The 144,179-nt window shown below is 38.6% G+C and overlaps 8 protein-coding genes across 12 annotated transcripts; 4 read left to right on the top strand and 4 right to left on the bottom strand.

Annotated features, from left to right (window-relative positions):
* Positions 1 to 30,681: 30,681 nt before the first annotated feature.
* Positions 30,682 to 44,425, bottom strand: LOC105445056. Its single transcript, XM_030987681.1, has 15 exons — positions 44,258 to 44,425; positions 43,765 to 43,799; positions 42,841 to 43,173; positions 41,644 to 41,891; positions 40,455 to 40,583; positions 39,373 to 39,535; positions 38,831 to 38,876; positions 38,101 to 38,384; positions 37,309 to 37,324; positions 36,470 to 36,627; positions 35,835 to 35,975; positions 32,562 to 32,855; positions 32,029 to 32,277; positions 31,443 to 31,775; positions 30,682 to 31,092 (listed from the first exon to the last, which is right to left on the bottom strand). The coding sequence occupies exons 1-15, from the start codon at positions 44,317 to 44,319 to the stop codon at positions 30,791 to 30,793; spliced, it is 2,793 nt and encodes a 930-aa protein (XP_030843541.1). The 5' UTR covers positions 44,320 to 44,425; the 3' UTR covers positions 30,682 to 30,790.
* A 293-nt stretch (positions 44,426 to 44,718) lies between these two features.
* Positions 44,719 to 47,252, bottom strand: LOC105445058 (ankyrin repeat domain-containing protein 29-like). The gene is made up of 3 exons (XM_030987680.1): positions 47,206 to 47,252; positions 45,820 to 46,030; positions 44,719 to 45,045 (listed from the first exon to the last, which is right to left on the bottom strand). Exons 1-3 carry the CDS (start codon positions 47,250 to 47,252, stop codon positions 44,719 to 44,721), a joined length of 585 nt encoding a protein of 194 aa, XP_030843540.1.
* A 13,298-nt stretch (positions 47,253 to 60,550) lies between these two features.
* Positions 60,551 to 61,345, bottom strand: LOC115924819. Its single transcript, XM_030987679.1, has 2 exons — positions 61,040 to 61,345; positions 60,551 to 60,937 (listed from the first exon to the last, which is right to left on the bottom strand). Exons 1-2 carry the CDS (start codon positions 61,343 to 61,345, stop codon positions 60,551 to 60,553), a joined length of 693 nt encoding a protein of 230 aa, XP_030843539.1.
* A 6,156-nt stretch (positions 61,346 to 67,501) lies between these two features.
* Positions 67,502 to 76,117, top strand: LOC753932 (neuronal acetylcholine receptor subunit alpha-6). 2 transcript variants are annotated; one of them, XM_030986611.1, is made up of 8 exons: positions 67,502 to 67,571; positions 67,888 to 67,972; positions 68,252 to 68,394; positions 70,073 to 70,117; positions 71,504 to 71,613; positions 72,586 to 72,721; positions 74,391 to 74,876; positions 75,454 to 76,117. In XM_030986611.1, exons 2-8 carry the CDS (start codon positions 67,903 to 67,905, stop codon positions 75,511 to 75,513), a joined length of 1,050 nt encoding a protein of 349 aa, XP_030842471.1. In that variant the 5' UTR covers positions 67,502 to 67,571; positions 67,888 to 67,902; the 3' UTR covers positions 75,514 to 76,117. The 2 variants fall into 2 exon arrangements, with proteins under 2 accessions (XP_030842471.1, XP_030842470.1); XM_030986610.1 differs by having other exon boundaries at positions 67,888 to 68,002.
* Positions 76,118 to 79,005: 2,888 nt separating this feature from the next.
* LOC115924471 (neuronal acetylcholine receptor subunit alpha-2-like) lies at positions 79,006 to 87,374 on the top strand. Of its 2 annotated transcripts, none has more exons than XM_030986607.1 (8): positions 79,006 to 79,479; positions 79,795 to 79,879; positions 80,145 to 80,296; positions 81,122 to 81,166; positions 82,626 to 82,741; positions 83,852 to 83,987; positions 85,090 to 85,581; positions 86,448 to 87,374. In XM_030986607.1, exons 2-8 carry the CDS (start codon positions 79,810 to 79,812, stop codon positions 86,553 to 86,555), a joined length of 1,119 nt encoding a protein of 372 aa, XP_030842467.1. In that variant the 5' UTR covers positions 79,006 to 79,479; positions 79,795 to 79,809; the 3' UTR covers positions 86,556 to 87,374. The 2 variants fall into 2 exon arrangements, with proteins under 2 accessions (XP_030842467.1, XP_030842466.1); XM_030986606.1 differs by having other exon boundaries at positions 79,795 to 79,906.
* A 3,568-nt stretch (positions 87,375 to 90,942) lies between these two features.
* On the top strand, positions 90,943 to 99,146 carry LOC105440588 (neuronal acetylcholine receptor subunit alpha-2-like). The gene is made up of 7 exons (XM_030986605.1): positions 90,943 to 91,020; positions 91,401 to 91,534; positions 92,378 to 92,422; positions 93,894 to 94,003; positions 94,907 to 95,042; positions 96,838 to 97,332; positions 98,189 to 99,146. Exons 1-7 carry the CDS (start codon positions 90,951 to 90,953, stop codon positions 98,294 to 98,296), a joined length of 1,098 nt encoding a protein of 365 aa, XP_030842465.1. The 5' UTR covers positions 90,943 to 90,950; the 3' UTR covers positions 98,297 to 99,146.
* Positions 99,147 to 104,589: 5,443 nt separating this feature from the next.
* LOC100890527 (neuronal acetylcholine receptor subunit alpha-2) lies at positions 104,590 to 118,437 on the bottom strand. The gene is made up of 7 exons (XM_030986604.1): positions 118,241 to 118,437; positions 117,854 to 117,987; positions 116,875 to 116,919; positions 115,304 to 115,413; positions 114,203 to 114,338; positions 106,455 to 106,946; positions 104,590 to 105,607 (listed from the first exon to the last, which is right to left on the bottom strand). The coding sequence occupies exons 1-7, from the start codon at positions 118,338 to 118,340 to the stop codon at positions 105,500 to 105,502; spliced, it is 1,125 nt and encodes a 374-aa protein (XP_030842464.1). The 5' UTR covers positions 118,341 to 118,437; the 3' UTR covers positions 104,590 to 105,499.
* Positions 118,438 to 122,190: 3,753 nt separating this feature from the next.
* On the top strand, positions 122,191 to 141,715 carry LOC584477 (cell division cycle 42 (GTP binding protein, 25kDa)-like). Of its 3 annotated transcripts, none has more exons than XM_011673175.2 (6): positions 122,191 to 122,353; positions 130,422 to 130,594; positions 132,947 to 133,019; positions 134,401 to 134,510; positions 134,984 to 135,181; positions 137,883 to 141,715. In XM_011673175.2, exons 2-6 carry the CDS (start codon positions 130,490 to 130,492, stop codon positions 137,970 to 137,972), a joined length of 576 nt encoding a protein of 191 aa, XP_011671477.1. In that variant the 5' UTR covers positions 122,191 to 122,353; positions 130,422 to 130,489; the 3' UTR covers positions 137,973 to 141,715.
* Positions 141,716 to 144,179: the final 2,464 nt, after the last annotated feature.

Here is a 144,179-nt window from a genome sequence, read left to right as displayed (position 1 = left end):
TCGGTTCCGTAGTTCGAGAAAGAGCCGAATCTTCTGAAAAAGTCGTCCGCATCAGGCAGGCCCATGAGACGACACTCATATCGGTCGCGTGGACCTTCTAACAGCTTCCAGAAGGTTCGCTAGACCGATGTTGTCCGTCTTGTGGACTGTCGGTCTTGTGGGCTGTAGCCTGTAAGTCTCGTAGGCTGTCAGTCTTTTGGCTAGTCGGTTTTGTAGGCTGTGGAACTCATCTGTTTTAGCTGTTTAAGTAAATATCGGACAGTGAACATGTAAAAGATATAGTTAATTCACTTTAATATATAATGGTCTTTTTTGTCGAATACGTTATAAATGACGACCTGCTGCACATTTATCTATATAAAGTGGTTTACATTTTATCATGGAGAAGCAACAACAAAAATCAACGAAATATCAATATTTTTACCCCCCCCCCCTCCCCCATATTCAAAATGGTCCATCGACACCCTAGAGCCCAATGGAAACTAACAAACTGGTAACTTCATTGGGTTAAGAGATGTCAATGTGTCTTCTTCTGAATGTTAACATTAGATATCGTATACTTAAAGTGTATTTCACTTGACGAAATAAATCAAATATCAAATCAAATTAATCCAATTTAATTGAAATCAAATCTAATGTAATATTAATTTACTTTGGTGATAGGCTGTGCATGACGGCAATCTCACGCCAAGCAGCATCAATAATACTAAAGCGAATTTCATGGTGATGGTGATAACCTGCAGGATGAAGAGAGAATAAAGACAATTATATAAGACGAATATTGGTCGTTCCAAAGTCTCGACGTGCTAGCCCCCTGCCCCCCCCCCCCCACCCCACTCCAATCTCATACGGCTGTGATAAACATGAGAGATGGAATGAGTGCATTTCGTCATCGAAATGATCTTGACTGCTTATATCATTTTCACACTTGTGTTACCAGCAAATTATATCAAGTTGATTTTGTAATACACGGCATTGGCGTAGCGAGAGGGGGGGGGGGGGTTAGAAAGTTAAAGACACCCTTTATCTGGGTTTATCTATTTTATTTTATTTTGGTCAAGGGGGGTTGATGTTGAGAGAAGGTTTTATGTTCAATAAGATCAATGTTTTTCCAAAGAACATTAGTGCCGCGGCGGGACTCGAACCGCGGACCTTTTGATCGACAATCCGGCGACGTATCATTTTATCATTTTATCATGGAGAGGCAAAACAAAAATAATCAACGAAATATGATTTTCTTTTGGCGAAAACAAACATCGAAATTTAGCGTGTAATACCCCCCATCATTTAAAATGGTCCATCGACACCCCTAGAGCCCAATGAAAACTAGCGAACTGGTAACTTAATTGGGTTAAGAGATGTCAATGTGGCTTCTTCTCGATGCTAAAATTAGATACCGTATACTTTCAGTGTACTTCACTTGACCAAATAAATCAAATATCAAATCAAATTAATTCAATTCAATTGAAATCAAATCTAATGTAATATTAATATACTTTGTTGATAGGATGTGCATGACGGTAATCCCACGCCAAGCAGCATTAATAATACTAAAGCGAACTTCATGGCGATGGCGATAACCTGGAGAAAGAAGAGAGAATAAAGACATATTCGACGAATATTGGTCGTTTCAAAAGTCTCGGGGTCCAATCCCCCCTCCCCCTCCAATCTCATATAGCTGTGATATACATGAGTGCATTTTTTTATCATCAATATTATCTTGACTGCTCATATCAGTTCCATACTTGTGTTACCAGCAAATTATATCAAGTTGATTTTGTAATACAAGGCATTGGCGTAGCGAGGGGGAGGGGGTGTTTTAGAAAGTTAAAGACACCCTTTATCTGTGTTTTATCTATTTCATTTTATTTTGGTCAAGGGGGAGGGGTGGATGTTGAGAGAAAAAAAAGTAATGTTCACCCCCCCCCCCCCCCCGTTCAGCCAAAACAAATTAGTGTACTTGCTTTATCAAGAAAGCCATGCATATTACAATAACAGTTTTAAACAAATATTTAAGTATGAAAATGCAATGATTAAGAATTGCAATACACGTGAAATATCATTAAACATAGGCTATATCTTTAAAAAAAAAAAAAACTATTTATTATCAATTATATACAACAACAACATACTAAATTATTACACTAAAAAAACCTCACCTAAAGCAAAAACAAAAACAAAATAAATAAAATAGAAATACTAAAATAATTACACAAAGGAATAGAGTGCAATTATAAACTTACTTGAATCTTGAAGAAGAAAAAAAAACGAAGTGACGAGACCTGTTTCGAAATCAAAGACTATGTAGATATAATGTAGATCAAAGACTAATGCAGAATCCATATACATGTAATTCGTTGACCAATATCATTCACTTGGGATGGGAGGTTACACCTCTGATTTTACTTTTGCACAGGAGATATGCTTTGCACACAAATAGGCATCCTCTGTATGAATGAGAAATGAGAAATCGGCTACATACCTGTACAAGGCCGATATGATAATACATGTACCTGTACCCAGTGGCGGATTCAGGGGGGCACAGGGGGCACGTGCCCCCCCCCCTTCCCGGTAAAAAAAAAGGTGGAAGGGGGAAGGAGGAAAAAGAAAAAGGGAGAAAAGAAGAAAAGGGAGGGGGAAAGAAAGAAAAGGAGAGGAGAAAAAGGAGGGGAAAGGAAGAAAGGGAAAGAGAGAGGAGAGAAAAGGGGAAAACGAGAATAATGAGAAGGGAAAAGAAAGGTGGATGATATTATAGGAAGGTGTTGTTTGGGGGGAAGGGGCGGGGGGAACGCAATTTTGCAGTGTGCATAATATGTGGTCCCTCTTGTCGGGCGTGTAGCCCCCCCCCCCCCCCCCCAAAAAAAAAAAAAAAAAAAAAAAAAAGCACAAGAACAAAAGAAAAAGATGGGAAGAGGGGAGAAAGAGAGAATTTGTGTGAGTTAAAGGAGGAAGGGGAAAATGAAAGAGAATTAAATAGCGATAAAAGAGAGAAGCGAAAGCATGAGGAATTGCCTTTCTTTTAAAAGAATGTGATAACAACCAGGGGCGTCGCTGAAGGGGGTGTGGGGGAGGCGACACGCACCCCCACTTGATAGGACATTGTCGGTAAAATTGCTCTGCTGTGGGGAAAAATGAGAAGGAAAGGGAAAGAAAAAAAAAGAAAAGAAAAGAAGAAAAGAAAAAGAAAGGAAGAAGGGAAAAGGGAAACGAGAGAAACGGAGGATGAAAGAGAGGAGAGAGAGAGAGAGAGAGAGAGAGGGGGTCCGAGCCTGGGAGAAGAGGGGTGAGAGTAAGAGAGTAAGAGAGAGAGAAAAGAGAGAAAGAAAGAGAAAAGGGGGAAGGAGAGGGAGAAAGGAGAAGAAAGAAAAGAAAGAAAAAGAGAAAAGGAAAAGGAAAAAAAGAAGGGAAAAGGGAAACGAGAGAAACGGGGGATAAAAGAGAGGAGAGAGAAAGAGAGAGAGAGGGAGAGAGAGAGAGGGGGGAGAAAGAGAGGGGGTCCGAGCCTGGGAGAAGAGGGGTGAGAGTAAGAGGGTAAGAGAGAGGGGGGATGTTGGGTGGAGTCTCAACGTCGAGGGGGCAAAAAAGGGTCCACTGTGTCGGTATTCTTGCTCGATCCTCGTGTACTATATCAATGCAGAAGTTTGAAGTCGGTGAGATGTATCATGTCGGTCGGCCGGCAAATTTTACTTTCCCTACGATCTGTTACTGTTAATCGGACAAAGAAACATTTTTGAAAATTCGGACAATGACTAAGAGTCGGGACAACGAATCGTCTTCTTTCTCTAATAATTAAATGAAAGGTCAAAGCTTCCACGCTTCGGGCGGGAGGGGGGGGGGGGAATTAAATTCAGACAAGGATTAAGAAACAAAAACAGTACTACAAATCGTCTTCTTTCTATAATAATTGAATGAAACGTCACAGCTTCCGAACTTTGCGCGGGAGGGGGGAAACTGAATTTAGACAAAGATTAAAAGTAGAGAACGGTGCAACGAATCGTCTTCTTTCTCTCTAATAATTTAATAAAACGTGAAATCTGCTTCGCGTGGGAGGGGAGAAACTGAATTCAGACAAGGATTAAGAGTAATAATTTAATAAAACGTCAAAGCTTTTGCGCTTCGCGTGAGAGGGGAAAACTGAATTCAGACTAGGATTAAGAGTCGTGAACGGTACAACGAATCGTCTTCTTTCTCTAATAATTAAATGAAAGTCATAGCTTCTGCGCTTCGCGCGGTAGGGGCGAAACAAGAAGTATGCTAAGAGTCGGGAACGATACAACGAATCGTCTTCTTTCTCTAATAATCAAATGAAGTGTCAAAGCTTCCGAGCTTCGCGCGGAATTTAACGTCATATTACTCCAGGATGTGCCTGGAAATTCGCCTAATGTGGTTCTCAAATTGCAAACGCTTCCTACTCTGGGAGAGGGTCCCCTCCCAGACCCACCCCCTGCTTGGTCGCTCCGCTCCCTCGCCGCTGACACTTCGCTCCATCGTCTTAAATATATTTCACCCCATGCGATTTTGTGCCCCCTCCCCCCACAAAAAGGGGGCTCTACCCTGCAACCCATCAGGGCTCCTAAGACGAGCCCCCTAGACCACATCCTTTAAGATAGAATTAGTAATTTCCAAGACAACCCTTTGTTCCATAAAATTATCCTTCAGAGAGAGTGTGTGTGAAAAAGATTCCATGCCCAACAAATTATACCCATAGGGGGTAAAGTCAGGATTTAAGGGTGATCGTCGCCCTCTCCCCCTTCAAATTTGAAAACCAGTAGGTTCATCATTCACAGGTCACCATCTCACAGCCAGGGATTAATAACACTACTATCGAATAAGCAATACTCGTAATTAAAAATTAGAAATCTGACTGGGCGTGCCGTTCACCTACAATTTAAGGGGCAGGGCCCGGTAGGTTCATCATTCACAGGTCACCGTCTCCCAGCCAGGGATTAACAACACTAAAATCGACCAAGCAATACAAATTTTTAAAAAAATAATCTGACTGGGCGTGCCGTTTACCTACAATTTAAGGGGCAGAGCCCGGTAGGTTCATCATTCACAGGTCACCGTCTCCCAGCCAGGGATTAACAACACTAACATCGACTAAGCAATACAAAAAATTACAAATTTATTCTGACTGGGCGTGCCGTTTACCTACAATTTAAGGGGCAGGGCCCGGTAGGTTCATCATTCACAGGTCACCGTCTCCCAGCCAGGGATTAACACTACTAACATCGACTAAGCAATCAAATAAAAACAAATTTAATCTGACTGGGCGTGCCGTTTACCTACAATTTAAGGGGCAGGGCCCGGTAGGTTCATCATTCACAGGTCACCGTCTCCCAGCCAGGGATTAACAACACTAACATCGACTAAGCAATACAAAAAATTACAAATATATTCTGACTGGGCGTGCCGTTTACCTACAATTTAAGGGGCAGGGCCCGGTAGGTTCATCATTCACAAGTCACCGTCTCCCAACCAGGGATTAACAACACTAACATCGACTAAGCAATACAAATAATTACAAATTTAATCTGACTGGGCGTGCCGTTTACCTACAATTTAAGGGGCAGGGCCCGGTAGGTTCATCATTCACAGGTCACCATCTCCCAGACAGGGATTAACAACACTAACATAAACTAAGCAATACAAATAAAAACAAATTTAATCTGACTGGGCGTGCCGTTTACGTTCAATTTAAGGGGCAGGGCCCGGTAGGTTCATCATTCACAGGTCACCATCTCCCAGACAGGGATTAACAACACTAACATAAACTAAGCAATACAAATAAAAACAAATTTAATCTGACTGGGCGTGCCGTTTACGTTCAATTTAAGGGGCAGGGCCCGGTAGGTTCATCATTCACAGGTCACCATCTCCCAGCCACGGATTTACAACACTAACATCGACTAAGCAATACAAATAAAATCAAATTTAATATGACTGGGCGTGCCGTTTACCTACAATTTAAGGGGCAGGGCCCGGTAGGTTCATCATTCACAGGTCACCATCTCCCAGACAGGGATTAACAACACTAACATAAACTAAGCAATACAAATAAAAACAAATTTAATCTGACTGGGCGTGCCGTTTACGTTCAATTTAAGGGGCAGGGCCCGGTAATTCATCATTCACAGGTCACCATCTCCCAGCCACGGATTTACAACACTAACATCGACTAAGCAATACAAATAAAATCAAATTTAATATGACTGGGCGTGCCGTTTACCTACAATATAAGGCGCAGGGCCCGGTAGGTTCATCATTCACAGGTCACCATCTCCCAGCCACGGATTTACAACACTAACATCGACTAAGCAATACAAATAAAATCAAATTTAATATGACTGGGCGTGCCGTTTACCTACAATTTAAGGGGCAGGGCCCGGTAGGTTCATCATTCACAGGTCACCATCTCCCAGACAGGGATTAACAACACTAACATAAACTAAGCAATACAAATAAAAACAAATTTAATCTGACTGGGCGTGCCGTTTACGTTCAATTTAAGGGGCAGGGCCCGGTAATTCATCATTCACAGGTCACCATCTCCCAGCCACGGATTTACAACACTAACATCGACTAAGCAATACAAATAAAATCAAATTTAATATGACTGGGCGTGCCGTTTACCTACAATATAAGGCGCAGGGCCCGGTAGGTTCATCATTCACAGGTCACCATCTCCCAGCCAGGGATTTACAACACTAACATCGACTAAGCAAAACAAATAATTACAAATTTAATCTGACTGGGCGTGCCGTTTACCTACAATTTAAAGGGCAGGGCCCGGTAGGTTCATCATTCACAGGTCACCATCTCCCAGACAGGGATTAACAACACTAACATCGACTAAGCAAAACAAATAATTACAAATTTAATCTGACTGGGCGTGCCGTTTACCTACAATTTAAAGGGCAGGGCCCGGTAGGTTCATCATTCACAGGTCACCATCTCCCAGACAGGGATTAACAACACTAACATAAACTAAGCAATACAAATAAAAACAAATTTAATCTGACTGGGCGTGCCGTTTACCTACAATTTAAGGGGCAGGGCCCGGTAGGTTCATCATTCACAGGTCACCATCTCCCAGCCAGGGATTTACAACACTAACATCGACTAAGCAATACAAATAAAAACAAATTTAATATGACTGGGCGTGCCGTTTACCTAGGGGCAGGGCCCGATAGGTTCATCATTTACAGGTCACCATCTCCCAGCCAGGGATTAACAACACTAACATAATACTAAGCAATACAAATAAAAACAAATTTAATCTGACTAGGCGTGCCGTTTACCTACAATTTAAGGGGCAGGGCCCGGTAGGTTCATCATTCACAGGTCACCATCTCCCAGCCAGGGATTTACAACACTAACATCGACTAAGCAAAACAAATAATTACAAATTTAATCTGACTGGGCGTGCCGTTTACCTACAATTTAAGGGGCAGGGCCCGGTAGGTTTATCATTCACAGGTCACCATCTCCCAGACAGGGATTACAACACTAACATATACTAAGCAATACAAATAATTACAAATTTAATCTGACTGGGCGTGCCGTTTACCTACAATTTAAGGGGCAGGGCCCGGTAGGTTCATCATTCACAGGTCACCATCTCCCAGACAGGGATTAACAACACTAAAATATACTAAGCAATACAAATAAAAACAAATTTAATCTGATTGGGCGTGCCGTTTACCTACAATTTAAGGGGCAGGGCCCGGTAGGTTCATCATTCACAGGCCACCATCTCCCAGCCAGGGATTTACAACACTAGCAGATACTAAGCAATACAAATAATTACGAATTTAATCTGACTGGGCGTGCCGTTTACCTACAATTTAAGGGGCAGGGCCCGGTAGGTTCATCATTCACAGGTCACCATCTCCCAGCCAGGGATTTACAACACTAACATCGACTAAGCAAAACAAATAAAAACAAATTTAATCTGACTGGGCGTGCTGTTTACCTAGGGGCAGAGCCCGATAGGTTCATCATTCATAGGTCACCATCTCCCAGCCAGGGATTTACAACACTAACATCGACTAAGCAAAACAAATAATTACAAATTTAATCTGACTGGGCGTGCCGTTTACTTACAATTTAAGGGGCAGGGCCCGGTAGGGTCATCATTCACAAGTCACCATCTCCCAGCCAGGGATTTACAACACTAACATCGACTAAGCCAAACAAATAAAAACAAATTTAATCTGACTAGGCGTGCCGTTCACGTACAATTTAAGGGGCAGGGCCCGGTAGGTTTATCATTCACAGGTCACCATCTCCCAGCCAGGGATTAACAACACTAAAATCGACTAAGCAATACAAATAATTACAAATTTAATCTGACTGGGCGTGCCGTTTACCTACAATTTAAGGGGCAGGGCCCGGTAGGTTCATCATTCACAGGTCACCGTCTCCCAGCCAGGGATTAACAACACTAAAATCGACTAAGCAATACAAATAATTACAAATTTAATCTGACTGGGCGTGCCGTTTACCTACAATTTAAGGGGCAGGGCCCGGTAGGTTCATCATTCACAGGTCACCGTCTCCCAGCCAGGGATTAACAACACTAAAATCGACTAAGCAATACAAATAATTACAAATTTAATTAAATCTGACTGGGCGTGCCGTTTACCTACAATTTAAGGGGCAGGGCCCGGTAGGTTTATCATTCACAGGTCACCGTCTCCCAGCCAGGGATTAACAACACTAAAATCAACAAAGCAATACAAATAATTACAAATTTAATTAAATCTGACTGGGCGTGCCGTTTACCTACAATTTAAGGGGCAGGGCCCGGTAGGTTCATTATTCACAGGTCACCGTCTCCCAGCCAGGGATTAACAACACTTACATCGACTAAGCAATACAAATAATTACAAATTGAATCTGACTGGGCGTGCCGTTTACCTACAATTTAAGGGGCAGGGCCCGGTAGGTTCATTATTCACAGGCCACCGTCTCCCAGCAAGGGATTAACAACACTAAAATCAACTAAGCAATACAAATTTTTAAAAAAATAATCTGACTGGGCGTGCCGTTTACCTACAATTTAAGGGGCAGGGCCCGGTAGGTTCATTATTCACAGGTCACCGTCTCCCAGCCAGGGAATAACAACACTAAAATCAACTAAGCAATACAAATTTTAAAAAAAAAAATCTGACTGGGCGTGCCGTTTACCTACAATTTAGTGGGCAGGGCCCGGTAGGCTCATCATTCACAGGTCACCGTCTCCCAGCCAGGGATTAACAACACTTACATCGACTAAGCAATACAAATAATTACAAATTTAATCTGACTGGGCGTGCCGTTTACCTACAATTTAGTGGGCAGGGCCCGGTAGGTTCATCATTCACAGGTCACCGTCTCCCAGCCAGGGATTAACAACACTAAAATCAACTAAGCAATACAAATAAAAACAAAATTAATTAAATCTGACTGGGCGTGCCGTTTACCTACAATTTAAGGGGCAGGGCCCGGTAGGTTAATCATTCACAGGTCACCGTCTCCCAGCCAGGGATTAACAACACTAAAATCAACTAAGCAATACAAATGAAAACAAAATTAATTAAATCTGACTGGGCGTGCCGTTTACCAACAATTTAAGGGGGAGGGCCTGGTAGGTTCATTATTCACAAGTCACCGTCTCCCAGCCAGGGATAAACAACACTAAAATCAACTAAGCAATACAAATAAAAGCAAAATTAATTAAATCTGACTGGGCGTGCCGTTTACCTACAATTTAAGGGGCAGGGCCCGGTAGGTTCATCATTCACAGGTCACCGTCTTCCAGCCAGGGATTAACAACACTAAAATCGACAAAGCAATACAAATAATTACAAATTTAATCTGACTGGGCGTGCCGTTTACCTACAATTTAAGGGGCAGGGCCCGGTAGTTTCATTATTTACAGGTCACCGTCTCCCAGCCAGGGATTAACAACACTAAAATCGACTAAGCAATACAAATAATTACAAATTAAATCTGACTGGGCGTGCCGTTTACCTACAATTTAAGGGGCAGGGCCCGGTAGGTTCATTATTTACAGGTCACTGTCTTCCAGCCAGGGATTAACAACACTAAAATCGACAAAGCAATACAAATAATTACAAATTTAATCTGACTGGGCTTGCCGTTTACGTACAATTTAAAGGGCAGGGCCCGGTAGGTTCATCATTCACAGGCCACCATCTCCCAGCCAGGGATTTACAACACTAGCAGATACTAAGCAATACAAATAATTACGAATTTAATCTGACTGGGCGTGCCGTTTACCTACAATTTAAGGGGCAGGGCCCGGTAGGTTCATCATTCACAGGTCACCATCTCCCAGACAGGGATTAACAACACTAACATAAACTAAGCAATACAAATAAAAACAAATTTAATCTGACTGGGCGTGCCGTTTACCTACAATTTAAGGGGCAGGGCCCGGTAGGTTCATCATTCACAGGTCACCATCTCCCAGCCAGGGATTTACAACACTAACATCGACTAAGCAATACAAATAAAAACAAATTTAATATGACTGGGCGTGCCGTTTACCTAGGGGCAGGGCCCGATAGGTTCATCATTTACAGGTCACCATCTCCCAGCCAGGGATTAACAACACTAACATAATACTAAGCAATACAAATAAAAACAAATTTAATCTGACTAGGCGTGCCGTTTACCTAAAATTTAAGAGGCAGGGCCCGGTAGGTTCATCATTCACAGGTCACCATCTCCCAGCCAGGGATTTACAACACTAACATCGACTAAGCAAAACAAATAATTACAAATTTAATCTGACTGGGCGTGCCGTTTACCTACAATTTAAGGGGCAGGGCCCGGTAGGTTTATCATTCACAGGTCACCATCTCCCAGACAGGGATTACAACACTAACATATACTAAGCAATACAAATAATTACAAATTTAATCTGACTGGGCGTGCCGTTTACCTACAATTTAAAGGGCAGGGCCCGGTAGGTTCATCATTCACAGGTCACCATCTCCCAGACAGGGATTAACAACACTAAAATATACTAAGCAATACAAATAATTACAAATTTAATTAAATCTGACTGGGCGTGCCGTTTACCTACAATTTAAGGGGCAGGGCCCGGTAGGTTCATTATTCACAGGTCACCGTCTCCCAGCCAGGGATTAACAACACTTACATCGACTAAGCAATACAAATAATTACAAATTGAATCTGACTGGGCGTGCCGTTTACCTACAATTTAAGGGGCAGGGCCCGGTAGGTTCATTATTCACAGGCCACCGTCTCCCAGCAAGGGATTAACAACACTAAAATCAACTAAGCAATACAAATTTTTAAAAAAATAATCTGACTGGGCGTGCCGTTTACCTACAATTTAAGGGGCAGGGCCCGGTAGGTTCATTATTCACAGGTCACCGTCTCCCAGCCAGGGAATAACAACACTAAAATCAACTAAGCAATACAAATTTAAAAAAAAATAATCTGACTGGGCGTGCCGTTTACCTACAATTTAGTGGGCAGGGCCCGGTAGGCTCATCATTCACAGGTCACCGTCTCCCAGCCAGGGATTAACAACACTAACATCGACTAAGCAATACAAATAATTACAAATTTAATCTGACTGGGCGTGCCGTTTACCTACAATTTAGTGGGCAGGGCCCGGTAGGTTCATCATTCACAGGTCACCGTCTCCCAGCCAGGGATTAACAACACTAAAATCAACTAAGCAATACAAATAAAAACAAAATTAATTAAATCTGACTGGGCGTGCCGTTTACCTACAATTTAAGGGGCAGGGCCCGGTAGGTTAATCATTCACAGGTCACCGTCTCCCAGCCAGGGATTAACAACACTAAAATCAACTAAGCAATACAAATAAAAACAAAATTAATTAAATCTGACTGGGCGTGCCGTTTACCAACAATTTAAGGGGGAGGGCCCGGTAGGTTCATTATTCACAAGTCACCGTCTCCCAGCCAGGGATAAACAACACTAAAATCAACTAAGCAATACAAATAAAAGCAAAATTAATTAAATCTGACTGGGCGTGCCGTTTACCTACAATTTAAGGGGCAGGGCCCGGTAGGTTCATCATTCACAGGTCACCGTCTTCCAGCCAGGGATTAACAACACTAAAATCGACAAAGCAATACAAATAATTACAAATTTAATCTGACTGGGCGTGCCGTTTACCTACAATTTAAGGGGCAGGGCCCGGTAGTTTCATTATTTACAGGTCACCGTCTCCCAGCCAGGGATTAACAACACTAAAATCGACTAAGCAATACAAATAATTACAAATTAAATCTGACTGGGCGTGCCGTTTACCTACAATTTAAGGGGCAGGGCCCGGTAGGTTCATTATTTACAGGTCACTGTCTTCCAGCCAGGGATTAACAACACTAAAATCGACAAAGCAATACAAATAATTACAAATTTAATCTGACTGGGCTTGCCGTTTACGTACAATTTAAAGGGCAGGGCCCGGTAGGTTCATCATTCACAGGCCACCATCTCCCAGCCAGGGATTTACAACACTAGCAGATACTAAGCAATACAAATAATTACGAATTTAATCTGACTGGGCGTGCCGTTTACCTACAATTTAAGGGGCAGGGCCCGGTAGGTTCATCATTCACAGGTCACCATCTCCCAGACAGGGATTAACAACACTAACATAAACTAAGCAATACAAATAAAAACAAATTTAATCTGACTGGGCGTGCCGTTTACCTACAATTTAAGGGGCAGGGCCCGGTAGGTTCATCATTCACAGGTCACCATCTCCCAGCCAGGGATTTACAACACTAACATCGACTAAGCAATACAAATAAAAACAAATTTAATATGACTGGGCGTGCCGTTTACCTAGGGGCAGGGCCCGATAGGTTCATCATTTACAGGTCACCATCTCCCAGCCAGGGATTAACAACACTAACATAATACTAAGCAATACAAATAAAAACAAATTTAATCTGACTAGGCGTGCCGTTTACCTAAAATTTAAGAGGCAGGGCCCGGTAGGTTCATCATTCACAGGTCACCATCTCCCAGCCAGGGATTTACAACACTAACATCGACTAAGCAAAACAAATAATTACAAATTTAATCTGACTGGGCGTGCCGTTTACCTACAATTTAAGGGGCAGGGCCCGGTAGGTTTATCATTCACAGGTCACCATCTCCCAGACAGGGATTACAACACTAACATATACTAAGCAATACAAATAATTACAAATTTAATCTGACTGGGCGTGCCGTTTACCTACAATTTAAAGGGCAGGGCCCGGTAGGTTCATCATTCACAGGTCACCATCTCCCAGACAGGGATTAACAACACTAAAATATACTAAGCAATACAAATAAAAACAAATTTAATCTGACTGGGCGTGCCGTTTACCTACAATTTAAGGGGCAGGGCCCGGTAGGTTCATCATTCACAGGCCACCATCTCCCAGCCAGGGATTTACAACACTAGCATATACTAAGCAATACAAATAATTACAAATTTAATCTGACTGGGCGTGCCGTTTACCTACAATATAAGGCGCAGGGCCCGGTAGGTTCATCATTCACAGGTCACCATCTCCCAGCCAGGGATTTACAACACTAACATCGACTAAGCAAAACAAATAAAAACATATTTAATATGACTGGGCGTGCCGTTTACCTAGGGGCAGGGCCCGATAGATTCATCATTCACAGGTCACCATCTCCCAGCCAGGGATTTACAACACTAACATCGACTAAGCAATACAAATAAAAACAAATTTAATATGACTGGGCGTGCCGTTTACCTAGGGGCAGGGCCCGATAGGTTCATCATTTACAGGTCACCATCTCCCAGCCAGGGATTAACAACACTAACATAATACTAAGCAATACAAATAAAAACAAATTTAATCTGACTAGGCGTGCCGTTTACCTACAATTTAAGGGGCAGGGCCCGGTAGGTTCATCATTCACAGGTCACCATCTCCCAGCCAGGGATTTACAACACTAACATCGACTAAGCAAAACAAATAATTACAAATTTAATCTGACTGGGCGTGCCGTTTACCTACAATTTAAGGGGCAGGGCCCGGTAGGTTTATCATTCACAGGTCACCATCTCCCAGACAGGGATTACAACACTAACATATACTAAGCAATACAAATAATTACAAATTTAATCTGACTGGGCGTGCCGTTTACCTACAATTTAAGGGGCAGGGCCCGGTAGGTTCATCATTCACAGGTCACCATCTCCCAGACAGGGATTAACAACACTAAAATATACTAAGCAATACAAATAAAAACAAATTTAATCTGATTGGGCGTGCCGTTTACCTACAATTTAAGGGGCAGGGCCCGGTAGGTTCATCATTCACAGGCCACCATCTCCCAGCCAGGGATTTACAACACTAGCAGATACTAAGCAATACAAATAATTACGAATTTAATCTGACTGGGCGTGCCGTTTACCTACAATTTAAGGGGCAGGGCCCGGTAGGTTCATCATTCACAGGTCACCATCTCCCAGCCAGGGATTTACAACACTAACATCGACTAAGCAAAACAAATAAAAACAAATTTAATCTGACTGGGCGTGCTGTTTACCTAGGGGCAGAGCCCGATAGGTTCATCATTCATAGGTCACCATCTCCCAGCCAGGGATTTACAACACTAACATCGACTAAGCAAAACAAATAATTACAAATTTAATCTGACTGGGCGTGCCGTTTACTTACAATTTAAGGGGCAGGGCCCGGTAGGTTCATCATTCACAAGTCACCATCTCCCAGCCAGGGATTTACAACACTAACATCGACTAAGCCAAACAAATAAAAACAAATTTAATCTGACTAGGCGTGCCGTTCACGTACAATTTAAGGGGCAGGGCCCGGTAGGTTTATCATTCACAGGTCACCATCTCCCAGCCAGGGATTAACAACACTAAAATCGACTAAGCAATACAAATAATTACAAATTTAATCTGACTGGGCGTGCCGTTTACCTACAATTTAAGGGGCAGGGCCCGGTAGGTTCATCATTCACAGGTCACCGTCTCCCAGCCAGGGATTAACAACACTAAAATCGACTAAGCAATACAAATAATTACAAATTTAATCTGACTGGGCGTGCCGTTTACCTACAATTTAAGGGGCAGGGCCCGGTAGGTTCATCATTCACAGGTCACCGTCTCCCAGCCAGGGATTAACAACACTAAAATCGACTAAGCAATACAAATAATTACAAATTTAATTAAATCTGACTGGGCGTGCCGTTTACCTACAATTTAAGGGGCAGGGCCCGGTAGGTTTATCATTCACAGGTCACCGTCTCCCAGCCAGGGATTAACAACACTAAAATCAACAAAGCAATACAAATAATTACAAATTTAATTAAATCTGACTGGGCGTGCCGTTTACCTACAATTTAAGGGGCAGGGCCCGGTAGGTTCATTATTCACAGGTCACCGTCTCCCAGCCAGGGATTAACAACACTTACATCGACTAAGCAATACAAATAATTACAAATTGAATCTGACTGGGCGTGCCGTTTACCTACAATTTAAGGGGCAGGGCCCGGTAGGTTCATTATTCACAGGCCACCGTCTCCCAGCAAGGGATTAACAACACTAAAATCAACTAAGCAATACAAATTTTTAAAAAAATAATCTGACTGGGCGTGCCGTTTACCTACAATTTAAGGGGCAGGGCCCGGTAGGTTCATTATTCACAGGTCACCGTCTCCCAGCCAGGGAATAACAACACTAAAATCAACTAAGCAATACAAATTTTAAAAAAAATAATCTGACTGGGCGTGCCGTTTACCTACAATTTAGTGGGCAGGGCCCGGTAGGCTCATCATTCACAGGTCACCGTCTCCCAGCCAGGGATTAACAACACTTACATCGACTAAGCAATACAAATAATTACAAATTTAATCTGACTGGGCGTGCCGTTTACCTACAATTTAGTGGGCAGGGCCCGGTAGGTTCATCATTCACAGGTCACCGTCTCCCAGCCAGGGATTAACAACACTAAAATCAACTAAGCAATACAAATAAAAACAAAATTAATTAAATCTGACTGGGCGTGCCGTTTACCTACAATTTAAGGTGCAGGGCCCGGTAGGTTAATCATTCACAGGTCACCGTCTCCCAGCCAGGGATTAACAACACTAAAATCAACTAAGCAATACAAATAAAAACAAAATTAATTAAATCTGACTGGGCGTGCCGTTTACCAACAATTTAAGGGGGAGGGCCCGGTAGGTTCATTATTCACAAGTCACCGTCTCCCAGCCAGGGATAAACAACACTAAAATCAACTAAGCAATACAAATAAAAGCAAAATTAATTAAATCTGACTGGGCGTGCCGTTTACCTACAATTTAAGGGGCAGGGCCCGGTAGGTTCATCATTCACAGGTCACCGTCTTCCAGCCAGGGATTAACAACACTAAAATCGACAAAGCAATACAAATAATTACAAATTTAATCTGACTGGGCGTGCCGTTTACCTACAATTTAAGGGGCAGGGCCCAGTAGTTTCATTATTTACAGGTCACCGTCTCCCAGCCAGGGATTAACAACACTAAAATCGACTAAGCAATACAAATAATTACAAATTAAATCTGACTGGGCGTGCCGTTTACCTACAATTTAAGGGGCAGGGCCCGGTAGGTTCATTATTTACAGGTCACTGTCTTCCAGCCAGGGATTAACAACACTAAAATCGACAAAGCAATACAAATAATTACAAATTTAATCTGACTGGGCTTGCCGTTTACGTACAATTTAAAGGGCAGGGCCCGGTAGGTTCATCATTCACAGGCCACCATCTCCCAGCCAGGGATTAACAACACTAAAATCAACTAAGCAATACAAATAAAAGCAAAATTAATTAAATCTGACTGGGCGTGCCGTTTACCTACAATTTAAGGGACAGGGCCCGGTAGGTTCATTATTCACAGGTCACCGTCTCCCAGCCAGGGATTAACAGCACTTACATGGACTAAGCAATACAAATAATTACAAATTTAATCTGACTGGGCGTGCCGTTTACCTACAATTTAAGGGGCAGGGCCCGGTAGTTTCATTATTCACAGGTCACCGTCTCCCAGCCAGGGATTAACCGTTCAACTAAGCAATACAAATTAAAAAAAAAAAATCTGACTGGGCGTGCCGTTTACCTATAATTTAAGGGGCAGGGCCCGGTAGGTTCATTATTCACAGGTCACCGTCTCCCAGCCAGGGATTAACAACACTAAAATCGACTAAGCAATACAAATAATTACAAATTTAATCTGACTGGGCGTGCCGTTTACCTACAATTTAAGGGGCAGGGCCCGGTAGGTTCATCATTCACAGGTCACCATCTCCCAGCCAGGAATTAAGCACACTTACATCGACTAAGTAATATAAATAATTAAAAACAAATTTAATCTGACTAGTCGTGCCGTTCACCTACAATTTAAGGCGCATTGCCTGGTAGGTTCATCATTCACAGGTCACCATCTCCCAACCAGGAATTAGGCACACTTACATCGATTAAGCAATACAAATAAAAACAAATTTAATCTGACTGGGCGTGCCGTTCACCTACAATTTAAGGGACAGGGCCCGGTAGGTTCATCATTCACAGGTCACCATCTCCCACTAAGCAATACAAATAAAAAAAAATTTAAATAGAACCATGCAAGGAAATCACATTATTCAACATAAACAATTAATGCCTAGTATATCTAGGCTCTTTCGAAGATTATAACGATTAACATGCTAATTGCACTATATGTCAAAATTTGAAAATATGACAGCAATCGTTAATAAAATTTGTAATTAGGCACGAAACACAAAATACATAAAACTGACACACTTACGTGGCAATCTATTAGATGAAATGTACAAATATACGAAATGTTTCATAAAATATACATACCATGGAAATGTAGTCGCATATTATTAGATAACATATATCGCATTGATACAAATCCTCGTTATCAAAACATTCATTTTTCGGTAGACATTACCAAAATCAAACCCGTAGACAGCAAGTCTGAGCCATATAGCGAAGATGTGCGCCGTACCGAGACAAGCTCCCAGATCTGTAAAGATTGTTGGTATGTAAATCAGAGATGCTCGAACTGGACATGAACACTGGACTATAGATAAGAGTCAATTGATAAAATTGTCATCTTAAACAGTAGCTTTAGATTCCAATCTGATCTTGGTATGTCGACCGCGAGCTCTCTGAAAGACGGCTTTGTCATGTTAGAGGTGGGCATTGTCCTCGTCAGCTTTGGCATTGTTGTACCCGTTCCCAATTAGGGCGCTTTATCAACGCGACGGAAGGCAAAGAGGGCGGGAGAATTCACTCAACCGAGATCGTCCTGTACTTAGTTCCCGTCTTCATTTTTAACCTGTATATAGAGTGATTTTGCAAACACGACGGAAGGCAAAGACGAGGGTAACCGAGTAAAATAATCAATCTGCGCATGTGCGAACCAGAATTTTCTCCGTCTTGTCGATTTTCTCCACCATAATAGCGTTCGTGTCCTAAACTCGACGGAAGACTTGTGTCGCCGTACAAAAAAAAAAAAATTTGTAATGTAAACAAATTTAATGCATAAGTCTTTGTGAAGTGCCTCAATACATATTATTTCATTCACCTGATAAGAATAATAGTATTTCAATAGACAGAATCCGAACTGCATACATTATTTGATCACGGTTGAGTGAATTCTCCCGTCCTCTTTGCCTTCTGTCGCGTTGCTAAAGCGCCCTATTGACTAAAATCGAAGCAGTTTCAACCGAATCGAAGAGAATAGGTAACGTTCTAAACAGATTATTACGCAAATCTGCCTAATTGGTACCCAGTCTTTGTCAATCCTTTTCACAATGAAGGATTACTTGTAACGGCCGGTAGGGAAAGTCCAGGGTATTGTCCCAAAATAATTATGTAAAACGACATCATGATTAAGTTGTGAGTGTATAGCCTAGCCAATGAACCTATCAACTAGAGCTCGGATCAGTCCAAATAACATGAAAAATGAAACCTGTTAGGGTTTTGTGTACTTTTTAAAATAATTCTCAGTGGCGGATTCAGGGGGAGCACAAGGGGCACGTGCCCCCCCCCCCCCCCCCCCGTAAAAGAAAAAGGGGGGAAGAAAAGGGAAGAAAAAGGAGTGGGAAAGAAAAAGGAGAGGAAAAAGAAACAAAAGGGAAGAGAGAAAGAAGAAGAAAAGAGGGAGGAGAGAAAAGGGGAGAGGAGAAAAAGGAGAAGCGATAGGAGAGAAAAGGTGGAAAAGGAAGAAATGGGAAAAGACGGAGTAGATAATATGGGGTCCCTCTTGCCAGGCGTGCAGCCCCCCCCCCCCCTAACAAACACAAAAGCACAAGAAGAAAGAAAAAAAGATGGAAAAAAAGGGGGAAAGAGAGAAAGGAAAAGAATTGAAAGAGAATTAAACAACAATAGAAGAGAGGTGAGAGAGCATGAGGAATTGCATTTCTTTGAAAAGAATAATGGGTCGTCGCTAAAGGGGGTCGTGGGGTGCGACACCCCCCTTCCACCTGTCAGGATATTGGCGGTAGAATTGTGCTGCTGTCGGGAAAAATGAGGAAAGGGTGAGGGGGGAATGAGAGAGAAAGGAAAAGAAAGGAAAGAAAGGAAAGAGAAGAGAAGAAAGGAAGAGAAAAAAGAAAAAGAGGAAGGAGTGGAAAGAGAAAAAAAGAAAAAGAGAAAAGGAAAAATGAAGAGAAAAAGGGAAAAAAGAAACGGTGGATGAAAGAGAAGAGAGAGAGGGGGGGGTAAGAGCCAGAGGGAAGAGGGGTGTGAGTAAGATAGAGAGAGAGAGGGGGCTGTTGGGTGGAGTCACCACGTCAAGGGGCCAAGAAAGATACGCATAGATAATTATGTTGCTGTGTCGGGTCCGCTGTGTTGGTATTCTTGCTCGATCCTTGTGTAATATATCAATGCAGAAGTTCGAAGTCGGTGAGATGTATTATGTCGGTCGGTCGGCAATTTTGTTTCCCCCTACGAACTGTGACTTTTTATCGAAAAAAAGAAACATTTTCTAAAAATTCAGACAATGTTTAAGAGTCGGTACAACGAATCGTCTTCTTTCTATTCTCTAATAATTCAATGAAACGTCAAAGCTTCCGCGCCTTGCGCGGGAGGGGCGGAAACTGAATTTAGACAAGGATTAAGAGTCGAGAACGGTACAACGAATAATCTGCTTTCTCTAATAATTTGATGTCAAAGCTTCCGCGCTTCGCTCGGGAGGGAGGAAACTTAAAAATAACTGGTCCCGGGTTTATAGGGTTAAATTTGTAAACATTAGGACATTGGCATTAATATATTTGTCGGTAATTGGTGGCCTCTATACACCCCCACTGAAAAAGGTCTAGCGACACCCCTGATAACAACACAGTTTATATACACTCGAGAAAACCTTTGCAAGTACTACTGGTGAAGTACCAGACCACCGTCTTTATGCATAGTGCAGCAACGAAGCATATACAACGTCTCGCGACGTGACAGATCACTTTTCTCTAATTAACCTCTACCCAATCAGACGGCCTCTTTTTTTCCAGGAAGTGCCGGTGGACATTAATGCGCCAAATGTGGTTCCCAAATTGCAAAAGATCCCTACTCTTGGAGGGGGTAGAAAAAAGCAATATTACGTCATATTAGCCCAGGAAGTGCCTGAAAACCGCGCCTGATGTAGTTCTAAAGTTGCAAATGCTTCCTACTCAGGGAGGGGGTTCCAAACTCACCCCTGCTTGGTCGCCTCACTCCATCGTTTTCATATATTTCACCTCATGCGATTTTGTGCCCCCCCCCCCCTGCTAAGAAATTCCTGGATCCGCCACTGGTACCAGTATTATTCTCAGGAAGCGTAGGTAAATTTATCTGAGGAACGTCAGGAAGTTTGTGTTTCGTCATTGATGGACAGAGGCGGCCCTCCCGGGGGGCAGGGGGGCACAGTGTCCCCCCCCCCCCATTTTTTCAAATACCCCAAAAGTGCCCCTTTTTACATAGGAAAAGTGCCCCTTTTATTTTGTAAGAAGTGCCCCTTTTACAAAGGAAAGGTGCCCCTTTTACTTTGAAAAGTGCCCCTTCCCCCTTTTCACCTCTGACGAGTGCCCTTTTTATTTTTGGCACGTGCCCCTTTTCCTTTGACATGTTCCCATTTTCCTTTGCAATATAAAGTGTCCATTTTCCATTCTCATAAATCTTGAAATTATCTTGAATAAGTGCCCTTTTTAATCTCTAGTAAGTGCCTCTTTTCAGGTACGAGAAGTGCCCCTTTTCACTTTTAACAACTGCCCCCTTTACCTCTGATAATTGCCCTATTCAAAACGGAGAGGTGCTCCTTTTACTTTGACAACTTCCCCCTTTTTCCTTTGTAAGAAGTGCCCCTTCTCCTTTTAATAAGTACCCCTTTTTAAACTCGGATGAGCACACCTTTCATTTTAACCTGTGCCCCTCTTATTTTCTAATAAGTGCCCCTTTTCCTTATAAGTGCCCCCATTAAAAAGAGAGAGCTCCTTCCCCTTCTCATAACTACCCCTTTCCCTTTCTAATAAGTGCCCCTTTTCCTTATGATAAGTGCCCCCATTAAAAAGAAAGAGCTCCTTCTCCTTCTCATAACTGCCCCTTTTAAAAATCTGAACGGTGCCCCCTTTTCATTCAACAAATGCACATTTTCCTTTATTATAAGTGCCCCTTTTCATATCTGGTCAGTGCCCCTTATCAACTCTGATAATTCCCCTTTTAATAATGTTACGTGCCCCTTTTCCTTTCTAATAAGGGACCTATCCCCTTTTCACCTCTTATAAATGCCTCTATCAAAATCTGATGGGTGCCCTTTTTCCGTCAACAAATGCCTATTTCCCATTTTCGTAAACGCATCTTTATCATCACTGGTGAGTGCCTCTTTTCAGATGAAAAACATGCTTCATTTTCACCTCTTATAATTATCCTTTGTACTTTGACACGTGCTCCTTTTCTTCTCTAATAAGTGTCTTATCCCTTTCGATAATTGTCCCCTTTTCATGTAATCATTAAACGTGCCCCTTATTTAAAGCGACTAAGAGCAATTTCCCCCCAAAGTTCGCTCGCTGCGCTCGCTTGCATTTAAAGATGATATAATTATGTTACTTATCAAAGGTCTTTTCAGTCTTCCTTTATGAGGATGTGCTTATAACCCCATCACGATTGGCTTTTTTCCTCTTTATAAGATGGAATTTTTCGCACTGCGACCTCACAGATCTTTAAAATTTTTCTCGCTCGCTTCGCTCGCTCGTAAATGCATATTCAGACATCACACCCAACCGTAAAGTATGATGCTTAAGCGATATGTTGTAAGATGTATGAAGAGAAACAAATATTGAAATCATCCCTGATAATGTAATCACAATGTAGGGGTATATACCAATGTCTAAAAATTGCATATTTTCGCTTTGAGATTTCCCACTGTAGGTGCCCTTTTTTTCTCCAGAAAGTGCCCTTTTTTGTTGGTGCCCCCCCCCCACTTTGGAAGTCGCTCGGCCGCCCCTGTTGATGGACCAAGGTGATTAAAATATTGTTGTATAGCCATGTACAGTTTGGACTTAGGGTCAGGTTGTCTTTAGTAGTTAGTCTACCACTCTGAAAGGAAATCGAGTGATTACTGACGTGACTCCTCTAGAGAGTGGAAATGAAGTGAAATTAGAGTGAAATGCAATCTTTTCTTCTTAGATAGCACTCTAAAATAAATTGACATTCACTCCTAAACAAGTGGTCACTGACGTGGGGGTGCAAAGAGAGTGAAAACACATTTTTTTTTTTCTTTTAGAGACTGCATGTATCCATGAACAGGAGTGAGTCATATCACTTTCTTTTGGAGTTGATGTAACTGCAAAAATTACGTGAATAATTCTTCGTAAGAATAAACGTTTGTTTTGGACCTTTAATCAAAATGTATTCAAATAGTTGTGAAATCAATTACTTTTCCTTTTCCACGTGCACAAAAATATATCCGTCAGCCAGACAATAAAAGGGAACTAATTTTGTCAATATTATCTGATAGCGTATACAAATGAAGATTGGGCAAGTGCTATTTAGCCGGCTGTAGGTAACTTAGAGGCTGTTCACACCGGCAGAGATAGCGCCCGCTAGACCGCGCTATCTCTACGGTTTGGAAGGTACAACGTCGTTTCGGTCCGCCCAACAGCGAGCCAGGGCGAGCCAAAACGGCGTGCCACTGGAGCACCTCTTGGGGGTGGTCCACGAGAGATAGCGCGGTGTAGCGCGCGCTAGAAAAAAAGGGGTGCTACGATAGACCGCGCTATCTCATTGCGGTGTGAACAGCCTCTTAGAGATAAGAAGGGAATGGACGTTGGGGTCCGATGTATCGACGACATCATACACAGTTCATAAAAGTCCAGGCACCGCGGAACGTTTTTCAACATGGGGGGGGGGGAGCTAAACTATTTATGATCAGGTAGAGCGGAGCGTAAATTGGCGTGGGGTCCAGGGGGCCGGAGCCCCTGAAGTTCAGGGGTTTCAGCCATTCAATTACGGTCAGATTAGCATATTTTGATACCGCATTTGTGACACTGGCATGTCAGTACATCATTGTTTAACGACGTAAATCATGGTCCGAAGCAACAGTCCATTCATTGACAAAATTAATGAGACACCTGCTAAAGATTAGAAAATTGAATGTTGACCCTTTATTTTTACGAGTACATTTTAAAGGCAAAATATTAATACAAGCGAATACCGTATCATCTCTACCTCTCACATATTTTTAAAGATTGTGGCAGATTTGTTTTGTAGAGCAATTATACATATCTATTTGAATGTGGCTCCTTGCAAGTACCACTGTCAAACTAAAATGTACATTACTTCAGAAAGGCTAGAATTTGAATTGATACAAATAGGTTTAATAGGTTCCTCACGTTACTGATTATTTACTGCCATAATTGTTTTTTGTCATCATGCTTTAACTTGCTGACCTTAATAGTATGTAAACTGATATTTTGTAGAATGTGAAACAAACAACAAAAACAAAAAAACAATAGGCCTATTCTGAACAAGAAAATATCCACTAGCGAGTACAGCATGATATTAAACGATGTAAAATTACGTATAGAAAAACAGATGTCATAAATGTCACTAAATTAAAACTTTTAGGCACTTTAGATAATAGTTATGAACTCACATGAGTTTTTTATTTAACAATTGATACACATAACACAAACAATCTCTAAATCTCTTAATAAATGTAAAACCAACAAACCCATAGAATTTATTGCCAATCGTGTCCGACGTTTTCACATTTTGTGCCTTCAGTAAATTCCTTTACGCCTAAGCCTTCTTAACACTGAGAAAATTAAATTAATTTAAATGCTATACGGTATACATCAAGTCAGTTAACTAAAGCATATCGACCTCCACCAGACCTCTTGTATGGGCATTTACCATGTCTATGATTTGCCTGTACCTACCATTCCTTTGATATTGTGTTCCAATGTAAGTTTTCCATTTCCAGGATTGCCATTAAGTATGATTTTTTTTTAATTAACCATTAGAGAAATAGCGCCTTTCTCTCTATTTCTCTTAAACATACTTTTTTTCCAAAAAAAAAAGTGTGGGGGGGGGGAGGGCTCCGCCATTCCGCGGGCCTATAACCGGGAGGTCCCGGGTTCGAAACTGAGTTTATAATACAAGCCTCAAAGGTAAAGACCGGTATTGGAAACGCCCCAATTTCAAAAAATGAAATGGAAGCTCTCATTACCAATCATGTGAAAGAATTATGTTTTGACTAATACATGATGATACAAAATTTGCCGGGAAACCGCCTACTAATTCATATATTTGGTAAATTTGTTTCTCTCATGGTCTGTGAGAGATATAGGGTAGTCCCATATACATCTTTCTGTGTATATATAGTGCTTGTAACTTTACGAAGAATGGGCCAAATTTCTTATCATTTTGATGATTGCAGAACCTTGCAGATGCTAGATGCTAGAAGATCAACCTTTTCAGATCGATTCCACAACGTTTCTTTCACAATGCAATCGCATGACCATAACTGGTCTTTACCTTTAATACGGTATATCGTCTTATGTACATCATCAATAACAGTAAAACGCCTTTTCTACAACCTTAATATGACTTTTAATAATACAAATATATACTCTGCTACTTGTTATACTTAATTGTTGTAGAAATTGAACGTGAACAAAGCTCTAACATCATAAACATATATTCAAGTATTGTTCAACACAGGTGCATTGTAAAAGAAACTGCCTTGAAGTCACTGGAAAATGCTGATTGTGTTCTATACAAGGGGGTGATTAATTTCTCAGGTTTAGAAATCACATTTCCCCCTAAAATTTACTTAAATACTGAACGTTTTAATACTGCTGTACGTCCTGGTATTAAAACCATGACAAACTCGACATTGTAGACAATGTTAATAAAATGTTAATAAAATAATAAATGCAGTCAAGGCACAATATTACGAAACAAATGAAAATGAATATAGATAATACAAAGTTTGTTGAATACAAGGAATACAAAAGTACATATTTACTAGGTCAATTATTTTTGGAGAATAAAACCATAAAGGATCATATCAACTGTAAGAAACTTTTAATAAGAAAAGGATATATATATATATATATATATATATATACACAAATCATAACGATATGCAATCTAGCTGGAATCAGCATGCAGTTGAAAAAACACTGCACACACATCATGTGGCAATATAAGAAAGCAAATAATGTCATCAATACCTAGTCCAAAGACTGAAGTTACTTTGTCATATTTTGAATATGATCGCATTTTATGAGCAGTCATCTTTAAGAAGCATTTTTCGTATGATATTCTTCGCCTATATAAAATGAATAGAAAAGCTCACAAATAATTGTTTACCTATACTACACAACTTAACGTTAACTTAAATGATTAGTAGCAATATAACAGAAACAGTTTTGATGCATATTTACAATAACAAAAATATCCAATGCTATTGTTGTTTCATATACAAGTCATGATTGTTGTAGCCATACAGCTAAAACCGTTTTCATACAACCTTATAATAAAGCATATATTAATTTCAGTTATTGCCTTATATACATGATAACCGTATTTAAAAAAAAAAGAACAGTCTTCATAAAACCTTTCAATGAAGAAAATATCCTTCTGTATTAATTTGTTGTCTTATATACATGACCATAATAGCAATACAAATGAAACTCTAGTCATGTAGTCTCATAGTAAAGGAAATTTGGTCTGACATATTGTACTATTTACATGATTATTCTAGCAATATAAGTTGAACAGTTTTCAAACCACGTTATGATGAACCATGTATATATATATATATTGTATTGATTACCTTATGTGCAACATCATCGTAGCAATAGAACTGATATAGTATTCAAACAACAAAGAAAACATCTTCTGTAAATATTATCTTATGTATATGATTATTCTAGCAACAAAACAGAAACAGTATTCATATAAAACTTTTAATAAAGAAAATATATTCTGCAATTAGTATCACATACATTAGATATTTGTAGCAATAGAGCTAAAATAGTATTCATAGAAACTTACAAAATAAAATATATATATACTGCGAATACTGTATCAAGTATTTGCTGATTGTAGCAACAGAACTACAACAGTATTCATACAACCCTACAATAAAGGAAATATATTCTGTAATTACAATCTCATGTACATGATTATTCTAGTAACAGAATTGAAACAGTATTTATACAACTTTACAATGAAGTAAAATGTTTGTAGTAAGAGAATTGAAACAGTATTTATACAACCTTACAATAAAGGAAATGTTTCTAGTAACAGAATTGAAACAGTATTTATACAACCTTACAATGAAGTAAAAATGTTTGTAGTAAGAGAATTGAAACAGTATTCATACAACCTTACAATAAAGGAAATGTTTCTAGTAACAGAATTGAAACATTATTTATACAACCTTACAATGAAGTAAAATGTTTGTAGTAACATAACTAAAACAGTATTTATACAACCTTACAATGAAGTAAAATGTTTGTAGTAAGAGAATTGAAACAGTATTCATACAACCTTACAATAACGGAAATGTTTCTAGTAACAGAATGGAAACAGTATTTTTACAAACTTACAATAACGGAAATGTTTCTAGTAACAGAATGGAAACAGTATTTTTACAACCTTACAATAACGGAAATGTTTCTAGTAACAGAATGGAAACAGTATTTTTACAACCTTACAATAACGGAAATGTTTCTAGTAACAAAATGGAAACAGTATTTTTACAACCTTACAATAACGGAAATGTTTCTAGTAAGAGAATTGAAATAGTATTTATACAACCGTACAATAAAGGAAATGTTTCTAGTAGCATAATTGAAACAGTATTTATACAACCTTACAATAAAGGAAATATTGACTGCAATTATAATCTTATGGACATTGTCATCGTTGGAACAAAACTGAAACAATATTCATACAACCTTAAAATAAAGAAAATATTTTCTGCAATCATTATCATATTCATAAGCATATGTTTTAGAGTGTGCTGCTCTATGGATTATAGGCACATTGAAGAGACACGAGTACTGGGCATGCCATTGCATTGAAAAGAAAATTGTATATATGTTACTGGGAATGTTAAATGGTATAGGGTGTCACAACAAAGCTGTAAATTATGAGGATTTTTATTTAATCGAAATGATATACAAATGTACTAAATTTTGCAAAAGGTGTAAACACTGCGCACACTGTATCTGGCTTTAATATTCAGTAGATTTTTGTAATACCTTTTTTAGTCTCCTTTCAAATATGAGGGGATTTCCAGAGCATTTGTGTAGCCTATTTGAAGTGCCTATAAGTCTAGTGATTAGATCATTAAATATTCATAACTGACTTATTTCTTGTCCGATTTTCTTCAAACTTTCACTAGTCTATTTTTCGGATTTTTCTGCTCTCTTTTTGTTTAGTTTAGTAGGTTGTATTTCCGTATTATCATTAAAAAGATGTTAAAAAATGTGTAAATCTATTTAGTCTTTTTAAAATTACATCTGATCGCGGCCATGCCGTTTGCACGTTCAAACTAGTTTTCGTGCAAGAGGACCTGGGCTGTATAACTTAACCCAGTTTCCTCTAAAGCAAGACGAAGTTTATTAACCTGCTCATTCGGTCGAACACACCGTCTCCAGTCACGAAGCATCTCCCTGAATCCTGAGCTTGAAACGCTGTTAGCCGAGGAGTCTGCTCTGTCAAGGTATTTATTTACCGTTGAATGCGAGAAGCCAAGCTGGTAGCCAAGGTCACGTGCATCCTTCGTTGAACAGACTAAACCAGACAATATCTTTAGCATTTTGTCTGATGCGAACTTTATTCGGCCGTGTCTGTATAGAAGTGAGAGTAATATGACAAACGACGGAAGAGAATAGACATAATTATATGCCTCTCTTTAGCAATCTAGCCATCTGATTGGAGTCGTGATTTTAGCCATGCCCGCATACCAGTCAAGGGTCTTTTGAAAAGTGCCCTCATACCCGCCTTCCGGTCAATAGTCTTTTAAAGAAATGCCCTCATGCTGCGATCCCCATTAGTTTACGTGTTAAAATTGTCATTGTGCGAGCGCGGACACCATAAAGTACTTTTAGTCTGCGATTTCCAAATGATTGAAACTTTCAGTAATTTTTCCAGCACAGATTAACAGACAGTGTCTCAGATTTTTCGTGACGTTTTAACCAATCTTTACTCAAAAAAAGGATAAGGTAAGAATTCTTGGTAGATTTTTGTTTCAATTCGGCATATAAAAGATATATCGACTGCTTTAATATTCGAGGTCTGGCTGTTTTATTGGCTCAAGGGAACGTGCACATATCCTGCCATGACAGGATATGGCAGTCGGTATCTCTATACAATGAAATACAGTGTAGAAGATAACAAGGCTATATCCTATCCTACCACCAACTATTCACCAATAATGTGTACACTGCTTCACGAGTACATTACGAAAGCTTTATGTGTATAGGTAAGTTTAAAACTCTTTAATTAATATATGTATGATTTTGAATCATAGTGTTTTCGATTTAGTACTCGACCTGATAAGCATGGCATATACTAACCCAGGGTAACGATCCACCTTTACTACATAAGGATCAATAGTTTATTCACTTACGTCTGGGAGATTCCATAATCTGGCTCGACTGTATGGATGAAAAAGGGAAGAAAATAATTGTAATGTGTAAAATTCAATTATAATTTTCGTTATCGTTTTTAAGTGAATGTTCACGCTTGGTATATATCACTATGAACATGTCTTTAACACACATATAACATTTGGACACTTTTCTTCGAGTGTGCTGGATGTAGTTGGACAATTTATTTATTTGAGACATTGTTTTTAAAGTTATATTAAGTTAAGGGCAGGGAAAAGATGTAACCATGGTTTGAATGTTGAAGGTGTTGCTATTCGGCTTGTTAAAAAATATTGGCCACTGAACGATTGAAGCCCAAGTATATTTCGTTTAATCCTTTCTGCACGATTAATGGAAACAACGAATTAAGTGTGAACATAATGACAGAGAGTCTGAACACATGGAATGGGGAGATAGTATGTGTCTACATGAACGGCCTTTCAAAACTCACACTTTTGGTAGAAAAACACTTAATTAATCGATATGTTTACCCAATGGTCGGCTACTATTTTCCATGTGGGCCTACAATTGAACTGCGATGATTGGCTGAAAATACTATTATGTGTATGACATGCAAAAAGAATGGTTTTCTCCATGATTTACCACACCAAGTATAACTTCGATTTAATTTCCCATTCTTGGGGTGGTTCTTTTATATGTTACTTACTACCTCCTTGTCTAGATATTTCAGGATGACATATCGTGTAAACTTCCTTCTAATGGCGAAACGAGGTCATTTAAATTATTTTATAACCAAGAGTTGACATACCTTCTATTGAGTTATTTATTGCTCTGCGAGTGTTGATGTGCCCTGCTCAATACGTAGATGGATACTCTTCGGGCCTCCCTCAGCGTGTGAGGAAAGCAGATCGAAGTTTAAGGTGTTGCATTCTAGTAGACAACGTACAGGGACCTGGTAAACATTTTCAAACAAGATTGCAGATAACGAAATGTCAGAGATTGTTAATTAGTTGATGTTGATAATATTTAAGTTGTATTGTCAGCTCTGTGAAGAAATATATTTATCGAGGTGGTTTATAGGGGGGGGGGGGTGATCGATTAATCAAAATTTGTTTAGTATGAGGACGTAATACAATAATCAATTTTGTGAAGAAAAAAATCTTGTGGACATGGAATAAAATAACAGTTCATGCATACTGTTCTAGTGCGATACGTACGGTTTCCTGGACCTTTTCTGAGTCAGAAAGACACCAAATCTTCAGATCATCTTCCTTTGATTCCAGACGGAACTTGATCACGGTCACCACCTGGTAGAATGGTTCCAACAAGCTATCCTGTCTTCTACATGTATCCTGACAACAAAACATGATTGAAAACTTGACTGAATAGTGTACTTGGATTACAAACCTGAGCAATTCAACAACAAGATGGCAAAATCATACAAGTTGCTTTATTTCATTATCTTCCCTACTCTTGTAGCTTTGTCTACACGTCATTTAAGAGGTTTTTTAAATATTTGTTTATATTTATTTTGAATTGAAGCTCATTGTGGGGGTTTATCGTACACTGCAGGGCCATTCCACGGTTCGCATATAACCCGGGTAATAATGTCTAAGCAGTATTAGCATGAAATCGTGACGGGTTTGAGTGCTATAATTATGTAAATGATGTAAGAAGTCATTAATAGTCTACATACGGCAGGATATCTGCTGCAGGGATGAGCTATGCAAATACGTAGTGTAGATTTCTGTGAAGAAGGCATGAACAGAGGCTGAAATACTTCACAGGTGAATTGTACTCCATGAACGTTGCTTGATGACAATCCCAAGAGTTGAAGATGACGCGTAGGGAAACCAACCATGTCCTCTGAGATATGGAAATCTCTTGATGTATTTGGAATTAAGCTCCTGTAACCAAATGTACCTTGGAAAATACAAAAAGAGTGAAAAGGAAGAAGAAAAAAATTATGTAAATTATCCAAAATTAAAACAGAATATATTTAAGTAATACACACACGCACCAGGCCCAAGCATAAATTAATCTGAATATATGTTATCATATATCATGCACCGTCATTTTAGAAATGTTTAGGAGATTTATTTCCTAAATCTATTTACATGACTAGAAAATTTTACCTAGTTTCGTGATTTAAAAACAGAGTTAATCATTTGGAAATGTTGGGATGTTAAAAGTGACACACTTTTTCAGCATATTTTGAAAACTAACGAGAAATTGTACAAAGAAGAATAGAAAAGAAGAATAGTAAGGGCTACCTGGTCCTAACTTGGTGTAAAGGCTAACATGTGAGTCATCTTGATGTTGTTCCGGTTGGATGCAGTGTGGAAGAGCTACAGTCGCAGGTTTGAGAAGTTCTTGAGTGAAAGAGCATTCAATGACTGGAGTAATGAGAACGTCTCCGTCCTTAAGGGGAATCTTAGATGAACGACTAGGTACACTGAGAGTGACCACAGATCTCATCCCTTTAGGGATTGCTCCTGCAGGAATGGATACTCTGATGTTCAGTTCATCTAGCTTCAGATCTCCACCGTCGTGATCAATGATGCCATGAGAGAATGGGTCCTTGAAACCTTGGTGATTTTCCATTGCTACCAACGGATGATACAAAGACACAATTAACAGCTAAAAGACATGTCGGGATTATACACAGGTTATCATTATCAGAATGACGCACAAGTTCTAAAATTTATCTTTTTAAAGGTTTTAAAAAACACTTGCAGTAAAATTCCATCATTCGTTGATATGAATGTGGTCGAACTATGACACGACAGGTCAAATATTTTATTCACTGGGTTTTCTTTATGAGGAGACTTTGAACGAAGTTATGTTAACTATAATTACCTGTTGCTATTTTGTCTGCTACATCATTGAACTGAAAAGCTTGAGCAATTTCAAGAAGCCTCTGTCTTGTTCCTCCATGTCGTACCCATTCTTGAAGCATCTGTATAACGATGTGTCGTATTAAGGTTAGTGGACAGGACACAGATGTGGACATGACCGGCAGGATTTCAGAAGCTGCTAGATCAAGGCGTTGGGAAAGGTCGAGTAGATCTGGAGTTGTGCAAATTTTTTCGGAAATTTCATCAAGACCTGGAGAGAAAAAAAAAGAAGAAAAAATTGTAATTTGGTCTTTTATTGCCATGATTGTCGATGTCGTTTCGTATTATCCTTCATTAATTGGACTAAAAATTCGCATAATTCTAACATCTACAGTAATTACAACTTTCCATGATCCTGTTCACTTCTAAATACAACTTACGCACTGAAAATACACTAACCATCCCAGGTGATGTCTACTATAAATTAACGTGAACGGGAAAAGACTTTAATACCATACGTAGTAGGGCTTAGAATTGTCCATAATTGTATCAAACCTGCATTGCAATCCTGGATGTTGTAATCTTGAAGAAGCTTTGTCATCAGTACTTTCTTCTCTTGGCTTCCTAAACGTCTGCACCACTTGTTGAGGAGTTGCCGTGCTAGTCTGTTCATCGCTGCAGAATCGGAAGGTGCAACGACACCAACAATGAAGTCATCATCCAGACGAAGGGCTTTCCCCAGTTCCCATGCTGAAGACAGACTCTTCACCGGAAGAGCAACGATACACTGCTCGGCCGTACTCGGTGAACCTCCACATAGGTCGATGTCTCCACCACGTTCATCTTCATCTATGGTTTATGAAATAGAATATGTTATATATATATATATATATATATATATATATATAGTACAGCCTGTCTAAATGGCCGAGTAGCCGAGAAGCCGTGTCGAGTAAAGCTAGCTTTCAATGCAATCGAAGCCAGGCCGACCAGATTAAACTTTAAAAAAAAAAGTACCAAGCTGTAAACCATCAAGAGACTCCTAATAAATTGCGATAATGGTGAATTAATTATATTATTACAATTGCTGAAGACAAGCCTTTGGCTGAAGTATGCCACCGTGCTTAAATAAAATAAACAAACAAACAAACAATAACTGATTATTATTATTTTTTTTTAAATGACTGAAATTATGGCATATATATTCAGTCAAGGTACTGAATGAACGCTATAAAACAACTACCAGCACTCTATAAAGGCCACTTGTCAAAAGCAGCTATGCATATTGTCCCCCCCCCCCCCCGTTACACCCACAAATGTAATAACGCCCACAAATGTAATAACACTTTACCCACAAATTTAATAACACCCACAAATGTAATAACACTTTACCCACAAATGTAATAATTTTGAATCGCCCACAAATGTAATAATGACTTTACCCACAAATGTAATAATGACTTTACATATTTGCATGTTTTGAATGAACGATTGCAGAACCCTTTGACTGATGAAATATCTATATACTCTCTCAATCATGTTTTGGTGTTCATTGTTCTCTGGAATGTACATTAATCTAGGTTTTTTATTATTTATTTTTATTTCAATTTCGCTCACGAACGGTTTTGATGGCATGCCAATGTATCCGTACTTGTGTCAGTAGTCATTATGTCATGTTTCGCGTGATCTCGTTATACAGCTATTTATGATTTGTTATATGAAAGTATGAGTTGTTATTTACTTGTTAACCGATTATCATTTCAGACTTGTTCTTGTTTATATAGCTGCTTGAGTGTTTCAGAAGTAGGGAAAACTTTAATATAAATGTGTTTTGTTTGTATTTGCCTTTGAATACATATTGCTCCGATTGTCTCATTTTCGCTCGCGTGAACATTGCCAGCACAAACCACTGACCTCTACCTCCTACACGGATCATCGCACATTCCCATTCACTATACGTTACGTACTAAAAGGCTGTATTGTCTGACCGTTCATGAATATTCATGTTTTTGCTAAACTCGACAAAATGTTTGCTTTTACTAAATGGAAAAATTACGGTGGGGGTTGGATGAAATGGACAAAACGAAATAGGCAGAAGTGATCTATGATAATTCATGCTTTTTATGTGCTCGACCAATAATCTTCAAATCGCTTGGTAAACTGAGTCCAAAGTTAGACTTGTTTCACATGTGTATTATAGGCAATGACGAGCTTGCAACCTATTTTGAAAAATTACGGTGGGTGAACTCTCAAAAGTCAATGAGACATGAGGGCTCCAATGAAAGAGCTAGTGATAACGTACGTCGGGGTGGATGTGCTTTTCGTTTAAACAAAAAATGAATTTTTAACGAGTTTTTAAAAAAACGTCCATAGGCTAACATGTTAGGCTGCTGAATCTGACCATGCTCTGACGATAGGGGGCGTTGTGAAAGGAGACTAAACGGAGCCATATGAATTTCGTTCTCATGAATTCACAACGTGTACCGCGTACCAATTGGTAGTCTTCAGTATAACTGATTGATACGTTCATCACATGAAGAAAGGTAATTCATACACGCACTCATGAAAATATAACATTGCAATCCAACGTTTCAATGTCACTAATAGCGTACATATATATATATATATATATATATATATATTATGTTACATATCGTGAACATAATCACATGCATAAAACAATCAGCGTCAATATTTAAATACATTTAAGGTCACTTATTCGATTACTTTTTTTTCTACGAACATTGATTTCCAGGATATTTGTGGGCGTTAGAATATTTACATGATTAAAAAAATCGTCGACGGTCAACGAACCATCGAATCGGTCCCTCCTCTGTGTGTTATAGCTATGGACCATTTGGACTGATTCGTCAGTTCGTGTGACCGCTGACCAATCATTTATTTGTGACGTGTTGTATCCACATATGTAATAATGTAATTTATTTTTAAATGAAGAAAAAAGAGGAATAAGATGGTGGGTCTTAGTTTCGAAGATTTGTTTAAATTTCTATTTCTTTTGAAATAACCGGGTCTGGAGGAAAGATTACACTCGATTCTCATGTTATTCCACAGGAAAAGGATTATGGGGTCTTAGATTTGAAGATTTTTTTAATTTTTTGAAATAACCGGGTCTGGAGTAAAGACTGCGCGCTTTACCCATGCTTTATTACAGGGTTTTAGTTTTGAACAAATTCGACAAAATATCACTTCAAATTTATTACATTTGTGGGTAAAGTCATTATTACATTTGTGTGTGATTCGAAATTATTACATTTGTGGGTAAAGTGGTTATTACATTTGTGGGTGAAATTATTACGTTTGTGGGTAAAGTGTTATTACATTTGTGGGCGTTATTACATTTGTGGGCGTTATTACATTTGTGGGTTTAACACCCCCATTTGTGGTTGATTCAAAATTATTACATTTGGGGGTAAAGTGGTTATTACATTTGTGGGTGAAATTATTACATTTGTGGGTAAAGTGTTATTACATTTTTGGGTGTTATTACATTTGTGGGTAAAGTGTTATTACATTTGTGGGCGTTATTACATTTGTGGGAGTTATTACATTTGTGGGTGTAACACACCCCCCCCCCCCCCCCCCCCCCTCGAGAGAGAGAGAGAAATCTGTGTAATGTGTGTTTAGAAAGTCCATCTGTCTATAATGGACTTTTGTTATGTTTTCCTTGGGTCGTCTTGAAAAACAAGGCAGTTAGTCTCTCTCTCTATAGATATATGAACTTAATTTATCATATAAACTACAATCTTGGAATAACCTTACGACAGACATTGCACTGTGAAAGGACATTCTTACACTAATGTAACATACCAGAATCTGAAATGTTGTCGATGATTTCCATATCTTCAGGCTCGTTCTGCTCTGTTCTTTGTTCAGGCGGTGTAGTAGAATTCACTTCAAGTCCTTGAACAGCCACTGTTTCGTCTTCTTCGACTTTTTCTTCTTCTTCGTCTACAAGATATACAATATTGGGCCATTATGACCATAGGTACTGCCCTTAGCATAATAGCCTCTTTAATTTCCATATTTAGTTTTAATCACTCATCGGGCATGGCATACATGATTATTCAAAGAGTCCAAGAGAATAATGTCCAAGTTCCTTATTTCTTGGGTATCTTATGCTGTAGATAACAGAGAAAGCTCAGTTTTTAATGGAAAGTCTACATATGTAACCGTGAAATACAGTAAATCAATTCGAATGAATATTTTGATGTACAGTCATGAGGCATGACAATTGAATCAAGTTATATATATATTCCGATATAGATAAGGACTCTTTGAATGATTCTTTCCTATGTCGCACTTGAGAGAGCAGTAGAAGAACATAATAGTATGACTTATGATACCCTTTGTTTTTTCTGCTTTCGATACGTCCTGTACAGAGTCCCAAACCAGCTTCAATATCTGCTTTGCTTTAGGCCCCGAAGTCTGTGATGCTTTCCAACTTGAGAGCATTTGGATGTTAGCGTCATTCCTGTTGTATGTCCGACGTGCAATGTATTGTAACTCTGACTTGGTGAATCCCAGCTTCTCGCCAATCTCATAGAACTTCTGTGGTCTGATCTGACGGGCGAACGCAAGCAGTGTCCTGTCAGGAATTTCTCTGTATCAGTGGATAAAGTTTAAGTCAAGAGACCCATAGGGCCCCGGTTTATTCGCTCTTTTTTGCAGCAAAAACTGTCCTATAGAATCACCTGAAGATTATTATTAGAGTTTTAAGATACTAGTATGTGGGCGAGCGAGCCTTTCGGGCGTGCGCGTGTGCGTATTTTTTCTCTTCTATTCTTCGTTTTCGTCCCCTTTCCCTCCCTTTCTCCTTCTTTCCTCGTGTTATTTTAATACTCCTGATCGGATTCTTTAACTATCTTCCTCGTGGATCCTTCCACAATAATTTCATGTGTAATGCTTTTGTACATCCTATTTAATTGAATTCCTTATCTTAAATCTTCATTCCCATTATTATTTGCTTGACGTCTTTTTTTTTGTGTATTTGTATTGAATTTTGATTGTTCACAGTTTGTTCGTCTTATAGGCTTTTTATTCGTTTCCACAAGTTTTTATTTTTTATTGCTTTGGAAAATAAAAATGAACTCATGAACTAATGATTGCTTTGGTCTTTTATGAGGGTTTTGCATTTTAAACATATGCTTCCCACTAAGTGTCTTGCATTTCCCATAATGCGGCCATTTTATTTTCATTTGGCGGAAATAAATAGCACTAAACACAAGTTATATATCAATTGTATCATTATTTTGGTTGAGCACTGAATGAATTAGAATCTTACCCAGTATGTCCAATGTCTGATGCACGTAGTTTAGCCGAAATAGAACATAAAGATATAAACATAAAAACACAAAAGGATAAGATTATAAGAATAAATCGATTAAACAAAAGAAAACGAAATTAAACTAGTTTTTTGTCTGGTTTTAATAGGCCAAGCCAATTAGTGCATGTACTTTCTTCACACTCCCTTGTATGATGTGCCTATACTAGATAAGTACTACTTTTGAGTACCCCACCCCATTATTCATTCATTTTTGTTCTGTAATTGTTGAATAAAGGACATTTAGTATGTATTGCAATATCTTGACACAACTCAAATACTTATAGTTCACTACATTTCAGCCCTCGGTCCAACGCACTATTAACATTGATCTAGTATACTACTCTAACTTCTTTATTGACTGTTATGTACCATTAGCGTCTCGAAATTGGTTTACTGGGACTTATTGTTAATAATACCCTCGACCTCAACTTCTAGCAACCCATAAAACTGAACTACAAGTTGAACGGGGTGCCAATATGTCATGAGAAAATATTTATTATCCATAGCTGTTCTGATAATTTAACTCTATGAATCTAAGTTGCTTGAAAAAAAAACTTGAAGTACTTATGTGTACTCGTTCCTAAGTTATCAGAAAGGTTGAAGCTTAATGTTTTACAACAATTTGGGTTCAATGTGGGTACGATTTAAAAACATGTTGAATCAATCCATTTTCTACTCAATTGTTTCCATTGTTTAATAATCATTTTCTTCATTTTAAAGAGAAACCGACAGTTTGTTCAAAAGTCAAACCTGAGATGGCCATTTCTACTGCTGATGAATCTAAAGATTCCATGAGTGAGACAAACGCTTCCTTTGCTGCTTGACCGGACGGTTGTCGCTCTCTCCATGTCACCAACATGTCATAGGTGGCCTGCTCTCTGTCATGGAACCTCCTGTATTCTATGACATCCAGTTGTTGTATGGTGAAACCAAGAGCTACTCCCAAATCATAGAACTCGTCTACTGTCATTGTTTGGGCTATTGTAAGGATATCAATGTCCGGCAGGTCACTTTTCGAGACTTCCTCCACTGCCCTACAAGTACAAGATAAGGCGAAGCTGTCCTGGTAAATCACTTCGCTTCGTTGAAGCTACTTTAAACAATGGTTATAAAGGTATGGACAACATCCCGACGCTAATGACTTTTGGCAGGACATCTATTCAGTTTTACCCTGCACATCATAGACCCAGGAATGATTACACGATAACGTTCCAAAAACAATGGATCGCTCCGTTGTGAATATGTATAGCACGTACAATTTACTACACAAATTCCTAACTTCACGTGATCTGTTTGAATTCATGATTATTTTGTTCGAGTCCTGAAATAAAACAAAGAAACACAGAAGTATGGGTTTGATCTCTTCCACAAATCTTAAAGAGTATAAAGTTTCATACCAACACTACCGATATACAAGGCATGTTACTATATGTTCAAAGGAAATAGCATTATTATTGATGATGTATGAGATGAAACTTACCGAACAAATGATAGGGGCTCAGAAGGAGATTCGTACTCCGGTCCATCTGCAATTTAAACAAGAGCAAATTAAAGGGGAAATGGGGAAATACAAAAACCCCATCATTTTTGTATATTTCCTCTCCTGATGGCGTCTAGTTTTTAAATAGTTTGCTGACCCTTTTTCGCATGATTAAACTTACAGAAGAAATGTATCAACAAAGAGTCATTTGAAAAGGAACATTACAAAATGCGAATGTACATATACTTTCATTTCGCATTTCATGACGAACTTTCAAAAATTAATATTTAATGAAAGTAAATCCTATTCTGAACTCTAATTTGGCTTCATTCTTAAGATAATCTGGGGTATTTATTTCTCTCTAAAATACATAACATTCGAGTGCAATGATAACCTAGATTATTTCATTAATTCTCGTGAGATTCTACACACTTTTTAAGTTCTTTCTTTCTTTCATCATACTCTAGAGTTATTAACATCGAATTTAACTGATTTTTTGGTATTAAGTGCTCAAAGATATAACAAATGGAGACTACATATACCTGTGTGTCTGATGATAAAAGCAATGGATCGAGACACCCCAAGCTTTCCAGCCTGTGTAATCGTAATGGTAATCTCTGTGGATTCTACAGCTTCCTCACTAGGAGTCACGGAAAGGAATATGTTGTGTCTCATCTTGCTATAAACATCGCTTAAACAGAGAACCTATGTTGTTGAAGTACAGAAAGAAATATAAATATTAAATTTTAAACAATGTTATCACGAGGGAACAAAAATCGAGCTATGTAAATGTTTTCAAAGCATATCAGTAGTGTTACCAACACTATCACAATTAATTTTAATGAATCAGTTCAAGGGTGATTTCAATACCGTATTATATATACCGTATAAACGATTTTTGTTTCCCCTTCGAAATATGATGCGATTGTGTTTACCATTGAAACATTCCGCCAGAGTCCGTACTGCACCATTTGGTTTAGCTCATAATATTGGTAGCAAAGTCCCCCTTCCTCCTCCCGGATGTGATCATTATATCCAACCTTAGGCATCAATAGGGTGATCTCCAACTCGGATAACTTCATCAAATATGGAAAGGGAATGCTTGAGTAACAACTCGTGCCCAGTAAAAGTGCCAGATGTCAGAATGTCAGTAAAAAAAAACCGGTGAAAATGCCCGAGGTAGACATGTCAGTTGTAAGAGGTGAAATAATGTAAGAGGTAAACAAATATCAGAGGTATACATTCCAGAGCTAAAACGTGACACTGAAACACATGTCAGAGGTAAGAATACGAAAAGTGAGAATACCGAGCTAAGAATGATAAAAGGTTAAAACTGTCAGAGGTAAAAGTTCCTGAGGTAGAGGTAGATGCATAAGTTAAGAATGCCAGAGGTAAGAATGCCAGATGTTTTTCCTGACCTGTTTAATCCTGACATGTTTACCTCTGAAATTCTTTACCTCTGAAATCCTTTACCTCTAACATTTTGTTACCTCTGACATTTATATTTAAACCCGGGTAAATTTTATGAAAAAAGACAACATGGAAACTAAAAAGTCGTTTACTACCTATAGATTATCATGGTAAACATTGACACGTCATAAAAATGCTTATAAACTCTGATTACCTTGCTTTCAACTTGTTCTCCCTCGCGATGACACGTCACTTTGACGTCACCAGACTTCGATTCAACACTGAAGGGAACGGAGCGATGGCTCTTGTGGTACGACTGCTGCTTCTTCTCCTCTTGCATATCCTAATTCAAAGGAAGAAAGTACCATCGACACACATCAGTGTTAATCCCCTGTACATTTGTTACATACCACAAAATTATATTTACAGAATAAAATATTTTTTCAATATAGTAATTATTTCGAATCTTAACAGAAGACTAATAACTAGTACATCACTCAAAATAATTCTTCGCAGTGAGCAATCACTGTCCTAAAAATAAGGTAGTGCAAGTCATGATGTTTGTCCTACCTAGCAGCAATTAATGTATGCAATTCGCATGCCGGCTATTGAAATACAATTATGTGTAACGGTGAATAAATTAATTTGTAACGAGGCACTTAACAAAGATTTGTGCAATACATTACGAAAATTGTATATTCTCTAAAAACACATATATATATATATATATATATATATATATATATATATATAATCATACCTTATGAGTTATGCAAAACTTATTTACCCAATTGCAACCATAAAGATGGACGATTTTCTACATGGGGGGCTCTACGTAGCTGCTAAAGAACACGGACAATGGTATAATTCATCGGGAACAAATTTCGAGAACCATACAATTCCACCAAAGAATCCCCATGTAGGGCTAACTACGGGACAAGGCATGGAAATATTACAGTTTCCAATGTGCAACATTTTTTCCAGGAGTATTTATCTGATTTGAAACGAATGACCATTACTGTTCGTTCTTTATAGTTTCATTGAGACGTTGATTCATCAAGTAGCAATATAATATTAAGACAGGCTTTCGTAGTAAGCTCATTTGGTGTGTTATACAGTGGTTTGAGAGACCTTTCTATGAGCTACCTAACATGAAAAGTTCATGTCAAAATGGGTCGTTCGTTTATTTATATATTTCTGTGCACAGTAGATAAATACATGCCATTGAAGGCAAACAGAGGCTCGCAAAAAGCATTCATCAAGTATGAATTAGACGGGCTTCCACTAAAATGGGCATCAGTCCGCCTACAGAAGCCGGTAGAAACTGGTGAAACATTCAGTATTATTTGTAAGTAATAAATTCCGGAAATGTATTTCTAATAAATAGGCGTTTTTTCACTGACCGCTTCTATCCCAGGAAGGTCCGCAAGCACCTGAAGGTGAACTTCAAACTCTTTGCCCCTCTCTATCTTGTCTGGGATGTATGGGGTGCACATAAGTTGGTGTCGGATCACCTGCTGTTCAAGAGGAATAAGAACCCACCACTCAGCACAGTGAGCAATGAACAGCTCAAGATGTCTCCTGTACATTCTGCAGTATGGTGGTTCTGCTGCTGAGCTGGATGATCTTTTTCTTGATGTTCTTGGTAGATCTGATGTCGGAGGGTAACAAAAAAAAAATGCATTTGTCGTTGAGAAAAGTTGTGTCGCCACGGAGCCGAAGAGTGAAGCCTCATATGTACACTGACATCAAATACTTATATCCATAGTGTGTAGCCTTTTCAAAATCAATAACTTTTAATGCATTTAAGATTTTTAAAGGCATCGCTTAACAATGTTAAATATGAGATGCACGGCCCTACGTGTTATCAGTGTCTGTGATATGGTGTAATATTGAAGCCCTAAAACAATTGCGCTTCAAAATGATCAAGAAGTGCCTCCAAAAAATTAAAAATCTTTGAGTGAGATTTGGTTTCGATTTGCAATCATAAATATCTTGATAATCAGACAGGCGATTGGCTTGTTAAAGTCATGGAGTTCCTGACTGACCTAAAGGTTTATAATTATAATTGCAGCATGAGCTAAATCCAGGTTTTTGTTTCAGAATCTGAGACAAAGTTACCGGATCCCTTTAAGAAGCCATATTGAAAAGCACAAATCCCCCTTCGCACGTTCCCCTTTAATGAAGTTTGCCACGAATACATGGGAGGTGCAATGTGTTCCTCGTGACGTTTTGGCGCTGTAAGGATGACAATACCTAGAGGTAAAAACGACTAAACCCAAGTTCAATTTGAAAGCATTCTAAGACCACAATCAGAATTCAAGATTCAGGATTCAAGGTTAGTTGTCTTTATAAATACACCTGATGGCGGCGTGTACTTATGGCGAAGAGGTAGGAGTATATGATAGATAGCAAATTGTTTCCAATTGGTGTTACAAGGATAGTAAAAGTATAACAAATATTGTTTTGGGACGTATAATAAGAATTTTATTCAAAATTATTTTTCTTCGGAAGCTAAAATTGGACCTTGGGGCATCAATATCCTTTTATCAAACCATAAAAGATGATTCGATTTCTGAATCTGGCCCAAATGGACTAACCGTCGACTGAATCCCATACACGGGAAACTATGTCTGGCTTCACTTGTTCGGGGTTGATGACCATGGTAAAGTGTGGTATCCTGATCTTAACAGGTTGGTGGAAGATCATGTTTGGAGGGTCACATCTGATCCCATAGCAGGCCACTGATTCATCATCTTGGATGTCAACACTTGGAGGGTCGTGTAAGAGGGTTAAGGTGATCTTGCACGGATCACTCTGATGAACAGCCTCCGGAGGAAACAACATTGACACGCCATGGTCTTCTACTTCAATTTCCTGACTGGTATTTCTTTCGGCTTCAACGGAGACGATGGCAGGCGTTGATGGCCCATCTTTTGTATATTTCAAACATAATGAAATGAAAAGATAATAAGAACAGATTTAAAAAATAAAATAAATTTATATGCAAATCTGAATAGTCATTGGAATGATACACCAATATATAAATATAATTTTCATCTCATTTCTGTTCATGAAAAGGATTCACTTTATTAGAACTGACAAAACACTGACATTCCAGTCTGGCTTGTAATAATTGACTGGGGGTCTATGGTAAATCAATAATGCATTATTTATATTGCTATTTATATCCATTTGTTTATTTATATTTTCTTTTTTTTAATTGGGGCTCACTCAACGTTCATCTTTCGTATTTGGGTCATTGATGGAAACGTGACACTAAGGTTTTTAATAAATGAATAAGAATTTCGTTTTTGTAGCGAGTACATAGGCGAGATGTGTGTGCGACTTAGCAAACGGCCAAGTCAATAAATTATTAAATTCCTTGTTTTAAGGGATGGAAAACTTAAAAAATAATCATCGCTAGAACTTTGATCTGTGACTTAATGGATCAGAGAAAAATAGAATTACTCGTTAAGAATTTACACTGGAAAAAGTTGTTTGCGTTTGAAGGATTCTCTTACCTCGATAAGACTGGATCTCCTTTAAAGAAGGTAATCTAAAAATAATAAGTGCAGTTGTAAAAAAAAAGACGATAAGCCATTTACATAGAATTTGGGCTATGAAAACGTGTATCTGTTTCCATCAACGAAAAATTACTTAAATGATATTGACATGAATCGAACATCTGTAAAATGTCAGACTATCTGAGTAGATAATGAAAAAACAAGGATAATGTGGAGTTTACGACCTAGTAGGTTTCACTTAGTAGCCCGAACAAAGTAATAGTCACAATTGTCAAATAATATGTACAATTTATTGTTTGACCAACACATTCATAATAAACTATTAAGATTTACAATAAGGCTAGACTTTTTAATACAAAAATGTAATTCTTTAACCAAATCTCAAAAGAGAAAGATGAAAATGCATTATTTCCTTAGGTTGGAGCGATAAATCGTTTGTTTTACAACTGGCGGGGACAAAATTTTATTCTTTTAGACTTGTAAGTATCACCTCGACAAAATCATCTGTTTGACCACTTCGTCCTTGGCATATTGGATTGGTAGGTTGCCCATCTCATCCTTCACATCTAACTTGGCTCCATTCTCAAGGAGATAGAACACTAAGGCCTTCTCAGGAGATAGTTCGCTCTTGTAATACTCATCAGAGATCTGAAAAATACACCCCCCCAAAAAATCATAGAATGATATGTTCATCCATAGTCAGGGTGGATGAGCACCACAAGCATACTTTTACGCTACATCTTGGATTTATAGTGGTAATCCCTAATAACTTTATAATTTACATTGTAAAATGCCCCCTCCCCCAAACACACACATACATACACATGCACACAAACCCACACACACGCACACGCACTACCAAATACACCCACGTACACATTTTCTTGGAGCAATCGCAGGTATCAGTTTTTATAATTCCCTAGTAATCTAGAAAATCAATATACATGTACCTCAGTCAGAAAGCCATAACGACTCCACGCAGACACCAAACCCACCAATACTTGGCCGTTTGAGGATATGCAATTTGTTGTTGGACAGTCGGCGGTCTGGTGTCGTACTTGTTGGTATGCAAGGGGTAAGACTCACCTTCCTTAGTGTATCAGTTTCCTGAACGATTTTCTCGGTCGTGTAGCAGAACTTAATGGCTTTATGGAGACACGTCTGGCCGTCAGGTGCCTGGATATTGAGATCAGCTCCCTTAGAAACTAATTTCTCAATGGTAGAGGTGTGACCGCGTTGTAAGGCATGATGAATGTACATCAATTCGTCTCCTTCAAACTGGATGATAAATAAACAGCACGAATAAGTAAGAGAGTAAAGTGACAGGGGATCAATTATCCCTTGATTCGTGTAACTTTTATGCAATCATTGTATTAACATGTGACAAACATGTATATTCACAGTTAAACAAACTGAAGGACTGAAGTGAATCTTGTGTTTTATGTATGATTAAGAAAAAAACAAGATATTATTGTAGTATTTCATAATCGAGCTGGTCAAGTCTGAATACATGATTATAAATTATGTAGCCTATGCCTTAAATGCCTTATATCTACTAAATAGAATGTCATTACTTGTTATTTAAAATGAATCATGGATTGAATACATCAGGGTAGATGAATTTGATATCAAGTGTGATGTTAAAAAGTTTACCTTCGAATATGAACGGTTGATTAATAGATCTGCAATACTTTGGTACCCAAGCATTATGGACAGATGAAGAGGTGTCTCCCCGTGAATGTCTCCCATGTCAAAACGTTCTCCTTCTACCAGAAGAACTTTAACGATTTCAAGGTAGCCATTCCGAACAGCATGGTGTAAGGGCATCCAACCGTCTTTATCTCCCCTATTCAAATCAGTTCCTTGACTGATAAGATATTTGGTGGTATCAAGATGCCCATTCTGAGCAGCAATGTGTAATGCAGTCAACCCGTCATTAGCTCCCCCATTCACCTCAGCTCCATGACTGATGAGACATTTGGTGACATCAAGATGACCATTCTGAGCACTAATGTGTAATGCAGTCCACCCGTCTTTATCTCCCCAGTTTACCTCAGATCCTTGACTGAGCAGATATTCAGTGATGTCTAGATGACCCTTGTTAGCAGCAATGTGTACTGCAGTCCTCCCGTCTTTATCTCCCCAGTTTACCTCAGCTCCTTGACTGGTGGGATATTTGGAGACATCAAGATGACCATCCTGAGCAGCAATGAGCAATGCAGTCCTTCCGTCTTTATCTTCCCTGTTTACCTCAGCTCCTTGACTGATGAGATATTCGGTCACATCAAGATGACCATTTTTTGCAGCAGTGTGTAATGCAGTCCACCCGTCTTCAGCTCCCCTATTCACCTCAGCTCCCTGTCTAATGAGATATTTAGTGACATCAAGATGACCATTCTGAGCAGCATTGTGTAATGCAGTCCACCCGTCTTCAGCTCCCCTATTCACCTCAGCTCCTTGACTGATGAGATATTTGGTGACATGAAGATGACCATACTGAGCAGAGAATTGCAAGGCTCCACGACCATCAGTTCTGCCTAAATTTACCTCAGCTCCTTGACTGATGAGATATTGAGTGATATCAAGATGACCCTTGCTTGCAGCACCAATTAATGCAGTCCAGCCGTCTTGAGCTCCCCTATTCACCTCAGCTCCTTGACTGATGAGATATTTGGTGATATCAAGATGACCTTTGTTTGCAGCACCATTTAAAGAGGTCCACCCGTCTTTATCTCCCCTGTTAACCTCAGCTCCCTGTCTAATGAGATATTTGGTGATATCGAGATGACCATTCAAAGCAGCACTGTGTAATGCAGTCCAACCGTTATCATTTCCCCTCTTTAGCTCAGCTCCCTGACCGATGAGATATTCGGTGACATCAAGATGACCATTCTTTGCAGCAGTGTGTAATGCAGTCCATCCGTCTTCAGCTCTCCTATTCACCTCAGCTCCTTGACTGATGAGAAATTTGGTGACATCAAGATGACCACCCTGAGCAGCACTGTGTAATGCAGTCCGACCGTCACCCTTCCCCCTCTTTACCTCAGCTCCTTGACTGATGAGAAATTTGGTGACATCAAGATGACCCTTGCTTGCAGCACTGTGTAATACAGTCCACCCGTCTTCAGCTCCCCTATTCACCTCAGCTCCTTGACTGATGAGATATTTGGTGACATTAACATGACCATCCTGAGCAGCATTGTGTAATGCAGTCCACCCGTCGTTATCTCCCCTCTTTACCTCAGCTCCTTGACTGATGAGATATTTGGTGATATCAAGATGACCACCCTGAGCAGCACTGTGTAATGCAGTCCATCCGTCTTTATCTCCCCTGTTAACCTCAGCTCCCTGTCTAATGAGATATTTAGTGACATCAAGATGACCATTCTGAGCAGCATTGTGTAATGCAGTCCACCCGTCTTCAGCTCCCCTATTCACCTCAGCTCCTTGACTGATGAGATATTTGGTGACACGAAGATGACCATCCTGAGCAGCACTGTGTAATGCAGTCCACCCGTCTTTATCTCCCCTCTTTACCTCAGCTCCTTGACTGATGAGATATTTGGTGATATCAAGATGACCACCCTGAGCAGCACTGTGTAATGCAGTCCATCCGTCTTTATCTCCCCTGTTAACCTCAGCTCCCTGTCTAATGAGATATTTAGTGACATCAAGATGACCATTCTGAGCAGCATTGTGTAATGCAGTCCACCCGTCTTCAGCTCCCCTATTCACCTCAGCACCTTGGCTGATGAGATATTTGGTGATATGAAGATGACCATCTTGAGCAGAGAATTGCAAGGCTCCACGACCATCAGTTCTGCCTAAATTTACCTCAGCTCCTTGACTGATGAGATATTTGGTGATATCAAGATGACCCTTGCTTGCAGCACCAATTAATGCAGTCCACCCGTCTTCAGCTCCCCTATTCACCTCAGCTCCCTGTCTAATGAGATATTTAGTGACATCAAGATGACCATTCTGAGCAGCATTGTGTAATGCAGTCCACCCGTCTTCAGCTCCCCTATTCACCTCAGCTCCTTGACTGATGAGATATTTGGTGACATGAAGATGACCATCCTGAGCAGAGAATTGCAAGGCTCCACGACCATCAGTTCTGCCTAAATTTACCTCAGCTCCTTGACTGATGAGATATTTGGTGATATCAAGATGACCCTTGCTTGCAGCACCAATTAATGCAGTCCAACCGTCTTCAGCTCCCCTATTCACCTCAGCTCCTTGACTGATGAGATATTTGGTGACATGAAGATGACCATCCTGAGCAGAGAATTGCAAGGCTCCACGACCATCAGTTCTGCCTAAATTTACCTCAGCTCCTTGACTGATGAGATATTTGGTGATATCAAGATGACCCTTGCTTGCAGCACCAATTAATGCAGTCCACCTGTCTTGAGCTCCCCTATTCACCTCAGCTCCTTGACTGATGAGATATTTGGTGATATCAAGATGACCTTTGTTTGCAGCACCAATTAATGAGGTCCACCCGTCTTTATCTCCCCTGTTAACCTCAGCTCCCTGTCTAATGAGATATTTGGTGATATCGAGATGACCATTCAAAGCAGCACTGTGTAATGCAGTCCAACCGTTATCCTGTCCCCTCTTTACTTCAGCTCCTTGACTGATCAGATATTTGGTGACATGAAGATGGCCATCCTGAGCAGAGAATTGCAAGGCTCCACGACCATCAGTTCTGCCTAAATTTACCTCAGCTCCTTGACTGATGAGATATTTGGTGATATCAAGATGACCCTTGCTTGCAGCACCAATTAATGCAGTCCACCCGTCTTGAGCTCCCCTATTCACCTCAGCTCCTTGACTGATGAGATATTGAGTGACATCAAGATGACCATTCTGAGCAGCACTGTGTAATGCAGTCCGACCGTTACCCTTCCCCCTCCGTACCTCAGCTCCTTGACTGATGAGATATTTGGTGATATCAAGATGACCCTTGCTTGCAGCACCACTTAATGCAGTCCACCCGTCTTGAGCTCCCCTATTCACCTTAGCTCCTTGACTGATCAGATATTTGGTGATATCAAGATGACCCTTGCTTGCAGCACCAATTAATGCAGTCCTCCCGTCTTCAGCTCCCCTATTCACCTCAGCTCCTTGACTGATGAGATATTTGGTGACATCAAGATGACCCTTATTAGCAGCATTGTGTAATGCAGTCCACCCGTCTTTATCTCCCCTGTTTACCTCAGCTCCTTGACTAATGAGATATTCGGTGACATCAAGATGACCATTCTGAGTAGCATTGTGTAATGCACAGAAGCCGTCGTTGTCTTCTTTGTCCATATCAGCTCCTTGGCTGAGTATACATTTCGTTGCTTTAAGACGTCCGAGTGATGCAGCAAGATGTAAGGGTGTTTTTCCATCATGACTCGCCGTCTCCACATCAGCTCCATGATTTATTAGAGTCTCGATGACATTCTCCTGGCCATTCTGGACCGCTATGTGTAAGTAGGTTTTTCCTCCTGCGTCTGTCTGATTTATGTTCGAACCAAGTTTTAACAAACTTTTGACGGCTTTAAGATCACCTCGAAATATTGCATCGTGGAGTTCTTTATCATAATGATCCATGTTTGTTAATGTCATGCAGCATCACTGAATCAGATATTTGTTCGGTCGAAGAGAATTATGTCCTATATTTCTCCATTGCGATCATTCTGTTAAACTGTCATTACTTGAGATCACTGTGTATCCAGAGAATGCCTAGAGTACGACTAGATTCGTTTGTCATCGAAGTTTGATACGTTTGAACTGTGCCCAGGAAACCGGAATTCATGTAGATCAAAACTGCACACGGCAGAGCAAATAAAAAGTTGATCATAAAGCATGGTCATAAAGATACTTATTCGCATAGAAGTTATAAAAGAATTGAACTTTAGATTCGTAAATCCTCGCAAATATCAATATTAACCAAGACATACACTACCTAATAGGACTTTTTGTTTAAAGCCGAGAACCTATATTTGATACGTGTACTATAGAATTAATTTTGTTTCATATCTCACTTATCGCTTTAGGCCTAATTGGATAATGCATTTTTGTCATTGTTTTTGTTGTTTATTCATTATTTCTGTATTAGTAAGATAACTTTCACATTCAGTGCAAGTAGGTAAGTGGTATAGTGAATTTGAGTCAACACTGAGATGGTGAATTCTCTAAGCAGCAAATATAATTGAAACTGCGTTAAATTCTTAAAGATCAAATGTACTCATACCGACTTGGCAACTTTTCGTGTTTCAATAATGTGCCTTTATAAGACTTCTCACACAGTCCGGACATACAATAAAACATGTTTCTTAATAGGCCAATAATTCTTCAAATGAATGATGGCTCCTGTCCTCCCCCCCCCCCCCCCCCTAATGCCTTAGTCACACCTTTGCGTATTATGCTTGCGTATTGCTGCGTATTTATGGCAAGCCGTTTTACCATTTATTCCTATTTCTTGATATCAAAAAATCGAATTCTTGATATCAAGCATTCAATTCTTGATATCGAGAATTACCTTTGTTTTAGAACAGAAAATCATTCCTTGATATCAAGAATTCATTTTTTGATACCACGAAATAGGAACAATTGTTAAAACGGCTTGCCATAAATACGCAGCAATACGCAAGCCAAATACGCAAAGGTGTGACTGAGGCATTACTGCAAGCCCCCCCCCCCCCGCCCTCACTCCTACCCTCCAGGGGGGTGTTTCACAAAGATCCTTAGTTGGACTTATCTCTAAGTTGGACTTAACAGTTATGGGAAGCCGATAGTACATATGAAAATATTTTGTAAAATTTATTTTAAAAGGCATAAAATATCGATTCAAATCATTCATATTTTTTCTTATCAAGGAGATTTCATGTTCTTGATGTGGAATTTATAAAAAGTCTAAAATACTTGAATTTTCGCTATTAAATATATTTTATTATAAGGCTACAAATGGCTCTTCATAATATTTAAGTCCAACTTAGAGTTAAGTTCGACTTAGAATCTTTGTGAAACACCCCCCCCCCCTGGCCTGGTATATTTCCACGGTATCATGAAAACTCAGGAAGAAATTTATGTACTTTGGTCAATTTGAAGTTAATGCACTCTCCTTCGAAAGTAATTTAATATTATATGAATGCTTATCTTTATTCCCAATCCCTAAAAATATTACTTTTCTGTCAAAACATTTTCTTTCTTTTCGAATCCACAGCTTAAACGGGTTACCATCAGAATTTAAACAAATGCAAAACAGTAGATAATTCGTTGATTACTTCCGAATACTTGTAAAGAAATGAAAAGGTATAATCAACTAGTGTTTACACTGACCTTGTCACCCTCATTGATTCAGGGTGAAGTGATAACGCATAGAAATCATATGTAACAAAGAGCGGTTTTAGAAGATTTTATTTTGGTGGTTCGAGGACTTTCAATTGGTAGGTTTTCGGGTAGTTCCTGCATTCATGTGCCCTAAAAACTATTGGAGTCCCCCCCCCCCCCACCCCACCCCCACCCCCCCCCCCACACCCTCACCTCTCAAGAACCGATTCTGCCTACGTTGAGATTTGTGTCGTATCTAAACGCGTATTTGCAATGTGCTAATTGAACTACCCTGATTACAGCAGGATGACTGACGCATAATATACACACTGATAACGATATCTTCTTTATCTTGTGACATTATGAACATATTATCAGCAGGTTAAATATCCTAAGTAGTTAGGCTATGCTATCAATTGTAGCAGTCCGTTGTTATGATGATAATTAATTAATAGATATCATTCAACCGTGCCTGGGAATGGTTTGATCAATACATAATAATGTAAGACCTGATCTTGTTTAATAAATTGAAGTATCAATAACAACTGCCACTCATCTATCAACAATAATAATAATAATATCTGAGATTTATATAGCGCCGGTATACAGATACAGTTTCTTAGCGCTTTACAAAACAAATGAAATGAAAATTACGGTTAAACTAAATATGTAATAAGGATCAACAAGAAACATGAAATAAACAATGCGCTTAATTTGGACGAATTACTTAAACGACAATGTATAACAATAACATGATAATGAAAAATGAAAACGAAAATACAATAATTAAGTAAATTGGATAATGAATAAATTACAAGAAGATTACTTATAACCAAACAAATGTAGGCATTTCAGTAGCTTAAGATAAGCTGTGTATCTTAAAATGACAAGATTTATGAAATAATGCCCTATGGGCAAACAGAATGATGGGTCTCTTCCTGAAGGTTATACGCTTATTGGGGAAGACATTCATTTTATTTTAAATTTCTGTGACTTCTTTCAATTTAATGCAATACGAAGAGATAAGAATACAGGACTTGTATGTGTGGGGTGAACGCGTGAGTGAATGTTATTATATTTGTGTAATCTGTCTTTGGTGTAATCAATGCTATATCGATGATGATCTAATAATTGTTGTTGATTTTAAATTGTTTGATTTCGATTTGATTGTATTTTGTGCGCGCGTCTTTGTGTGTGTGTAAGTGGTTATCAAATATCGTTTTATTTCAAATATTGTTTTATGTCATTGCTCAATAATATAACAGGCCACGCGGAACGTTTTTCAAAGTGGGGGGGGGGGGCTATAGTATTTACGATCGGGTAGAGGGAAGCGTAAATTGGCGTGGGTCCAGGGGGCGGAGCCACCGGAAGCTCAGGGGTTTGAGCATACCAGGGGCGGCGGAGTTTTATTCAAAGTTGGGGGGCACCAACAAGAAAAAGCACTTTCCTGGAAAAAGGGGTACCTACAAAAGGAAACCTCAAAGCGAAAATTTACAATTTTTAGACATTGACATATACTCGAACATTGTGATTTCATTATCAGGGATGATATCAATGTTTACATGGTCCAAGATACTGTTTAAGCATCATACATGTACTTTGTAATTAGGTGTGATGGTATGAATATTTATTTGCGAGCGAAGCGAGCGATCAAAAAAATTGAGATTTGGCCGGAAGCAGTGCAAAAAATTACATTTTATAAAGAGGAAAAACAATCTTGATGGGGTTTTAAGCACAATTATATCAACTTTAAATACGAGCGAGTGTAGCGAGCCAGATTTGAGTGAAATTAAAGAAAAAGTTGCTCTTAATCGCTTACAATTAGGAGCACATTCTACGGGGAAAGGAAAGAGGCACAAATCCAAAGGGAAAAGGACACTTTTTAGAAAAGAAAAAGAGCACATGTCAAAGTAAAAAGGGGAATTTGAGGTGAAAATAGGACACTTATGACAACGGAAGAGGGGCACTTATTACAAAGGGAAAAGGGCAAATATCAGAAGAAAATGGCTCTAAATTTAAAAGATAAGAAGCACGTGTCGAAATAGAAGGGCACTTTAATATCAGAGATGGTAAGGGTCAATTCTTGTACCTGAAAAGGGGCACTTGTGAGAAGGGTAGTGGCTCTTATTAAAAAAGAAAGGGGGCATTTGTCAGAAGGAAAAGGGCACTTATTAGAAAGAAAAGGAAGGGCACGTGTCAAAATTATCAGAAGTGGTAAGAGGCACTCATAAGAATGTGGAACGAACAACTACTATAAATTAAAAGGGGCACTTTTATGAATTAAAAAGGGGGAATTTTAGGGGGACTGTGCGTAGGGGGCGTGGTCGTTACAGTATACCTTTCTCAACGGAGTGAAAGTCCGAACTCAGCATATTATTACTATAAACTTAAAGTTGAATCCACGACAGTTCAGTTCAGTTCATTTTATTCAAAACCATATGTAACCCGAATGTCACAATTTCCCAGGTCCATAAATAAAGAAATTACACTTGAGGTTACGTTTTAACAAAATAACCTGGCAATGCCTTTATTAGCTCGTTGTCAATAACAACTGCAAATCAAATAAACATTGAAATAAACAAAACTTCCACAACTTACAACTATAACATTATAAGGTATTATAACTTATAACTAAACCGACTATTATCTAAATATTAAAGTAACCAAATTATTAAACGTTCATGAACTCGCTCGCGATACGCGGTTGATCAATATATCCGGCGTCTCTGGGTCGTTGAAGAGGACGTCGCAGCACGCAGAACACAGGAACAAGTTGAACAATAGCTTGAAGCTTGATGAATTTCATCAATTAAAAGACCCTAGTAAAAGATCCGCCTAGTAAAAGATCCGCCTAGTAAAAGAGCATAATAAACAGAACTCTTCTAATAAAATATTCCTTAAGAGAGGGAAAGATAAATATATATATATATATATATAACAAGCTCGTCCCTCAATAGATGAAATTAAGGAAACAATGAAAGTTTGCCTCTTGATTTATCTAATTAACTTTGGAAGAATCAATGTGATTCTGTCAACTTAATTTACTCAGTTATACTTATAACTTAGTTTAATTCATGATTAACATGATACAATCCTTTTCAAAATAGTACTTATCCCACGTTAGTAAATATAAATAAGATATGTATACATCACAATAATTGCATGCAATGAAGATAGCATAGTGCACCAACTGTTCAGTAGAGATTTCATTCATATCATTATGAGCTATAATGAATGCAATAGGGATGCCACAGATAGATAGCTCGATCTATCTGATTGACCTGACCATATCGCTTGATTTCGAATTTGCCAAAATAACATTTGACTTTTACAATTAATGGAAAAGTCCAGCAATTGAATATGCGTAATAATACTCCACGCTGCGCATAACTATAATGAACAGCAAATACACATTACCAGTACATCAGTAGATAAGGTTAGTAAATCTTATCTACAACCAAGTATCTCAAACCACCAAATTTAGTGAGAGTTCAATGACCTCTTGCACGAGTTGCCATTACCCTAAATAAAAGCCAATTATCTTTCAGCATGGGCTATTTTAGGGCTCGCATGCTATGCAGTATAATAACTGCAAAATAATCTCTCATAATAATCTTTTCTTCTCATTTAACTGAATTGTTTGATCAGCAGAAATAATCAATCTTGTATAACACACATCTGAATTAAAAAGTTATAGAATGTATGCTACAGTCTCAAACTACACTCAGAGTCATACAAGCAAAATATAGATATCATCATGATATACACACACTTCATACAACAGAGTAATGAAAAGATACATAGCAAAATATAGTGTTCTTACCTAGTAAAAGAGCCAACACTTGCTTGCAATATAAAATCAGGAACTGGGATGATAACCATGCAACTCATAAAGGTTGAAGTTGGATGGAATGCCCAATCAAATATAATACAGGAAACTCTCTCAAAACTTAGAGAAACTTGAAGAAGGTAAAGTTGATATATACGTTTTGTATATATATATATATTTTGAAGAAGAAAATCAGGTAGAGGCTACAGATATATTTAGTAGCACATGCTCCAACATGGAGATTGAATATATATACAGGGCAGTGTTCGAAGCAATGGCAGCTGGGCAGAGAATGAGCTGGAAACTTAAAGTTTCAAAGTTTTATTAAACTGTCCAGACCCACATTACCCTTCCTTCCAACTAGACTTCTTATTGGTTACCTAACATCATGTGATAGGACCAAGCTTGCACCCTAAACTAAAACGACCCATCCTTTGTCTCAAACCCAATACTCCAAGCCAGCTCTCTACAGCATGGTCTAAAAGCTTGTCTTTTCTTAGTACAACCACTTAACACTATACTTCTCCTGAATACAGAGATTAACAGTAGCAACATCCTGAAGGGACACAATCTACCTGCAAACACCACTTAAGTAAAGAGGGTCCTATTAAAGGGAATAGACAAAGGGGAAAGGGCACCGAATTCTGTGGGAGACAATGTAATCCCAAACACTGTGTCCAGTGTTATTGATGGTCAAAGCTCTAGTAAATAAGCTATCTACCAGCAATAGTTCTTAAACTGGGAGAAGAAAATAATCTGGGTGAGAACAAACCTATATTGCACTAAACTGCATAAGGAGCACAAAGCAGAGTTTGTTTCTTAGAAGTATCAGATGAAATGAATAGAAACAAAGAGAGAGAGAGAGAGAGAGAAAGAGAGAGAGAGAGATAGAGAGAGAGAGAGAGATAGAAATAGAAAAAGAATAAATAACAAAATATGACTTTAGTAATTGCCATTTTTATGGGGGTTACATCCTCCCTCCTCAAACCCTGTTCACTCCGTGAACATAAGTAAAAGTTAGACAATATTTAAAATCCAAAAATCTTCTGCCTTAACCCAGCGAATAACCTAGAGGAGGTAGCCGATCTTGTCAGAGGATCGCCCAAATCGCTATATACCATGCGCTGCGGCGGCTTAGAAGAGCGCGTTGAGCGTCGGATGGATTGCGGCTCGGGCTCTGCGTCTACAGCACCAGGTTCGATGTCTGGTAAGACAGCAGGTACATCGCTAGAAACAAAAGGATTTTCAAGAGATACATTACCTATTTGGTCGACGGGGTCAGCACCCATTCTTCGTCATCAGTATTCTCCCTCCTCAGAATCTGGTCCCCATAACCTACCTCTTCGGCCCTCTGCTGGGGCTCTATCAGTTCAGGAGCTTCATTCAAGGGAAATAAGACTTCTTCATCACTTTCGATCATACTTACTGCAGGACTGCCATCTTGGATACTTCCTTCATCACTTCCATCTTCCACTATAATTGGAGATGGGATCTTAGGAATAGGCCTTACCCTATCTGGGACAAACTCAGGGGCATCCACACGGAGGCCAGGGGCGGGTAGGGTATGGGCTTGGGAGTTTGGCATCTCTGGGAAAAGTAGAGCGACACTCTCATCATCCGAGGCAGATTCATCACTTGAGTGACTCGGTTCGGCGGCTAGAACCTGTTTGGATCTAGTCCGATGTGATGGACCTTTACGGACTCTTTCCACAATAGGGGAAACGGTCTCATTAAAATACTCAATTGGTAGGAGGAGATTTCTATGGAGGGTTCGTTCTCGACCTTCTCCATTCTCCGGCTTTACCTTATAAACAGGCATGTCTGGATTGATACGCCGTACAACAATTTGTGGCTCTCGAAACCACTTGTCGGCTAGCTTGTGCTTGCCAGTCAGACCGACATTTCTCACAAGCACTCTGTCTCCTGTCTGGAGATCATTTTCTCGCACCTTAGCATCGTACCTTCTCTTGTTGGCCTCGGCCGACTTGTCTGACGCTTCAGATGCAAGCTTGTAAGCACGAGCGAGTTGTTCACGAAGTCCCTGGACATACTGAACGTGATCCGTGCCACTATGGTTGTCTGGACTCGTGCCAAAGCGCAAATCAACAGGTAGTCTAGCTTCCCTACCAAACATCAAAAGGTATGGGGAAAAACCAGTGCTATCATGCTTTGAACAATTATACGCATGCACTAATGCACTAACGTACTTGCTCCAGTTTTGTTTCTTCTCTTCCTCTAGGGTCCCTAGCATACCTAGTAAAGTTCGGTTGAACCTTTCGGGTTGGGGGTCACCTTGAGGATGATACGGGGTGGTTCTTGACTTTTGAACTCCAAGGAGCCTGGTCAGTTCATATATGACTTTGCTCTCGAAGTCTCTGCCTTGATCGGAGTGAAGGCGTTGAGGCAAGCCATAATGTACGAAAAAGTTCTCCCATAAGACCTTAGCCACAGTCTTAGCAGTTTGATCTTTTGTTGGGAAAGCTTGCGCATATCGAGTGTAGTGGTCAGTTACCACTAGTATTGACTTTTTGTTAGAGCGGTCTGGCAGAAAATCCATGCAGACCAGCTCCAATGGACTCGTCGTCTTGATACTAACCAGTGGTGCTGATATGTGCTGATGTGATTTTCTTGCCACGCAACGGGGACAGTGCTTCACCCACTCTGTTATTTCGGCACTCATCTTGGGCCAGTAGAACCTGTCCCTAGCAAAGGCTATTGATCTTTCAATGCCGAGATGACCCACCTCATCATGGATGCCTCTCATAGCTTGCCTCCGGCTACTTGAGGGCAGGACGAGCTGGTAATGAGTCTTCCCAAGGGAATCTAAGAAAGACCTATAGAGGATGCCTTGCCTCAGCACGAGCCTATCAAATTCACGGAGCATGAGCTTAGCATCACGAGGTACACCATCCAACGAAGAGGGTTTCTTACCTTGCTCTACATGACTCCGGACCAGGTTCACGATTTGGTCCGCATTTTGTGCCTGGGACCAGTCAACCTTGTTTAGGTCTGAGCCTTTTGCATAAAGGCTGGGAATGGACTCGGCACTTGCACAAAGGGTCTCTATCATAGGTACATGTTTATGGGTGACCTTAGGTATGGGGCCTACTTCTGTCTTGGGGACAGCCTCGTACCGCTGGTACAGGGCACTGATGGCTTCCTGGGGGCAGATTACATCGGCGTCATCCCTGAGCCGTGCCTCCAGGTCACTCAGCTTCCACTTTTGGCGCTCTTCGTATTCCTCGTCCAAGGCAGGGTTTTGAGGCTTGCGAGACAGTGCGTCGGCTTCAATATTTGCCTTACCTGGCTTATAGTGGATGGAGAAATCGAAACATGAGAGTGCAGCCAACCACCGATGGCCTGTGGCGTCGAGTTTGGCTGAGCTTAGTATATATGTTAGCGGATTATTATCTGTCATAATCCGCGTACCCTTAGCTCCATACAGATACTCACGGAACTTGTCTGTAACTGCCCATTTAAGGGCTAAGAACTCCAGCTTGTGAGCTGGGTAGTTCTTCTCACTTGCTGATAATCCTCGGCTGCCGTATGCAACCGGGCGGAGCTTTCCTTCATGCTCCTGGTATAGGACACCACCCAGACCGTCACGACTCGCATCAACATGCAAAACAAAGGGTTGTGACAGGTCTGCGAAGGCAAGCACTGGGGCAGAAACAAGTAGTTTCTTGAGTGTGTGGAACGCATCCTCACACTCACTTGTCCAGAGGTCACTAATGGAATCATTAGCTCGTCTAGCATTAGGGTCAGGCTGCCTCTTGGGAGGTGGCTGCCCTCTCTTCTTTGGGTATACACACCCAATAGTGAGAGCATTCAGTGGGCGTGATATCTTGGAGTAGTCCTTGATGAATCGCCGATAGTATCCTGCAAATCCTAAGAAAGACTTTACTTGCCTGATAGTTTCTGGTCTAGGCCACGTTGCGAGGTCTGCTACCTTGTCTGGGTCTGTCTGCACTCCCTCTGCCGAGACTACATGACCTAGATACTTGACCGACTCACAACAGAATTGACACTTCTCAGGGGATGCCTTCAAGCCAAATTCATGCATCCTATCAAGCACTCTACCCAGGCGCTCCTCCATCTCTTCCAGCGTCTTAGAGAAAATGATGAGGTCGTCCATGTACACAAGTACCTCCATCATGTTTAAGCCTGACATGCACTTCTCCATCAAACGTTGGAAAGTGGCCGGGGCCCCTTTTACACCCTGGGGCATTCGCTCGAACTGGTAGAAGCCTAGAGGACAGATAAAGGATGTCTTCTCTTTGTCCTCTTCACGCATGGGGATCTGATAAAAACCTGACTTCAGATCTATCACCGAGAACCATTTATTTCCATTAAGGCAATCAATGGCCTCTTGAATCAGAGGGACTGCATACTGGTCAGGAATCGTGCGTGAATTGAGGGTGCGGTAGTCTACGCACATTCTCAAACTCCCATTTTTCTTGCGAACAAGAACTATTGGAGAAGCGTATGGACTTCGAGACTCTTTGATTACTTTGTGGTCAAGTAGCTGCTGCAGATGTTGTTGCAGATCCTTCAAGTCTGAAGGGGCTACCCTCCTAGATCTCTCCCTGAATGGCGTGCTGTCGTTGACGTTGATCTGATGCTCAGCATAGGCAGAACATCCCAGGTCAAAGTCATGCCTGGAGAACACAGTTTTCCTCCGCCTACACTGGTGTAGAAGGCGTTCCTTCCATTCAGGGGTTATGGGGCCCCAACTAATAGGGAGGTCCGCAACATCGATATCATGTGGAATGGTGGTGCCCATTTCTGCGCTGGTAGCAGAAGATGATGCATGGATGGCATTAGTAGAGCCCTGATTGGGAGGTTGGCGGCACCACTCTGGGATGAATAGATCAGCTAGTGGGCAGTTCCCAGGGATGGTGATTTGCTTTGAGCTCTTATTGACAAGTAGAACTTCGACCTTACAAAAGGCTTCCCCAGGGACCTCAACTACCGAGGGTATCACTTCTAAGCCCTTTGCTAATCTAGTTGGGGAATGGGACTCAATGACCGCAGTCGCTGGTGCCCGGAGTGTGTTTCTACATTGACCTATTACAGTATGACGGCTATGAGGTGGAATATGAACTTTGTGTCTTTTTCTTGTTCTGATAGTGCCGAGTTTACCATCGGCAGGGAGTGTCTGTTTCTTAGAGAGAGAAGAGTAGATGTCTTTACAAAAAGGACTTATTTGCAAAGTTTGTGCAAATCGAACCCCAGCTAACCTCTTACATGACTCAAAACAATTTCGGAAAAGACCGGAATTTGTTCCTATAACCACTGAATGGTTTCTTTGATGCTTAGCATCCGGCACTACTAGGGCTAGAGTACTGAATTGGGTCCCTGTCCCGCTAAAGGCCTTGTCAAATCCTATATTAACATAGGCATAGCCTAAGTAGGGTAAGGTTCCGTCACCGCCATGATAGAGTACTAGATCCCTCATAGAATGCAACTCACGATCGAGCTTATCGAATAAACTCTTCTGAATGAGTGTCACCTGTGAGCCGCTATCTATGAGGGAAGTAGTCTCTATCCCATCCACCCAGCACTTCTGGGTGATACTGTCCCCAACCAGTCCTGGGGGAACATCGCATACCTGTTGGGGTGCTGTACTTAAGTGGACTCCTGGTCTCCCCTTACCAGGCGTCCTTTGGCGTTTCCCTGCTTGCCTAGGATAAATTGGATCAATTTCTTGTTGATGGCTTCAGGGGCAGCTGGGCTGTTGCATATTCTACTTATATGCCCTACCTCCCCACACTTGAAGCAAATGACCTCAGATGTGTTGCCATGTGGCCTGGGAGGAGGCGGCCTGTGAGGAGTCTGCTGGATTGGGGTGGATTCAGAGGGGATAGAAGTACGAGAAATTTGGACTGGTTGAACTGGGGCCTCCACACGGTTATGTGCGGCGGCACGCTTACCTGCGTCTACTCTTTGTCTCGGCCGGGTGAGGCTGGCCTTCATGGAGTCTTCTTCCTCCTGCTTCCTGACAGAGGATAATAACTGCAGAAATGAAGGAGGGTGGGTTAATTTATCGCGGAGTTGTAAGTTGATCAGGAGCATCTCATTATACAAAATGCCCCTGATAAACTGCTTTAGTCTTACCTGATTGGAGTCTGTAGGCTTGACGACTCCACGCCTCACTACCTGTCTCAGTATCTCCTGCAAGCGAGAAAGATAGTCGGAGGGTCGCTCGCCCTCGAGCTGCGTGGTGTTATGGAATTTGACGAACAGCTCATCGTCAGTGTTCGTGTCCCCATAGGCCAAATCTAAAGCCTTGAGGTACTCATACGAGTCTGCGTGGGGAAGCTCACGGCGGAGGTCACTAATGATGCTCGACGCCGGAGGGCGCAGCGCCTCGCGAATGCGCTTTCGGCGCTCGCCGTCTCCGAGATCCTGCCACTCATCCATCTGACCCTCAACATGCTCTATCCACAAAGGATAAGTGTTCTCATCGCGCGCGGGGTTCCTCGCGCCTGAGAAACAGCGCAATTTTCTGTAGTTTGTTGTAAGCGCGCATTTTGATAACGACGCAGACAATGAAGGGACTTCCCGATCTAAGTTATTTGTGGCTGGACTAGGGCTTGGGGAAACATTTTCTTTCTTGGAAACCTCTTCTTTAAGGAATGCGGCTTCTTTAGCTTTCTTCCATTCGTCTACCAACCCACTATCCTTTAAGTCCTTAATGTTTACCCTACCTTCTTTCGAGGGGTCCCTATCTTCCAACCTAACTACCTGGCACACTGTGTCCCCATCTACGGAAATGTGTATCTCCCTCCCTACACCTACAATGGGAGAGGCTCCCTCAAACATACAAAGTATCAAAGTTTCGTTATTAGTTGGCTCATTCTTTCTGAGTATCCCACTTAAGGTGGGAAATCGATCCGAAATTGCCAGGGCAAATACCTCATCAGGCATTGCCATTGTTTGTGTTACAAGTAGGAGGGCATTATCTGCCGTTATTCCCTCCTCCTTGCACCACTCCTGCCCAAATTCTTTCAAACTGTTCGCTGCCATTGCTTCTACTAACTTGTGCAAGTGTTGGCTCTTAAACTCTTAACTATAATGACGAAGACAATTACAATGCCTTCAACAACGTATAATACTAATTGCTTACACTAGCAGTTAAAACTTAATAAGCGGAGAATATTAATTAATTACAAGGTAATTATAAAGTATCTATCAAATAAGTAATATTAATTATGCATATATGCAAATTTAGTTCCCGGACAAGCCCCCAATTTATGTAACCCGAATGTCACAATTTCCCAGGTCCATAAATAAAGAAATTACACTTGAGGTTACGTTTTAACAAAATAACCTGGCAATGCCTTTATTAGCTCGTTGTCAATAACAACTGCAAATCAAATAAACATTGAAATAAACAAAACTTCCACAACTTACAACTATAACATTATAAGGTATTATAACTTATAACTAAACCGACTATTATCTAAATATTAAAGTAACCAAATTATTAAACGTTCATGAACTCGCTCGCGATACGCGGTTGATCAATATATCCGGCGTCTCTGGGTCGTTGAAGAGGACGTCGCAGCACGCAGAACACAGGAACAAGTTGAACAATAGCTTGAAGCTTGATGAATTTCATCAATTAAAAGACCCTAGTAAAAGATCCGCCTAGTAAAAGATCCGCCTAGTAAAAGAGCATAATAAACAGAACTCTTCTAATAAAATATTCCTTAAGAGAGGGAAAGATAAATATATATTTATATATATAACAAGCTCGTCCCTCAATAGATGAAATTAAGGAAACAATGAAAGTTTGCCTCTTGATTTATCTAATTAACTTTGGAAGAATCAATGTGATTCTGTCAACTTAATTTACTCAGTTATACTTATAACTTAGTTTAATTCATGATTAACATGATACAATCCTTTTCAAAATAGTACTTATCCCACGTTAGTAAATATAAATAAGATATGTATACATCACAATAATTGCATGCAATGAAGATAGCATAGTGCACCAACTGTTCAGTAGAGATTTCATTCATATCATTATGAGCTATAATGAATGCAATAGGGATGCCACAGATAGATAGCTCGATCTATCTGATTGACCTGACCATATCGCTTGATTTCGAATTTGCCAAAATAACATTTGACTTTTACAATTAATGGAAAAGTCCAGCAATTGAATATGCGTAATAATACTCCGCGCTGCGCATAACTATAATGAACAGCAAATACACATTACCAGTACATCAGTAGATAAGGTTAGTAAATCTTATCTACAACCAAGTATCTCAAACCACCAAATTTAGTGAGAGTTCAATGACCTCTTGCACGAGTTGCCATTACCCTAAATAAAAGCCAATTATCTTTCAGCATGGGCTATTTTAGGGCTCGCATGCTATGCAGTATAATAACTGCAAAATAATCTCTCATAATAATCTTTTCTTCTCATTTAACTGAATTGTTTGATCAGCAGAAATAATCAATCTTGTATAACACACATCTGAATTAAAAAGTTATAGAATGTATGCTACAGTCTCAAACTACACTCAGAGTCATACAAGCAAAATATAGATATCATCATGATATACACACACTTCATACAACAGAGTAATGAAAAGATACATAGCAAAATATAGTGTTCTTACCTAGTAAAAGAGCCAACACTTGCTTGCAATATAAAATCAGGAACTGGGATGATAACCATGCAACTCATAAAGGTTGAAGTTGGATGGAATGCCCAATCAAATATAATACAGGAAACTCTCTCAAAACTTAGAGAAACTTGAAGAAGGTAAAGTTGATATATACGTTTTGTATATATATATATATTTTGAAGAAGAAAATCAGGTAGAGGCTACAGATATATTTAGTAGCACATGCTCCAACATGGAGATTGAATATATATACAGGGCAGTGTTCGAAGCAATGGCAGCTGGGCAGAGAATGAGCTGGAAACTTAAAGTTTCAAAGTTTTATTAAACTGTCCAGACCCACATTACCCTTCCTTCCAACTAGACTTCTTATTGGTTACCTAACATCATGTGATAGGACCAAGCTTGCACCCTAAACTAAAACGACCCATCCTTTGTCTCAAACCCAATACTCCAAGCCAGCTCTCTACAGCATGGTCTAAAAGCTTGTCTTTTCTTAGTACAACCACTTAACACTATACTTCTCCTGAATACAGAGATTAACAGTAGCAACATCCTGAAGGGACACAATCTACCTGCAAACACCACTTAAGTAAAGAGGGTCCTATTAAAGGGAATAGACAAAGGGGAAAGGGCACCGAATTCTGTGGGAGACAATGTAATCCCAAACACTGTGTCCAGTGTTATTGATGGTCAAAGCTCTAGCAAATAAGCTATCTACCAGCAATAGTTCTTAAACTGGGAGAAGAAAATAATCTGGGTGAGAACAAACCTATATTGCACTAAACTGCATAAGGAGCACAAAGCAGAGTTTGTTTCTTAGAAGTATCAGATGAAATGAATAGAAACAAAGAGAGAGAGAGAGAGAGAGAAAGAGAGAGAGAGAGATAGAGAGAGAGAGAGAGATAGAAATAGAAAAAGAATAAATAACAAAATATGACTTTAGTAATTGCCATTTTTATGGGGGTTACACATACAAAGCATGATATAATCTGTTACATAAAAAAGAGACTGGTAATAGTACATCAATCAACATATTCTAACTTGATTACATCATAAACTGAACGGTTTTAGGACCCCTTTAGAAGCTAAGCTTGTGAGCGGGGCCCTATAACAAAATACATACATTTACAGTAAAAAGAATGTTACGTATGATTATACAATGGATGAAAATACTAAGCTACAGAATATAGAACATACAAATACTCATACACACACACACACACACACACACACACACACACACCACACACGCACACCACCATACACAGCAAACACACTGACGAGTAGGTCCTTAGTGGTCAAAAAGCATTTCAGAATGAGAAATTACTAAGATGCGAATAAAAACTATGTCAGTCTTTCAAGCAGGTACGTTTTAGATACGATTTACCAGACAAATGAAATATCAGTTCAGTACAAATGGAGATAAAGGTTATCATGGGACATAATAGCTCCCCAAAAATAAGATTTAAGTAAAAAAAGTAAAGCCCTCTAGGACACATACCCCCGGACAACTATCCTATGGGGGTAGTTGTCCGGGGTCGTTTTCCTAGGGGGTAGTTGTCTGAGGGTAGTTGTCTGGGGGTAGTTGTCCTAGGGGTAGTTGTCTTTGGGGGTACTGTCCCGGGGTAGTTGTCTCGGGGGGTAGTCGTCCTAGAGGGTGGTTGCCCTAAGAGGTAGTTGTCCTAGGGGTGGATGTCCAGGGGGAGGTGTCTGGATACGCCCAATACCATTACAAACAACAATCAGATGTTGGTAAAGGATGACGAACTTTTGCTATAGATTATCACTAGTCCTATTGCAAAGATATCTCAAGCAATTGTCACTGGAGCAAATGTCACCGATTTTTTTTTATTTCAGATCATCTTTAACTGCTTTAAATATAATATCGTACTAAAAGCGAATTCAGGCAAATATATTTAAGATCTTTTGAATTTTCTTCTTTTGGGGGACCATTTTTATGTGTTAGAGTTAATTTCGTAACATTGGTAGCTGCCCCTTGAGCAAAATAAAAAAAATAAGAAATATATTTCACAGAGAGAGAGATACAGGTGGAGATAAATGAAATACATTGTGTAGAGATAGATGGACAGTGGAGAGAGAGTGAGAGAGAGAGAGAGAGGGAGAGAGAGAGAGAGAGAGAGAGAGAGAGGGGGGGAGAGAGAATATGACTGGACCATATTTATACGCCACTGATTCTAAATGGTGCATTGTGGATCCTTAGGATGCCCTACTCGTTTATCACACATACAACACTAGTCGTTGTCAGGCTATCCCACAATACTCGAAGTGTGTTGTGTTATTTGTTTGTATTGGGAGTCAAGAGGGATGTCAGACTAAATACTAAATGTGAAGTTATAAGACAGACAGAGAGAGACAAGTCTAGGTAAAATGTGTTTCCTAAGAATAGACAAAAGTTTTCCGGAGTTCCTATGCTCCACCCCCCCCCCCCCCGCCCAACCCCCGTTTTTGCCATGCTTCCCCAGTGAATGTGGACAAAGAGAGAGAGAGAGAAGGGGAAAAAATTACATAATATTTAGGGGATTCATATTAATAATTTGTTGTGTTGGCCGTTGGGAAGGGCGGAGCTGGAAGAAAAAAGAAGGTTTGGCGGCTCCGCTCAATATAGTCTACGTCATTGCACAAAATTAGGAGAAGAAAACGAGGAAGACAAAGATAAAAAGAAGAAGAAAACGAAGGAGAAGAAGAAGAAGAAGAAGAAGAAGAAGAAGAAGAAGAGGAGAAAAAAATTATCGTTCAAACTGCTATGGAAAATGAGAACAGGAAGAAAAATACTTTAAACGTCAGTAAGCGACTGCTTTTCAAAATTTACTTTGAATCCTTTATTTTTTAAAACATCTGCATAACAAACAAATTTGAAAAGCACTACAATAATTTCTCCTACTTTGAATATTGTAGACAATTCATATCCGCCTTGTTATTTCTCAAACGAAGAAGCCATGAGAATATATACTCCTTTCTTTTATTTTGTTTCTCTCTTCCTTGACCTTGTCTCAAAAAGTATCCAATGTCATTTCTGTACTCCATTCTCCACTGCAGTCAATATCAATTTACTCTAGACCCTACAAATTATTTTCAGTTCAGTCGTTTCAAGTACGGAGCTGCTGACGATATACTAAACTTGTAATAATCTGCTGGCAGTTGCAATTACTACAACCGATGATAGTACCATGTCAAAGACACCGTGGGGAAGACAAACCTCGGATCTTGGTCCGAATTTTTCTAAAATGTAAACCGACGTGGGGCTTACCAATAATTGTTCAACCATCGGGTTTAAGAAGGGCGAAAGTCCGCAGTGTAAGTTTTCCTTAAACAAAAGTAAGTGATTTAAGACCCACTGTCGAGTTAACCTGAATTAGTAAAAAACTAAAAATACAGACCCATCATATCAGAGTTTACGACAAATGCTCTGGTGACAAAATAATTCTCTACCGACAAATGCTTCGGTCAGCATCGATTTCCTAACTTCAATCATGGTCCTTACCTTAACCCTAAACCTAGCCCCAACGTTAACCCTAACCTAAGTATAATATTTGGAGGAGGAAAAAGAAAAGAAAGAAAGAAATCAGAAGAAGAAGAAGAAGAAGGAGACAACAAAGATGGAGAAGAAGACGAAGAGCAATAAAAAGGACACTATACAATAAGGGAGCAATATTCCTTTATATTTGTGATTGTTTTGTTCTGAAGGTATTTGGGCTTCTAAAGAGGGGATGCCCCTCCCCTAAATCAGCCACTGCGTATGGGGTGTGGCAAAATCAAAGTGCCCGTATTCGTTTCTTGGGGTCAACGTCCCCAACGCATCTTCGACTTGGATGATACCTACCAGCAACAAAATAGCGCCCAGTATTAAGTTTATCTCTTGATCAAACACTTCCAAAGACCTAACCTTTCCACTTCATCTAAAGTTTCTGTTGGTAGACCGACTCATATTTTTGATTTCGACGCAGATTTTGCCACTTTGTGTTTCGAGATTCGAAAAGAAGGCAAGTATTTATTTGTTGGTATTTTTCAATAAGTATTCTTCCCAATCTGATACCTATAGTTAACCTAAATGCCTTAAAGCCATCACTAAACATTTGAAAATACTCGTTGAAAAATAAATTAACAAAAATACGGAAAGCAATAATAAAGTGATGTATGGCGACAACCAGGAATTCGTCTGTTAACATCGTAACCCCTTCTCTAGTAATATGTTATCAGCGTGTATTTTGTTCATCCCAATCAGCATTTTAAACTGTCTTGTTACAAAATGTGTCAACAAAACTAAATTGAAAATGTCCACATTATTTTCCTCTTCAGATTTATATCTCCGTCATGAAGTTTTTCTATGGCTACCTGATCCTGCTAGGCGTGGCGTCGCTGACATGCACCACCGCCCAGGATAGTATGAATTCTACATCTTATTTTTTTTATGGTAATAATCCAGTGACGAAACCGGGATTCTTAGAATAGGGGTATTGGGGGGGGGGGGGGGACAGAACAAATATCTGTCCAAAAATACATAGCAGTCCCCCCCCCCCCAAAAAAAAAAAAAAAAAAACAGGGGGGATGTGGGGGACACATCATATATAAATCGTTAGGGGGGGGTCTTTGCTTGATTAAGCGTCCAGACACAACCTCTATCCTATGAAAGTTGCAATATTTTTTTTCATCTTTCATTTAGATTCCTATTCTGAATCAGCATGTGATCACGGTCTCCTAAGAGCAAAACTCCTCTCATCCTATGCCAGTAAAGAAACTCTTCCATACTATGATCAGGCTAACCGAGTAACTATGGGAATGTCACTGATGAAGCTTCGAGGACTGGTTAGTACAAATACTTCTACTACTACTACTACTAATAATAATAATAATAATAATAATAATAATGATATTAATAATAATAATAATAATAACAAAATAATGTTAATAATAATAATGATTATAATAATAATAATAATAATAATAATAATAATGATAATAATAATAATAATAATAATAATAATAATAATAATAATAATAATAATAATAATAATGATAATAATAATAATAATTATTAAAAAAAAGCGCCAGGAGTGTAAAGTCTGACAGATGATGAGCGCTTTTCACGAACCCAATATTATTATTAATATTATTATTGTTGTTATTCTTCTTCTTATCATTATTATTATCAACAATCAAAATAATTACACTTATCGCGGAAGAGGTTTACGGTACACCATGTGTAAAGTCCTAGAAGGACTAAGGAAAGTGGATAGAAAATAGAAGTGAAATGGAAAGGCGAGAAAGTGGAGGTTGGAAGGAAGAGTATCTTTCGGAAGTGAGTATAGTCCTGAAAAGGACTGTAAACCAGAAAGTTGTAGACAGGATGAGAGGTTTGAGTAGAAGACTGGATTGAGTTGGAGAGTTGAGTAGATGAGAGAAGCTGGCTTGAATCGGCGAGTAGAGTTGCAGAGCAGGAGCAGTTCCATTTCACTTCTATTTTCTATCCACTTTCCTTAGTCCTTCTAGGACTTTACACATGGTGTACCGTAAACCTCTTCCGCGATTGTTCATACCACCATGCAAACCTTCAAACATCATCTAATTACACTTATAACAGTAATAATGACAAAAAGATATAATTAAATAATAATGATAATGATAGCAATTGTTTGGGGGCCCGGCCCCCCCACTCCGAGGTCGGACGGACCTCATGCGTGTTGCCAAAATGTCCGGTAAAGGGGTACTTTTCGTGCGACAAAGTCCGGCCCGAGAATAGTAAAAAAAGGGGTGTATTTGACTTTTACCCGGAGATTTCTTTAAAAAGGGGGTGTTTTTTCTTTTTTTTCTCTCATCTCTTTGGATTCCTGAGAAATTATTCCGAATTAAGGGGGGTACATTGAGCATTTTTCCGAATTTAGGGGGGTCTCCAAGGCAGGAAAAGCCCGCAAAAAGCCCGCGAAACGGGGGCTCGGAAATGTTGGCAGTCCTCAGATAGGGGGTGCTTTCAAAAAGAGGGAACGAGCATATGTGTACCCTAAATAACACTGAGTGGGGGGCCGGGTTTGGGGGGAGGGGGAGGGGACTGAGGGGTTGAAATTGCAAATCACTCCCCTCTGTAATTCATAACCACTGTTCAGACTGGCCAGATAGTAAAATAATTGGGAATTTAGAATGCTAGGAATTTATCAATATCAAATTTATCAATATCAATATTAAACATATTGCATATACAAATAAAAATAACTGAAATATACAACTGGTCCAAATTTTTGCCAATCTTTTTTTTTACAAAGCTAGTGATATATCAGAGAGAAATTGTTATAGAATATGAAATGACTACTGAGAAGAATTTAAAAAAAAACAGATACGATTGTCACACAAAGCATATCAATGTGTAACTTATATTGTGTGAAGTCTAAGCACTCAATTTGACCTTTATGACATACAACGAAGAGGTCATTTTAATGGACGCCATTGTCTGTTTTTAAAATTTAATCTATTTTTACTTTTTTTCTTGAAGGATTTATTCAAAGGAACCATTCAGATGAACGTACGGATGTATTTAGTAAGTGATATTATATAAAATAAAAAGTGAAATAAAAGAACTTCTTTTATACCGCGATAGTTGTGTTATATTGTCATTATTTAGGAATATTATTTTGTTTACTATCTCCCCCGTCATTCAATATTCAGAATCCGACAGTTTGTATATGCCAAGGTTCGATGTTTTTGAGAATCGTTCGTATATGACAAGGTATACCGCCACAAAAAAAAACGCTTTCGATTTTGTAAGTGTAAATGAATGTCAACTTTGCTCAATAAAATTCCTGCGAGTATTCAGTTAACTCTGTGTTATAAGATAAGAAATGTGAAGAGTAACTTAACGTCAAGTTAAAAATAAATTTAAAGGAGCTACACAAAGACAATTCACTAACAACTGAAAATTAGAACAAATTACATATGGATGGAAAGATTTTCTGTAAAAAAACACAAATAATTTGCTGAGAATTCATATAGATATCATGGAAAGGCGTAAAATGCAATTTTTCAAGACCCTTCTTAGACCCCCCCCCCCAAGCGCCCCGAACGTAAGCAAAACACACGAGCGTAGCGAGCTCTGAATAGTGACGTCACACACTGGACAAACAGTTCAGTGCCGTGTAGCAGTCTGCTACTCGCCAGCCGTGTCCCGTATGTGACGTCACAAATATTGACGCTCTATAAAGGACCGCTGATTAAGGCAGAAAATCTGGATCTCAAAACTAACATTTTTGAGAGTTGATTACTGCGGGCCCCAAACATATTTTGAAGAAAAGAGTTGTTGTATTTGATCAGCAAGGCTTCCCCTTCGCAATGATATGAGATTTGCATCAATTCAAAACACTTTTGATTCTTCGTGTGGCTACTTTAAAAAAAGTGAGTCAATTCATAAATCTGTCATCATCATCATTCCTAAGGTGTGTTTATCCAACATTTCGTTATTTTGAAATTTCGAAAAGAATTTTCGGTCAGGGGCTGTATTTCTTTCCGGTTAGGTATGGGGGAGGATTTAGCCTGATATTTTTCAAACATACCCCCCCCCCCTCCCCCATCCTCACACACACAAAGGATAGCATTCGAAATAATGGAGCATCTTGATTAAACAAGGAAGGAGAATAAAAGTTCAATAGCTCTGGGCCCCGGTGCATACAACTTATCGTTGATGGTAACTTCCATGAAAACCTTGATTTAATTGGCTGTTGAATGATGTTGCCATTGTATTTAATATTGATGGCAAAGTTACCATAAATGCTAAGCTGTATATGCAGGTTATTTGTGTACAAATTTAAGGGAGAGTGAGATGAGTGTTATGCAGGTAGAATTTCATGAAAATATACAAATGTAATTTATCTCTTCATATCAATATAATTATTTTGCTTTTACCATTGTCCTTTTTATTCTTTTTTGAAAGGATTGGAGTGACCCAAGGTTGGTATGGGATCCAGCCCAATGCGGAAACATCACCAAACTTCACTTGCTTCCCTCAGAAATCTGGGTGCCTGATATAACCCTCTACAACAGGTATTATCATAAGGATACAAGGGGGGGTGTTTCACAAAGATCCTAAGTTGAACTTATCTCTAAGTTGGACTTAAAAATTATGATAAGCCGTTAGCATGTATGAAAATATTTTGTAAAAGTTATTTTAAAAGGCATAAAATGTTGATTTAAATCATTCATATTTTCTATTATCAAGGAGATTTCATGTTCTTGATGAAGAATTTACAAATTGTCTAAAATAAGTCAATTTTTGCTCTTGAATATATTTTATTTTAAGGCTACAAATCGCTCTCCACAATTGTTGAGTCCAACTTAGAATTAAGTTCGACTTAGGATCTTTGTGAAACATCTCCCAGGGGGGATATACGGTACCTCATATTCGGGTAGCGAAGTGGTTTGTAAATAAATTTACGTTGTCACTATAATAATGGAATGAAAAGACTTGAAATATTATTGGCACTTTTGATAACTCTGTCTCTTTCTCGCCAGAATTAGAAGTGGGAAATTTGAATGTCGGGCAAGCGACATCAAAAAGAGCACTTTTTTGTCCAGGATTTGATGAAAAATTTCGCAACGACTCAGCCAGCCGCTGAATAAGCGGGGGGGGGGGGGGGGGGGGGGGGGGGGGGGGTAAGGTCACCTTGTATGGGTCACCCATTACTATATTTTTTATTTATTTTTTAAATTTAAATAAAAATTAGCGGGGGTTGACCCCACCCCCCCCCCCCCCCCCCCCCTGTGTACGCACCTGGTGTTAGGTAAGGAGTTGGGTCCAGGATTTTAAGCTAGCTATTCTGTTACTCTTACTGTTAAAAATGTAGCGTATTGTCTCCGAAGAAGGTGTCGTAAATATGTTTACGGTTGAGTTTGCACGTTACTATTATTTGCCGTTTCAAAAATATGATCGGGTGATGAATAATTCTAATACCATTTCATTTGTCGTTCAGAATGTCTTTGTCTGTCATTCAAGATCTTGTTTTCTTCCCATTCTAGTAACTCACCAAGTGTAAGCCTGATGAGTGGAGTTTCCGCTATTGTGTACGCTGATGGTAGTGTCCTCTATATCCCACCCATGCATCTTGAAGCAACATGTACGATGGATCTGACAGACTATCCCTACGATCAACACGTAAGACTACAATCATGATTTTACTCTTGATTGTGAGGTTTTAGATGTAATAATGGCTTCTTCATGTTCTTATGTATTCACGCTGGTCAGACCAGCAGAATCCGTCTATACTACTTACTTGAAGGAGTTCATCCCAGGGCCCTGTGCAAAACCAAGTGGCAGCGACCTCTCAAGAACAGCCTGGTTCAACCTCAATCGGATCAGGACTGGAGTCGGCCATACACAATATTTCCTGCATAAACTTGGAGCTAATCCATCGCTAAACTGTGCCTGTGGAAAGATCTAAACTATGGATCACGTCATCGATGCTTGTCCTATCTACAAATCCCCTCACGGTGTTTCTGGACAGTTGGTTAAATAAGGATCTTCCTATTTCGATGATGTACTCCTTGATATTCTTCGTACGAGCAAACGAACGATATATATTAAAAACGCTCAAATACGTCACGTCGTGGGGCATGTGGCGCTATTATATTAGGCCTACTAGTATTACTCTTGGACCTTGGTCATACCCGAGCTGTTGGTCCCATCTTCCGTGTGTCTTAATGCTCCTTTATAATCGTGTCACCACATTGTCGTATGTCCATGTGGACCTACGTCTCATTGGTGCTATGTCGCATTGGTCCTATGTCCATGTGGACCTTCGTCTCATTGGTGCTAAGTCTCATGGGTCCTACACCAAAATTGGTCCTATGTCCATATAACCTACGTTTCATTGGTGCTATGTCTCAATGGTCCTTCACCACATTGTCCTTATGTCCTTGTGGATCTTCGTCTCATTGGTGCTATGTCTGAATGGTCCTACACCACATTGTCCTTATGTCCCTGTGGACCTTCGTCTCATTGGTGCTATTTCTCAATGGTCCTACAACACATTGTCCTTATGTCCCTGTGGACCTTCGTCTCATTGGTGATATATCTCATTGGTCCTACATCACATTGTCCTTATGTCCCTGTGAACCTTCGTCTCATTGGTGCTATGTCTCAATGGTCCTACACCACATTGTCCTTATGTCCCTGTGGACCTTCGTCTCATTGGTGCTATGTCTCAATGGTCCTACACCACATTGTCCTTATGTCCCTGTGGATATGTCTCATTGGTGCTATGTCTCATTGGTCCTATGTCCATGTGGACCTACGTCTCATTGGTGCTACGTCTCACTGGTGCTATTTCTCAGTGGTCCTACGCCACATTGCCCTTATGTCCCTGTGGACCTTCGTCTCATTGGTGCTATGTCTTAATGGTCCTACGCCACATTGCCCTTATATATGTCCTTGTAAAGCAGATTCAGCTCTTACCCGGACTAGAAGGCATTCATGCACTAAATTTGTCATGGTATGTTATTAATATCTGTATTCAGGACCGTAAACAGGAAGATGATCTTTGTTGAGTTTCCAAATCCAATCCCACTGCGATTTCTTCGAAAATAATTATGATCGTCTACACTTTCTTTAGTGTGTGGTGGGCCTAAGACCACTGTCACATCGGATTAATAATAAACAGGTACTCACAGCCATTGTCTTAACGCCCCGCAAAGTAGCCAGAGTTCAAAATTATGTATCTCTTGTGATAAAGGTAAGGTTACAACAATCCAATCAACCAGTGATTCTACGTGAAACATTCCATAATAATTAGTGACTAAGTCATTTTCTACTTACTTTCTTTCAGAACTGCAGCCTGAAATGGGGATCATGGGCGTATGACGCATCTGAGATAACCTTATTAGACTCCATTGAGTTGTCAGAGCCAGATTTTTTAGAGCATCCGATTTGGGATATCATCGACAAAAATGCTGCAAAGCATACTCAGTCCTACAGTTGCTGCCCGGAAACCTTCGAAGATGTTACATTCTCTTGGATTGTCCGTCGAAGAGAGACCCACGGCCGTATCGCCTCCTCCGTGGTCACTGCATGGCTTATCCTCATCGTCTTCCTGATCAGTCCGTCGTCGGCCGGAGTACGGATCGTCTTCGCGGGTTCCGTCCTCATCGCCTTGGTGGTATTGTCGGCAGTACTCAGTGCAGAGGCCCCCGCCTACTCGACGACCAGACTTGGTCGGTTCCTCATCGTTGGGATGCTCATCCTTGCTTTCGTCAGCGTCGTCAATGGCCTCATCTTTCGCTTCTACCCCAAGGAGAAGCCAGGACAGCTCATTGTGAGGAAAACTTGTATATAAAACGATCGTTACTACTTTCAAAAAATCAACCCATAGCAATTTCAGTGGCATTTTACGTCACTCATTGAAATATGCAAACACTACGTTGACATATTCACGTAGTCCGAACATAATGTAGGACCTACAACGGGGAATTAAGTTTATTTTTCGAAGTAGTTGCGATCGTCTTATATTCAACTTGGACTTAAACACACTATTGTTATCCAATCATAAACAACGATTAAATACACAACAAGAGCAGCAACAAAAAAAAGACGGAAAAAAAAAAACAGTCAAAAAAAAAAAAAAAAAAAAAAAAAAAAGGCGCTAGAGCATTTAAGGAATTTCTGCATACCGGGTGCCCATTTACTTCCCTGGGCGGAGAGTGGCAAATGTAGATTAATGCTTTGCGAAAGGACATTATTGTTGTGACAGGGATTCGAACCCCGTACCTTGTGATTCATATTGGTATCATGTACTTATCATGCACTACAAAACCTCCACAGGGATCACCACCTTTCCACCAAACACCAAGAATCATTCACTCTCTTTTCCTCTGTTTCTCCCTTCGAATCAGGAAGGAGACGGTTCATCTCCACCACGGATTCTGCTCATCATCGACATCGGGCTTTCCTGAGTACTGCCATCATCCTGGGGATATCAACAGGCGCCCTCTTTGTCTAAACTTCAGCGTTTTGGCGTTGGCTAGCTGTACTATGTGTACAGTGGAACCCTGTGGCATATCGTGGGTGCAGCGATTGAGCGGACACTTACATCAGTTTATTTTTCGGGGGAGAGGGGAGGGGAGGGGAGGCATGTAAATGTGAGAGGGCCATAATGTGAGAGGAGTATCTCTCTCACTTCTCTTTTCATTCTTACTCATTTGATTGGGGCTGGGGTGGGGGCATGAGTCCCTACGGCCCTGTCGCTACGTTGTTGTATACCTCGTGGTATCTCGTTATAAGCAGATTGTATTTGTTTTTCTAATATCATCATTTAAATTATATTCATTCTCCTTTTCCTCTTTGTCTTCATATATTGCGGTGAGTGTTCCTCAGTTGTTGTAAAGTATTAGTATCTGGAGATTATTATTTAAGAAGAAGTTTTACATAAAGACATATGATTGTCATTACTTGAGAAGGCTAAACTACCCCTTTTATGGTGGTTGGTCCTTCGAACATTGTTAGACTCTTTAGCATTGCATTTAGAGTACCTTTATGTTTCTTTTTATATTTTAAACATCATAATTATAAATAATATAAATAATATATAAATATATAATAGAACCTTTACATATTGTCCGAAGTGAACTTTCTTCAAACAGATTAGAAATTTGTTGGAAATATTATATCACATTTTATCAATGGAGATGATAAATCAAAGTTTTACAAATTTCATTGTTTTCTGAAGGAATTCCATTTTTCTACGTAATGTGCAATTTGTATTTAGAACTCCATGCTTGTCGTCCATAATTCATGTTTAAGTTTTCTTTTATTCATTTATCAACTTTACAGTTTGAGGCATGATTCATGTTTTTCTTTTTCAGTTTTTAATAATATGGATCGAATGAATAAAAACAACCCTTTTGCCCACAGCAATGAGAATAAAGTGTGAACATTTTCATGTTTATTAAAGACAGTGTACCCACAGAATGTGATGCATTTAAAAATGTTCCTGGTAACGGACAACAAACAAAGGATTCATGGAATTCTTACAATACAAATGCTAATTATATAGATGCAGTATTATGAACCTCAAAGACCATAAGATTCGTATTCTACTATTTGAAATCAACCAGAAGCTGGAGACACAGGCATATTATGGACATTGTATAGATGATGATGATGATGATAATAATAATGGTGATAATGATACTTCTACTACTACTACTACTACTACTGCTACTACTAGTACTACTAAAGTACTACTACTAGTCTATAAATACTAATAATTTTACCACCCCTACTACTACTACTACTACTACTACTACTACTAGTCTACTACTTTTACTACTACTACTACTACTCTTAATACTACTTCTATCATTACTACTACTACTACTACTACTACTACTACTACTAGTCTACTACTATTACTACTACTACTACTACTCTTAATACTACTTCTATCATTACTACTACTACTACTACTACTACTACTACTACTACTAATAATAATAATAATAATAATAATAATAGTAATAATGATAATAATAATGATGATGATAATAATAATGATAACAATTAACATTAATAATCATTAAAATTATAATTACATTACAATTAATTATGATAATGACATTAATAACGAAAATATAATAATAATGATTTAAACAATAATAAATTTTTTTTTTTAAAGGCCTATATGTATATTTGTAAATATCATTGTAATAAACAGATGACGATAGAGACGGATAGAAATACGCATACTATAATTATTAAAATTACTAAAATTATTTCGTCATAAAAAGTAGAGAGATGAATCGTAGTCAGAGGGGAGGGGGGCACTTCATCAAACCCCTACACTCCTGAGAAGGGAGAAAAGGTCGAGGTGGATCTTGTGGGAGAGAACCCCTGTGCCAAACAAGTATTTTCCAGGATGTATAGAGTCTACTAGTCTACTAGAACTGAGAAAGAGAGAGACTAGGAGAGAGAAAGGGAAGAAAGAGAGGAAGGGAGGGAGGAAGAGAGAGAGAGATAGAGAGAGAGATATATATATACAGACAGACAGAGAGAGAGAGAGAAATGGAGAGGAGACGCTAACGCCTTCTCATGCCTCAATGGCTGGACCATAATCGCCACTAACCCTAAATGGTGCATTGTGAATCCTTTGGTAGTCCTACTCATTTATCATGCATACCACACCTGGGTCGAAAGAGACAAGTCTAGGTAAAATGTATTTCCCTAAGGATAGACAAAAGTTTTGAGTTCATATGCTCCACCCGCCCCCCCCCCCCCCCCCCCGCTTTTGCCATGCTTCCCCAATGAATGTGGACTATAAGGGAAAAAACTATTTCCATATAATTAGGGGATTCTTATTATTTTTTTGTTTGTGTTTGGGAGGGTGGGACTGGAAGGGGAAAAAAGGAAGTTTGGCGGCTCCGCCCTTTATAGTCTACGTCATTGCACACAATAAGGAGAAGAACACGAGGAAGAAAAAGATAAAAAGAAGAAGGAAAAAAAGGAGAAAAAGGAGAAGAAGAAAAAGGAGAAGAGGAAAACATATTATCGTTTAAACTGCTATGGAAAATGAGATGAGGAAGAAAAATACTTTAAACGTCAGTAAGCGACTGCTTTTCAAACTTTACTTTGAATCCTTTATTTAAAAAAAAAACACGTATAAAACAAACAAATTTGAAAAGCACTGCAATAATTTCTCCGATATTAAATATTGTAGACAGTTTATATCTGCCTTTTTATTTCTCAAACGAAAAAGCCATGAGAATATATACTCCTTTCTTTTATTTTGTTTCACTCTTCCTTGACTTTGTCTCAAAAAGTATCCAATGTCATTTCTGTACTCCATTTTACAAGGTAGTCAACATCAATTTACTCTAGACCATAACAATTATTTTCAGTTTAGTAGTTTCAAGTACGAAGCTGCTGATGATATACTAAACTTGTAATAATCTGCTGGCAGTTGCAATTACTACAACCGATGATAGAACCATGTCAAAGCCACCGCGGGGAAGGCAAACCTCGGATCTTGGTCCGTATTTTACTAAAATGTAAACTAACGCGGGGCTTACCAATTGTTCGACCATCGGGTTTAAACAAGGGAGAATAATCCGCAGTGCAAGTTTTCCTTAAAAATATAGGCGATTTTAGACCACGGTCGAGTTAACCTGAATTAGTATAAAATACAGACCATTGTAGTTGAAGATCTAGAATACAGACCCATCCAATCGGAGTTTACGATAAAATGCTCTGGCGACAAATGCTTTATCGACAAGATGCTTCGGTCAGCATCGATTACCTAACTTCAATCATGGATTAAACACTGTTCCTAATCCTAACCATAACCCTTAACCTAGCCCCAGCGTAATTAACCATAACCTAACTATAATATTTGGAGGGGAACAAAGAAAAGAAAAAGAAGAAGAAGAAGAAGAAGAAGAAGAAGAAGAAGAAGGAGGAAAAAGATGGAAAAGAAGAAGAAGAGCAATATCGTTGCCGCAACAATATTGTTGGATCATCCCTGCGGTTGGAAAGTAGGTCCCCCGCCCTCCTCCCTCCCCTCAATGTGAAGGTGGAAACATGATGAAAAAATGAAACTATTAATAAGGGAGCACTATTCTTTATATTTGTGGTTGTTTTGTTTTGAAGGTATTTCAATTGGGTTTCTAAATAGGGGACGCCCCTCCTCTGCGGAAAAATCAGAGTGCCCCTATTCGTTTATTGGGGTCCACGCCCCCAACGCATCTTCGACCTGGATTATACCTACCAGCAACAAAATAGCGCCCAGTATTAAGTTTATCTCTTAATCATACACTTCCAAAGACCTAACCTTCCCATTTTATCTAAAGCTTCTGTTGGTAGACCGACTCATGTTTTTGCTGTAGACGCAGATTTTGCCACTTTGTGTTTCGAGATTCGAAAAGAAGGCAAGTATTTATTTGTTGGTATTTTTCAATAAGTATTCTTCCCAATCTGATACCTATAGTTAACCTAAATGCCTTAAAGCCATCACCAAACATTTGAAGATACTCGTTGAAAAAAAATTAACAAAAATACAGAAAGCAATAATAAAGTGATGTATGGCGACAACCAGGAATTCCTCTGTTAACATCGTAACCCCTTCTCTAGTAAAATGTTATCAGCGTGTATTTTGTTCAGCCTAATCAGCATCTTAAACTGTCTTGTTACAAAATGTGTCAACAAAATTGATTTGAAAATTTCCACAATGTATTCCTCTTCAGATTAATATCTCCGTTATGAAGTTTTTCTATGGCTACCTGATCCTGCTAGGCGTGGCGTCGCTGACATGCACCACCGCCCAGGATAGTATGAATTCTACATCTTATTCTTATGGTAATAATCCAGTGACGAAACCACGTTTCTTAGAATGGGTATATTAGGGGGGGGGACAAAACAAATACCTGTCCAAAATACATAGCAGTTCCCCAAAAAAGGGGATGTGGGGGACACATCATATATAAATCGTTAGGGGGTGGTCTTTGCTTGATTAGGCGTCCAGACACAACCTCTATCCTATGAAAGTTGCAATATTTTGTCTTTTGTTCGTTTTTTTTTCTTCTTTTTCTTTTAGATTCCTATTCTGAATCAGAATGTGATCACGCTATCCTAAGAGCAGCAAACCTCCTCTCATCCTGGACCTATCCCTGTAACGGAATTCTTCCACACTATGATAAGGCTAACCAAGTAACTCTGGGAATGTCACTGACGAAGCTTCGAGGACTGGTTAGTACAATTACTAATAGAATAATAGTAATAATAATAATAATAATATTATTAATAATAATTATGCTAGTAATATTGATAATAAGACAATAATACTTCTAATGATTATAGTTATAATTATTAAATTAGTACTGATAACACTAAAAATAATAATAATAATAACGGTACTATTACTACTAATAATGCTAACAATAATAATAATTATAACAACAAGCGCCGGGAGTGTAAAGTCTGACAGATGATGAGCGATATACTGTACAAGTCCCTATTATTATTATTATTATTATTATTATTATTATTATTATTATTAACAATCACAATAATAACACTTATAACAATAATAATGACTACAAAATATAATCAAATAATAATGATAATGATATTTTTTGTTGGGGGGATGAGGGGTTGAAATTGCAAATCACTCCCCTCTGTAATTCATAACCACTGTTCAAGACTGGTCAGATAGTAAAATAATTGGGAATTTAGAATGCTAGGAATGTATAAATATCAAATTTATCAATATCAATATTAAACATATTGCATATACAAGTAGATAACTGAAATACACATCTGGTCCAAATTTTTGCTAATCTTTTTTTTACAAAGTTAGTGATATATCAGAGATAAATACTTATAGAATATGAAATGACTACTAAGAATTTTTTTTTTTAATAAATTAGATATAATTGTCACACAAAGCATATCAATGTGTAACTTACATTGTGTGAAGTCTAAGCACTCACTTTGACCCTCATGACATACAATAAAGAGGTCATTTTAATGTCTGTTTTTTTAATTTGATCTATTGTTACTTTTTTCTTAAAGGATTTATTCAAAGGAACAATTCAGATGAACGTATGGATGAATTTAGTAAGTGATATCATATAAAATAAAAAGTAAAATAAAAGTACTTCTTTTTATACCGCGATAGTTGTGTTATATTGTCATTATTTAGGCCTATTATTTGTTTACTATCTCCCCCGTCATTCAATGTTCAGAATCTGACCGTCCGTATATGACACGGTATACCTCCACACACAAAAAAATCCGCTTCTGAATTTTTAAGTGTTAAAGAATGTCAACTTTGCTCAATAAAATTCATGCGAGTATTCAGCTTACTTTGTGTTATACGATAAGAAATGAGAATAGTAACTTAACGTCATGATAAAAAATAAAATAAAAAGAAAATGAGTCAATTCATAAATCATCATCATCATTCCAAAGTTATTATCAGAATACTCAAGGTAGAATTTCTGTGTCAACTCTTCATTCTTTATCATGTCATCTCTTCTTTCATTCGAATCATTACCACCATCGCCATCATCATCATCATCATAATCATCATCTTCATCATCATCATCATCCTCATCTGCATCCTCATCTGCATCACCATCATCGAAATTTGTATTTTCAATTACCTATTCTGCTTAATAAATGTGTTAATAATTTTCATGAGTTTTTGTCTGGGGCTGTTGTAATATCAAGCAATCTGCTTACAATGACAGTCCTTCTTCCGCAAATAATTTATAATGTGTTATAATGTTTGAGGAAATTAAGTATTTGTGACAGTTTATCATTTCATTTTTGAAAATAACAGTTTATATATATATATATATATATATATATATATATATATATATATATATATATATATATATATATGTATTTGCTAATTTATTATTCATTGTCAGTAAAATACTTATTGTACATTCTATTTTTGTTATCGAAAAGCTGTAAACTTACATGAATGCAGAAGAAAATCAAATCAAATCAAATCAAATCAAAGGTGCGCTCATCCAACCATTCGTTAATTTGAAACTTCGAGAATAACCTTCGATCAGGGGCGGTATTTTTTTCTCGGTTAGGTATGGGGGACGATTTAGCCTGATATTTTTAACATATATACCCCCTCCCACCTCCCCCCCCCCCCCACACACACACATAAAAGGGAGAGCATTGGAAGTAATGGAGCATTTTGATTAAAAAAGGTAGGAGAATAAAAAAATTAGTTGATAGGTCTGCATGGGCCCGGTGCATAAAACAATAAAACAATAAAAGCGTTGATGGTAACTTCCATGAAAACCTTGATTCGATTGGCTGTTGAGTGATGTTGCCATGGTATTTAATATTGATGGCAAAGTTACCAAAAATGCTACGCTGTACATGCAACACGGCCCTGATCAGGTTAATTGATATTAAAAATCCAAGGGAGAGTGAGATGAGTGTTATGGAGGTAGAATTTCATGAAAATATACAAATGGAATTTATCACTTCATATCAATATAATTATTTTGCTTTTACCATTGTCCTTTTTATTCCTTTTTGAAAGGGTTGGAGTGACCCGAGGTTGGCATGGATAGCAGCCGAATGCGGAAATGCGAACATCACAAAACTTCACCTGCCTCCCTCAGAAATCTGGGTGCCTGATATAACACTCTTCAACAGGTATTGTCATTGGGATACTGGGGGCTGTTTCACAAAGATCCTAAGTTAAACTTATCTCTAAGTTGGACTTAAAAGGCATAAAATATTGATTCGAATCATTCATGTTTTCTATTATCAAGGAGATTTCATGTTCTTGATGTAGAATTTATAAAATGTCTAAAATAATTCAAATTTTGCTTTTGAATATATTTTATTTTAAGGCTACAAATGGCTCTCCATAATTTTGTAAGTCCAAGTTAGAGTTAAGTTCGACTTAGGATCTTTGTGAAACACCCCAGGGGGGATATACGGTACTTCGTATTCGGGTAGCGAAGTGGTTTATAAACAAATTTACGTTGTAACTTAAATAATGGAATAAAAAGACTTGAAATGTACTTTAATAACTCTGTCTCTTTCTCGCCAAAATTAGAAGTCGGAAATTTAAATGTCGGGCAAGCGACATCAAAAAGAGCACTTTTTTGTGTGTGTCCAGGATTTGATGACAAATTTCGCAACGACTCAGCCAGCCGCTGAATAAGAGGGGGGGGGGGTAAGGTAACCTTTTTAGGGTAACCCATTACTATAATTAAAAAAAAATATATATATATATATATATATATATATATTTGTTTTTATTTAGTAAAACAAATTGAAGGGGGGTCGACCCCCAACCCCCCCCCCCCCCCCCCCCCCCTGCGTACGCGCCTGGTGTTAGGTAAGACGTTGGGTCCAGGATTTTAAGCAAGCTTTAAAAAAAATGTTAAAAATGTAGCGTATTGTCACCCATTACTATGATTTAAAAAAAAATTATATATGTATTTTTTTGTATTTAATAAAACAAATTGAAGGGGGGTCGACCCCCAACCCCCCCCCCCCCCCCCCCCCCCCCTGCGTACACGCCTGGTGTTAGGTAAGGAGTTGGGTCCAGGATTTTAAGCTAGCTTTAAAAAAAATTGTAGCGTATTGTCTCCGAAGAAGGTGTCGTAAATATGTTTACGGTTGAGTTTGCACGTTACTATTATTTGCCGTTTCAAAAATGCGATCAGGTGATGAATAATTCTAATACCATTTCAATTGTCGTTCAGAATGTCTTTGTCTGTCATTCAAGATCTTGTTTTCTTCCCATTCTAGTAACTCACCGAGTGAAAGCCTGATGAGTGGAGTTTCCGCTATTGCGTACGCTGATGGTAGTGTCCTCTATATCCCACCCATGCATCTTGAAGCAACATGTACGATGGATCTGACAGACTATCCCTACGATCAACACGTAAGGCTAAAATCTTGATTTACTCTTGATTCGTACGTACGAACGAACATTATATTTTAAAAACGCTCATCTATACGTCATGTCGTGGCGCATGTGGCGCTTATATATTAAGCCTCCTAGTATTAATCTTGGACCTTGGTCATACCTGAGCTGTTGGTCACATCTTCCGTGTGTGTCTCATGCCCCTTTACAATCATGTCACCACATTGTCCTTATGTCCATGTGGACCTACGTCTCATTGGTGCTATGTCTCATCGGTCCTATATCACATTGTCCTTATGTCCTTTAGACCTACGTCTCATTTGTGCTATGTCTTATTGGTCCTATGTCCATGTGGACCTACGTCTCATTGGTGCTATGTCTCATTGGTCCTACACCACATTAGTCCTATGTCCCTGTGGACCTTCGTCTCATTGGTGCTATGTCTCAATGGTCTTACACCACATTGTCCTTATGTCCCTGTGGACCTTCGTCTCATTGGTGCTATGTCTCAATGGTCCTACACCACATTGTCCTTACGTCCCTGTGTACCTCCGTCTCATTGGTGCTATGTCACAATGGTCCTACACCACATTGTCCTTATGTCCCTGTGGACCTCCGTCTCATTGGTGCTATGTCACAATGGTCCCACACCACATTGTCCTTATGTCCCTGTGGACCTTCGTATCATTGGTGCTATATCTTATTGGTCCTACACCACATTGGTCCTATGTCCATGTGGACCTTCGTCTCATTGGTGCTATATCTCAATGGTCCTACACCACATTGTCCTTATGTCCCTGTGGACCTTCGTCTCATTGGTGCTATGTCTCAATGGTCCTACACCACATTGTCCTTATGTCCATGTGGACCTTCGTCTCATTGGCGCTTTGTCTCATTGGTCCTACACGACATTGTCCTTATGTCCATGTGGACCTAAGACCACTGTGGATTAATAATACACAGGTACTCACAGCCGTTGTCTTGACGCCCCGCAAAGTAGCCAGAGTTCGAAATTCTCTTATGATAAAGGTTACAAAAATAAAATCAGCCAGTGATTCTACGTGAAACATTAAATAATAATTAGTGAGTACTATGTCATTTTCTACTAACTATCTTTCAGAACTGCAGCCTGAAATGGGGATCATGGGCATATGACGCATCTTTGATAACCATAGACTCGTTATCAGACTCCATTGATTTGTCAGAGACATTCGATCATCCGATTTGGGATATCATCAACACAAAGGCTACAAAGCACACTGACTTCTACAGCTGCTGTCCGGGGGAAACCTTCGAGGATGTTACATTCTCGTTGGTTGTCCGTCGAAGAGAGACCCACGGCCGTATCGCCTCCTCCGTGGTCACGGCATGGCTTATCCTCATCGTCTTCCTGATCAGTCCGTCGTCGGCCGGAGTACGGATCGTCTTCGCGGGTTCCGTCCTCATCGCCTTGGTGGTACTGTCGGCAGCGCTCAGTGCAGAGGTCCCCGCCTACTCGACGACCAAACTTGGTCGGTTCCTCATCGTTGGGATGCTCATCCTCGCTCTTGTCAGCGTCGTCAATGGCCTCATCTATCGCTTTTACCCCAAGGAGAAGCCAGGACAGCTCATTGTGAGGAAAACTTGTATATAAAACGATCGCAACTACTTTTAAAAAAAAATGAACCTATAGCAATTTCAGTTGCCTTTTACGTCACCCATTGAAATGTGTAAACACTACGTTGACATAGTCACGTAGTCCGAACATAATATATGTAGGACCTACAACGGGGAATTGAGTTTATTTTTCGAAGTAGTTGCGATCGTCTTATATTCAACTTGGACTTAAAAACACTTTTGGTATCCAATCATAAACAACGATTGAATATACAACAAGAGCAGCAACCAAAACAACATCAAAGACGGAAACAAAGAAACAAACACATTTTAAAACAAATTAAGATACTTGATAACGATTATGACAATGATGAAAATAATGCCAATAATACTACTACTAATAATAATATAACAATAATAATAACATAATAGTAATGATAATAATATCAATGATAATGATAATAATGATAATAATATATAATACTAATGATAATGATAATAATGTTAATGATAATGATAATAATATGTGTATTAGTGTAGCCTCTTCAGTATCGATACTATTCTTTCAGAGGGCCGCCTGCAATCATTTTACTACCCCTGCGTTTGCCGAGGTACCATGATAAGGCGCTAGAGCATTTAAGGAGTTTCTTCCTACTGGGTGCCCATTTACTTCCCTGGGCGGAGAGTGGCAAATGTAGATTATTGCTTTGCGAAAAGACATTATTGTTGTGACAGGGATTCGAACTCCGTACCTTGTGATTCATATTGGTATCATGTACTTATCATGCACTACACCACAAAACCTCCACAGGGATCACCACCTTTCCACCAAACACCAAGAAACATTCAATCTCTTTTCCTCTGTTTCGCTTCTGTATTCAGGAAGGAGACGGTTCATCTCCACCACGGGTTCTGCTCATCATCGACATCGGGGCTTTCCTGAGTACTGCCATCATCCTGGGGATATCAACAGGCGCCCTCTTTGTCTAAACTTCAGCGTTGGCTAGCTGTACCATGTGTACAGTGGAACCCTGTGGCATATCGTGGGTGCAGCGATTGAGCGGGCACTGACATCATTTTATTTTTCGGGGGAGAGGGGAGGGGAGGCATGTAAATTTGAGAGGGCCATAATGTGAGAGGAGTTTCTCTCTCACTTCTCTTTTCATTCTTGCTCATTTGATTGGGACTGGGGGGGGGGGCATGAGTCCCTACGGCCCTGTCGCTACGTTGTTGTATACCTCGTGGTATCTCGTTATAAGCAGATTGTATTTGTTTTTCTAATATCATCTTTTAAATTATAATCATTCTCCTTCTCCTCTTTGTCTTCATATATTGCGGTGGGTGTTCCTCAGTTGTTGTACAGTATTAGTATCTGGAGATTATTATTTAAGAAGAAGTCATACATAAAGACATATGATTGTCATTACCTGAGAAGGCTAAACTACCCCTTTTATGGTGGTTGGTCCTTCGTACATTGTTAGAATCTTTAACATTGCATTTTGTTTCTTTTAATATCATAAACATCATAATTATTTCAGTACACATGTCAAATAAATAATAAAACCTTTACACATTGTCCGAAGTGAACTTTCTCCAAACCAGATGAGAAATTTGTTGGAAATATTATATTACATTTTGTCAATGGGGATGATAGATCAAAGTTTTACCAATTTCATTGTTTTCTGAAGGAATTCCATTTTCTATGTAATGTGCAATTTGTATATAGAACTCCATGCTTGTCGTCCATAATTCATGTTTAAGTTTTCTTTTATTCATTAATCAACTTTACAGTTTGAGGCATGATTCATGTTTTTCTTTTTCAGTTTTTAATAATATGGATCGAATGAATAAAAACAACCCTTTTGCCCACAACAATGAGAATAAAGTGTGAACATTTTCATGTTTATTAAAGACAGTGTACCCACAGAATGTGATGAATTTAAAAATGTTCCTGGTAACGGACAACAAACAAAGGATTCATGGAATTCTTACAATACAACTGCTAATTATATAGATGCAGTATTATGAACCTCAAAGACCATAAGATCCGTATTCTACTATTTGAAATCAACCAGAAGTTGGAGACACAGGCATATTATGGACATTGTATAGATGATGATGATGATGATAATAATAATGGTGATAATGATACTACTACTACTACTACTACTACTACTACTACTACTAGTACTGCTAAAGTACTACTACTAGTCTACTAATACTTTTACCACCCCTACTACTACTACTACTACTAGTAGTAGTCTACTACTATTACTACTACTAATACTACTTCTATCACTACTACTACTACTACTACTAATAATAATAATAATAGTAATAATGATAATAATAATGATGATGATAATAATAATGATAACAATTAACTATAATTATAATTACATTACAATTAATTATGATAATGACATTAATAACGAAAATATAATAATAATGATTTAAACAATAATATTTTTTTTTTTTAAATAGGCCTATATGTATATTCGTAAATATCATTGTAATAAACAGATGACGATAGAGACGGATAGAAATACGCATACTCTAAATAAAAATTACACAGTGAAATTATTTCGTCATAAACAGTAGAGAGGTGAATCATAGTTAGATGGGGGGCACTCCATCCACCCCTACACTCCTGAGAAGGGGGGAAAGGTCGACGTGGATCTTGTGGGAGAGAACCCCTGTGCCAAACAAGTATTTTCCAGGATGTATAGAGTCTACTAGTCTACTAGAACGGAGAAAGAGAGAGACTAGGAGAGAGAAAGGGAGGAAAGAGAGGAAGGAAGGGAGGGAGGGGTGAGAGAAAGAGAGAGAGAGAGAGAAAAGAAAAGGGAGGGGGGAGGAGACGCTTACGCCTTCTCATGCATCAATGGCTTGACCATAAATATATGCCACTGACCCTAAATGGTGCATTGTGAATCCCTACTCGTTTATCACATATACCACACATGGGTCGAGAGAGACAAGTCTAGGTAAAATGTCTTTCCTAAGGATAGACAAAAGTTTTGAGTTCCTACGCTCCACTCCCGCCCCCCCCCCCCCCCGTTTTTGCCATGCTTCCCCCAATGCATGTGGACTATAAGGGAAAAAACAATTTGCATATAATTAGGGGATTCTTATTAATACATTTTTTTTGTGTTGGGGAGGGTGGGACTAGAAGGGAAAAAACGGAAGTTTGGCGGCTCCGCCCTTTATAGTCTACGTCATTGCGCACAATTAGGAGAAGAACACGAGGAAGACAAAGAGAAAAAGAAGAAGAAGAAGAAGAAGAAGAAGAAGAAGAAGAAGAAGAAGAAGAGGAGAAAAAATTATCGTTCAAAATGCTATGGAAAATGAGATCAGGAAGAAAAATACTTTGAACGTCAGTAAGAGACAGCTTTTTTCAAATTTTGAATCCTTAATTAAAAAAACACCTGCATAACAAACTAATTTGAAATGCACTGCAATAATTTCTCCGATATTGAATATTGTAGACAGTTAATATCCGCCTTTTTATTTCTCAAACGAAGAAGCCATTATAATATATACTCCTTTCTTTTATTTCGTTTCACTCTTCCTTGACTTTGTCTCAAAAAGTATCCAATGTCATTTCTGTACTCCTTTCTCCACTGTAGTTAATATCAATTTACTCTAGACCCTACAAATTATTTTCAGTTTAGTCGTTTCAAGTACGGAACTGCTGACGATATACTTAACTTGTAATAATCTGCTGGCAGTTGCAATTACTACAACCGATGATAGAACCATGTCAAAACCACCGTGGGGAAGGCAAACCTCATATCTTGGTCCGTATTTTACTAAAATGGTAACCCAACGTGGGGCTTACCAATTGTTCAACCATCGAGTATAACAAGTAAGAATAGTCCGCAGTACAAATTTTTACAAAATTTTAACAAAATAGGTGATTTTAGACCACGGTCCAGTGAACCTGAATTATTAAAAATTCAGACCATTGTAGATGAAGATCCAGAATACAGACCCATCCAATCGGAGTTTATGACAAATGCTCTGGCGACGAATGCTTTATCGACAAGATGCTTCGGTCAGCATCGATTACCTAACTTCAATCATGGATTAAACACTGTACCTAATCCTAACCCTTAACCCTAAATCTAGCCCCAACGTTAATCCTAACCTAAGTGTAATATTTGGAGGGGAACAAAGAAAAGAAGAAAAATAAGAAGAAGAAGAAGAAGAAGAAGAAGAAGAAGAAGAAGAAGAAGAAGAAAAAAAAGATGGAAAAGAAGAAGAGCAATATCGTTGCCGCAACAATATTGTTGGATCATCCCTGCGGTTGGAAAATAGGTTCCCCCCCCCCCCCCCCTCCGTCCTCCCTCCCCTCCATGTGAAGGTGGAAACATGATGTAAATTACAGAAATAATTATAATGAACTATTATGAATTAGTATAAAAATGAAACTATTAATAAGGGAGCACTATTCTTTATATTTGTGATTGTTTTGTTCTGAAGGTATTTCAATTGGGTTTTTAAAGAGGGGATGCCCCTCCCCTAAATCAGCCACTGCGGATGGAGTGTGGAAATCAAAGTGCCTCTCAGGCGCGGATCCAGGATTTCTTAAGGGAGGGGACCAACTTTTTTTTTTTTGCTCCCGAAAATTTGAAAATCGCGCCGGCCGAAAAGTCGCTCAGTGGGGGGTGGGGGGGGGGGGGGGGTAGTGAGCACATTTTTTTTTTGGGGGGGGCCCTCGAAAAATTTTAAATTTGCACCCCCCCCCCAAAAAAAAAGGTAAAAATCAGGTGATTTTGCATGATTTTTTTCTCAAGGGGGGGCCGGGCCCCCCGGCCCCCCCCCCCTGGATCCGCCACTGGTGCCTCTATTCGTTTATTGGGGTCCACGCCCCCAACGCATCTTCGACCTGGATTATACCTACCAGCAACAAGTTATTAAGGTTATCTCTTAATCATACACTTCAAAAGACCTAACCTTCCCACTTCATCTAAAGCTTCTGTTGGTAGACCGACTCATGTTTTATTTCGACGCAGATTTTGCCACTTTGTGTTTCGAGATTCGAAAAGAAGGCAAGTATTTATTTGTTGGTATTTTTCAATGAGTTTTATTCCCAATCTGATACCTATAGTTTACCTAAATGCCTTAAAGCCATCACTAAACATTTGAAAATACTCGTTGAAAAAAAATTAAACAAAAATACAGAAAGCAATAATAAAGTGATGTATGGCGACAACAAGGAATTCCTCTGTTAACATCGTAACCCCTTCTCTAGTAATATGTTATCAGCGTGTATTTTGTTCCGCCTAATCAGCATATTAAACTGTCTTGTTATAAAATGTGTCAACAAAATTGATTTGAAAATTTCCACATTGTATTCCTCTTCAGATTAATATCTACATCATGAAGTTTTTCTATGGCTACCTGATCCTGCTAGGCGTGGCGTCGCTGACATGCACCACCGCCCAGGATAGTATGAATTCTACATCTTATTTTTCTTATTGTAATAATCCAGTGACGAAACCACGTTTCTTAGAATGGATATATATTCTTTTTTTTGGGGGGGGGGGACATAATCACAGCAACGTAGAGCAGCAGAAGTGAGAGCAAGACGCCCTCACGCACAGCCTGGCGGAAATCAGCGCCGATAAACCCAACAACAACAACAACAACAAAGAACAAATACCTGTCCAAAAAAACATAGCAGTTTCCCCAAAAAGGGGATATGGGGGACACATCATATATACATCGTTAGGGGGGTCTTTGCTTGATTAGGGGTCCAGACACAACCTCTATTCTATGAAAGTTGCAATATTTTATCTTTTGTTCGTTTTTTTCTTCTTTTTCTTTTAGATTCTGAATGGTATGATCACGCTCTCCTAAGAGCAAACCTCCTCTCAACCTATGCCGGTAAAGAAACTCTTCCATACTATGATCAGGCTAACCGAGTAAATCTGGGAATGTCACTGACGAAGCTTCGAGGACTGGTTAGTACAATTACTAATAGAATAATAGTAATAATAATAATAATAACATTATTAATAATAATTATGCTAGTAATATTGATAATAAGACAATAATACTTCTAATGATAATAGTTATAACGATTAAATCAGTACTAATAACACTAATAATAATAATAATAATAACGGTACTATTACAACTAATAATGATAAAAATAATAATAATTATAACAAAAAGCGCCGGGAGTGTAAAGTCTGACAGATGATGAGCGATATACTGTACAAGAACCTATTATTATTATTATTATTATTATTAACAATCACAATAATAACAATTATAACAATAATAATGACAACAAAATATAATCAAATAATAATGATAATGATATAATTTTTTAATTTTTTTTTTTTTTTTTTTTTTTTTTGGGGGGGGGTTAGTGGTTGAAATTGCAAATCACTCCCCTCTGTAATTCATAACCACTGTTCAGACTGGTCAGATAGTAAAATAATTGGGAATTTAGAATGCTAGGAATGTATCAATATCAAATGTATTAATATCAATATTAAAGATATTGCATATGCAAGTAGATAACTGAAATATACATCTGGTTCAAGTTTTTGCCAATATTTTTTTTTACAAAGTTAGTGATATATCAGAGAGAAATAGAATATGAAATGACTACTAAGAAGATTTTTTTTTTTTTTTTAAATTAGATATAATTGTCACACAAAGTATATCAATGTGTAACTTACATTGTGTGAAGTCTAAGCACTCACTTTGACCCTCATGACATACAATGAAGAGGTCATCTTTATGGCGCCATTGTCTGTTTTTTAATTTAATCTATTGTTACTTTTTTCTTAAAGGATTTATTCAAAGGAACAATTCAGATGAACGTATGGATGAATTTAGTAAGTGATATCATATAAAATAAAAGTAAAATAAAAGTCCTATTTTATACCGCGATAGTTGTGTTATATTGTCATTATTTAGGCCTATTATTTGTTTACTATCTCTCCCGTAATTCAATATTCAGAATCTGACAGTTTGTTTATGCCAAGGTTCGATGTTTTTGAGAATCGGTCGTATATGACGCGGTATACCTCCACACACACACAAAATCCGCTTCTGATTTTTGAAGTGTAAATGAATGTCAACTTTGCTCAATAAAATTCATGCGAGTATTCAGTTAACTTTGTGTTATACGATAAGAAATGTGAATAGTAACTTAACGTCATGATAAGAATAAAATAAAAAGAAAGTGAGTCAATTCATAAATCATCATCATCATTCCAAAGTTATTATCAGAATACTCAAGGTAGAATTTTTGTGTCAACTCTTCATTCTTTATCATGTCATCTCTTCTTTCATTCGAATCATTATCACCATCGTCATCATCATCATCATCATCATCATCATCATCTTCATCATCATCATCATCCTCATCTGCATCACAATCATCGAAATTTGTATTTTTCAATTGCTATGTCTCTGTTTAATAAATGTGTTAATAAATTTCATGAGTTTTTGTCTGGGGCTGTCGTAATATCAAGCAATCTGCTTACAATGACAGTCCTTCTTCCGCAAATAATTGTATAATGTGTTATAATGTTTGAGGAAATTAAGTATTTGTGACAGTTTATCATTTCATTTTTGAAAATAACAGTTTATATATATATATATATATATATATATATATATATATATATATATATATGTATTTGCTAATTTATTATTCATTGTCAGTAAAATACTTATTGTACTTTATATTTCTGTTATCGAAAAACTGTAAACTTACATGAATGCAGAAGGAAATAAAATCAAATCAAATCAAATCAAAGGTGCGATTATCCAACCATTCGTTAATTTGAAACTTCGAGAATAACCTTCGATCAGGGGGGGATATTTTTTTTCTCGGTTAGGTATGGGGGACGATTTAGCCTGATTTTTTTCAAACATACCCCCCTCCCATCTCCACCCCCCCCCCCCACACACACACACACACACACTTAAAAAGGAGAGCATTGGAAGTAATGGAACATTTTGATTAAACAAGGTAGGAGAATAACAATTCAATAGGTTTGCATGGGCCCGGTGCATAAAACTTAGCGTTGATGGTATATTCCATGAAAACCTTGATTTGATTGACTGTTGAGTGATGTTGCCATGGTATTTAATATTGATGGCAAACTTACCATAAATGCTAAATTGTACATGCAACGCGGCCCTGATCAGGTTAATTGATATTAAAAATCTAATGGAGAGGGAAATGTGTGTTATGGAGGAAGAATTTCATGAAAATATACAAATGGAATTTATCACTTAATATATCAATACAATTATTTTGCTTTTACCATTGTCCTTTTTATTCCTTTTTGAAAGGCTTGGAGTGACCCGAGGTTAGCATGGGATCCAACCACATGCGGAAACATCACCAAACTTCACTTGCTTCCCTCAGAAATCTGGGTGCCTGATATAACACTCTTCAACAGGTATTATCATAAGGATACAGGGGGGATGTTTCACAAAGATCCTAAGTTGAACTTATCTCTAAGTTGGACTTTATAAAAGGCATAAAATGTTGATTCGAATCATTCATGTTTTCTATTATCAAGAAGATTTCATGTTCTTGATGTAGAATTTATAAAATCTCTAAAAATAATTCAAATTTTGCTTTTAAATATACTTTATTTTATGGCTACAAATGGCTCTCCATAATTGTTAAGTCCATCTTAGAATTAAGTTCGACTTAGGATCTTTGTGAAACACCCCAGGGGGATATACGGTATCTCGTATTCGGGTAGCGAAGGGGTTTATAAACAAATTTACGTTGTCACTTTAATAAGGGAATGAAAAGACTTGAAATGTACTTTTAATAACTCTGTCTCTTTCTCGCCAGAATTAGAAGTCGGAAATTTAAATGTCGGGCAGGCGACATCAAAAAGAGCACATATTTTTTTTTGTGTCCAGGATTTGATGAAAAATTTCGTAAGAACTCAGCCAGCCGCTGAATAAGAGGGGAGGGGGTAAAGTCACCTTTTTTGGTCACCCATTACTATAATTTAAAATAAAAATCATATATATATTTTTATTTTTTTATTTAATAAAACAAATTGAAGGGGGGTCGACCCCCCCCCCCCCCCCCTGCGTACGCGCCTGGTGTTAGGCAAGGAGTTGGGTCCAGGATTTTAAGCTAGCTTTAAAAAAAATGTTAACAATGTAGCGTATTGTCTCCGAAGAAGGTGTCGTAAATATGTTTACGGTTGAGTTTGCACGTTACTATTATTTGCCGTTTCAAAAATGTGATCAGGTGATGAATAATTCTAATACCATTTCATTTGTCGTTCAGAATGTCGTTGTCTGTCATTCAAGATCTTGTTTACTTCCCATTCTAGTAACTCACCGAGTGAAAGCCTGAGGAGTGGAGTTTCCGCTATTGTGTACGCTGATGGTAGTGTCTTCTATGACCCACCAATGCATCTTGAAGCAACCTGTACGGTGGATCTGACAGACTACCCCTACGATCAACACGTAAGACTACAATTTTGATTTTACTCTTGATTCGTACGTACGAACGAACGATATATATTAAAAACGCTCATATACGCCACGTCGTGGCGCATGTGGCGCTTATTAGGCCTACTATGACCGGGGTAATAATATATATATCTGTAAAGCGCTTTGAGAGAGCCTTCGGTCCTAAAAAGCGTTATATAAGAACTAGCTACTATTATTATTGTTATTATTATTAATCTAGGACCTTTGTCATACCCGAGCTGTTGGTCATATCTTCCGTGTGTCTAATGCCCCTTTACAATCATGTCACCACATTGTCCTTATGTCCATGTGGACCTACGTCTCATTGGTGTTATGTCTCATCGGTCCTATATCACATTGTCCTTACGTCCTTTAGACCTACGTCTCATTTGTGCTATGTCTCATTGGTCCTAAACCACATTGGTCCTATGTCCCTGTGGACCTACGTCTCATTGGTGATATGTCTCAATGGTCCTACACCACATTGTCCTTATGTCCCTGTGGACCTTAGTCTCATTGGTGCTAAATTTCAATGGTCCTACAGGCCTTAAATTTCAACATTTTTAGGGCAAGGCCACTTTTCTGCAGGGCACATTGCTATATTACAGCACAAATGGGAAGAACTGGAAAGGGCACAAAAAATCTCCAAGGCCAATGAGAGGGGCATTGAGGCCAATCAAAGGGGCATCCAAGGCCATGGCCTTGGTGGCCTTGGATTAATTTAAGCCGTGGTCCTACACCACATTGTCTTTATGTCCCTGTGGACCTACGTCTCATTGGTGATATGTCTCAATGGTCCTACACCACATTGTCCTTATGTCCCTGTGGACCTTCGTCTCATTGGTGCTATATCTGAATGGTCCTACACCACATTGTCCTTATGTCCCTGTGGACCTTCATCTCAATGGTGCTATGTCTCAATGGTCCTACACCACATTGTCCTTATGTCCCTGTGGACCTACGTCTCATCGGTGCTATGTCTCAATGGTCCTACACCACATTGTCCTTATGTCCCTGTGGACCTTCGTCTCATTGGTGCTATGTCTCAATGGTCATACACCACATTGTCCTTATGTCCATGTGGACCTACGTCTCATTGGTGCTATATCTCAATGGTCCTACACCACATTGTCCTTATGTCCCTGTGGACCTTCGTCTCATTGGTGCTATGTCTCAATGGTCCTACACCACATTGTCCGTATGTCCACGTGGACCTACGTCTCATTGGTGATATGTCTCAATGGTCCTACACCACATTGTCCTTCTGTCCCTGTGGACCTTCGTCTCATTGGTGCTATGTCTCAATGGTCCTACACCACATTGTCCTTATTGCTCTGTGGACCTTCGTCTCATTGGTGCTATATCTCAATGGTCCTACACCACATTGCCTTTTGTCTCTGTGGATCTTCGTCTCATTGGCGCTATGTCTCAATGGTCCTACACCACATTGTCCTTATGTCCACGTGGACCTTCGTCTCATTGGTGCTATGTCATAATGGTCCTACACCACATTGTCCTTATGTCCCTGTGGACCTTCGTCTCATTGGCGCTATGTCTCATTGGTCCTACACCACATTGGTCCTATGTACCTGTAGACCTAAGACCACTGTGGATTAATAATACACAGGTACTCACAGCCATTGTCTTGACGCCCCGCAAAGTAGCCACAGTTCGAAATTCTCTTATGATAAAGGTAAGGTTACAACAATAAAATCAACCAGTGATTCTACGTGAAACATTAAATAATAATTAGTGAATAATACGTCATTTTCTACTTACTATCTTTCAGAACTGCAGCCTGAAATGGGGATCATGGGCGTATGGCGCATCTGTGATAACCATAGACTCGATATCAGACTCCATTGATTTGTCTGAGACAGTCGATCATCCGATTTGGGATATCATCAACCAAAAGGCTACAAAGCATACTGACTTTTACTACAGCTGCTGCCCGGGGGAAACCTTCGAGGATGTTACATTCTCGTTGGTTGTCCGTCGAAGAGAGACCCACGGCCGTATCGCCTCCTCCGTGGTCACGGCATGGCTTATCCTCATCGTCTTCCTGATCAGTCCGTCGTCGGCCGGAGTACGGATCGTCTTCGCGGGTTCCGTCCTCATCGCCTTGGTGGTATTGTCGGCAGCGCTCAGTGCAGAGGTCCCCGCCTACTCGACGACCAGACTTGGTCGGTTCCTCATCGTTGGGATGCTCATCCTCGCTTTCGTCAGCGTCGTCAATGGCCTCATCTATCGCTTCTACCCCAAGGAGAAGCCAGGACAGCTCAATGTAAGGAAAACTTGTATATAAAACGATTACAACTACTTTAAAAAAAATCAACCTATAGCAGTTTTAGTTGCCTTTTACGTCACCCATTGAAATGTGCCAGCACTACGTTGACATAGTCACGTAGTCCGAACATAATGTAGGACCTACAACGGGGAATTAAGTTTATTTTTCGAAGTAGTTGCGATCGTCATGTATTCAACTTGGACTTAAAAACACTATTGTTATCCAATCATAAACAATGATTGAATACACAACAAGAACAGCAACAACAAAAAACAAAAAAAAGACGAAAACAAAGAAACAAACAAAAACAAATTAACATAAATGATAATGATAGTGATGATGAAGATGATGATGATGATGAAAATATAATAATATTATGATACTACTATGATAATGATATTAGCAATAGTAATGATAATAATAACAATGATGATAATAATGATTGTATAATAGTAATGATAATCATAATAATGATGATAATAATGATAATAATATGTGTATTAGGGTAGCCTCTTCAGTATTAGTACTATTCTTTCAGAGGGCCGCCTGCAATCATATTACTACATTTGCGTTTGCCGAGCTAACATGATAAGGCGCTAGAGCAATATTTTAAGGAATTTCTTCATACCGGGTGCCCATTTACTTCCCTGGGCGGAGAGTGGCAAATGTATATTAATTATTTTCGAAAGGACATTATTGTTGCGACAGGGATCCGAACCCCGTACCTTGTGATTACATATTGGAATCATGTACTTATCCACTACACCACAGCAGCTCCACGGGGATCACCACTTTTCCACCAAACACCAAGAATCATTCACTCTCTTTTCCTCTCTTTATTCTCTGGATTCAGGAAGGAGACGGTTCGTCTCCACCACGGGTTCTACTCATCATCGACATCGGGGCTTTCGTGAGTACTGTCATCATCCTAGGAATATCAACAGGCGCCCTCTTTGTCTAAACTTCAGCGTTTTGGCGTTGGCTAGCTGTACCATGTCTACAGTATGTGTACAGTGGAACCCTGTGGCATATCGTGGTTGCAGCGATTGAGTGGACATTGACGTCATTTTATTTTCGGGGGAGGGGGAGGGGGGAGGCAGGTCAAAGTAAGAGGGCCATAAAGTGAGGGGATTATTTGGAAGAGGTCGAATCATCTTCATTTCACGCTGCCATCTCAATTCCTATCTTCCCTCTCTCTTACATTTTTCTTCTCCTTTTTTGTCATTTGATGGGGGTGAGACATGAGCGCTCCCCGCGTTCATGCAGTTATGTTCCCGGTGCCGGTATCTCGCATAAAAGTAGATTACGTTTGATTTTCTAATATCATCTTTCAAATTATAATAATTATTCTCCTTCGCCTCTTTGTCCTCTTATACTTTAGTGTGTGTTCCTCATTTGGTCTCATGAAGTAAGAGTATTAATACCTGGAGATTAGTTATAAGAAGAAGTCTTACAAAAAGACAAACGATTGTCATTACCTGAGAAGGCCAAACAACATGACCCCTTTTATGATGGTTTGTCCTTCGTACATTTTAACAATTTTTAGCATTGCATTTAGAGTATATTTCTTTTTGTATCATAAACATCATAATTAATTCAGTCATACATGTAGAATCTTTACATATTTTCCAAAGTGAATTTTCTCCAAACCAGATGAGAAATTTGTTGGATAAAATTATGTAACATTTGGCTAATAGGGATGATAGATCGAACTTTTACCAATTTCATTGTTTTTTTTAATGAATTCCATTTTCTATGTAATGTGCAATTTGTATTTAGAACTCCGTGTCGTCCATGATTTATGTGCAAGTTTGTTTAATTTGTTTAATAATGAGAATGAAGTGTAAACATTTTCATGTTTATTGAACACAGTGTCACTACAGAATGTGATGAGTTTAGAAATTTTCTAGTAACGGCATACAAACAAAGGATTCATGGAATTCTTACAATACAACTGCTGATTATACATGCAGTATTATGAACCTCGAAGATCACAAGATCCGTATTCTACTATTTGAAATCAACCAGAAGTTGGAGAAAGAGGGAAAAAGAATAGACCTTACAATGGTTTAGAAACTTTGGACCAAGCGTAACCCCAGCATCAAGTTTTAAAATACCTTTTGCCCTGCTAGCTCCCCACAAAGAGGGAGTTTTGTTCATAATGGGCCGAAACTGCGAAAAAAACAACATACTGATGATCCTCCTGGCGATGCATGGGACTACCATTATAGTCTCTTGTGTTCTTTAACTTTACATGTTGGTATATACAGAGACAGTTGGTAGAGCAGTGGTCTCGTAATCCGGTGACTCGGGTTCGAAACCAAGTCGATGCGCTATTTTGGTAAGGCATCAATCCTCATCACCTACAGCAGTCGGTCCTCTGGTTGCTTACTGACAAGTATTTATGCTTTCTTTTTGCATTCAGGTAAAATAACCACCACTACATGACTTCCCTTGTACAGGTCGAGCGCTATGTACATCACGCAAACCTTGCAGTCATCTCTCTCTCTCTCTCTCTCTCTGTCATCTCTGATTTCTATTTAGTGTCAAAGGCAATATCAAATTACTTCAAGCTTTAAGAAAAATGTTGTTTCAAGTACAAAGCTAAAGATTGTAGAAATCAACTTGACATGAGCGTTTAACTTGCTGGTAGCATTGGCAATGAAGAAATATCTGTCCAATCTGTTTAAATCATCAATATAACTAATTACACAAATACATACCACTCTCTCTCTCTCTCTCTCTCTCTCCCTCTCTCTCTCTCTCTCTCTCTCTCTCTCTCTCGCTCTCTCTCTCTCTCTCTCTTTCCCTATCTCTCCCTCCCCTCTCTCTCTCTCTCCCTCCCTCCCTTCCTCAAGTTTCTCTCTTTCCTCCCTTTCTCCCTTTCCTCCCTTTCTCTCTCTCTCTCTCTCTCTCTCTCTCAGTCTCTCCTTTTCTCAGTTGTAGTAGACTAGTAGACTCTACATCTAAGCTGACGGGAAATATTATGACGCATGGTAATTGTAGACAATATGAAATTGAGGGGCACATGCACATTATAAATAATTATCCATATTGATGTACATCGTTTTCTATTATTAAATGTTGTATTGTATTTTCTATCATTTGTATTTTCACAGTCAAAATAGCCATTAGAAGCAACATTTCTATGTAATGTTTGCATGCATTGACCAATAAAATAATCTTGAATCTTGAATGTATTTCCAGACGTTGTGTGTCCGGACAGGTTGTGCATCCATTCGTCCAATGTTATATAATTTGTATTCTTCTACTGGTTCGTACTTTTCCATTTTGTATATACTTATGTTTTTGTACGTTATAGAAATTCTACAAATTCCTCATTACTTTCCTCTTATTCCTCCTCCTCCTCCTCTTTTTCTTCTTCTTCTTCTTCTTTTTCTTCTTGTACTTATTTCATTTCTATCATCAGTCTGATGTTGCTATTTTAACTTATTAATTTTGTACATGTCTGTAGGGGACCCCGCTGGAAATAAGCTCTCGAGCTTTCGTGGGTTATCCCGTTCAAGCTGACTTGATCTGTTATTCTTGTATATTGTATGTTGGAAGCTTGGCGAATAAAAATCAATCAATCAATCAATCATACAATATTAGACAACATTATCAAAGACAAATATAATATATAAATGTCGCTCATATAGTTTGAATATTTTTGTTTTACCCCAATTTATGGAATTATTTTTAAAATAATTTAAAAATAATAGATCTAGATAATAGTATACATTCTCAGATTTTATAGAATAATAATTTGACAATGTGTGTTTTGCGTGACTGCTAAAGCATGTGTATGCTACTATGCCTTTCAACTAGGGGACCTACGCCCTTAAGGCATAAATGACAGTAATGAGGATTAATGCCCCACAAAAGGGCACTAATATAGCACATCGACACGGTTTTGATCCTGGGGCCTCACAGTTACGAGGTCATTGCTTTGTCACTGAACCGTGACTGTACGCAGCGGGGGCTAGGGTAGGGGGCAGTTTCCATAAATAATAATAAAAAACAAAGAAAATGCAATAATTTTCAATAATTTATTGCATTTTACCCCGGTTCCCAACATAACAACATCCTCTGTGTGCCCATGCCTTGAGCCTTAACGATGTTTTTTGTGTGTGTAAAAGTCCATAGGCTAACGTACATGTTAGGCTGCAGGACTCTGCCGATAGGGGGCATCCTCTAATGAGACTAAACGGAGCTATATGTTCTTCTTCTTCTTCTTCTTCTTCTTCTTCTTCTTCTTCCTTTTCCTCTTCCTCTTCTTCTTCTATTTCTTCTTCTTCTTCTTCTGTTTTCTTTCTTTTCTTTTCCCCCTCCAAATATTATACTTAGATTAGGGTTAACGTTGGGGCTAGGTTTAAGGTTAAGGGTTAGGATTAGGTACAGTGTTTAATCCATGATTGAAGTTATAGGAAATCGATGCTGACCGAAGCATTTGTCGACCGTGGGTCTAAAATCACCTATTTTTTTAAGGAAAACTTGCACTGCGGACTATTCTCCCTTTTTTAAACCCGATGGTTGAACAATTTATTGTTAAGCTTCACGTTGGGTTTACATTTTAGTAAAATACGGACCAATATACGAGGTTTGCCTTCCCCACGGTGGCTTTGACATGGTTCTATCATTGGTTGTAGTAATTGCAACTGCCAGCAGATTATTACAAGTTTAGTATATCATCAGCAGCTCCGTACTTGAAACGACTAAACTGAAAAAAAATTGTTAGGGTCTAGAGCAAATTGATATTGACTAGACAGTGTAGAATGGAATATAAAGATGACATTGGATACTTTTTGAGACAAGGAAGAGAGAAACAAACTAAAAGAAAAAGGTATATTCTCATAGGCGGATATAAACTGTCTACTATATTTATTATCGGAGAAATCAGCGCAGTGCATTTCAAATTAGTTTTTTATACAGGTCTTTTTTAAAATAAAGGATCCAAGGTAAATTTTAAAAATCAGTCGCTTACTGACGTTTAAAGTATTTTTCCTCCTGATCTCATTTCCCATAGCAGTTTAAACGATAATATTTTTTCCTCTTCTCCTTCGTCTTCTTCTCCTTCTTCTTTTTTTTCCTTCTTCTTCTCTTTCTTCTTTTTCTTCTTCTTTTTATCTTTGTCTTCCATGTTTTCTTCTCCTAATTTTGCGCAATGACGTAGACTATAAAGGGCGGCGCCGCCAAAATTCCTTTTTTTTCTTCCAGCCCAACCCTCCCCCCAAAAAAATATATTAATGAGAATCCCCTAATCATGTGGAAATTGTGTTCCCCCCTCCCCCTAGTCCACTAACATTGGGGAAGCATGACAAAAAGGGGGGGTGGAGCATGAGAACTCAAAACTTTTTTTTATTTTTAGGAAAGACATTTTACCTAAACTTGTCTCTCTCGACCCAGGTGTGGTAGGCCTATGTGTGATAAACGAGTAGGGATACATGGGGATTCACAATGCATCATTTAGGGTCAGTGGCGTATACTTATGGTCAAGCCATTGATGCATGAGAAGGCGTAGCGTCTCCTCCCCCTTTCTCTTTCTCTCGCTCTCTCTCTCTCTCTCTCTAATCTTTCTCTCGCTCTCTCTCTCTCTCTCTCTCTCTAATCTCTCTCTCTCTCTAATCTCTCTCTCTCTCTCTCTCTAATCTCTCTCTCTCTCTCTCTCGAATCTCTCTCTCTCTCTAATCTCTCTCTCTCTCTCTCTAATCTTTCTCTCGCTCTCTCTCTCTCTAATCTTTCTCTCGCTCTCTCTCTCTCTCTAATCTCTCTCTCTCTCTCTAATCTCTCTCTCTCTCTAATCTCTCTCTCTCTCTCTCTCTCTAATCTCTCTCTCTCTCTCTCTCTCTAATCTCTCTCTCTCTCTCTAATCTCTCTCTCTCTCTCTAATCTCTCTCTCTCTCTCTCTAATCTCTCTCTCTCTCTTTCTCTCTCTCTCTCTCTATCTCTCTCTCTCTCTCTCTCTCTCCCTCCCTTCCTCTCTTTCTTCCCTTTCTCTCTCCTAGTCTCTCTCTTTCTCAGTTCTAGTAGACTAGTAGACTCTATACATACTGGAAAATCCTTGTTTGGCACAAGGGTTCTCTATCACAAGAACCACTCCGACCTCTTTCGTATTACACTGCACAAAACTTGTACTTTTGTGTATTATATTCATGATTGTTTTCGATTTCGATTTCTACTATTCGTACATCTATATATTTATGTAATATTGATGTTGTTTTAATGTTATCTATTCTGTCTGAATTCAAAATGTATACTGTTTCAAAGGAGGTGGAAAGAAAAGAGTTTGAAGGTTCTAACAATGTTTCTTTTTCTAGGTTGAGACTTTCTAAACCAAATATGACATAAATGTTTTCATGTGCTTGCTGGAAGCATCCTGGGTTTTCGTTTCCAAAAACGATTTGGATCCAGATATATGCATATATGAACACGGTAATAATTGTTCATGTTATACACCCAGTGAATTGAACTCTTTTTTGGTAAAAAAATGAATATAATTTCAGTTTAATTCACATGAATGCTCGTAGTCTTAATAGAAATGTTGATAGCATTACAAATCTTCTTGATACATTGTCGAATAAATTCTCAATAATTGCCCTTTCCGAAACATGGATTTGTGGTAAACCAGTTACTCCATTTCACTTACACGGTTATACTTTCATACATTCGGATATAGTTGGTTGTGTTAGTAGAGGAGGAGGTGTTGCACTGTTTGTAAAAGATGATATAACATGCACCGTTCGCGATGATATCTTTAACACCTATGATGATTCTACCTGTGAATATTTATTTGTTGACATTACACTAGGACCTACTTTAAAATACACAGTTGGAGTCATTTATAGAAAGCCAAATTCACCCCCAATCCCATACATGTGTATAATTCAACTGTGACACGATAACTATAGGCTATCTTTATAATCATATATTTCCTACCGATTTGAAATTGTTATTGTTGTTTCGAAAGCTATTGCTGGGGATACGCTTGGTCTAAAGTTTCTAAACCATTGTAAGGTCTATTCTTTTTTTTCTTTCTTTTCCTCTTTCTCCAACTTCTGGTTGATTTCAAATAGTAGAATACGGATCTTATGGTCTTTGAGGTTCATAATACTGCATCAACATGATTAGCAGTTGTATTGCAAAAATTCCATGAATCCTTTGTTTGTTGTCCGTTACCAGGAACATTTTTAAATTCATCACATTCTGTGGGTACACTGTCTTCAATAAACATGAAAATGTTCACACTTTATTCTCATTGTTGTGGGCAAAAGGGTTGTTTTTATTCATTTGATCCATATTATTAGAAACTGAAAAAGAAAAACATGAATCATGCCTCAAACTGTAAAGTTGATTAATGAATAAAAGAAAACTTAAACATGAATTATGGACGACAAGCATGGAGTTCTAAATACAAGTTGCACATTACATAGAAAAATGGAATTCCTTCAGAAAACAATGAAATTGGTAAAACTTTGATCTATCATTCCCATTGACAAAATGTGATATAATATTTCCAACAAATTTCTAATCTGGTTTGGAGAAAGTTCACTTCGGACAATATGTAAAGGTTCTATTATTTATTTGACATGTGTACTAAAATAATTATGATGTTTATAATATTAAAAGAAACATAAAGGTACTCTAAATGCAATGCTAAAGATTCTAACAATGTACGAAGGACCAACCACCATAGAAGGGGTAGTTTAGTCTTCTCAGGTAATGACAATCATATGTCTTTATGTAAGACTTCTTCTTAAATAATAATATCCAGATACTAATACTTTACAACAACTGAGGAACACTCACCGCAATATATGAAGACAAAGAGATGAAGGAGAATGATTATAATTTAAAAGATAATATTAGAAAAACGAATATAATCTGCTTATAACGAGATACCACGAGGTATACTACAACGTAGCGACAGGGGCGTTGGGACTCATGCCCCTCCCCCAGTCCCAATCAAATGAGTAAGAATGAAAAGAGAAGTGAGAGAGATACTCCTCTCACATTATGGCCCTCTCACATTTACATTCCTCCCCTCCCCTCCCCTCTCCCCGAAAAATAAAATGATGCAAGTGCCCGCTCAATCGCTGCACCCACGATATTGCACAGGGTTCCACTGTACACATGGTACAGCTAGCCAACGCCAAAACGCTGAAGTTTAGACAAAGAGGGCGCCTGTTGATATCCCCAGGATGATGGCAGTACTCACGAAAGCCCCGATGTCGATGATGAGCAGAACCCGTGGTGGAGATGAACCGTCTCCTTCCTGAATCCAGAGAATAAAGAGAGAAAAAGAGAGTGAATGATTCTTGGTGTTTGGTGGAAAGGTGGTGATCCCTGTGGAGCTGTTGTGGTGTAGTGGATAAGTCCATGATACAAATATGAATCACAAAGTACGGGGTTCGAATCCCTGTCCCAAAAATAATGTCCTTTCGCAAAGCGTTAATCTACATTGTCCACTCTCCGCCCAGGGAAGTAAATGAGCACCCGATAGGAAGAAATTCCTTAAATGCTCTAGCGCCTTATTATACAGTAGCTCGGCTAACGAAGGGGTAGTAATATAATTGCAGGCGGCCATCTGGAAGAATATTATTGATACTGAAGAGGCTTCCCTAGTACACATTATTATCACTATTAGCATCATTATTATTATTATCATTACTATTATATATTATTATCATTATTATTGTTATCATAATCATTAATATTGTTATTATCATCGTTATATTATTAGTAGTATTATTATTATTGTTTCATCATCATCCTAATCATTATCATTTTGCCTATGTTAATTTGTGTTAAAACTTGTTTGTTTCTTTGTGTTTGTCTTTGTTGTTGTTGTTGTTGCTGCTCTTGTCGTGTATTCCAACGTTTTTTATGATTGGATACAAAAAGTGTTTTTAAGTCCAAGTTGAATATAAGACGATCGCAACTACTTCGAAAAATAAACTCAATTCCCCGTTGTAGGTCCTACATATTTTATGTTCGGACTACGTGAATATGTCAACGTAGTGCTGGCACATTTCAATGGGTGACGTAAAAGGCAACTGAAATTGCTATAGGTTGATTTTTTTAAAGTAGTTGCGATCGTTTTATATACAAGTTTTCCTCACAATGAGCTGTCCTGGCTTCTCCTTGGGGTAGAAGCGATAGATGAGGCCATTGACGACGCTGACGAAAGCAAGGATGAGCATCCCAACGATGAGGAACCGACCAAGTCTGGTCGTCGAGTAGGCGGGGACCTCTGCACTGAGTACTGCTGACAATACCACCAAGGCGATGAGGACGGAACCCGCGAAGACGATCCGTACTCCGGCCGACGACGGACTGATCAGGAAGACGATGAGGATAAGCCATGCCGTGACCACGGAGGAGGCGATACGGCCGTGGGTCTCTCTTCGACGGACAACCAAAGAGAATGTAACATCCTCGAAGGTTTCCCCCGGGCAGCAGCTGTAGAAGTCAGTATTCTTTGCAGCCTTTGTGTCGATGATATCCCAAATCGGATGATCGAATGTCTCTGACAAATCAATGGTGTCTGATGACGAGTCTATGGTTATCACAGATGCGTCATACGCCCATGATCCCCATTTCAGGCTGCATTTCTGAAAGATAGTAAGTAGAAAATGACGTATTATTCACTAATTACTATTGAATGTTTCACGTAGAATCACTGACTGATTTTATTGTTGTAATCCTTATAGTCCGTGGGCCAGAGCGGGCTACCGTGCACCCCTCTATGATCCTACTTTTTGTTCATTGGGATCCATAATATAAACAAAAAGATGTTCCCAAGAAAAAAACTCATTTGGACACTGTTTTTTGCTCCTTATTTGAAGATATGTAAAAATGTCAGCTTTTCGTGTTTTGCACACTTTCTTAGGGCTTGTGAATTATGTGCTTACATTTTACCCTGTTTCTCAGCAGATATAACTCTAATCTCCACCAAATTTATAAGAAATCTTTGTAAACTATACAACAATAGGTAGACAAAATTATTTTATTTTATTTTATTGTTTTCAATTATTAAAGGTAAAGACTAGTTATGGTCATGCGATTGCATTGTGAAAGAAACGTTGTGGAATCGATCAGAAAAGGTTGATCATCTAGCATCTAGCATCTGCAAGGTTCTGGAATCATCAAAATGATAAGAAATTTGGCCCATTCTTCGTAAAGTTACAAGCACTATACACAGAAAGATGTATATGGGACTACCCTATATCTCTCACAGACCATGAGAGAAACAAATTTACCAAATATATCAATTAGTAGGCGGTTTCCTGGCAAAATTTTTAGCATCATGTATTAGTCAAAATATATTCTTTCACATGATTGGTAATGAGAGCTTCCATTTCATTTTTTGAAATTGGGGCGTTTCCAATACTGGTCTTTACCTTTAATGACGTCATAAATTTGCATATATGTTGATATGCAAATTTCTGTCTCTAAACCTGTCAAAATCACCTGAAAGTTGTATTTTGTCTGCTATTATCATGAAATAAGTTTTCAAACCCCCCTAATTTGGTATAAAATTATTCATTGATATGTTATCTGATGTTTCCTGCAAACAAAATTCAACCAACTCATGTGGACATTGTTTTTCCCCCACTATTTTGTATTTAAACATATCATTTTTCCGTGTATTGTACATTTTCTTAGGGTTTGTGAATTATGTGCTTACACTTTACCCTGTTTCTCAGCAGATATAAGTCTAACCTCCATCAAAATAATACACAGTCTTTGTGAATCATACAACAACATGTAGACAAAATTATTTTAATTCATTTTATTGTCTTCAAATATTAATGACATCATAAATTTGTATATATTTAATATGCAAATTTCTGTCTCAAAACCTGTCAAAATCACCTAAAAGTTGTATTTTGTCTGCTATTATCATGAGTAAGTTTTCTAGCCCCCTAATTTGGTGTAATATTATATTCATCGATATGTTATCTGATGATTCCCGCAAATTGTGTTCCCCCATCCCCTCCCCCCGCATATTACGATTAATACATTCTGTATATATAATGTACATTCAATTAAAGTTCCTGTTTAAAAAACAAAAGCTCAACAAGCAGTATTTCAATTACTATTGGGGCTAGGCTGTTAACATCAAACTAAATCAAATATACTGTACAGTATATTACCACATACATCATTGTTTCCTTTTATAGTGTCAGCTTGAAGAAGGGGGATCAGACAAGGCCAACTTATTCAGCAGTTGGTCATTAATCCCATTATATGCTATAATATAGTTTGTTGTTTATACAAATGAATGATCAAACGTATACGGGTACAATTTCACGAATTTCAACTAACTTGACACAATATTATTAGCAATGTAAGAAGCATGCATCCTCATGCTTCGAAGACATTTCAGATGTGCACGGTTATCATCGGGAGTGCTACCAACTTTTACCAAGAATCTCAATCGACTATCAGAGATCTTTTCTGATGCCACAGAACCTTCAACATCCCGTCCACCCAGATCGTCAATTGATGAAGTCATCTTCAATCCTGATTGTATCTTTTGTAAAAAGGAACGTCCAAAATCAATCAAAGTGAAAAGCTCTTGGACAACAGAAAGTCACCAATGTTAGATTTTGGTGGGTGGCAAAATGTTGTAGAGGTTGCGAAGAGAGTTGGTGATGAAAACCTACTTTTGAAAATCATGGAAGTTTATCTGTTTGCTGCAGAAGCAAGATATCACAAGAACTGTCGGAAGAAATATGTGGCGAACTAAGAACCAGATTAATGGAGAAGTGACAAGTACGATGACGTAGCTAAACAGAGAACAATGGAAGTAGCCCACAAGAAAGCATTTGCCAGCATATGTAGATTAAATTGTAGATGATGAAATACCTGTCCCTCAACCGCAGAAGCCATTGCCTGTATATAGATGACCAGATTCCCACTGAGCTAGAGAAGTTTTTGAACCATTTGTGAGTGGAAATCCATCTCGACCATCACAAAGAGTGACTAGACTTGTCATATCTCTTGGGCAAGATATATGTAGGGCAGCCACAAATGGAAAGTGGAAAATGTCCAAGCATATTCTGGTATGGATGACTCTGAGACATCTCTTACGCAGTGCTCAACTGATCACATTCATGAATCGCCTTGTTCTTTCAGAAAGCTATTGATTTTCATTTGAGGTTGAATCTGCCATAAGCGCTACAGTAGACTTTCGGTATTCTATCTAGACAGGTAGTCCGCCATCCCGTGGAGCCATCAGTCTTCCATTCAGACGTTGACGATTTCAACCAATACATTTCAAGCTCAAGTGGTTCTGGCTCTGTCCACACAGCCCATGGAATTATGCTACAGGAGATTTCTAACAATGAGACAGTTGAATCTTCAAATAGCACAGTACCCTCAGAAGCGCGTAAATGAACCAAAGAACGTTCCTTGGCTATTGAACATGAAGGTCCTCTTCGACCTTGCTATGTCAACAGATATAAAGCATTCAAACAATGTGCCAGAAATGATACTGCGTGGATGCTTGTCCGAAAAAGTAGTGGAGAGACAGGTCAAGAGCTTCCAGGTTGGGCTGGATTTGTCTCAGTAACATGGGAGGTGCCTTCAAATGTGACTACTATAGATTACTATCCTGTTATAAAATATCCCATAACAGAATTCGATACAATCCAAGAGTGCCCGAGAGCTGCAGAAGAAGCAAGCCGCGAGGTTGGCCAAGACTATGTCATAACAACATTTGACTTGGGCGTATGCATGAAGGCATATCCTCTCATTTTGTAGTCATCCATAGAATTACAAGAAGCACATTGTGTTGATTGGCACTTTCCATTTGATTTGTGCATACTCCAAGATGCTTGGAAAGAAAATGGAAGGATCCGGACTTGAAGATATCCTCTTGGAGGCTGGTCTGATGTCTTCTGGGTCTATGAAAGACGTCATAACAGGAAAGAACTGCGACAGGAGTCTGCATTGTCACAAGACAATGGTGGAGTGCTTAGAAAGGCTCCTTTTTTTATGAGTTCCTGTCAATGACTGGAAAAGATGATGCACTTGTTGGTATAGCTGAGTAATCAAAGAATATCTTCTAAGAGCTAATTCGATCACCAACAAAGGAGAGGCTTCTGAGGTTGTGGCTAATGAAGATCTGAAGGCGTTGAAAGAGTCATATGAGAGCTTCAAAGCTGATATTCGAAAAGGATCTCTTGGGAAGACGGCACAATTTTTGATGTCGTATGTTGATTGCGTTTGGATTGATCTTTCATTGATCAGGTCTGTGAAAGAAAATGACTGTCCATTGTACTTGCACTGCCTGTTCCTTATGCCTGACCTGGTCACAATTACTCCCGATATCTGACCTACCTTGATGTATTCTTAGTAAACATTGAAGTTTCACATCCTGGTGCCATGACATTGCTCGAAAGAGGTGCAATAAGTGTTGCCAGGTCGCTCATTCCAGGGAACCGATGTGCTGTCGATAAGACAATTGAGGAGATAATCCTGAAGCATGGCAATTCCCGCGGTTGGGGTGGTAGTGGTGTCGGTGTCTCTGGCATAATTGAGAACTACAGTGTATATCAGAGGTGGGCTCGAACTTATGCAGATATGACGTTTGATGCTCACCGTGGGAAGTAAACACAGAGATCAACAACCAACTCAGATGAGGAAAAGTGAGGGATGTGTATTAAAAAAAGGGCCAATGATGATCAGATGTAAAAAGCTTCCTCAATCATGTTGATGTTGATGACAAGAATGGATTGTATGTTTTTTCTTCCGGTACCCGCGTTCCAGCTGAGGTTGAGAAAGATGACATGCATGCAATTACCACAGGGGAAGACCAGAAAGAGATGTTCATCAAAGAGCGATTAGAGAAAAAGACATCGTTCCCTGACTCCATCAAGAAACTGAAGCTCAAACCTTGGCAGAGACAAATAAGAAATTCAAGCTTAAAACATCCCAACGAAAAGTAAAAGAGTACAAGCAACAATGGGACATTGCTATCCAGCTGATGGTAAAGGCACAAAGTTCAGGTTGCCAACTTGATGTACGGGAATTCTTTGATCCCTGTTCTCTACTCAATTGGAACATTGGAACAACTTCTTTGCTAAGACAGATACATTTAAGGGCCTACACTATCTCCGTAAGGATGTAGAGAACTCACAACCTCCCACCACTGGCAATTCCTTGGTAGTGGAAAGATGGTAATGCTGTTTTCTACTACGTAAAAAACTGACTGCATTCTTCCACGATATTTGCATCAAAATTCACAATGGAGTGTTGTCCAAATGCGATGTCATCTTCAGCGCAGACATGTACAAGCCAGACTCTGGGAAGTCAAGTGAACGGACACGGCGTGGGTGTGCAGAGAAGATGATGATTAAAGGAGGCAAGACCAAAAGACCATCTGACTGGAAACAGTTCTTAACGAATGATGAGAATAAGAAACAACTTATTCAAGTTCTTCTGGATGTCTGGAGTAAGCACGACATGGCTAAGAGCCGGGCTAAGAGGTTGTTTGGGAATAAATGATATTCATCAAAGAAGGAGAAGCCCAACTGCTCATTTCTCAGAATGGGAGAGAGACACTGTGTTCTGAGATTCCATCTCTCAACTCAACCCAAGAAGAAACAGATTCACGCGTGATCCTTTACTGCCAATACGGTAAAGGAGCAAGGTTGTGATCATGTGCAGATCAAAAGCCCAAACAGCAATATATTTTGTATATTGCTTCATTACGCTCATCTCACTTCAGACATTACATTACTCTTCCATACAGGGAGAGGCAACAAGCAGCGGCTCAAAGATGTCACTAATTTTGCGCAGCTCTCCTTGGACTACATGCTTTCTCAGGCTGTGACCCCATAAGCGCCTTTAAAGGAACCGGCAAAGTCAAGCCAATCAAACTGTTGCAGCAACGCAACAAATTTATCAAACCTCTGGCAGGACTTGGTGATTCGTGGACTGTACAAGAGGAGTTGCTATCCAACCTGGATTAAATGTACATTATATATACAGAATGTACTAGTTGTAATAAGCGAGGGGGGATGCGCATACGAGTTGACTGATACTGATTTTTTTTTGTGGGGAAACATCAGATAACTTATTAATGAATAATATTACACCAAATTAAGGGGGCTAGAAAACTTATTTCATGATAATAGCAGACAAAATACAACTTTCAGGTGATTTTGACAGGTTTTGAGACAGAAATTTACATATTAAATATATGCAAATTTATGACGTCATTAATAATTGAAGACAATAAAAATTTTAAAAAATAATTTGTCTACCTATTGTTGTATAGTTTACGAAGATTTCTTATAAATTTGGTGGAGATTAGAGTTATATCTGCTGAGAAACAGGGTAAAATGTAAGCACATAATTCACAAACCCTACGAAAGTGTGCAAAACACGAAAAACTGACATTTTTACATATCTTCAAATAAGGAGCAAAAAAACAGTGTCCAAATGAGTTTTTTTCTTGGGAACATCTTTTTTCTTATATTATGGATCCCAATGAACAAAATGACACCCAAAAAGTAGGATCATAGGGGGGTGCACGGTAGCCCCCTCTGGCCCACGGACTATTACCTTTATCATAAGAGATACAGAATTTCGAACTCTGGCTACTTTACGAGGCGTTAATACAAGGACCTGTGTATTATTAATCTGATGCGGCAGTGGTCTTAGGCCCACCGCACACTATAGAAAGTGTCTACGATCATATTTTCAAAGAAATCGCAGTGGGATTGGATGTGGAAACCCAACAAAGATCATCTTCCTGTTTACGGTTCTGAATAAAGATATGAATAATAACCATGAAAAGTTTAGTGCTTGTATGCCTTCTAGTCCGGGTAAGAGCTGAATCTGCTTTATATAAGGGCAGTGTGGCGTAGGACCATTGAGACATAGCACTAATGAGACGAAGGTACACAGGGACATAAGGACAATGTGGTGTAGGACCATTGAGACATAGCACCAATGAGACGAAGGTCCACAGGGACATAAGGACAATGTGGTGTAGGACCATTGAGACATAGCACCAATGAGACGTAGGTCCACAGGGATATAAGGACAATGTGGTGTAGGACCATTGAGACATAGCACCAATGAGACGAAGGGCCACATGGACATAGGACAATGTGGTGTAGGACCATTGAGACATAGCACCAATGAGACGTAGGTCCACATGGACATAGGACCAATAAGACATGAGACGTAGGTCTAAAGGACATAAGGACAATGTGATATAGGACCAATGAGACATAGCACCAATGAGACGTAGGTCCACATGGACATAAGGACAATGTGGTGACATGATTGTAAAGGGGCATGAGACACACGGAAGATGGGACCAACAGCTCGGGTGTGACCAAGGTCCAAGAGTAATACTAGTAGGCCTAATATATGGGCGCCACATGCGCCACGACGTGACGTATATGAGCGTTTTTAATATATATCGTTCGTTCGTTCGTACGACGAAGATCAAAGAGTACATCTTCTAAATAGGAAGATCCTTATTTAACCAACTGATTGTCCAGAAACACCGTGAGAAGATTTTTAGATAGGACAAGCATCGATGACGTGATCCATAGTTTGGATCTTTTCACAGGCACAGTTTGGCGATGGATGAGCTCCAAGTTTATGCAGGAAATATTGTGTATGGCCGACTCCAGTCCTGATCCGATTGAGGTTGACCCAGGCTGTTCTTGAGAGGTCGCTGCCACTTGGTTTTGCACAGGGCCCTGGGATGTACTCCTTCAAGTAAGTAGTATAGACGGATTCCACTGGTTTGACCAGCGTTTATATATAAGAACACGAAGAAGCCATTATTACATCTAAAAACTCACAACCAAGAGTAAAATCAAGATTGTAGTCTTACGTGTTGATCGTAGGGATAGTCTGTCAGATCCATCGTACATGTTGCTTCAAGATGCATGGGTGGGACATAGAGGACACTACCATCAGCGTACACAATAGCGGAAACTCCACTCATCAGGCTTTCACTCGGTGAGTTACTAGAATGGGAAGAAAACAAGATCTTGAATGACAGACAATGACATTCTGAACGACAAATGAAATGGTATTAGAATTATTCATCACCTGATCACATTTTTGAAACGGCAAATTATAGTAACGTGCAAACTCAACCGTAAACATATTTACGACACCTTCTTCGGAGACAATACGCTACATTTTTAACAGTAAGAGTAACAGAATAGCTAGCTTAAAATCCTGGACCCAACTCCTTACCTAACACCAGGCGCGTACGCAGGGGGGGGGGGGGGTCGACCCCCCTCATTTTGTTTAATTACATTTTTTTTTTTTTTATTTAAAAAAATTATAGTAACGGGTGACCCATAAAAGGTGACCTTACCCCCCCCCCCCCCCCCCCCCCGCTTATTTAGTGGCTGACTGAGTCGTTGCGAAATTTTTCATCAAATCCTAGACAAAAAAAAAATGTGCTCTTTTTGATGTTGCTTGCCCGACATTCAAATTTCCCACATCTAATTCTGGCGAGAAAGAGACAGAGTTATTAAAAGTACTAATAACATTTCAAGTCTTTTCATTCCATTGTTAAAGTGACAACGTAAATTTGTTTACAAACCACTTCGCTACCCGAATACGAGGTACCGTATATCCCCCCTGGGAGTATTTCACAAAGATCCTAAGTCTAACTTATCTCTAAGTTGGACTTAACAGTTATGGAGAGCCATTTGTAGCCTTAAAATAAAATATATTCAAAAGCAAAAATTGAATTATTTTAGACATTTTATAAATTTTACATCAAGAACATGAAATCTCCTTGATAATAGAAAATATGAATGATTTAAATCAACATTTTATGCCTTTTAAAATAACTTTTACAAAATATTTGTATACATGCTAACGGCTTTCCATAATTTTTAAGTCCAACTTAGAGATAAGTTCAACTTAGGATCTTTGTGAAACACCCCCCCCCCTTGTATCCTTATGATAATACCTGTTGAAGAGGGTTATATCAGGCACCCAGATTTCTGAGGGAAGCAAGTGAAGTTTGGTGATGTTTCTGTATTGGGCTGGATCCCATACCAACCTCGGGTCACTCCAATCCTTTCAAAAAGGAATAAAAAAAGGAAAATGTTAAAAGTAAAATAATTTTATTGATATAAAGTGATGAATTCCATTTGTATATTTTTATGAAATTCTACCTCCATAACACTCATCTCACTCTCCCTTAGATTTGTATATCAATTAACCTGATCGGGGCCGCGTTGCATGTACAGCTTAGCATTTATGGTAACTTTGCCATCAATATTAAATACCATGGCAACATCACTCAACAGCCAATCAAATCAAGGTTTTCATGGAAGTTATACCATCAACGATAAGTTTTATGCACCAGGACCCAAGCGATTGAATTTGTATTCTCCTACCTTGCTTAATCAAGATGCTCCATTATTTCGAATGCTCTCCTTTGTGTTTGTGAGGAGGGGGGGGGGGGGGGGGTTTGTTTGAGAAATATCAGGCTAAATCGTCCCCCATACCTAACCGGAAAGAAATACAGCCCCTGACCGAAAAATCTTTTCGATATTTCAAAATAACGAAATGTTGGATAAACACACCTTAGGAATGATGATGATGACAGATTTATGAATTGACTCACTTTTTAAAAATTTATTTTTAACATGACGTTAAGTTACTCTTCACATTTCTTATCTTATAACACAGAGTTAAAGGGATAGTTGAGTTCTGTTTTCAGACCGCAAATGCCTTCAAAGTGTATGGTTATTGCTCTTATTCTTATCTATGTCATTTTCTAGTGCCCTTTTAGAACCTAAAATTGCTATGAAGGTAATTTTAGACCCCAAAATGTGTGAAATTTAGCCAATACGAGCATACCAATTCAGCTCCATTTAAGAAAAAACACGGTGACCGTTAATTAATTATTTAATTAAAAATAACTATACATGGGCCAGCTGGTTGTGCGTAATATAAGCAACAAGAAAATGCCAACAAAAAAGCCAACATCGGTATTGGCTTGAAATACGACGTAAAAGGCGTTATTTCGTTTTTTCAACGGTTTTTTTCAAATTTTTCAAAATAGCTAATATTTGTGGTGGTACACAAGTATTAGAAATTGTTATATTTTAGCCGTCTCTGAACCGATTATGATCAAACAAAGATGATTTTGTCATTTAAATATTATGTTCTTTCAAATTTGACACTCAGTTTTTCATTATCTCACAACAAAATTATTTTGTGTAGCGCCCTCTGCAACAGAACTCAACTATCCCTTTAACTGAATACTCGCAGGAATTTTATTGAGCAAAGTTGCCATTCATTTACACTTAAAAACTCGGAAGCGGCTTTTTTTTTGTGGCGGTATATCGTGTCATATACGAACGATTCTCAAAAACACCGAACCTTGGCATATTCTGTCGGATTCTGAATATTGAATGACAGGGGAGATAGTAAACAAATAATAGGCCTAAATAATGCCAATATAACACAACTATCGCGATATAAAAGAAGTGCTTTTATTTTACTTTTATTTTATATGATATCACTTACTAAATACATCCGTACGTTGATCTGAATGGTTCCTTTGAATAAATCCTTCAAGAAAAAAAGTAACAATAGATTAAATTTTCAAAACAGACAATCGCGTCCATTAAAATGACCTCTTCGTTGTATGTCATGAAGGTCAAATTGAGTGCTTAGACTTCACACAATATAAGTTACACACTGATATGCTTTGTGTGACAATCGTATCTAATTTTTTTTTTTTTTTCTTAGTAGTAGTCATTTCATATTCGATAAGAATTTCTCTCTGATATATCACTAGCTTTGTAAAAAAAAGAAGATTGGCAAAAATTTGGACCAGTTGTATATTTCAGTTATCTACTTGTATATGCAATATGTTTAATATTGATATTGATAAATTTGATATTGATAAATTCCTAGCATTCTAAATTCCCAATTATTTTACTATCTGACCAGTCTGAACAGTGGTTATGAATTACAGAGGGGAGTGATTTGCAATTTCAACCCTTCATCCCCCTCCCCCCCCCAAAAAAAAAAATGCTATAATTATCATTATTATTTGATTATATCTTTTTGTCATTATTACAAGTTTATAAGTTTAATTATTTTGATTGTTGATAATAATAATAATAATAATAATAATAATAATAATAATAATAATAATAATAATAATAGTGGGTTCGTGTATAGCGCTCATCATCTGTCAGACTTTACACTCCTGGCGCTTTTTGTTATAATTATTATTAATGTTATCATTATTAGTAGTAATAGTACTATTATTATTAACATTATTAGTAGTGTAATTAGTACTAATTTAATCATTATAATTATTATCATTAGAAGTATTATTGTTATCATCATTATTACTAATTTTATCTTTATTATTATTATTATTATTATTATTATTATCATTATTATTATCATTATTAGTAGTAGTAGTAGTAGTAGTAGTAGTAGTAGTAGTAGTAGTAGTAGTAGTAGTAGTAGTAGTAGTAATTATACTAACCAGTCCTCGAAGCTTCGTCAGTGACATTCCCATAGTTACTTGGTTAGCCTGATCATAGTATGGAAGAGTTTCTTTACCGGTATAGGATGAGAGGAGGTTTGCTCTTAGGAGAGCGTGATCATACCATTCAGGATCTAAAAGAAAAAGAAGAAAAAAACGAACAAAAGATAAAATATTGCAACTTTCATAGAATAGAGGTTGTGTCTGGACGCTTAATCAAGCAAAGACCCCCCCCCCCCTAACGATTTATTATGATGTGTCCCCCACATCCCCCTTTTTTTTGGGGGGGGGGAACTGCTATGTATTTTTGGACAGATATTTGTTCTGTCCCCCCCCCCCCCCCATACCCCTATTCTAAGAATCCCGGTTTCATCACTGGATTATTACCATAAGAAGAATAAGATGTAGAAGTCATACTATCCTGGGCGGTGGTGCATGTCAGCGACGCCACGCCTAGCAGGATCAGGTAGCCATAGAAAAGCTTCATGACGGAGATATTAATCTGAAGAGGAATACAATGTGGACATTTCCAAATTAATTTTGTTGACACATTTTGTAACAAGACAGTTTAAAATGCTGATTAGGCTGAACAAAATACACGCTGATAACATATTACTAGAGAAGGGGTTACGATGTTAACAGAGGAATTCCTTGTTGTCATACATCACTTTATTATTGCTTTCCGTATTTTTGTTAATTTATTTTTCAACGAGTATTTTCAAATGTTTAGTGATGGCTTTAAGGCATTTAGGTAAACTATAGGTATCAGATTGAGAAGAATACTTATTGAAAATACCAACAAATAAATACTTGCTTTCTTTTCGAATCTCGAAACACAAAGTGGCAAAATCTGCGTCGACAGCAAAAACATGAGTCGGTCTATAGATGAAGTGGGAAGGTTAGGCCTTTTGAAGTGTATGATTAAGAGATAAACTTAATAACTTGTTGCTGGTAGGTATAATCCTGGTCGAAGATGCGTTGGGGGCGTGGACCTCAATAAACGAATAGGGGCACTTTGATTTTTCCATACCCCATACGCAGTGGCTGATTTAGGGGAGGGGCATCCCCTCTTTAGAAACCCAATTGAAATACCTTCAGAACAAAACAACCACAAATATAAAGAATAGTGCTCCCTTATTAAAAGTTTCATTTTTATAATAACTCATAATAGTTCATAATAATTATTTCTGTAATTTACATCATGTTTCCATCTTCACATGGAGGGGAGGGAGGAGGGAGGGGGGGGGGACCTACTTTCCAACCGCAGGGATGATCCAACAATATTGTTGCGGCAACGATATTGCTCTTCTTCTTCTTTTCCATCTTTTTTCTCCTTCTTCTTCTTCTTCTTCTTCTTCTTCTTCTTCTTCTTTTTTTCTTTTCGTTGTTCCCCTCCAGATATTATACTTAGGTTAGGTTAGCCGAAAAGTCGCTCAGTGGGGGGGGGGGGGGGGGGGGGGGGGGGGGGGGAGGTGGTATGCGGATCCTTTTTTTTTTTTTTTGGTCTCGAAATTTGAAAATTTGACATTTTTCTTCGTTGGGGGGGGTAAGGTCACCTTTTTTAGGTTAGCCGTGGGCATATATTTTTTTATTTTTTTATTTTTTTAAATAATAAAAAAAAAAAAAAAAAAAAAAATCCAAAGTGGGGGGGGGGGGGGGGGTTAGGTTTGTTTAGGGGGGTTCACACACATAAAAATACCAAAGGGAGGGTTGAACCCCCCCCCCCCTGCGTATGCCCCTGCTGCGGACTATTCTCCCTTGTTAAACCAGATGGTTGAACAATTGGTAAGCCCCACGTTGGGTTTCCATTTTAGTAAAATACCGACCAAGATACGAGGTTTGCCTTCCCCACGGTGGCTTTGACATGGTTCTATCATTGGTTGTAGTAATTGCAACTGCCAGCAGTTTATTACAAGTTTAGTATATCATCAGCAGCTCCGTACTTGAAATGACTAAACTGAAAATAATTGTTAAGGTCTAGAGTAAATTGATATTGACTACAGTGTAAAATGGAGTACAGAAATGACATTGGATACTTTTTGAGACAAAGAAGAGAGAAACAAAATAAAAGAAAGGAGTATATATTATCATGGCTTCTTCGTTTGAGACGTAAAAAGGCGGATATTAACTGTGTACAATATTCATATCGGAGAAATTATTGCAGTGCATTTCAAATTAGTTTGTTATGCAGGTCTTTTTTAAATTAAGGATTCAAAATTTTAAAAAAGCTGTCGCTTACTGACGTTCAAAGTATTTTTCTTCCTGATCTCATTTTCCATAGCGGTTTAAACGATAATTTTCCCTCCTTTCTCTTCTTCTTCTTCTTCTTTCTTTTTCTTCTTCTTCTCCTTCTTCTTTTTCTTCTTCTTTTTATCTTTGTCTTCCTTGTTTTTCTCCTAATTGTGCGCAATGACGTAGACTATATTGAGCGGAGCCGCCAAACTTCCTTTTTTCCCCTTCCAGTCCCACCCTCCCCAACACAAACAAAATTATTAATAAGAATTCCCTAATTATATGGAAATTGTTTTTTTCCCTTATAGTCCACATTCATTGGGGAAGCATGGCAAAAGCGAGGGGGTGGAGCATATGAACTCAAAACTTTTATCTATCCTTAGGGAAATACATTTTACCTAGACTTGTCTATCTCGACCCAGGTGTGGTAGGCCTGTGTGATAAACGAGTAGGGCTACATGGGGATTCACAATGCATCATTTAGGGTTAGTGGCGATTATGGTCCAGCCATTGAGGCATGAGAAGGCGTTAGCGTCTCCTCCCCCCTTTCTCTCTCTCTCTCTCTCTCTATCTCTCCCTCCCTCCCACCCTCCTTTCTTCTCTTTCCTCCCTTTCTCTCTCCAAGACTCTCTTTCTCAGTTGTAGTAGACTAGTTGTTTGGCACAAGGTTTCTCTCCCACAAGATCCACCTCGACCTTTCCCCCTTCTCAGGAGTGTAGGGGTGGATGGAGTGCCCCCCTCCCTCTAACTACGATTCATCTCTCTACTGTTTATGACGAAATCATTTCACTGTGTAATTTTTATTTAGTGTATGCGTATTTCTATCCGTCTCTATCGTCATATGTTTATTACACAGATATATTTTTAAAATATACATATAGGCCTAGGTCTATTTTTGTATTTATTATCATTATTGTTTAAATCATTACTACTATTATTTTGTTCTTAATGTCATTATCATTATTCATTGTAATATAATTATAATTTTTATTAATATTTGTTTGTTATCATTATTATTATCATCATCATTACTAACGGATAACGGATAACTGTAGAATGTGGATCGGGCCACAGTGGATGGAGCGTGATGGGGGGGGGGGGAGGGGGAGCTGACGGGAAATATTATGACGCATGGTAATTGTAGACAATATGAAATTGAGGGGCACATGCACATTATAAAAAATAATCGATATTTATGTACATCGTTTTCTATTGTTAAATTATGTATTGTATTTTCACTGTCCGGCAAAATAGCTATTGGAAGCAAAATTTCCATGTAATGTTTGCATTTTAAATATCCAGACGTTGTGTGTCCGGACAGGTTGTGTATCAAGACGTCCAATGTTATATCATGTTACTCAACATTATTAAAGACAAATATTTATGATCGCCAGTTGGTATTTGATGCATATTTTCCGATAAATACTGTTTAGGCAATATATGGTGACGGGTTTAATTTTGGTTAAAGGTAATACAAAGTTTTGGGAAATTTTGAAAATTGGGTGATTCTTTACAATTTTGATATATTTGGATGCCCATGTGGATGTATTATAAGCACTAGAAACTTTAGCCCCCAAAACACTTCCGATTTCGAGAAAAATTGAATAAACACATTTACCGGTGCTCCCGGTAAATTTTGATGAATTTCAAATAGAGCCTACGGCCGTACAATGGTAGCTGCGACCTTGAAAATCTCAGAATATGTAGTTGTGATATAACATTTCCAAATGGGAATAACTAATCCGTCAATTTTAGTCAAGAAATATTATTTTATAGCTCAATTAATATCTTGACCTTGAGAGGGAGCTATACAACATAAAAAGTTTATTATATACAATGTCATAACTTTAGACTCGATTTCAACCGCGACAACAATCACTGATTATTGTAGGATGGTATGCTTCCAATGACCCAATACCAAAACTTTGTATTACCTTTAAGTGTCCGGACACACAAACGCCAATTATACAAGTATTTTGGGTAAAGTACTAAATTTAGGCCGCGAAGATTCGTGTTCTGTCGCCATCTACGACTAAAACGTATTTCCGGTAGTTTCGACGCGCGCGTAACCCCGTCAATGAATATCTGCATGCATATAACGTACATGTACTGTGAATGTAATGTCCGCGCGCACGTATATTAGGTATTACACATTGGGCGTACAGTTTTCGTGTATTTTGAACGTTGATATGAAAAATATTCTTCAAAATAACACCGAAAATACGGATATATTAGAAGTCTAGATTCGAAGGGGCGTCGATTTACATCGTAAGTAATATTACGCACTATATTAGAGTTTGTAAAATATTGTGTTATGAATTCTGTTTGACTGTAAATTCGAGATTTGCAACGCATTAGCTCGTGAGTTGTGCAGAATTGTGCAGTGAATAAGAGGAAGTGAATGCGTATTGTGGGACACTCCCATTGGAATGCATGTCATTTCGATTAGTGCCGGTGGTCTCCTCAGCGCTTCATGTTAATGTTGGCTAAACTTGCACAGACTAGATCTAGATCTATGATCTACTCTAATCTTAAAAAATTATATAGCCATGATATCATTATGAATATATAAATAAGAATGCATTGAATGAGTAAATGAAAAGGATTCCAGACTAGTAGACTCCTCTTCACTAACTTCATTGTGAAGAAACCACACAAACATGATTGATAATGATATGATTATGAGTCAAGTCAAGCCTTGAATTGAAAATCGAATAAAGAGACAAGACTTGAGTCGAGGCACTTGCCTACATGTAAGTTGTAACCTACATGTACATGTGACAGTAGGGGCGCTGGTCCGAGAATGAGGATCATCCGCATAAAGAAGGATGTCCACATAAACAGGGATATCCTCGTATTTGTAAACGCTGACAAATTGCATCCTAAAAAATAAAAAAATTTCTACGGTGCTCTGGGGATGTAGGGTTCCCTATATGCGCGCTGGCAACGCAAAAATACGGAATCCGCGTAATAAAATACCCCCAGGTCACCGTCTTCGTTGATGGGTTGTCTCCATGTCTGTCTTTCCGAGGATTTACAAATGTATCGTTCATAACGTGAAAGTCCCTTTAGGCTTTAGGCTTTACATAGTCTAGTGAATGTGAAATGCATCAATGAGCATCATCTAGGAATCTGTCTTCGAATCCGAATCGTCCGCAAAAATGCGGTCGATCCTTATTTTTGAGGATGTGTCTATCGATGTTTACGGGGACGATCCTGGTTAATGCAGAAGATCCTTATTCTCGGACCAGCGCCCGTACTGTCGAACTCTGCCGAACCGAACCCGAACATGGCGCCTGACTTATAGCACTAATCTAGACCAACTCACATCTCCCTTTGACTAGCTTGCTCAATCACATGTGTAGCTCTAGTCCTAAATTAATTTTTAATTCAAGGAAGACTTGTCGTCCACAGGATTCTTCGCAGACATCCTGATTTGAGTACATGTACTCTAGAATGAATATTCAGTTAGGTGTTTTTTTCTTCAGTTACGGTACAGGCCACCGTCAGGTGTATTATCATACTGTTGAGGTGCAGTGCAGATGTGTGTACAATGTCTGATAAAAGGTACAGTTAACTGAGTGCGAGAAAAAACATTAAAAAATAGGGCTGCGACGAGTAGTCGAATGCTCGAGTACCTGTACTGTTGACAACTACTTGAGTACGATTTCTCATACTCGAATGTCAGCAAAAAAAAAAAAAAAAAAGGAAAAGGTCACCTGGCACTGTCCAGGCCCACGCTTACGATATTTCTACCGTAGTATGTATGGTGGTGGCAACAACAAAAAAAATTAACAAAATTGCCACCACCATAGTACTACGGTAGAAATATACCAGGTCCGTCTCCGAAAACTCACGCTATTTTACCTCGAAGTGCAGTTGAAGGCGCCGATTTAATAATAATAATAATAGTTAATGATTCTGTTTTTAAAACCAAAGATGACTTTACCTCCTAGTCCAAACAGAAATCCGAACATTTGGTCCCAGTTTCTGAATGGTGAGTTGACAGTGATTGAGCTCGAAACATTTTTACCCACGGTACCATGCCGTCAGGCGGCGCTCTCCCTGGCACAGGTAAGCGTTGGCCTGGACAGTGCCAGGTGACCGGGATTTTTTTTTTTTTTTTTTTTTTTTAATTAAAAAAAAAACATGGGCTCCGAATATTCAAGTATTAGCTTGTAAGCCTGGGAGTGTACTCGAGTACCTCATTACACGGTTATGCACAGCCTTATTAAAATAAAACTACCGTTTTAGCGAAGCTGGGTCTCTGAGGAAGGGAGTTCTTTAGTCTTTTTGCATCTGTGAAGAAGCTCCTGTGGAAGACCAGCGTTCATGCAAAAGGAACATTGGACAAAAGGATCTTCTTGAAATGCCTTCTGTGCAGGGATGCAGATGGAGGAAAGTGAGTGGGTTGTCTATCAGCGAGTTGGTGATGCGATAGATCATCACCACCTTAGCCGTTCCCTGCGTTGGCCACTAAAGCTGGTTCAGCATGGCTGCTTTGTTGCTTGTCCTGCAGTGGTCATTAAAGACGAGGCGGACATAACACAGTTGAACCATTTTAAGCTTCTTGATGTTTGCTTGCGTGTGAGGGTTCCAAACTCCATGATTGGTTGAAGGAGAGTATTGTAGCACAGTTCTTGAACCTTTCTAGGACATGGTCGGATATTCCTTTGAAGAAAGGCATGGATGAAGTCCGCCTTTTTGGTGCCAGTGTTGATGTATTTATTCCAACTGAGGTTCTTCTGCAAATCAACACCTACAAGTACAAGTAGAAACTTTGTTGTGTTTTTGTCATCTAGGGTCTGTCCGTGGATGGAGTAGGATTTGATGATGGGTTTGCGTTTATTGGTGACATGGAACACCTGACATTTCTGTGGGTTAAATATAATCAGCTAATCACCCTCCCAGCGTTGGAGCAAGTAAAGATCCTCTTGGAAACGTATGGCATATTCCTCTGTCTTAGTGTTGCTTTAGTGTACATGTACTCATGTAGCATACAATCTTCAGCAAAGAGCCTGGCTGACTGTTGAGTTTGGGGAGAGGTACTATGGCAGATAGTTGAAGAAGAGAAACAGCATTGGGTCAATAACACTGCCTTGCGGGACACCAGATCAGCCCAGCTGACCCATTGATATTTTTATATTCATAAACCCAATCTCAATTGGATGATCTGATTGGCCATCAGCTTTGTTTTGGTTCGTTGACCCAGAAATATATTGGCCGGGTCATGTAATAGCTTACAGTTTGAGTATATTGAACACTAAACAGCTCGTGGGTTCTGAGATGGAATTAGACAGATCCGTTAAAAGAAAGCCCTTAAATTTTGACGTTGACATAACCGTAAAGCTCTGTGTATAAGACGCACCCATATTTTTGTTTGCTTTTTAGCAGACACCTTAGTACGTTAGACTTTCATTTTGCTACGAGGTAAGGTTAATGGCGCCGATTTGTACTTGTGAACTTGTCACAAATAACATTAACAAAGTCGTTTTTAAAACTAAAGATGACAGACAAAGGAACAACTGCAGAATTAGGCCCAGACAAATTTTCCTCTGAGTCCAAACAGAAAGTTGGACAGGCTAGTTTTCGAGTGGTGAGTCGATATCCCCCATGTGAGTTAGCTGCAAGATACAGGTGAGTGAGCTGAGGGGGCATTATTTACTGAGACTGAAAAGAAAAAAACTCTCTCCTCTTCAAATTAGGAACGTAGGTTAACTTCAAATAGTATACAAATACTGCATGGTCCATCGTGCGTTAGTGGTAAATGCAGTGTATGCGAGGTTTCTTTAGATTGGTCCTGCTCTGCGCAAGAGCCGCTTGCAGCGAGTTCACAGTGAGCACCATCTGAAGATACCGAGCGTACACGCCACTTACATTACGCACAACAGGGTCAAGTGCGTTATTTGTTTTATAAACAGCGACACATGAATATCAAAACAAACGAAAGTCTAGATTTAATGTTAGAGTCTAGGAGAGTTATGTCAAGATAAGACCTTGCTAGTAGTACTTGCTCTATGTGTTCGCTGCGCTCAATATCGATCTTGGAGCGTGCAATGATACTTTTGACTTCGCTTTTTGGGCATGATCGTGCATGTCATGTGACGCATTTTGACCAATCAAGATGCTTAAAATACTAGAGCTATTTTATAATAGATCCTACTCTTTATTAGCATTATTTAATTTATGTCGAGACACAGAGATTGAAAACCATATGAAAACCATATGAAAACCACTAAAAAGTAGCATTTCGAGGACTCAAAATATCCTGTACCTGTGTATATGAGACGCACCCCTGACTTTTGAATTTTTCCGGGAAGGAAAAAGTGTGTCTTATTCTTATACATGTACATGTACTGTACACAGAGATTTACAATACAAAAGAAATATCTATACTTTCTTACTACGTCTGATTTATGAATCAAACAATTGGACATAAATGAAGAAAAACTTTAGAGAAAAATTTTCACCGCTTTCCGCCGAAAATCGCTAGTTTATAAAAAAATAAAGATTATCTTTTCTTTTATAACTTTCACACAATATTGATTTTCAAACCTTAAATCAATGAAATAGAATTATGGAAGTAAGATTAGCATGCAGGATTTGTCGCTTGAATTTATCGGTGTCTACAGGCCGCCATTATTGTACGCTTATTCGTTGCAAGATGGCCCTATTTCGCCCATCTCCACATCTTTACGAGTATTACCAATACAAAAAAACGGAAGCTCGCTGAGCAGTGCGGCTGTCAGCAGCGGTGGTACCGGTGTGCAAGCTGTCGTGCCATATCTGCTGGAGCTAGAGGCGATCGCAAATAATGAACCTCGACCAGCCAGTAAATCAACCGAAAGCTAAAATTAGTAAAAGGAAAACCTGTTGGCGTCGAGTCAACTGTTCGAACTTAGAGTCTCGATTTCCATTATTCAATGGAAATTTGTATTAAAAAAGAGCTCCTGTCATTAAAAGGTTCCTAACTTACAGGTGCCTGACTGTTGCGTATGGGTCCCCCAAATGTAATGGCTAATATAAACGTACATGTACACTGTACAGTAGATGCCTACAAATAAACATCCCTTGATACCGAGTCTTACGGACAGCCCACATGACTGACATAAATGTACATTGTACCTGTCTCATAGGCCTTTACCATTCAACAACTTTTCTGAGGGTTCAACTGACCAAAATTGTATTAAAGACCATCAAGACCACACAGCGAGGTCACTGACAGGTGGCTATCTCATCAAAGGTAATACAAAGTTTTGGGAAATTTTGAAAATTGGGTGGATAGTGAATCTTTAAAATTTGGATATATTTGGATGCCCCTGTGGATGTATTATAAGCAGTAAAAAAATTAACCCCTAAAACACTTCTGTTTTCGAGAAAAATTGAATATACAAATTTACCGGTGCTCCCGGTAAATTTTGATAAATTTCAAATAGCGCCTACGGCCGTACAATGGTAGCTGCGATCATGAAAATCTCAGAACATGTAGTTGTGATATATAATTTCCAAACGGGAATAGCTAATCGGTCGATTTTAGTCACGAAACATTGTTTCATAGCTAAATTAATATCTTGACCTTCAGAGGGAGCTATACAATATAAAGAGTTTATTATTTATAATTTCATAACTTTAGACTCGATTTCAACCGGGACAACGATCAATGTTAGGAACGCATAATGCTTCCAATATATTAATTTGAACCAAATTCATGACCCAATACCAAAACTTTGTAATACCTTTAACTCAGCTCTCAACTAACATAAGAAAAAGAGGATCATGGGGGACCAACAGGCACCGATAGGGGAATTTTCTATATAGAGGGAGCAAGTAACTACAAGTAGGACAATGGGGCTTTAACATGAGCTGTCATTCTCATGGGCCTTTGGTTTTGTGGGTTGTCAATCTACTGGGATGTACATGTACATGTACATGTAGAGAGCATGCAAAGTATCTGTGTATTTTGCACAAGAACGGTTACATGTTGTTCTGTATGTCAAGTCAGACAGATTAATATGGTCAATGGGTGTTTACTGTTTACCTAAACCTGACAATAGTTATGGCCTAGGGGTTCTTTTGAGTTTTGAGAAAGCAGTTAATTTCTCACAATTTGATATCTCTTTGACACCAAATTACGGCATCAGAAATTTATAATGTACTGAAATGAATAAAACACTTCTGAGTTATTGAAGTAGGAAAGTTAAGACTACTACACTCATTTATGTAGATCTTTAGGAAGGGGGGGGGGGAATTGATAAAGGGCACCTTTTTTTCCTACCTGATAGAAAATGTATTTACCTAATTTGTCTGAAGGAAGAGATGGTTGTAAAACCTGACAAAACTTCATATTTGTAAACATGCCAACCCTGACATAAACATTTCAGTCTTACATGTACAGGTAGTCTGCATGTGTACACATGAGTGGACATGTACAATGTAGTTTCTGTACATTGTACGTGTCCACCTACATGTACAGTGTACATGTATACAACTGTACATGACTTAGGCCAAATTAAAAAAAAACATGTTTAGCGTCCTGTTTTTTCGAAAAATAGGAAGGAGGAGGCCCTTTTTATTTTTTATTTTTTCTTTCAAAATGGCCGCTCAAAATGGCCGCTCGGTACATTTTCCCTGACAGTCGAGGCTATTTTTTTTCAAGATGGCCACCGACCATATTTTTTTTTTTTTTTAAATCAGAAATAGAGCCATTTTAGCAATGTTTTTCATGTTTTTTTTCTTTCAAAAAAAAAAAATTCAAAAAAAAAAAATTCAAAAATTTCAACAAAAAAAATAGGAGGCGGCCCCCAAAAAGGAAGCGGGCGGGGGCGCTAAACATGTATATTTTTTTTAATGGCCTTAATGTACCGTACAATGTATATGTACAGTATGTACATGTAGGGCCAACTGTAATTCTACATACATGTACAGGCCTACAAATGTACAGTCATGATTGAATTTTAGTAACTTTTTTGCTGTGTGAAATGAAATAGAATTCTTACATTCCTTAAATATATACAAACAGCAGAGCTGCTGTCTAAGAGATTCAAGTATTCAATGCCATGTAAACTAACATTTTAGGCCTACATGTAATGTATATTATATGGCTATGAGCGTACACATAATGGAAATCTTTATACATGTAGCAGGCCTACATATACATGTACATGTAGTGTGTGCATGACTTTCAGTGACTTGTGTAATTGAAGTAGATTTCTTACATTCCTTCAGTCTGCAAACAATGATGTTAATGTCAGATTAAAGTCACCCACAACTTATTGGAGATCCTCTGCAATAAACCCACCTACACATATTTGAGGTGAGTATGAGTGTCATACACTCTGAGTCACGCCTCCATTGAGTCTTCTATGGGAGTAGTCAAGATCGACTTTTACAGCCCTGCAATAACAATGTACATGTATTGTGTGCGGTATAGTCAATGGGAAGAACGTGTGCTGTTGCATTGTCTGTCTGCAGTCATAGAGAGTGTGGTGAGGGGCAGCACACCGTAGCACAGCACACACTGCACTGACTGAGACTCCTGTGCAAGAGGTCGTTTATATAGCCCTCTATAGTTGGAAGGACAGTGTAAGGGGACTTGGGCTATATTTAGATATGATGTCACGTGGCATTGCATGAAATATACCACTGACAAGCAATGCCTATGTACTATACATGTTACTGTAGGGTTGTGCCTTTATGCGCTATTTTTAGCAGAGGAAGTTAAGATTTTGTTTTTTAGTACTTAAATGAAAATGAAGGATCTACATATTCAGATGAACCATTTAGGAGTAGGAGTGCCAGAACTACATTGTACACAATGCACTGACCGTCATATTATACGGACCATCATATTATAGTTATACGGACCATTATGCTATACGGACCATCATTTTACCAGTAACCCGGTCTCGGTACACTTGCATTTTGCATTTGTTTGACTTATAGGGTTAGTTTTCACATTGGAAGTTGCATGGACCTGAATCCTACTTTACCAATTGTACAGGTACGGTACATGCATGTACAGTAGGTTTACATGTACATGTACATGTACAATGTATGCATGAATATGGTTTGATTAACTAGTTTATATTTTTAAATACATTTTTACCTGGGATGAGAAGTGGTACATACATGTTTATACAACAATACATGTATTACATACACTGTACAATTTACATGTAGTCCTGTGAGTTTTTTTTTTGCTGTAATTTGTTTTGTTCATATTTATTTTATTCAAATTCACTTGTAAATTTGTATTTGCTTGAAATATAATTAACGAGAGAAAACAAATGCTGTTAATATTAATCTTTTTCTCTTTACAACATTTTTCTTTCTGCAGTAAAAGGTCATCCTTGGTGGATAAAACCAACCAATCACGTAGCAGCAGGTTACCAAAGCTAAATCAAAATGCAGACGATAAAATGTGTAGTAGTAGGGGATGGAGCTGTGGGAAAGACCTGTCTACTTATCTCATATACAACAAATAAATTCCCTTCAGAATATGTACCAACGGTGAGTAGTATTTTTATTTATCATGTTATTGTTTGCAGTGTTTTTTTAACATCATTCATGTACCAGATGAGAGAAAATGTCCTACAACTTTCACTTATTGACTCATTCATTCTTTCATTCATTCATGTATTCATTAAAAATTCACTGTTCAATTACATGTAGGTTTATTGATTACATTTCATTAACACATGTACAAAGACTGATACATACAAAGTTCACATGTTTGTCATTTTAAGAGATAACAATTTACATAAAAGAAAATGACACTTAAACCAGCAAAAATGACAAAGAACAAATGTGTACTTTAATCTTTAATAAAAGATAAAATGCTGCATGTGCATGTAGGCGTTAATTGTACATGAATGAAAATCTAGAAACATTCATTGTATTGTGGCATAATCAGTTAATCACATAATGTTCACCCATGCAAACACCAAATATATCCATACAAATGTCAAGAAAGGGACAAACATGTAGACATTGTCCTTTTACATTAGATTTTGAATACATTTATTATAGGTTCATTTGCTGATTTATGTGCAGGTACTCAAGTCTGCACAATGACGTACATAATGAAAGTGATATACATGTACATATCAATTGTACATGTATGTAATCTTGGGTTAGATTAGAACAGACCATACTGTCACTAGGATATCCTGTGCAAGCCCACCATAGCCTGCGCTTACGTTTAAAGATCTCTTCCTGTTCCTGCTACAATGCTGTTATTGTTCGTTGTTTGACCCATATCAGGCCATTCCTCTTGAAATCTGCATGCGGTAGTCTTGCGCTTGCCAGAAGTGCAGACCTTTAGACATGCAGACATATCCCTGTTGGACCATGCCATATACATGTACAGTGTATGTACATGTAGATTAGTCTTTGTGCCATATGGAGATTCAGAATTTCAGACCTTCATTGCACCATTCTTTAATAAAATCTACATACATGTACATGTAAAAAAGTATAAGAGTTAAGACCCATACCGGCCCTTCCATTTGCAATCTGCATGGAGTAGTCTTGCACTCAAAGTACATACAGGTAGTCAGGTACTAAAGATACAGACTCATCCATTTTAAATAAATGTATAAATGCGGTAGTCTACACTTGCTACATATTCACACCCATTTCTTAAAACTTGTTTGAATCACCTACATTTTGTATTCCAAAACAGACTTTTGAGTCAGGTTTGCTTTTTCGCCCAATCATCGTACTGATTAAATTTGATTCTGATTAATACTCCACATATCACAATGAAATCAAATTAATTACATACAGGTATACTGTAGATTTATAGCCTACAACATGTACATGTAGGCCTATCCGTGTACAGCTCACATTTTTTCACTTTTCATTTCATTTATTTTCCACATTAAAAACCAGACAAATATACAAGGTAACAGAATACATTGTACACATTTGACACATAGAGCAAATGAAAAACAGATACATAAGCATAAAAGAACAATGAAAATCTACATCAGTTAACAAACATGTACATTACATGTAAGTGATACATGTAGTTCTTAGCAATTCCACTCATTTTATTTATGTATGATTTCATTCAACATAGTATTGACACCTACCAGGAAACGTCAAAGTAAACTCAGTTTTGAAAACGTATATTATGCTTCAAGTTCAAAAGAAATTAAGTCGGGACTGTCATAAAAGTCTCCCATGTAGTTTTGATTGTTTGAACAAATGCTGACATTTGGTCTTTATATTGTCAATGTAGCCTCTTGCGTGTCAAGGAAGTTGCATCCTTTCAGGTTTTACTACATGTACATTGTAGTTCCTGGTATTAGTTTTTCTTCATGTAATAAAGGGAATAGTATCGATTACGTACTGCATTGATCTTTGCTGTTCTTGAACAGTCATTTCTGGCTAGACCAGAGTTGCTGTTTGAAATACATGTACCAGTACTTCTATGAATCCACAAAGAAGTGTTCCCTTCCATTTAATACATCTAGATCGCTTTATATTAATAATTGGTCTTAATTAGAATTTGAACAGCTGAAATGTCAAATCCATTGAAAGTTAAATCCCAAGTTCCATGTCTAGTACCGGTACTACAGTTGTACATATGTGCTTATCAGCATTTTTTTTCTTCAACTATATTTTCAAAATTTACATTATTTGATACCAACGTCGTCGATAAGAAAGATATCGATGCTCAAACTTGAATTGCAGAACTTTTTTTATGGAGATTTATTTTTTTAACAAAGTCTGTTTACCTTTTGGATTCCTATAAATGGTATACAAGAAGCACATTCTATTATCAATTTTGCATTATTTAATTTTTACAACTATGCTTTTATCTTTTGTTTCATTCTTTTATATTTGATTTCACAGGTTTTCGATAATTATGCAGTAACTGTTATGATCGGTGGAGAGCCGTACACATTGGGTCTCTTTGATACAGCAGGTTAGTACTCATACAATGTAGTGAATGTACATTGAGGCATGGACATACATGTAAGGCGCGACCGCTCAGTGGTAGAGCAGTGGTCTTGTAACCGGGAGGTCCCAGGTTCGAAACCAGTCCATGAGCTAGTGCCCTTTGGTAAGGCATTAATCCTCATTACCAAGTCCCATAGAGAGGACTTACAGTCAGCGGTCCCCTGGTTGCTTATTCACAAGCATACACATGCTTTCCTAGCAGTCAACCAACCAACAAACTTAAACTTTGGTAAATCTAATTAGGTCTGTCATCATCAGCTCGAGTTTGCCAAATAACCGCTATTTTCAGACTCATGATATTATCCCGATGCTCGAAATTGCGTCTTCACCAGACCTACGGGTGTATACGCTCATCACAAACTATCTCTGACGGGCGCAATTTAGCGGGATATTTTGGAAACAAGACCAAGATTTCTTGGGATATTTTCTCGACCAAATATCTCGCTAATTGCAACTGCGGCTCATGAAGACGCATATTAAATGGCTAATTTGCGATCGGATAGTTATAAATATAATTGCAGGTTATTGGGAAAACTCGAGCTGATGAAGACAGGCCATTGGGAAAACTCGAGCTGATGAAGTCAGGCCATTGTGTTACTCAACAATGCATTAAAGACAGTTATCTCTTCTGTCTCCAAGAAGAAGGAAGTTTAGCTTTCTTTTCTTCTTTGGAGTACTGCATTAATGTCAAACTACACTACTCTTGAGCAATAATTACTGTGTATCGATGGTAGCCAAAAAGAATATCATGCGGTGGTGAGCAGGATATAGAATAGATTAGATTGTCGGTTTCGATTTCGGTTTCCTTGAAAAATCATGGTATCAAATGATATTACTTTCTTTCTAGTGTATATTTTGATAGACACTTAAAATAATAATGTACAGTGAATATGATATTCCTATTGTAAAAAATGGTATGTACATGTACATGTAGTTTGTATATGCTACAACTGCATATGGGGAAATGATGATCATCACAAACACTGTAATAGCGATATTGAAAGTTGTGCAGTAATGAAGTTTCCTATTTTAATCATCCTTTACTATGTATAAACAGAAGTATGTAGGGGATGGATTCCACTCATAAAACTGTGTTGCTCGTTGTTGTGTTCATCGTTGTGAAGCAACTTGAGAATATATTTACTGTTTTGTGGTTTGCATTAATGTATGTCTATTTGGAACCAGAAGGGGCGTTAACTCATACTGTAACACAGAGTGAATGCTGTTCTTGCTCTGAGCATACAGTTTATACATGTATATTCATAATCATGTAGGATATAATCTGGCTACATTTGATCCTTTATTTACTGGTAAGTTCTTTTTCTTTGTTTGACTGTTATCCACAGGACAAGAAGATTACGACAGACTTCGACCTCTCAGCTACCCCCAGACGGATGTCTTCCTCGTCTGTTTTTCAGTTGTAGCGCCATCTTCATTTGAAAACGTCAAAGAAAAGGTTTGTCATACTCTTAATATATGTACAGTGTATAAGGTTTGTATTTTTGAAAATGGCCCAAGCTCTGGTGATAGTTGACTAGTGTATGGAGTGTCAAGCTGTTTGGTTTTACAAATCAAAGTTTACTTCTGTAACAAAATTGTTGCCTAAATGAATCTACATGTAATTATGAAATGAAAATGAGAAAGGAGAAATTTTCCAGAAGAATATTTATTTCACAATAACATCTTGTTGTTGTTGTTCATTTTGTTACATGATGAGGGGTCGACACTTGATGCCCCAGAAATAAGTAGACTTAATTCTACCCACTTATTTTGGGTTACAAGCCAAAATATTTTCCAAGTCTGTGATATGCACACATACAGTGTAATACTAAATTATTTTCAACACATAACAAAACAAGAATTAAAAGGATTAATTACAACCTCTCTCTCTCCCTCTCTCTCCCTCTTGCTCTTTCTCCATGCTTGCAGTGGGTACCAGAGATCACCCACCACTGTCAGAAAACACCATTCCTGCTGGTGGGGACCCAGATAGATCTGCGTGACGACCCAGCCACCATTGAGAAGCTCATGAAGAACAAGCAGAAGCCCACGACGGGAGAGGCTGGCGAGAGGATGGCCAAGGAGCTGCGTGCCGTTAAATACGTTGAGTGCTCTGCACTTACACAGGTACGTTGGTACTCATCTCTGTCGGTTAGGAATGGGATCAAAGTCTTTCGGCAAGGCATTAATCTATATTTGCCGCTCCATACCCAGGAGAGAAATTGGGACCTGGTAGGGTGAAGAAAGCCTTTGGGTTAGTAATTGCCATATGCCCTCATGGTGACCTTATGGTAGAATTAATCCCCAGGGAGTGGAGATGGTGCACATTGTGCGAGAATGAAGCCGATGACCGGGGTATAATATCTGTATATGCAGTGTTACATGTAGGTCCATGGTCGAAGCAAGTCATTCTTGTAGCGTTTAAATTGACTTGCAGAGCAAAAGTCAGAACATGTGTCAAAGAACCAAATTACGAGTGTGCTGTATTGAACAGAGATAGGGAAACAAAGATGACTGTGTTGGTCCAGTGATGTGGAGGGTGGGAGGGGAGGCGGGCAGCGGCTTAGGTTGGGGAAATATCCAACATTCGCTCTTATGATGCTTATTGCACTTTTTCTTTATTTTGACATAGAGGGTGGGAATATGATGGTCAACCGAACACATCTATAGTCTTTTGACAGTCATTTAGAATAAGTCTCCCAACTTGTTCGGTTTCTCCACAAGTTTCAATGCCAGGATATTCCAAAATGTTTTAAGTTTAATACATGTGTGCATTCTGGCTGCTTTTGAATTAGGGGAAAAAAATGAAGAAGTAATTTGTCATTTTGTTGAACTTAATTTGGTGACACGACATTTGCTCCTGCGACAATTGCTCCGGGCTTTATTTCGTCTAAGATGTAGGGTTAGGGTTAGGGTTTCAATAGGGTTTTATGTTAGGTTTAGGGTTAGGTTTAGGGTAGGGTATAGTGTTGAATCCAGGGTTGAAGTTAGCCATTCGATTAGTGTATGAAATTTACAGCGGAGCAATTGTCGCCGGAGCAAATGTCATGGAATCCTTAATTTATATTTTGATTGACATTAAGCATATGATTGCCTTCTCAAGTGGACTCTTGGTTTCCTTTATACTGAGATTGTTACTAAATATACAACTGTGATTGATTTCTGCCTTGGAGATAGTCGCCCACGACATGTTCTTCAAGGTTCTAGCTTGAATCTCTTTTCTAGGCCTGCTTTCATCAGCTCGAGTTTGCCAAAATACCCACTATTTCAGACTCATGATGTCATCTCGGAGCTCGAAATGACGGCTTCACCAGACCGATACACTCATCACAAACTAGCTTGGATGGGCGCAAATTAGCCCACCATTTCCCAAATAGCGGGATATTTTGGAAACAAAACCAAGATTTGCTAGGGATATTTTCTCGACCAAATATCCTGCTCATTGCAACTGCGGGCTGATGAGGACGCAAATTAACTGGCTAATTTGCGATCGGGATAGATAAAATAGCGGGTTGTTTGGCAAACTCAAGCTGATGAAGACAGGCCTACTCTCTCTCTTCTCTCTCTCTCTCTCTCTCTCTCTGTCTCTCTAATATCTCTAATTTCCCTCTCTCTTTCTGTCTACCCGGTATATCTCTTTTTCTCTAGATCTGAAAATGTATACAAGATGGGTTTCCATGGGAACAATAAATGATCATGTAAACACAGAAGTGTTCCTGGTTTATTTCTAGTCATTCAGCTATTAGTCTCATTATGCAGTCTCTATCCTGCAGAAATGTTGAATATGCAGGAAACTGAAGAAATTTACTTTGAATTATGTGTCATTCAGTCAGGCTAGCAATGCATTTTATGGGGGCCCTTGGCCCTAGGTTATCATGGTTGATATGCCCATACACCTAAAAGAAGGGCAAATACTGATCAAATTTGTTTGAGATATATATAAGATTACAAGTATTTTCAGCAATTGTCTGGAAAAAAAAAATAGTATGCACTAGAGACAAAGTGTTAAAGCACCACTGCACTACGTATAGCTACTTGTGGCCTCTATATAGCAAACCATGCCTATACGGTGACCGTTGGTCCCCCATGATCCCCTTTTTCTTATGTTGATTGAGAGCTGATTTGATGAGATAACATCTGTCAGTGACCATGCAGGGAGGTCTAAACCCTCCTGGCCAAACTACTGTAGTGCAGGTGGGCTTTAATACCTGGTTATAAGACAGACAGTATCAGTAGCATTACATTATCTTGTCCATGGATTAACTGGAAAGGGTCTGAATAGCAGAGACTAGAAGACAGGTGGACATGTGTCACTGGCTTACGGGAATACAACCCTTATAGCACCTGGACAAGAGCTTGGCTAGTCTTCTTACAAAGACCTGTTATTACACTTAATCTGCAAATAGGACATCTGATTGCTTGGTTCCTTCTATGAGGCTCTTTGGGATTTGTTAATTATTTTTCTGTTGGACTGTTACGGAATGTGTTTCTTGCCAATGTATTTTAGCTTGTCTCAAAATTGGATGCAGAACTGAGTGCATTGATTGGACACATCTTAAAGCCTGTCTGTACTAGTGTAACCAGGGGGATTAGACCTCTCTGAAAGGTCACTGGACAGGTGGTTATCTCATCAACTCAGCTCTCAAATAACATAGGAAAAAGAGGATCATGGTGGACCAATGGTCACCAATTAGGCATTGTTTTCTATATAGAGGGAGCAAGTAGCTACAAGTAGTACAGTATGGCTTTAATGTCAAGCCCATGTTAAGGATAATGTTCATTGTCTTCATCCATTAAATCTCTATTTGTATTCTCTGTGTCATTACAGAAAGGACTAAAGAACGTCTTTGACGAGGCCATCCTAGCGGCTCTTGAGCCCCCTGAACCAGTCAAGAAGAAGAGGTGTCGACTCCTTTAAGAACCAACATCAAACGAAGGAAATAACAACAATCCACTTGCGCTCGCCTGGTCGGGAGTGAGCGTGATACCAACCTTCATTTAACCCCCAGCATACCGGTCCTATCACCCCAATCATGTACACTATATGGATATACCAAGGTCCGGTATATTAGGGGTTAAACCTGGGAGCTTGGGAGGGGGGGCCACGGGGAGATGATCGCAGCAGTATGCATGTAGGGGAGCGGGAGTTCTGAAGGGACTTCTCGTGCTAAGCTTGGCAAGAATTAAAAATGGTGTAGCGCAAATTTATTAGACTTATTTGAAATCTATCTTCAAAGAGGTATAATCAATGAGGTATACTGATGTTAACAAGAATCATAAATCGACTAATCGTATGATAATTTTGATAATTGCTTGGGATTTCATGGAATATGTTTTTTTGGGTTATTGGAGAGGTCATGAAACTTTGATTCATATCGGGATAGGAAGATTGAAGACGGAACAAATTTGACTTTCTTTGAAGGTGTTTGAATGAGGTTGTAGAAGTGGAGTGTAATAGAGTGTGTAAAGTTAGACTAATTGTCATTCTGCATAGATGTATTATATACCATTTTAATTATTCAGAAATCTTAAGGAACAGACATGAGTCAATCATGTAGATGTTTGATACAGATATGCATTTGTCTGCCCTCATACTGCGTAAATTGAACATGTTTTGCCTCAAAACAGGAAAAAATTGTTAAAAATGGAGATTAAAGAAATGAAACTTGGTGCCTATAGTGATGTAAATATCTGCTAGATTTCTGTGCCCTTGTTTCTTAATAGTGTTCCGACAAATGCCGGATAAAATGATGAGATATGGAGCGAAAGTTGACTTTGAAAGATTCCCATTTTGATTCTTAGAACGTTAGAAGATGATATTCTAACAGATTGATTTATCATAAGAATTAACCAGACGGATGGGTAAAGAGCGTTTGTGAAGCACATGATTGCGTGCATATTTGGAGGTTTGTGTTGATTTTTTTGAAGTATACCAGGGACTTATTCTAAAAAAACATCATTTTATACCAAGCTTGTGATTTTTCAGATATGTACATGTTACGATTTATTCTCTCCCCCTACTCCACGATGTTTCCAACATATGTATATTATCTAAACTAAGTCTTCTAGTAATGTATTTACTCAAATCTAATTCTCGTTTGTACATATATGCTTATCGTTTATTCTAGAAATATTACTATTGGTAGTGGTAGTGGTGTATGTGTTTTGTACACCAAAAGGTGTTGATACATACTGGAGTTCTTAAATGGAATTATAATGCATGGGGTAGATGGAGGAAAAGAAAGTTTTTATGAAATACTAAACAAGAAAGGGAAAAAATTTACTCGATCATCTAATTAGCAAAAACAATGCGTTCTGAATAATCGTTTTTTAGGGTTTTTTTTATCAGTTATTGCCTACACATTCATAACACATCTTAATGTACATTTTATTGTTAACTAATAGTTGTAACTAGCTTTTAAAATAGAAAGCTAAATGCTCAATTCTAAAAAGGATAATAAAAACGGGAGCGTTGTATAAATGTTTCAGCTATATGTATCTACATGTATGTACCGGTAGTAAAGATTAAGCCTGTTTTGCAGTCGTATCTCATAATCGTTGCTCTTTGAGTGTCGAATGGTTGACTATTTTGCAATCCAAAGTAATTGTTAGTGTTATATGACAGTGTTTAACATTCCTCACTATGGCTTGCTAGGTCAGGCAAACAAACATGGGTCACTTAAAGCTCCAAGTGAGGTCATGAGAAACTTATATACAAGACTAAATGGTTGTGGTTGCTAGTTCTGGTGGTTTTAGATGCATTTCTATCCTGCACTGTTGCATGGTATGAAAGTCATGATATTGTCAATAGATTAAGAATTGATTTTGTCAGGGCATTTGTAAAATATTAATGGTATGTATTTCAAACGATATATTTTTTTCCACGGTTAAACAAAATACAAGATTACTGCAGTAATACTGGATCTTTTATGCTAGAGCCAGAGCTAAAGATTTAAACGGGTGGACTGTAAAGTTATTGTGGGTTATTCAGATCATTTTATGAAACGCTCTGTAGTCTGTATACTTGGTTTTCATGGTGCATGCCTTGTGTTTCAATCTATATTTGCTCAACCATTGAAAGGGCAGCCGAAGTATGATGATGTGTACTTGTACGAGTCCATCGTGATGAACGGCTCTATTGCCTGTCCATTAAAGTTACATTTCTATTCACATTTTAGAGGGATTTTTTATTAAAAATTTACTAGAGGCTGTACACACCTAACCGCAAAAGGTTGCTAGAAGTTCCTAGAACAGGTTTTGGTAAGAATCCTGCATTCTCTCTTTGTGTCCCAGCAAACTTCTGCCTCTCCGTCTGAAACATGTCTGTGTATGTTAGTCCAGTGACCCGCTATATAACCTAGACATTCCGTTTGTGTAGATAACCATCGTTATTGCAGAGTCTACGCATAACTACAGATATACGTAGGGCTAGATACATGGAATGCATTCACTCAACTATGAAAAGATTGCATGTTTCTTGATAAATCAGCCATGATAAAGGATTATGAATAAAGCAAAGGAATAACATTAATTTCTTTAAAGAATCATTAAATTTAATTATGCAATTTATATTTTTGATGTTTCCTTTTTCTTTTTGTACAGTTGGAATTTACTTTGAAATATGCATAAAAGCACATGTACAGAGTATCTATTCATCATTGAAAGGTTCAAAGAAATAAGGTCCAATAAAGATTTTTTTTCATAATGATATTCATCTTATTTCATTACTATGATTTAAGAAATTATAGGATCATTAAGATTTAAAACAACTTTGAAATCTCTCTCTTTGTGTTGCGTTTGATGTGTTTAGCATGCTGTCTGTAAACCTGTCAACTCTTTGGTTTCTTGAGCGTCTCTAACCTCTTGTATATATAGTTTCAATAAGGGCTTAGCCTGCATTTCATTATGTTGCATGATTTGGGCTGTGGTTTGATCCACACACATTACAAAAACATTATGTAGGTACATACATAAAGGCAGAATTGTACCATTAATTCATACTCTTTGTAGATGCATATTCATACGGTATGTAAGTGGTATAGTTTTTCTGTTGAAACCAAGTATTACGATACACCAAAACTACTTCATTGGAGTAAATTTCAGTGAAGCCATTTTCATGTCTTGTATGATGTTTTTTGTTCTCTTTTTTTGGTGATAATGTATCGTAACATATCACATGAAAAGTTATTACGCATGCTTTTGTTATACACTTGTATACCTATACCTATATTTTTTACATTAATTACAGCTACCAGAAAAAATGTATTGACAGGGTTGCATTTACTGACACAGTCATCGCTGTTCAGAGAACGTTTCACTATTTATAAAAACGTAACATAAAAATCATATAAACCTATAGCGTAAACCTATCAAGTTCATGACAAATGGAAGATTTAATGTGACAATTGTATTGTATTTCTTAAAGTATATGATTGTATTTCTCCAGTATATTAGTTTTTTGAAGTATGCGATATTATCTATACTCTGTATATCATATCTGGCTGTCAAGCAGGCCATGTCTGCGATTTCAATGTTTGGAAAATGAGCACTTGATTTTTGAGGTCTCTGTATTAACATCTATGAATGATGTCGGATGAATGAAGTCAAATTTAAAATGTGTAAAATGTTACCAATAAGTTACCAATAAATAGGGAAAAAATAGTCAATGTGTCCACTTTTTAGCACTTTTGTAAAAGAGTTACTGAGTGATGGATGGTGAAGTAAGTCGGAGGGAGTAGGGTATCCCAACAAAAGTCAGTGCGCCCCTAACAAAAAGTTAAATATTTGAATGTAATTTGTTACAAAGTTGTATAAAAACACAACCCTAGAGCAATGATAGAGAGGGTATACTGTGATACATTCATAGGTACACCCAAGGTCATACGACCAAGGTCAAGGAGTTACCAGGCGAGTCGGCTTCAATGAGAGAACAAGTAGATGCTCGTTAGTTGTCCCTCCTTCCTTTCAAACTCCTTGGTATAACATATTTACTCATTGAAAACGGCATAGTGCTCTAAGGAGTTACATTGGATAATTTAACCTTTTCAAGAGGGGGTGTGCCCACTTTTATTGGATACTGTAGACCTTGTATTCTTAATTTTCTGAGAGGAGTTGGATTGTGAGAGGTATAGAATAGAAACTGAGAACAAATTTCCTTACATGGCTACCCAGTTTACAGGCAATTTTGTCTGTTTGGAGCCTTAAAGGCATTCAGTCTGTGTTTAAAGCTAATCTTGAGCTCTGGTCCTGTCTCACAAAGAGTTGACATTGATCTGAATCAATATCAAGTCCTCCAATCAATCACAAGTTTGCAGTCTCCCATTTCTTATGTACATAGTTGTGATTAATATCAATCACAAATACGTTGCGATTGATATCAACTCTTTGTGATACAGGGCCCAGGTATTGGAATCGTATGTTGAGAGAACATGGCTATAATTCAATCTGGATTGTCTATCCTGCAGTAGCTTGATTGTTTGACCAGTAAAATAAAAACAAACCCACAAAAAACTTGCTGGAAATCATCTTCAATAAAAACCACAACTCTAATTTGCACATAATGACATGTGTTAAGCACATATGGTGTCAGGCGTACTTAATTACCTTGATTTCCCTATCTTTGTATGTTCATTACTTACGCATTTTACTTATGCATTTTCTACCAACATCGTTTGGTACATGTCGATGATTAGGAATCTTGAACATTCAGTGTAAGTTTGGTTGGATTCTGTGAGAATCTATTTTCTCTCATTACCTGCCAGAACTCTAGCTTATCTTTAAGTGACTTAATGCCCTTCTGGTTCCTCACAGACACATTGTGAACATTCAGATGAAACATAGGTCATGGTCATTGAATTGTTCCTCGTATTAGCCTCTTTCTAATTGTTTCCTCCTTCCCTGTTTCGCTGCTTTTCTTCCTCGTTGTAATTGTTTTTAAAAATCCTTTTCATAATATCCTTGTTCATCTCTTCCTCCTGTTACCTTTCATTATTTACCCTACGGTTATCAACATGTTTTTGTTTTTTTTTATTTGGCAGGATCAAGAATGATTACAATGTCTGATACAATGTTCGTTTTATGATAGATAAAACTATGGCCCTTTTAATTACTATTTTACCATATCTTTTGCAATTTTCATAGCAACAAATACAATGCTTAGGCCTACAAACTTTGCGAAGTCACATATTGCAATCTTGCAAAATCCCAAAGGTACCTTGTTATTTAAGTGAATTTCTTTAAACAAAATGCATATAAATGAAAAAACTATATATTCGGTTACAAATGTTGTCTCTGAATTAGACAGTATTTTCTCTCTAATTTTTTTTCTCATTATACTAATTCATGATATGCTATGATAATTTATCTGACATCAAATGTCGATTGTAAATTGACTGTTTGCTCGAATTTTATTTATCTATGGTAGGACCTTAAGTACTTTTTTAATGTCACTCCTAAGGTTTCTTCCTTCTCTCATAGGTTTAACTTACTTCAACTACGAGGGTGAAATTATGTTTAATTGATAGAGCTGTATATATGGCCTTTGATAAGTCTAATTTTCTTCACGAAGTGACACCATATCGACCACCTGGTCTTGTAATGTACTTCGTGTGTTCTTGATAAGAGACTTCCTGTATCAAACCTTCGCTCAAGTGACGCATGAAATGATGACATCATCCAAAACTCGTCATGATGACTGTATAGTATATGAGCGCAGAGGGCGATATAACAGAAAAGTCATAGCAGTGTCCGTCGAAATCTTCCACTGGGCAGAAGCAAATTTGGCCAAGGTTTCGTTTTTTTTTAATCATCGGTGGTTTTTATTAGCATCTTGTGTCTCATTTTCTAAATATTCTTCTTTTCTCTTGTTTTACTATTCCTTTTCCTCTTCTTCTTTTTCTTCTTCTTCTTCTTCTTCTTCTTCTTCTTCTTCTTCTTCTTCTTCTTCTTCTTCTTCTTCTTCTTCTTCTTCTTCTTCTTCTTCTTCTTCTTCTTCTTCTTCTTCTTCTTCTTCTTCTTCTTCTTCTTCTTCTCTCTATGGAGTTATTGTTAATTTGGTTTGGTTTGGAGGACTTTTCTTTCCTCCTATTTAAGGAAAAAATCCTTTCGGTAAGAAACTTGCATAATT

Source organism: Strongylocentrotus purpuratus, unplaced genomic scaffold, assembly GCF_000002235.5.
Source record: "Strongylocentrotus purpuratus isolate Spur 01 unplaced genomic scaffold, Spur_5.0 spur5_scaffold_16, whole genome shotgun sequence".
Taxonomy (NCBI): Eukaryota; Metazoa; Echinodermata; class Echinoidea; order Camarodonta; family Strongylocentrotidae; genus Strongylocentrotus; species Strongylocentrotus purpuratus.
Note: the sequence above shows the minus strand (reverse complement) of the source record. Positions and strands in the feature narration are given on the sequence as shown.

Coding starts and splice junctions, on each gene's coding strand:
- LOC753932 (XM_030986610.1), top strand. CDS start 67,903: ATGAAGTTTTTCTATGGCTACCTGATCCTGCTAGGCGTGGCGTCGCTG. Junction 71,614..72,585: donor GATATAACCCTCTACAACAG/GTATTATCATAA, acceptor TTCCCATTCTAG/TAACTCACCAAGTGTAAGCC. Junction 74,877..75,453: donor AGAAGCCAGGACAGCTCATT/GTGAGGAAAACT, acceptor CCTTCGAATCAG/GAAGGAGACGGTTCATCTCC.
- LOC115924819 (XM_030987679.1), bottom strand. CDS start 61,345: ATGGATGAGTGGCAGGATCTCGGAGACGGCGAGCGCCGAAAGCGCATT. Junction 60,938..61,039: donor AGCCTACAGACTCCAATCAG/GTAAGACTAAAG, acceptor TCATTTCTGCAG/TTATTATCCTCTGTCAGGAA.
- LOC105440588 (XM_030986605.1), top strand. CDS start 90,951: ATGAAGTTTTTCTATGGCTACCTGATCCTGCTAGGCGTGGCGTCGCTG. Junction 94,004..94,906: donor GATATAACACTCTTCAACAG/GTATTATCATAA, acceptor TTCCCATTCTAG/TAACTCACCGAGTGAAAGCC. Junction 95,043..96,837: donor ACTACCCCTACGATCAACAC/GTAAGACTACAA, acceptor ACTATCTTTCAG/AACTGCAGCCTGAAATGGGG.
- LOC584477 (XM_011673175.2), top strand. CDS start 130,490: ATGCAGACGATAAAATGTGTAGTAGTAGGGGATGGAGCTGTGGGAAAG. Junction 130,595..132,946: donor CTTCAGAATATGTACCAACG/GTGAGTAGTATT, acceptor TTGATTTCACAG/GTTTTCGATAATTATGCAGT. Junction 134,511..134,983: donor TTGAAAACGTCAAAGAAAAG/GTTTGTCATACT, acceptor CCATGCTTGCAG/TGGGTACCAGAGATCACCCA.
- LOC100890527 (XM_030986604.1), bottom strand. CDS start 118,340: ATGAAGCTTTTCTATGGCTACCTGATCCTGCTAGGCGTGGCGTCGCTG. Junction 115,414..116,874: donor TCAACGTACGGATGTATTTA/GTAAGTGATATC, acceptor CCTTTTTGAAAG/GATTGGAGTGACCCGAGGTT. Junction 105,608..106,454: donor AGAAGCCAGGACAGCTCATT/GTGAGGAAAACT, acceptor CTCTGGATTCAG/GAAGGAGACGGTTCATCTCC.
- LOC105445056 (XM_030987681.1), bottom strand. CDS start 44,319: ATGGGCAACCTACCAATCCAATATGCCAAGGACGAAGTGGTCAAACAG. Junction 38,877..39,372: donor TTTTATCATCAGACACACAG/GTATATGTAGTC, acceptor TTTAAATTGCAG/ATGGACCGGAGTACGAATCT. Junction 38,385..38,830: donor GAGCCCCTATCATTTGTTCG/GTAAGTTTCATC, acceptor TTGTACTTGTAG/GGCAGTGGAGGAAGTCTCGA.
- LOC105445058 (XM_030987680.1), bottom strand. CDS start 47,252: ATGGTCATCTTCGTGTCACCAAATATCTCATCAGTCAAGGAGCTGAG. Junction 46,031..47,205: donor TCATCAGTCAAGGAGCTGAG/GTGAATAGGGGA, acceptor ATATCTCATCAG/TCAAGGAGCTGAGGTAAACA. Junction 45,046..45,819: donor TGCTCAGTCAAGGATCTGAG/GTAAACTGGGGA, acceptor TTTATCATCCAG/TTTGAAGGAGACGAATTGAT.
- LOC115924471 (XM_030986606.1), top strand. CDS start 79,810: ATGAAGTTTTTCTATGGCTACCTGATCCTGCTAGGCGTGGCGTCGCTG. Junction 81,167..82,625: donor TGAACGTATGGATGAATTTA/GTAAGTGATATC, acceptor CCTTTTTGAAAG/GGTTGGAGTGACCCGAGGTT. Junction 83,988..85,089: donor ACTATCCCTACGATCAACAC/GTAAGGCTAAAA, acceptor ACTATCTTTCAG/AACTGCAGCCTGAAATGGGG.